Below are 144,179 nucleotides of genomic sequence, written 5' to 3' on the forward strand. Positions count from 1 at the left end.
GCTGTTGCGGGGCGGAAGGGTGTGTGTGTGTGTGTGTGTTGGGGTGCAAGCAGATGTAGGGGTGTAGGGGTAGCAGAACCCAGCCATTTAGGAAGGGAGGGGACACAGAGCACAGTGTTGCCTGCCTGTGCCCAGAATCTGACAGCAGAGACCGTCTCTGCCTGCCTGGCTCCCAGGAGAGCCTGAACCCTCCCAAAGACGGGTGGAGCCGATGGGGGGAAGGGCGTGCATAACTCACCTTGAGACCCTGCTCCCCTCACGTCTGCCTCTGCTGCAGACAGCAGAAATCTGCTGGCATTTTCCAGCTCTGGTTTCATTTTCAATAAGACTCAGTGCTCTACTAAATTTTTGTCCTCTCTCTCTCTGTCTTTCTCTCTCTCATTTGCTGCCTCTGTGTTTTCTAGGATAGGCATGTGCAGTTCCACAGAACCGCTGGGTCTGGCAGTACCTTTTTAATGCCCAGCACTTTCTCAGTTCTAGCATATCTCTCCCTTTCTCCATTGAAATGAAAGTTTCAAAAAAAAAATCAACATTGCACCTGATCTGAAGAAGAGAAAGGCTCAGGTAAACAGGGGGCAGGGTTCAGGGATCACCTTGCCTTCTGTGAGCTTTAAGGGTAGAAATAGGAACCCTGGGGCAGGGGGCACAGAGCACAGCCACTGCGCTGAGTCACTAGAAATTCCTACTAAAGGGTCTGCAGTTATCAATTCCAGAGGGAGCAACGAAAAGAATGTGGTGCCCCTCAGGTCACACCGTCAGGCCAGTTTGCTGCTCCCCAGGTCCAGAGAGACCTCGTTTGGTATTTTAGTTTTTCGTTTTTGTCCTTAAAGATCTTCAGAGGCAGTGAGAGTCTCCAGCCTCCTCACACCCTGTTCTCGCCTCTGACAGATAAGAAGATGCTTTCTCTCCTCTCTTCTCTCTTCTTCCTCCCCAATCAAAGTGCCTCCATGACTGTAATTGTCATGGTGCTTGTACAGCCACAGATGCATTAGAGCTCTCCTCCCAGTCAAAACACCCTCTCCTCAGCTCTCTCCCTCCCTCCAACATCTGCCTATCAGCCCTTTTCCGATAGTTGTCTTCAAAGATTCACAAACCAAAGAAGAAGAAATTTGGGAATGGGGTGAGGAAAGGGAGAATTTATTTCCGTCTGTCACAGCACTCTCCAAACCAAATAGAGAAATATAAATTGTGTTTCCTCTCACCATCTGCAGCCACAGCAGCCAGCTCAGGGAGGAGGGAAGGCAAAGGAGAAGAAAGGCAGAAGGGGGGAGGCCAGGCTGGGTGAGGGGTCCCTGCTGTGGGCTTCTCATCTGCACAGGATTGTAACAATCCTCCAGATTCTCCAGCTAAAGGATCACCTCTCCCTTGTCAAGTGACCCTTTCTAGAAATTTCTGTTCAGAGGGGATGGAGTTGTATATAAAGGGGTGGGGGCTTCCCTGGTGGTGCAGTGGTTGAGAATCTGCCTGCCAATGCAGGAGACACGGGTTCGAGCCCTGGTCTGGGAAGATCCCACATGCCGCGGAGCAACTAGGCCCGTGAGCCACAACTACTGAGCCTGCGCGTCTGGAGCTTGTGCTCCGCAACAAGAGAGGCTGCGATAGTGAGAGGCCCACGCACCACGATGAAGAGTGGCCCCCGCTTGCCACAACTAGAGAAAGCCCTTGCACAGAAACGAAGACCCAACACAGCCAAAAATAAATAAATAAATAAAAAATAAAAATAAAGGAATTACTTAAAAAAAAAAAAAAAGAGGTGGGCAAGAAAGCCACAGCACCTGCCATTGTGGAGGGTAGAGTCTGATGGAGAAGGCAGCACATAAAGTAGTGTGTGACCGTGGCCGTAAATGGGAGGTGCCCGGTGCCAGAGCGTCACGGGCTGATGGGGCCTAAACCAGGGAAAGGGTCAGAGGTGTTTCCCCAAAGGGAGTGACAATCGAGCTGAGGCTTGAGGATGAAGCCAGGAGAAGGCAGCCAGGCAGAAGTGCATGTTTGAGAAGCCCCCCAAATATATGGGAAGATGGTTGGCAGACTGGAGGTGGGTGAACAGGTGTGGGTATCACAGCAACTAGGCAGGAGATGATGGCGGCCTGGAGCAGGTGAATGGCCATGGGATCAAGAGAAGAGAGAAAGGTATGAGGCCCTTGGGAAGTTGAACTAATAGGGCTTGGGGAGTGATGGGATGTAAGGGGTAAGAGAGGGAGGCCAGATTTATGGCTTGGATGACCATGTAGAGGGAAGTGTCATTCTTTGAGTCAAGGATCACAGTGTGGGCACAGGTTTGGGCATGGAGACAGCTTTGGTCCCATTAAGACTGAGCTGCCTGTGGCCAGCTTGGTAGAGTTAGTCAGCAGGCAATCAGATGACTAAAAACCAAGACCTCTGGGTTGTTTCAGGTGGCAGACACCGAGTCAGTTCATGTGTACCTGGGAATTTGTAATCCTGGTCAGGATCTCTCTACCCTGCCATCCCAAGTCGGGGTTGGGTGTCTCTCCTGGAGCCCCTATTCCTTCCTCCCTCTGCTGCCATAGGCCACCTCTCAGGTGGCCAGGAGGCTGGAAGTTTGGGTTTCATGGTCTGTTTCTCTTCTAGATTGTAAGCTCCACGCAGGCAAGAACCCTGTCTGTCTTGTTGGTTGCATTACCAGCACCTGTCATATAAAGTTCTCACTAATGAGTTTCTGAATGAATGAATGTGTGAATGAATGAAAGAATGATCTTGTCAATGGGGTGTACATCCGAGAGGCGCAGAAATTACGCTGAAGCTACCAGAGTCCTATCTCTCACCTGCGCTTCTTCAAGAGTTCCCTAACCAGTCTCTGCATCTCCACTCTTGCCCATCTTTAATCTGTTTTCCACTCAGGAAAGAGATTTTTTTAAATGATAAGTGGGATCACGTGACTCCCCTGCTCATCACTCTTCAAGGCTTGTCACAGCCCCGAGAATAAAAACAGAAGTTCTGAACAAAGCACATCAGTTCTGTGCACTCTGGTCCCCAGCCACCTCTCCAATCTTAGGCGGTGCTGCCCCTCCCTCGCTCACTCTGCACCCACCGCTCGGGCATCCCTCTGTCTCTGAGCATTTGCACACTGTTCTCTCTGCCTGCAAAACATCTTCCCTTTCCCTTTGCTAGGTTCATCTTTCAGGTCTTTGCTGGTCCCACATTCTAAATTAGACACCATCCCCTTTATTCTCTCTCCTAGTACTCCGTTCTTTCCTTCGTGAGCCATCAGAGGGGTGAAATGCATATGTTTACTTGTTTGATGTCTGGCCCTCTCCTGCATTGCGAGCTCCTTGTCTACCTGACACCTATTACAGTTTCTGGCATGTACCCAGCTTTCACCAAATCTTTGATGAACGAATACTGAATGTGTCGGTTTGGGTGTAGCGGGGGCTAGGGGCCAAGTCAGCCGTATTGTGCTAGGGAAATAGAGGCCTTACCAGCTCAGGTCCATGAAGGAGGTGGAGGCCTTTCAGGTAGGCAGTCATGTTAGTGCACCTCAACATTTAGGGAGTGCCTGCTATACGCCACAGGCTGCACTGGACAGTGGCGACTCAACCATGCATGAAAAACACAAGCTCCCTGACCCTCTGAGGCTGACATTCTAATGTCTAGAGGAGGGACACTGGTAATAAACCAACAGACAAACAAAACTGTTAAGGGCTTGGGTTAACACACAGGAGAAACGGGAGGCTGGGCCGAAGAACTTTGGCTCAGGAGTGTCGGGGGCTGAAGGCTTGCTGAGTGAGGCGTCTGAGAGCCTGGGCCGAAGACGCCTTGGGGGGCAGCTGAGTCCCCCTCCTGCTCTTGGTCCCCCTCAGCCTGGCTCTGACAAGCCCCGTTCGCAGAGCAGATTGTAGACAGAAGTGGAGCAGCCACTGACGTCAGCCAGTGGTTTCCAGAGTCTGCGGGCTTCTCCCTTCCCTGATTTGTCTGGGGGTAGAAGATGCTGGGGCTGGGGATACATTGTGAGAAAAGGTGACAGGTCCACACCTCAATCTCTTCACCGTTTCCTCGCTTTTCACCCCTTTGGCAACATATTAAGAATTGATATATTCAGGTGCCCACAAGGGCAAAAAAGTTCTTCAAATCAGAGGCAGGTATTTTGTGAATTTTGACAGAAGAACCCAAACTGCCAGATGGATGGGCATATCTGCTGGGCAGACTGAAGGGCATCGTGTACCTGCCGTCTGTCCCCTCCTCCCCGGTCACACCAGCTCCCCGCACGCCCCCGCCCCTGGGACACCTGCCCTGCAGAGGCTTCTGTGCCACCTCCCTCCATGGAGGTGGGGAAGGAGAGAAGCCCAGGGAGGCAGGAAGGTGCGAGAAGAAAGAGGCAGCAGCTGGCCGGCAGCGGCAGGCGGCCACCCCCTCGGCCACCACCGACAGCTCTGTGGAGGGCGGCGCAGTGCAGCGGCGATTGCTGGGTCAGGCCTCAAGGTGGTGAGCCTCGCGGGACCTCTGTTTCTTTCCTGGAAAACAGGGGTGAGGATGCCAATAGCAAATGTCCACTGAGTCTTTTCCAGGGCTGGTGCCACGCTAAGGACTTTACCTAAGTCATCACACTGGGTCCTCACGGCAGCCCCGGGAGATGGGTCCAGTCTTCCCTATACACTCTGAGGGGCCGGCTTTCATGGAGTTGAAGGCATGTGACCAGGGTCACCCGGTCAGCAGGCAGAAGAACCAGGATTGGAACCCAGGCAGTGCGGCTCCAGAGCTGCACGCAACGTGGATGCCTCCCTTAGCGGGGTGTTGGGAATTGAAACGAGACATTGCAAGTGAAGGTCCTGGTGGACAAATGTCACCTCCTTGCGTTGCTTCTGGTCAAAAGTATTTCCCCTCTGCCCTCCAACACTGCTCATGCCGGTTCATCCCTAGGGTTTGGCCACTGCTGGCTCCAGAATAGGGGTCCTCAACCATTTGACTCATGGGCTCCCTAAAAGAAATGAGAAAAACCAAGCACTGCCTTGCATATTTTCAAGCTGACATCTAATATTTTTTAAATCCTAAGTTTAAATAGTTTCATAAGATGTAACTCTCAGGTTATTATAAATATTGCCATTTTATAATGAAATCGCTACAGAGCTCTTTCAAACGTTGTCAAAAGGGAACTAAATACCATGGCAAGTTGATACTTAACCCTCATCTTCTTAAAAAACACAGCAGCAGCAACAACAAAAAACTCTTCCTTAACAGACAGGAATTTTACTTTATTCCTTTTTCTCCTCGAATTCCATTTTACTTCCCCACAGAATTTTACTGTAATAGTATATGTTCTTAGGCTATAAAGACTCTAGCTGATCATCCTATCATACATACATTAAAATTAATTTAAAAAATTCCTGTGACCATAAGGCTCTCAATGATAAAGTATTTTTCTTCTCTTTAAAATATTATTAAAATAATTAGTATTATATAATCAATTAAAACAACATACACATAGAACATTTTTAGTGAAAATATTAAATATACAAAGCAAAATATTTTGGAAAATTATCTCTCAATGAGAGACGTGGGTCTCCTTTGTACAATTAATTTGTGTCCATGGATGAATGTTGACTATTGTTACAGCATTAATAACAGAAGCAGAGAAGGGGTTGACTGACAAGTAGATGGGGGCTTACCATAGCATATTTATTAATGATTACTGTTAAGAGCATTCTTTACCATAGGATCCACAATATATTTTCATTAAATTAATCTACATCTCATAAGCTCATGGTAGGAATGAATAATTGAGCAGAGAAGTGGATGATGATGGGAAGGAGATAGTGTCCAAGTGATGAATGAGTATGGCTACACCTCTAATAAATGCTCCTATGACTTAAAAGTGCAATATTGAGCAGTCAGATGGAAGTGGGGACTTCTTACCTTCTCCTTACAACCATACAAAATGTGTAACAGACGTGAATGAGCTGTGGGTGAATAAGTGTCGCTCACCAAGTCCTTTCTTGTGATTGAGAATGGCGAACATGCAGGCTGGATGCCTCATTAGGAGACTGAAACTTCCCAGCTAGCTTTTCATAAATCTTCAGCATTCTAGTTCTAAGCTATGAATTTGTTACCTGGATGAAATAAAGCTGCCTTCGTATTTCCTACTGATGCTCTCATGGCTCTTTGCTTGTGAGCTTATCCCTTGTGAGTTGCAGATGGAAGAGGTGAGGTTTTTAAATTAAAACTCCTCATTCCCATCAGCGCATGAATTCAGAGCTTCCCAACATGCTGTACCTTATCCTTAACAGAAATATGTCTAAGGCAAGGAAGGATGGGAGCACTCGGAAAGTTTATGGTGCCTTGAATTTAAGGAGGTTTCATGGGCACCAGTTGGGGCAGATACTTGGAGTAGCTTTTCAATCTCCATTCCACACTCCTATGTAGAGAGGGTGGAAAGCTAACAACTGTATGTTTGATGCTCCCTTGCATGTAGGATTGGGCGTGTAGTTAATTTCTGCCATTTGATATGGTTGTGTGGAACTTGGAAGGTGGAAGTGAGATGATAGTATCCTTCCTGAGGCTTCTGATGGTCTCCCTTGGTCAGGAAGGTTGAAATTTGCCTTCAGCACATTCCGGTGTTTATTCTCCTGTTGCTTTCTGTGTGTCAAGCAACAGTCAAGGCATTGGCAACTTCTTGACCTCACTCTCTAATCCCAGATCACAGCTTTGGGGGCCTATGTGCAGTTTCCTGGTGTGCAAGGGCTGCTCAGGCAGTGATGGTGGCTCTTGTCCCGGACGAGCAATAAGCCAGTGGTGTCTCGGAGGAGCTCCCTATAGACTAGTCCTCTGCTCTTCTAGAAATCATTCCAAGGGATCCAGCCAAGAATCTGCACTTGCAGCCTTCCTAGTGATTTTGTAAGTATCAATAACTAGCTCCTTGCTCTAAATTCCTTCTTGCTTAGAAAGGTTTCAGTTTTCTGCACTAATCCCTGACTGGTATATTGATATTTTGAATTGTCTCTTTACTTGATGCTCTGGAGGTAGTTTACCTTTGCACAAATCATGCATTAGAGTAAGATTTAGAACCAACAAGAAGGCTGCTTTTCTTTTGTAAAATGGGAGAAAGCTGATTGTGAAAGAGGAATGGGAAGGTAGAAACAGCATGACATCTCAACAGGAAGCTTGTTCCTCAGCAGAGCAGTTTTAGGAAAGAGTGTGTTGGGTGACGCAGAGGTGGAAGTTGATTCCCTTCAGTGTACCCATGCTCACGATCCCTTTGAAATATCTTCATGCACGTCTAGATGTACCCTAGTTAGGAGACTTGACGCTCTTATAAAAAAACTCTAGAAATTCTTACAGGAAAACTAAGACACTCAGCTGTCAGTCATTAACCCCCCGGGGTGCTTTGGTGGGTTAATGCAGTTTCTGAGGAACCAATGGCTGTGATTTTGATTTGGGGGTTGGACGAGGACAGGGAACAAAGGTAGAGTTTGACTGTGCAGACAGAGCATCGAGCAACCAGAGGGTGACGAGGGGGAGGGAGTCTCTTCAGCTTTTATCAGAATTGCACTTGACTGATTAATTAATTAACTGCGATGTTAAGCATCCATCTAGTGCCTAGGACAGAGTAAGTAGTGCTCAAGCAATATTTGTCCAAAGAATGAATGAATGGTTCTCAAGATTGGGAGAGGCACTTAGTGGTGTGAGGCTGGTGCTACCAATTTCCAAACAACCTTTAGAAGACATTTAATGAGAGACAGCCTAGTGTGGTAGAAATGCTGGCTTGGGAACCCCAAGATCCGGGTCCAGGCTGGCTGTGCAGCCCTGGGGAATTGCTTCACTTTTTTCTTTCAACAGAGAAAAAGGAGATTACAAAGGCATCTGAATCATGGGATTGTGATGAAGAGTAAATAAAACAATGTAGGTGGAAGAAATGCTTAGGCTGGGAGGCACAGTATATATTACATAATCTGGTTCAGAAAGGTGTGTCTTATTGTGTATGTTTTGTTTTTAAAATATATATGTTATTCAAAGTTAGTAGAAGATGTTGATGTAGAGCTGTTTAAACAGTGTTATTTTTATAGAAAGCAAAATTTAGCAGAAAAAAAGCAATTCTTTGTCTCCACTGAACAGAAAAATAATACAATTTGGCTGAAGTGAGAGCAAGTAGGATCGAGGCACAGCAAAAAAAAAAAAAAAAATTTCTTGACATGAATGTTATAAAGCCTGGGGCAGGTGACAAAGAAGCCTGCTGGCTTCTTCCCTAATGGCCAGGAGTCCTGCCAGGGTGCAGAGAATGAACCAGAAGACTCCTCAGTGGTCCTTTTACCCTCAGGCTTCTTGCAAAGAAAGTTTGACTATTTCCGCTGCCAGTGGCAGGGGCTACTTCCTTGGTCCCAGCTTCTCACTTTCATCATCCACCTTCTACCACATCGCACTTACTCGCTGTCCAACAATCAGGGTAATTAAACCATTTAATGTTCAACGCAGGGCAGATAGCAGAGCTCTTGGTTCTCTGTGGAGACATCTACAAATGGTTGATGGCTTTCGAAGTTTATAAAAGTTATTATTTGGGTCACTTCCCCTGTTTGAGCCAAGGAGTGGCCTATTCTCTGTCTGGCCAGCTTTTAGGGAGCAGAGGCAGCGTGGCAGACCCTAAAGTATTTCCTGGACCACCAGTGAAAGACAGACAGACAGTGAAAGACAGACAGACAGACAGGTAGGCAGATAGGCAGGCATGCAGGCACCTGCCATTTCAGTGTATTTGCATCTTCAAAAAACAACTGAGAGTAATGTTAAAATTAGATCATACTAAAGGCAGTTGGAGTTGAAGAAATTAGTTGAATGCTTCCTCAATAATTGTCGGTGAGGATGTGAAGGGTGTGCTGTACCTGAGAGCAGCTGATAATAAACAACTCAGGAAGCCGAAAATAAACACCCAGCTCTCCTTTTTCTTCTGTCTCTCAGAGCCTCCTTCTCATGTCTGTCTGTCTTTTTCTTTTTTATTTGTTTTTTTTTTGGACAGAAGCAAAGGTGACCACCGATGTCCACTAACCTATGCCATAAGGGTTTCTTTGGCCAGGACAGATCCCATGATATTTAATGATTGTCCAGGCTCTGAACTCAGCCCAGGGGAGGAGCCAGATGCAGACTTCATCCCTTGGGTATAGAGTAGGGGTGGTAGGATATGCATATAAATAACAATAAGTCAAGATAGAAAGTGACTGAAAGGGCAAAAGCAAAGTGCTATGGGAGCACAGAGGAGAAAGCAATCAGAGGAACTTCCTACTGGAGGTGTTCTCTGAACTGGACCTGGAATGGTGGGGATGGTTTGGACATCATGGTTTTGAGCAGAACACAGGGCGAGCCAATAGGTGGCTTGATTTGGATGGATCCAAGTTTGCATAAAGTGGAAATAAGGCTAGAACAAAGGAGAAAAACTAAGGCATGAGGGGCCTGGAATGCTGCGCTAGGTCATGATAAGGAATCTGTTGATAAGCAGGGGGGCGGGGGCAGGTGCTGGTGAAACATTCTGAGCATGAGTGACACATTTGGAACTGGGCTCGGGAAGGATTCTATGGCAGCCGGGTATAGGATGGCCAGGGCAGAAGAGAAAAGAAACGAGAAGAATGGGATGATGACAACTTGGAATGGAGATGGGGCAGAGGGGCTGGAGACAGTCTTGGCTACTACCTGAATGTTAGGCTACCTACCAGCAGCCAGATTCCCAACTGCCCACAGAATAAAATGTCCACCTCTTGGCCAGTTCTGCAAGCCCACGATCATCTCCAACCTACTTTCCAGTTTTTCCTTCTGTGTTTATGCTTCAGTAACATAGTTCCCTTAACACTTCCATCCAACACTTTGGATCCAGCATGCATTTTCTCACCTCCATGCTCTAGAGCTAACTGAGTTTCCAACCCTCTGTCCCGCCCCAGTCTCTATTGCCAATATCACAACCTCCTTATGATTCCATCTCTCAGCACTAAAACAGGTGTGTAGAGACACTGACAACTCCAGGGGATGAGGCCTCAAATACTGATTCTGGAATTCTCTGGAACATATGCATGTATGTGGCAGGAGATGGGTGGGTTCCAGAGCTCAGCTCACCCCAGCAGGGAGGGAACCAGAAGAGCAGTGCTTGTGTTTGTTTTGCCTACTCTCTGTTCCTCCGTCCCATCCCAAGTAGATGGTTCTTCATGCTGTGCTGACAGGAACCACTGCTCATCTCTGTTGGGTTTCAGCAAATGAGAAAGTGACAGGAAGATCATATCACGTTCTCCAAAAAGACCACCCAGGGGGGATGTTGAGCAAGAGTGATTGCTTTGGTTAGACTGTGGTGTGTTATTTAGGGAGAAGATGGAGGAGCCAGGAGAATGGAGGCAAAGAGAAAGTGAAGGGGGAGATGGCAGGAAAGAGAGCAGACCCTCCCCCTCCCCATGTGGGTTCTAGACTGGGGTCCACTGGCCCATGTCTGAACAGGAGGCAGGGACCAGTCAATCTGCAGCCCCCAAGAGATCTTGGGGAAACAGGAGCGCATGACTGCCTTCCACGATGCAGGGATTGTTCTGAAGGCCCCGATGGAGGGAAATCTATATGGAACGGGCTCCCCTGAAAGGGTTAATGCATTGCTTTGGGAGGGGTGTCAGGGGGGCTCCAGCTTAAGTTAGGAGAAATCAACTGCACTGAGAGGAGGCTGGCTTGGGGGGCAAAGTCTGGGGAGCACCTACTCTCCACTGCCGGGAAAGAGAGCGCCTAGCGCAAAGCAGCATCTGCAGAGCAGAGCAGCGTGGTGGGGAGGAGGGAAGCAAGTCCTCCGAGAAGCACTGGCTAAATGATAAAGGGTACAATGGAGCCTCTTCTCCAGCCACCAGAGTCTGCTGGAAACTGTTCCAGTCAGGATTTATCTGAGAGAGAGAGAGACAGACAGACAGAGAGACAGAGACAGAGAGGAAGAAAAAATACGCTAATGAAAGCAAGACTTAAGAAGATAAGGGGCAGGTGGGCATCAGGGCCCACTCTCTGAGCAGCCCCAGATTAGGTTTTTTTTTTTTTTTTTTTTTTTTTTTAATAGGGAGCATTTTCTTTTTTCAAATTTTATTTATTTATTTTATTTATGGTTGTGTTGGGTCTTCGTTTCTGTGCGAGGGCTTTCTCTAGTTGTGGCAAGCGGGGGCCACTCTTCATCACGGTGCGCGGGCCTCTCACCATCGCAGCCCCTCTTGTTGCGTGCGGAGCACAGGCTCCAGATGCGCAGGCTCAGTAATTGTGGCTCACGGGCCCAGTTGCTCCGCGGCATGTGGGATCCTCCCAGACCAGGACTCGAACCCGTGTCCCCCGCACCGGCAGGCAGACTCCCAACCACTGCGCCACCAGGGAAGCCCAGATTAGGGGTTTTATTAGGGTCATTCCTTCCCCTCCCAACCCGTACTTTGGGAAATACGGTCTGGCGAGGAGATGGCTGATCTAGAAATCTTGTTCAGAGGAGCGCAGGGAGAGAGCCCTGCCCCACTGTGGGTCTAAACCAGAGGCTGTGGCTTAAGCTGCCAGGGGAGACACTTAAGTTCAAGTGAAAGAAAAGAAAATCACTCCACAGAGATAATCTGAGATGCTGCGAGGGGTGGGAGAGAGGCCCTGGGAGCATTTCTATGGAGGCTTTTCAGATCCCCTGGACATGCTTGGCTGTAAGGACTGGCTGGAGGCTGGCAGAGAGCAGACCAGTGGCCTCTTGCTGCAAGAGTGAGGTTTCTTCTTCTGTCTCCTCTAGGTTCTTAAATCTTCTTCATGACAACATCGGCCCCTGAGGTCTGAGAGGTAACAATGTCATTTGTAAAGGGGAGTCTTTGTTTCCACAGACCTGGTCCTGGGGAACGGTGATGACAGAGGACAGCAAAGGCCTGGAAGGGGCTGAGGTTAAACTGATGGCCCAGGGAGGGCATGGACCACACTTCAAAGAAAAGATCTGGGGTGAGAGAAATGGAGCAAGTAAAGCAGGAGAGCCAGCACAGGGTGGAGATTTGGGGGAAAAAGTCTGGAAAAGAGGAATGAGAGAAGCTGCCATATAGAAAAATGGAAAAGCGTTTTTTCTTCAAGACACGTTAGTACCATCTGCCGTAAAACTGCACTAATAAATACTTATCTGTGATGGCTACAAATGTGAGTGGTACCCCCCTCAAGTTGTGCAGTGCACAACCTGCATAACAGTATACTGCAACTCTGCTGCTGGATATGGTAAGCCCATGGAGAGACAGATGAGTAAACAGGAATTTTAGAATGCTTTCCTCTGTGGGATGTGATATATGTTCCCCTTTGCCATCTCTTCAAGAAACTTAAGGGGGAAAAAAAAAATTACACTGCTTTTTCACAGCTTTTGGAGTTAGATTTGTTTTTCTTTTTAATGTGGCACTGTAGAAAACCAGGCCTGAAGGCTGAAGCAGTATGGCTCAGATATATTTGGATGACACTCGTTTGCCCACACAGATAACAGGATGTGCATTCCAGAAATGCTGACAATGTGGCCTCAGTGTCACAGTAATCAGTCTCTGAAGTCCAAGTTCCCTCTTCTGTCAGGAAGGCCACCGGACAAGGCTTTTGGGTCTGGCCTGCGGGATCTCTTATGCACATGTCTGAAACAAAATCACAGAGAATGGAAGTCATAGTGAGCCGCGGTTCTGAGGCCAGCTGGGAGAGCTGGTCCCAAACCAGGCTGTCGATACAAAGGTAGAGAATCTGAACTCTGGAGCCAAATAGTGTGGGAGGGTCTGGAAAGTAGAAAAGCTGCAAATCAGGTGCACAGGAGGGGCTGGAAGGATGCTGGAGTGTCCGCTGATGCCTGCAGTGATCTCCTGAGCATTCCAGCATGCACACGGGTGGGTTGGGTTCATTTAAAGAGGCTTTGCAGGGATGAACATGCAGAGAAGAGCAGCAGGGCTGTGCGTGGCCCCCTCACTCCTACCGAGGTCTGTCTTGCTGCCACAGAACTCCTGGAGGTTTGCCTGGGGGGCAGGCTGGCTTGAAACGCTTTGGGAGCAGATGTAACGGGGAGAGGCAGCAGTGCTCAAAATTGGTTGAGAGCATCAGCCTGCTGGAAGCTGGCCCGGGTCACAGTCCCTGAGGCTCTGCGACCTTTCACCTTTGGCTCCCAATTCCCCTTCATGAGGTGAGGGAGAGGCAGGCGCTAGAGAAGGGGTCAGAATTATGAATCTCACCAGCTGGCTAAGCAGGATTATTGTCGGGTAATAAATCCAGAGTCAGGCATGTTTACGAGGCTCTCGGAAGCTGCATGAACAATATCATTTAGAAAACATTTATGCTCACAAGGTGAAGGCGATCCCTCCCTCTTTATTTATGAGGCATGCTGGGTAATTAAGTGAGGGCTGGGAAGGAGGAGGTTGGGAGAAGATCACCCCTAAATAATCCTGCCTGGTGAAGCCACCATCTGGGTTGTTGTACAAGAGAGATGGTCCCCATATGGTCAGATAGTTTTTGAGCAGTGCCTGCATCCCGGGGCTGAGGAAGAAATACCCGAGAAACATACATGGGCTCACACAGACGAGATCTGAGCTCCTGGAGGGTAGGGACCATGTCTTATTCCTTAATAGATCCCTGGCACCCAGCACAGTGCCTGGCATATGAGAGCTGCTGAATGTATGTTGTTGAATAAATTCATTCATTCATCAACTTAACGAGTGCTACCACATGCCGGATACTGTGGTCCCTCATACCACTTAGTAACAATGAACAAAACAGACAAAGCCACTGCCTTCATGGAGCTTACAGTCCTGCAGAGGAATCAGGCACTGAAGAAACTATGACTCAAAAGATTGTTTCAATGTGGTTGACTTGCCTTTCCTCAACTACTACAGTTAAAGAAAAAGGAAACAAAATGGAATGAATTAGCATTAATTAGGCATTGTGCCTCGCAAGGCCAAGTTATTATTAATACAAGGAACCTTGACAACTAACTCAAGGTCAGAACAAAGGCAGGCGTTCTTCTAGCATGAAAAGGTTCAAGAGTTCTGTTGACAGGAGGGCTGTGGCTCATGGTGGTTTCAAGTCACTGTATGTTAGGGCAAGTTTTTGGGTAGCGATAGATAACTGGAAAGAAACCCACTAAGCAATAGGTTCTTTCTGCTGGAGTCTCGACTCATCTGTGCACCTATCAAGTTCTGAATAGGCTCAGCTCAGCAGGAAGCTCCTCTGTTGATAACCATTGCACCAGAGGCATTCCCAATTCTGCAGGAATGGAGGCCAACTCCTCCAGCTCACCTGCTCCTGACCCAGGATGTTAATGCTGCCCTGAGGTCACCCCAGAGCCTCGCTGGTCTCAGCGACCCGCAGGTCAAAACCTCCAGGCCTGGTTGTCCCAGAGCTTGGCTGCCTCCAGCCTTTGCTGCTGGAGCGCCCCCTGGGGGACGGTATAGGGTCCTAGGAGGACAGGTTGCTGGGCTCAGTGCCAGGTGGAAAGAGATGGCTGGGAATTCAGAGAGTAGCAAGAGGATGATGGGCCATCTCAGCAGGCCGGGGCCAGGGAAGGTGTGTGTTGGGGAGGGATCCAAAATCACTCAGTAGGTATGTCTTCAGAGAAAAGCATTTTATGCCATTAAGTTATACCAAGTTGGGCTTTATGAGTGAAGTAGAGTCTATCTTTAATACTTAAAAAAGACATTTAACCACCAATTTCTGCTAGTGCTTTACTTATGCTATTAAGCTTTCATTTCATGCACAAATGAATTATGCAGAGAATGCCATAGCTTAGTTGCAGTAGGCAAACAGTGACTGAGCTAGAGCCTTCCTATGACTCGGGTGTTGGTGCACAAAAGGATGTTGGATGCAGCTCTGGCAGATTAACAAATTAGCTCTGCCGCTGTTACCTATAGTGTTGTCCAAGTGTCAGGGAGATTCTAAAACTCCAGGATTGAGAAGTAGAGGAAGGGAGCTGGCAGCTCTCTGAGCTGCCCCCAGCTTCACTGACACCTGAGTAAGCTCCCAGGGGCTGTGTGATTTTCAAAGTCCAGAAGCAGCCGCTATCTGAGAGCCCAGTGTCCCTCTCTCAGAAGCAGCCTCCAACCAAGGGTTCTCAGTTTCACAGTATCTGAGCAGCAGTCCATCAACTCCTAGGTAAGAGGGCAGGTCCCACGAGAACCTCTGATTTCTTTTTTTATTTGTTTGTTTGTTTATAAATTGAAGTATAGTTGACATACAGTATTATACTAGTTTCAGGTGAAAACAACGTAGTGATTCAACATTTGTATACATCATGGATTGATCACCATGATAAAAGTCTAGTAACAATCTGTCACCATACAAAGTTGTTGAAATATTATTGACTGTATTCCCAGTGCTGTACATTACACCCCTGTGACTTATTTATTGTATAACTGGAAGTTTGTACCTCTTAATCCCCTTCACCTATTTCCCCTAAACTCTCACCCTTCTCCCCTCTGATGACCACCAGTTTCAGAACCTCAGATTCCTCAAGGAATGACTTCAAGCTCTGCCCCTCAGGATCCCGGGGCACATATACACCCTTCTCTGCTCGTAGGGATACTTTCAGAAGCACAGACCCAGACCTCCTTCTTCCCCTGCAACTGACCAGCTGTTGTCCTCAGCTTTCAAGTAAGGTTGTAGGATGGAAGACCTGAACAACCTTTCACCCATCTTATTCAACAATCCCCCTAGATCCTAGTTAATCTTACTAAGTCTGGCTTTAGAGGAAGATAGAGTAAGCAGGAGCTTTATGATCCAATATTAGTGGCTGCAAATATCTCCCCATCTGGGCTCACCACACCACCTGAAATTCTATCATTTGAGAATCAGCACTCTGAGTGAAGGTATGGCATCTCCAGGAAGCCTCTGTTAAATTGCAAAGCACCCCAACCATGGTACCATCTGAACCCTTATTACCCATTAATGTTCCAATCCTTCTCAGCAGCTGGGACTCCCACACACCCTCAGCCCCAGTGAAAACACATCACTCACATGGTTCCTTGACTCACAGCCTCCACTCCACTCTCTGCCTTCACCAGTTTTGCCCTCTGCTTCCCAAAGTGTACCAAACAGTTCTGGCTTCTGATCTCATGATGTCGTCTCCCCGTTTATGGCTTTAGCTCCGTCTCTGATTTATCCTTAGCATTCTTTCTCAAACCACAGCTCAGAATTCGCCTCCAGTGGCTCTAACCTGGGCCAGCCTGGGCAGCCTGGCTGGTTGCTTGGGATCGTGCACCCTTAAACACTTCTCATATCTGCCAGGACCCTTGATGGAGCAGGACAGCCAACACCTTAGCACTGGTGAGTGGGGCTCTGAGGGAAGAATGGAGGCCCTGGAAAAGACATTTCTGAGCAAGAAGCCCTATCAGACAGAGCTTTGGGGGCTGTTTCGGGGGTTTCAGCACTATGTACTGGGTGGGCTGGGCTGGGGGAGGGAGCAGAGGTGGAGAACTCCGAAGGCCGGCCATGCCACACGCTCCGTGGTGTTGCACATAGCAGCCCATTTGACTGTAATCCTGGCTTACAGTCTTTGGCTCCCATTTACTAGTGAATCCTAGGACAGAGGGTGACAGTTGGAAGGAACCTTCCTCTTGCAAGTCCAGAGAGACAAAGGGCTTTGACCAAGATCACAAAGCCATTGAGTGGCGAAGCTGGACTCTGCTATCGGTGTCCCTGCTGCTGTCCCTCCTCCCTGTTTGTGCTCTGGCTGCTGGCCTCTTAGTTCAGCATCATTTCCAGGGAGTAATTCATGTGGACGGTAGCCTACAGAGGCGCTGAGGTACAACCATGACTGCAAAGAGGTGAGAGACCTGGGCTGCCTGTGTGGACCACACCCAGGTGGCAGAGGAAACTGGGCTCTGCCAATGCATATGAATCAGTTTATTAACCAGTGGGATGGGGACAGTTTGTGATGAATCAATTCCTTTATTCTCTATGTGATTTCAATCTTGGTCAGAACAGTCCACGAAGCATTTCCAGCTAGGGGACCCCTGGGAATCTGAGTTGGATTATGGGCACGTATCATCTATCTAATAAACATTTTTAGACACCAGGAGTATGCCTGGCTCTGTACTAGGTATTGAGGATCCAACAGTAGATAAGGCAGTCAAGGTACCTGCACTCAAAGACCTTGATGTATGATCATGTATAATGAAGGATTTAGATAAATCATATCATATACAGATCAATGAGTCCTATGAGATGGAGAAGTCCAGAGTGCTATGATAAGGTGAACATACAATTTATTGTCCAAACCAGGATACTTAGGAGAATAAAAGGATGCACTATTAATGATTATGTCAGGACAAAAGATGAAAACTAAGACCATTCTGGGTAAATTAGGAGATCTGGTCACCCTAGTTATGGAGATAAAGAGGAGGAGAAAATAAAAAAACGATAAGGGGAGGCTTCCTAAGAAAGGGTACCTACAAGCTGACTTGAAATAACTTTAGTACAGTGAGGAGTCCCAGAATACATTTTGTTAAGAAAATTAAGCATGTCTCAGAGATTCAGAATCTAGCCTTATTCACCTTACCCACTGTGACATGCAGCTGCTCTTAATTTATCCAAAGTCATCCCTTCCCCCAAGGCATCCCCCTGCCACAGTCAGATGATCTCTCAGTAAGCTTTACCCACATCCATCCTTCAGGAAGGAAAGCTGTTTCCAGAACTTACCAGGCACAAGTCCCAATTACAAAAGCACCCTGACCCTCCAGAGTGATTTGAATCTCCTCCTTTTATGCAAGACCAGGAGTGGTCAGAACAAAACTTCTTTTCCAAGTATCAGACAATGTCACGTTTTCTACCTGCTCGACAAAAAAGTTTTTACCCTTGGTTGAATCAATACTTTCCTGTAATTTCTTTCTAATGTGAAACTTCTCATCCCTTTTCCTCTCTCCTTTCTCATCTGGTTTTTATGTCCAAGGAATGTCCCAGATGTTTCCCCCGCTGTTGTCTTATTCCTCATCACTCATGTTCTGACCCACTGCCATATGAGCATTCTCCAAAAACGTACTGGCATCCTCCCTCCATGGGACATTGTCATCCACAGCAAAAAAGAAGAAAACAGAAATACAGGCACCAACAGGGAAAAAGGGTCCCCTTGCTGAAGTGACCCATCTGGTTTCAAACAGAATTATTGATCAGTTAAACTCCTGAAGAGGCATAACTCACCAGGGAGCTGTGGTCATAGCTAAGAGGTAACGAGGAACAGAGATGGGGGTCCTCTCAGATGCCACGTGGGTTCCAGTCTGGTGGGGAAAGCCAGGGGCCAGTGGATGTGATGGGAGGATAATTACAGCAGGCAAGAGCTCTCATTGTCTTGTGTAAACTCAGCCTGGGCCACAATGCCTCATCCACCCAGACTTCTTTGATCTGGGGAGGCTAGGATATTTCTAAGAGCAATAAGGTAAGAGTCAAAATAAGCAACTTTCACCCATGTAACTGTCTCACCAAACTCAAGAACATTTTAAGTTTGCTATTTATCATTAGTCTTGACCTGACAGTTGTTAGTTAGCTTTATAAGTAAGTGGGGTAAGGTCCCAGAGCATTTCATGGCAAGTTCTTTCGCACAATTGAAATTAAAAACCAATAAAGAGTAAAGTTTTGGTGAAGTGGAATTTGCTATAAGGGGTAGCTTTTTAAGTCAGCTGCTGCAGCTGGGGTATATGTGTGTGTGTGTGTGTGTGGTGGGGGAGATGGGAGGGGAGAGAGAGGGAACAGAGGTGGAGGAATTGATTCAAAGAGAGACAAAGAAAACAACCCTAGAAGAAGGGCTTTTGAATAAAGTGGGAAGTCTTTCATACACATCATTAAACTGAGAAGTTACACAGAGCTCTAACCAACACCTTGGGTGATCATAAAAGCCCTCCCACCACCGAAGAAGACATTCTAAGACTTTTCCGAGGCTTTTGCATTTGGGAGCTGTCCTTTTTGGGGTGCCTGTGGTGTGGAGGTCTGGGCACTAACAATTAGGAATGAAAATTGAAGGTGAAAGAGGAAGTAGTATGATTGGTGGATTCTATCTGGCCAAAGCAGTTATATATATTCAATACTGAGCAGCTGCAGGCAGACACTGAGAAATCTCCATAATCTGGCATCATCTCCAGTGCTCAAAAGAGGCCTTTCTGGTGGATGCCAGACTGAGGTACAGAGGAGATGATGGGGTGACAGACTCAGAATCAGGTGACAAGGAAGAGGCTCTAGGTCAGGCCAGGTCAGGGAGAGTCCCTGCCTCTTCTTCTCCACCCCCGCCCTCCACCCCAGCTCCCAGCACCACCATCTTTAGAAAGAGAGATGAGTAGTTAACACCAGCCCTACAGGGTCATCATATCTGAATATTCTCTGTAATTGGCTGTATTAAAGCTTTGTATCTGTGTACAGTTTATTTCCAAATGTGAGGGTTCAGTTCTTCTCAACAAATCCCTTTGAGAGTCCTAATAAAATACCATTTACAATTTATAAGAAAAAGTACCCCAATGAAATAAACCAGGTTTTTGTGCCACTTGCAAGGTAGTGTCCAAACAGTAATTACTCCCATGGGAAAGCCCAGCCCCTTACAAATACACCTAACACATTTACAGCAAATGCAATTTACCTTTGGTTCTGTGTCAAAAGCTCTGACACTTGTAAGATGAGGATGGCATAACACCCACGGGCAGAGGGCCCTTGTCAGCAGGAGCCCCCAGGCCGGGTGTCCCCAGCTGGCATGGAGAGCGGCTGCTGGTCCCTAAGCCAACATCTGTGTCGAACTTTGGGGTCAAACGGGGTGATTGTGGCCTGAAATATGAAGGATTTAAACAATTCAGACCATCATTCCTGGTTTATTACTCAGACTAGTGTTTTCTGTGGAAGGGTTGATGGCTTTGGTTTATGAGAACCAATTAACACATGACAGATTCCTGGAGCCTTGAAAACTCATTCTGTCTTTTCCCCTAGAGTTCATCCATCCCTTTCTCTCTCTCAATCACTCCCCCCCCCACCCCTACACCCCCACAACACAAATATTCTTTCTCTTGCTGTAACAATTGGACCATTATGGATTAGAAAACGGGTGTGTTCAAAGTAAACACAAGCAGAAGTGGGGGAAGATTTCTAAAGGGCGGGGGTCCTCAGACTACCTGAGTCATCTGTAGCATGCAGAGCTGAAAGAACCCCCGTAAACCATCTAACTGGGCAGTTTCCTTTTACAGGTGAGGAAGCTGAGACCCAAAGATGAAAGTTAGTGACACAGGGAGTCTCTGACTTCCTAACACTCCCTGTTAAAGAAGTTGGTCTCACCCACAGCCTACTTACATCCCTCCATCTCTAGCTTAAAGCCATAGTAGGGATGTTGTTCCACGTACCCATCCTCTGTACATGCCCGAAGAAGACCACCAGGCCCACCTACTTTACTCATTTTAAGTCATGGTTTTCTTTAAAGGACAGGAGAAAGAGCAAGAACAGCCATAGATGGGATGGTTAACTTCCAAGTTTCCTCCCTAGTGATCATTTGGCCCTTCGCATTACTGAGATCTAGAGTGGTGACATGATTTGAATGGAATCTCACAGCTGCCTAGAGAAAGCCAGGTGGGAATCAGGTCTCCTCATTCTTGAGCCCTTGAACTTTCTGCCCTGGGTGTTCCTGCTCCACTGTCTGCTGGAACCTCAGCTCCAGCCTAAACTCCATTTTAGCCTCACAGCCATGAAACCAGAGTTCCTGGCTTCCTTCCACACTGGACAATGAGGGGAAGGAAAGGGGAATGGAGAAGTATGTGAACAGGGAGCCCCGGAGGGCCACGCACCGAGCCCCAACCCCAAATCTCTCTCCTTCTGCTTAACACAAGCCTCAGACAGCAGAGGAAAGCCATAGTGAGGTCACTGCATTCCTGGTGGATAAACAGCATCTTTGTCCACTCCTGCCAGGCCTCTGGCTCCGGGTTGACTCAGGCTGGCAGGCTCCATCTGAACATTCTCTCCCTGCCGAAAAATGTGCTTTCTTGGAACTTCAGGACACACACAGCCATGGAAAAAGTAAGTAAGTACAGACCCACAGAGGGGTTGCACACACACACACACACACACACACACACACACTCAAGTACACCTCACCCCTAGGAGCAAACACTAAAGAATAAACATAGCTGACATATAGCCCAGCTTCATCTCCAGAAGCAGATACCAAAAGTGCTTGAATTAACCAGTATCAGTGTTTCAGGCCTTGATAATCTCCAATTTCCTCAATTTTCTTTTCTGGAAAATGGGAATAATAATACCTACCTGGAATGGTTGTTGTGAGAATTAAAGAAAAATAGGAAACCCTTAACCTAGTGTCTGCATCAATAAAATATCATTTTTGCTATTAAAATCCTTTGTTGGGGCACCTTTCCACTTCACAATCCTCTCTCCTTTCTCTGATCATTTCCTTCCTATCCAGAGACATGGGTATGTTGGTAAGAACAGCACTGACCAAAATTATGGGGAAAAGGGATGCCTCCAGGAGGCATATGACTTATTATGGGCCAGTGGGAGGCTCTTCTCTACAAATTTAGAAATGGAGCCCAGAAAGAAATCAAGCTTTCCAGGTGCCCAGGACTGTAACATGCAAACCCAAAGATTCTTGGTAACCACATTGGGAAGTGTCTACCTGGGAGCACGGAAGCAGGTCTGCAGGTCCCAGGAGAGATATAAGGAGACAAACAGAGAGACACAGCGATGGAAGAAAGAGGGTGCTCGTGGCACCCAGCCCCTTCCTGGGGCCCAGCTACATCCTTTCTCTGGCTGCCACATGGTGACCCTCTAGCCCAATATTTCCCTTATTTTCCTTAAGCTAGCTGAAGTTGGTTTCTGTTACTTGCAACCAATTAGTCTTCACTAGAAAATGACGATGATGATGACACCATTACCATGATGATTATATATATATGCACATAAAGATAGACTTTATCTTGACTTTGGTTTCTCCAAAGCTACTTTAAAAAGTGGCTTTGTGTTCCTCTTAAAAAGATAGTGGTACACACAACCCCAGGACCATGGGCAAACCTTTGCCTAGGCCACTGTCCTTAAGTATGGGAAAGAAGGTTGATTGGGAGTGAGACAAACCCACCTGTCTGATTCTCTTCTCCCTGAAGTCAGCTTACTAAAAACTGATGGGTCCTTTGGAGCTCTGCCATTTACCTTGCACAAATAATTTAACCTTTCTGGGGTTCAGAAACATTTCAATAATACAATTATTATGAACAACTGTATACAAGGAACCAGACACAAAGCAGAGTACACAGTGAGTGGTACCTATTATTACTAAGCTTTCCCCCTTAAAATCAACATCCACGGAACTTCCCAGCACACATTTCCAGGTTAACATACTTAACCATGGTCAGATATAAGAGAAAGGGCCCTTTCTTTGCCCTTGGCTGGTGTATCGCACTCCTGGATTGAGAGGGCTGGGAGAGGACCTACAGCTCTCAGAGGCCCCTACTTGGTTCTGTCCAGACCACGTTTGGCTGGCACTCTCCCTTCTCTATCTTTGGGCAACGATATTTACCAGTAGCCAACATTTTACTAGGTACTCTAGGAAGATATACAAAGAACAAAAGTAGAACACGTGGTCCTTCCTACACTCCAGAAGCTTATAATAACTGATATTTTAATGAAGCAACATAAGCACCAGCTAATGAGGCACAAATGAAGTGACTACATGCTGTGAATGTGCTGAGGAGAGCGGAGGATGCGGATTAGCCAAGCTCTGAAACAATGCTTGATGACAAGGCATGAAAGAGCTTGAAATGATGATAAGGAAATTGGTAAGGAAGTAACAAGGGTACAGACCCTGTAATAATCTTCACATGTCCGTCAGTTATGTGAAAGAGGATCCACTTAGGCAACGAGAAGTCTGGGATGAGAGGATGAGCATATAGGGTTGGGGATACAGGTTCTCAAGTCATCTAAGTGGTAAAATCACCCAAACAAACGAGTGAGTGGTTTTCAAAACTGAAAACCATATTAGAACAATCTGGGGGCCTTAAAAATGCTGAAGGATGCCTGGTCCACCTTCCAGAGAATCTGATTTCACTGGTTTGGGGTGCTTCCTGCGAATCAGGATTTTTAAAAGCTCCCCAGATGATTCTACAGCATAGCCAGGGCGGAGAACCACTGCCCTACACAATGAAGATATGTAGGCTAGGAGCCAGCAGACTTTGTGGGTTTTCTCTGTTGATGAGAATGAGCTAAGTGTGAAAACTTGGGAGATCTGGGACCAAGGGTAAAGTAGACATTCTTATAAGGGACCCATCTTCACTCTTTCCTGGAGTCCGATTTCACTCCGTGAGTGATATAAGCTCAGGCATCCTTCCATCACCTTTTCTGTTGCCACACTGCTCAGACCGCCAGGCCAATGCTCACTGGTCAGTGCCCAAAGGAAAACTTCCAGTGCCTGTGGCCTGATAGACCATTCATCGTGGGGGAAGGGAGGTCAAGCCCAGCTGAGGGGGCGGTACAAACCTCTGCTGGCTCTCAGCACAAAGAGAGTGTTGGAAACTGCACATTTCCAAAGTTCTGAATACAATTTTTCCTCATTGAAGCTGTTCCCACTGGCTAGTATCTTGGCACATGGTGGGAGAGGGCTTGGGGGGGCGGGGAGGGGGCAGGCAAGGAGGACCTAGAACAAAAGTCGTTTCGTTGTTTCAAGCTCAAGGGAGCTCTGGACATCTCTCTGACTATAATTCATTCCAAACTTTAATGAGCAAAGCCAAAGAGCTACAATCTTTGTATTCTGAGTCTGCATCTAGACTTTGGTTAAGCTGTAATCAGTACCGGTTACGTGTGAGGCACACTATGCTACACGTGAGCTAATACAAGACAAGTATAGAGAGCCTTCTGCTCCTGGGGAGGGCACAGTGTGAAGTGGCTGACTGGTGCACCATTATTCCTCTTGGTGACCACCCCCCACGTCTGCACACACACTTAACCACAAAGCTTCTGCAGCCATTTTGTACAACACGGTCCTGCCATGCCCCCCTGGGGAGAGTTGTTAGGATAAAGGTTGAGCCCCTGACCCAAACTGGGCCAATCAGAGGCTTTCCCCAGGAATTTATTAGGAGAGGTCACTCTTTCCATATGGCTGGGCAGGTAACCCAGGAGCTACAGGTGGCTGTGTTTCCTGCTAGAGGGCCAAGAGGCAGAGAAGGGTGAAACTCACAGAGTAACCAAGGTCACATCTCTCCCATCTGGCACCAGCACCCAACCAAGACCAGATCCATCCCTGTGCTTGCGTTCTACAAGACATTTGTGTCACTTCCTTATAATAATAAATTATCCTTTAAAAAGTTAAGCTGTCTTGAGTTTATTTCTATTATTTAGAACTAATAATAATAAAAACTTACAATTACATGGTATTTACTATACACCAAACATTGTTCTAACTATTCTACATATATTACCTCATTTAATTTTTACAACATCTTTCTGAGTTAGGTACTGTAATGATCTCCAGTTTACGGATGAGGAAAGTGAGACACAGAGAGAGTAACCGAGTTGCCTAAGTTTTCACAGACCAAATAGTATAAAATAATATAGCCCTTGTGGATTCATAGTCAGATTCTACCTACAACCTTCTCAAGCAAACTTCATCGAGACAATACACTCAGGACATAGTTAATATCAACACGAGGCATAGGAAAATGTGTCCAAATACCCACAGTTGGGTTTTTGTTTTTGTTTTTGTAAATAAAATGGTGAAATGTATTTAGCACACAATAAGGCAAGGCACTGAGAAACAGAGATAAAAAGAAGAAACTGTCTCTACGTGATTAGAGGACTTTACAAAACACCAGGCTTTTGCAAAAAGAAAATAATTATAAAAAATACAAACAGGGGGGCTTCCCTGATGGCACAGTGGTTGAGAATCCGCCTGCCAATGCAGGGGACACGGTCCCCTGCCCTGGTCCGGGAAGATCCCACATGCTGTGGAGCAACTAAACCCATGCGCCACAACTACTGAGTCTGCTCTCTAGAGCCAGCGAGCCACAGCTACTGAAGCCCGCGTGCCTAGAGCCCGTGCTCTGCAACAAGACAAGCTACCGCAATGAGAAGCCCGTGCACCGCAATGAAGAGTAGTCCCAGCTCGCCACAACCAGAGAAAAGCCTGCATGCAGCAAGGAAGACACAACACAGCCAAAAATAAAATAAATTAATTTTTTTTTAAAGTGATGCATTTACAAAAAACAAAAGTTTTGATGCTTCAAAACTCTTTTTCTGTGGTGTTCGCATAATGTAAACCTTCATGTGCTCAGGAGGCAAAAGATGGGGGGGGGGGGAGAAAAGATCCATGACTGAGCCTAAAGCATTAAAGTAGAAAATGGATTTCAATAAAACATGATATAAAAATAAGAACTGTAAGTGGAATTGAAAGGAAATGACATAAAACTCCGGCACAAGGCTGCTCGCTGCAGTTCTGGAAACTTTACTTCTTGCAGCTGCACAACCATCAGTAATCAGGGTCTTTTCCTTTCCACCTCTGTGAATTTATCATGTGTGATGATGTACAGCAGCCCTTGGGTTTCATGTCAAACAGCTTCTCCTGCCCTTCTAAACCTCAGGGGACCAGGGCTGGACAAGTGTCCAATCCTCCCCAGGGAAATCAAAGGGGAGGTCAGGGCCAGCACTGAGGAGAGGACCCTCCCTGACTCTCGTGTCCTCAGCCGCCTGTCCCATCAATAAAGAACCACAGCACCCCTTGGGTTTCTTCTCCAAGGGACCTCTCTTCCCATCAGCAAAACTGAAGTCATGGCCCCAGACCGGGGAAGGTTCCTGGGTAGAACACAGCTGAAGTGGTGCCCCAGGAGACATCAGCCCCACAGTCATTGAGTTGTGATGGAGTCAGAGCAGGGAGAGGACAGACAGGGGGACATGGCCCTAAGTGGCAGAAAACATCAATGCAAACGCAGCCTGGGTCCTCTCCAACCAGGAGGAGTTTTGCAGGGGGGCGGAATACAAAAGTTGGAAAACTTAGGACTTGGCCTAATGTTCAGCTCCATAAATTTCCCTAATATAATCCTCAAGTCGTGGTTGGACAACTTCATCATCTTCTGGAACACTCTGCCCTGGCCTCTCCCAGAAATCAGCCAGTTGGTGCCAAGCCCAGCAGCTGTCTCACTTCTGACATCAGGGTTGAAGGATGCTGGAGTTAGATGATCTTGTAAAATCTGTTCTCACCCTCAGAGTCTCTGACTGCATACTGGAGTTGTTCATGTTAAATGCTGCCTTCTGAATTTATTAGTAGTGGAAAGATTCTTATCTGGGGGGAGTCTTACCTGTGTTATCTTCTTTACTTCTCATCCTAAACCTAAGAGGTGGGCATTGTCATCCCCATTTTACATATGAGGAAACTGAGGCTCCGAGCAGTTAGGGGAAACTGCATGGTGAGGAGAGGCAGTGGTTGGAAGCATGGACTAAGTCCATGAACCTGACTTTAAATCTCATCTCTGCTTCTTCGAGCAGCGGAACCTTGAGCAAGTGACTTAACCCCTTGTAAGGGGTAATGAGATGGTGCCTTAGGCCAAGCGCCTAGCACGTCATGGGCACTTCATTAATGGTAGCTGCTGGTGTTGGTGGTTATTCTTGTAGAAAGTCACTTGCTCAGGGTCATACGACTACCAAGAGGGGCTGAAGTGGAACTTAAGCTCAGTCCCTCCAAGATCTGTGCCCTTTCCATTAACTTACACCCTCTGTCAAGTGTGTGCAGCCAGCAAGCTTTAAAAATAACCAGTTACTGATCATCAATTACTGTGCTAGGTATTGGACTGGGCACTTTACACAAGTGATTCCATTCAACCTTAGGAACAACGATGAGGTAGCTGCCATTCTTCTCCCTATTTTAGAAACGTGGAGACTGAGGTACAGCCTCTATACTGCCCATCTTCAGCTGGTAGTGATGGAGCAGAATTTGACCCCTGAATCCACTGACTCCAAAGTCAGACTGGGAACCTCTGCACATTTTGCCTTCCAGGTACAATATTTTTCACCTCTGCACCCAACACTCTGCTACGTTCTGGAAGCACTCAAAAGTTAAGCCATCTAGGATCTCATCATGCATGGGCTGTTCCTGAGTGGGCTGGAAGCCAGCCTGAAGGTAGAGATGCTGGTCGTGCCTCTGCCAGATTCAGCAGCTTTGTAGAATGTTGCCCAGTTTGGAAGCCAGCTCACTCCTCGGAGTTCTCCCAGCCCACTCGGCCCCTCCAGACAGGGGCGCTGGAGATGTGTCTGCTTTTCAGAGCCTGGGCTCTGAGCTTGACCATGGGTGACGGATTTTCCCATCTGCATCCTCCATCCCTGCCCATCTGAGAATGCAGAGAGCGGCTCATGTGTCTTAACATGAGAGATGGCTCAGCCGGCAGCACAGAGCTAAGTGCTGGGCTAGTGCAAGAGGGGAGGGGGGGAAAATGGGACCCGCCACTCAGAGAAATGCAGTGTCAGAATCCTATGATTCCCCACATGAATGGCTTTCGGCTGTATATGGTTTGATATTAAAGTACAAATCCAATTGCTCAGTTACTCCAGGCAGGAGACCGGCTTCTCCCTCTAAGGAGAATGGAGGCACTTGCCACCCATGATGCTTCGCCAGGAAGGAAACCCTGAGCTTTCTGCTACCAGGGGCCCAGCCCAGGAGGCTGAGAAGATCCCCGGGGATGGCAGAGGTTTGGCTCCTGCCGGTGCTGCCGCGGTGCCGGGCTTCACAGGGCCCGCTGGGCTAGGTAATGCGAAATGCTGCCGTGTCAAAAGAAGCGCTTTTGAAGTCTCAGCTTTCATCTCCTGGTGCTTCCCCAAGCAGAAGTGACAGGGAGGGATAAAATGCAATTTATTCACCAGCCCAGGAGGCTCATTTCCAAATACAATAGCTGTGCCAGGCAGTGGGCCTTCCCCAGAAGAGACGAAAGGGAAGAAAGAAAAACCCAAGAAAAAGAAAATTGTCTGAACTGAGAATCAGGCCATTAGAAGAGAGCTTTGCAGGGTGACCAGCTGGGCCACAAAGGAAGCTGCTCTCTGTTTGGTGCCTGAGACACCTCTGCCCTGTCTGGAGTAAGAAAATGGCATCTTTGGGGAGGATGGCTCTCGTGTGACATTAGAAATAAGGTGATAGGTTAGAAATAAGGTCACTGGTTAGGAATAAGGACAAAGGCACTGGGCCTCAAAGGAATCAGGCCTCAGGCAAGTAAAGTCCCAGCTCCTCAGCCACTTCCCCAGCCCCAGGGAGGCCCTCACCCCACCTGCGGCAGCGGGGCAGTTGGGCCTACAGGGATATTGCATTTTCAGGCTGGCTCCCGTGAGAGGGGGCGATTGTTCTGCAGCCGCTCTCAAGGCTGCAGAGAGCAGTCACGTCCCCTCCCTGAGCCTCCATCCGCTCCCCTGCAAAAAGGAGAAAAGAATACCTACTTCATCCTGTCGGTTTAGGATGAAAGGAAGTAACGCGTGTCGAAAATACCAAAGTGGTACCTGCCATTCAGAAAGCATCTGAGACATTTTTGAACTGTATCCCTCTTCCTAGAATGCCTGACCCCATCTCATTCTCCTTCTCGTTCTCCAGGCAGACTTTGAATTTATCCTCCCAATCTCCATTTTGGCTTCTATGTGCAGCCTTCCCTGATTCTCCCAGACACTCAGGCAGGACTTCTTCCCTGCCACCATCACGTATGTTAGAGCATTCATCATGCTGGATAGGTGTACACCAATGGCATTCATATTTTGGCCAAACACCAAATGTTAAAATCTATAATGGGCCAAAGCCCAATATCACCATCATAAAACAAACTTTCAGAATTCAGGAATAAATCTGAAATCTTATACCATGTAATTATTATTACAACTGTATACATAAAAATTTTAGTAGTTAAATTTCAGAAGTTTGACATTGTAGTTCAAGAGCAATCCTGCTGCAGTCACTGGATTCTGACAGATACTCATTTTCATCTGAGATCAGCAGGAGACCAGGGTATTTAGAGTGTGCTTCAGTTATTTCCAATACAGTTTTTTCCTTTCATATGCATATTTTTATTATATCTTGACATAAGATGGTTTATTATAGATATTGTTGCACATGATTTTACAGGTTTTTCTCTTCCAGAATCCTGATTTTGACATATTATTCTTGTTTTTTGACTTATTATTCTTAATTCAAACTCTAAAACATGAAGACTGCAAATAGGAGAGACTCACGGTCTAAATGGAATTTACAGATGAAACACTAAATACAAATTTTAAAGGTTATTTTGTTTAGTGCTATGAATGCTAATACACCAGACAATCCTACAATAGATAAGAATTATGATAGAATCTAATCTCTCCATTCAGCTTGTATTATTATTTAAATTTTTTACAAATATTTCTGTGTTCAAAAAGGACATAAATTTCTCTAGCTAGTACACTTTCAATTTCCTTTTTATTTAACTCTTTGAAGGTTCTGAATAGTGTTTTTGCACAAAAAAAAATTAACAGCTTTCAAAATGATCATGACTTGTTGCACCATTTTAATCTCTCAATAATAAATATATATCTATTCCTAAACTGATTGATAGAATTTCAATATGAATAGTAAGTAGGAGATTTTTTTCACTTCAATTTTCATATATTTGATTACCACCATCCCCATATATCAAAGGGAATATGTAAATAGAAGCAAACCTTAATGGAATACTCTGTATTATTGATGTTGCTAACTGACTTTGTATGTTAGTAACCTACGTGGTCAGAGTAGTTATACAAAGGTCTAAGGATGTCAGAAATGAGGCTGAACAGGGCATCAAACTCTGAACTCCCAGCCTTCCAGACCTCAGCTTACGTCCATGGCGCCACCTGAAGCAGCACCACAAGGGCCCCCCGAAGTCCTCTCTGTGCAGAGGGCTCCCAGGGACGCAGCACACTTCCATTCAATTCATGTCCTCTGCCTTGGACCAGAGCTCCTTCCAGCTTTTTTCATAGGATCGTTGGCTGCTCCCCTAGGCTGCAGTGACGTTTATGATGTCTTTAATAAGGGCCAAGGTCATCTACACTCCCTAATTGCCTGCTTCCCTTTATTCTCTCTTTCCTCACCCAGTTCCTGGCAGGTACCTTGAATGGCAGTTGGGCTCACAGTTGAACGTCTTGTGGTGATGTTCTTCTTTCTCTGCAGCAGAACCACCATCCTTACTGTACATCTTTGGTTAGCCATTCAGCATCACAATTGTTTTCAGGCACACAAAATAAAGGGCTGGAAGAACATCCAAACCAAGTATACAGCATGCATGGCTGACCATCACCTGAGGGCATTTGCAATGCACCCATCAGCCAAAGCACACAGAGAGGTCTTTGGAGACATTTTCATTGGTTGAGAGCCTATGAGAACTTTCAGGATTTAAAAAATATATTTTAACAGCTGAATACTGGAGGTATCTATCTATCTATCTATCTATCTATCTATCTATCTATCTATCTATCTATCTCCAAGACAGTCAGCCTTAACAGACAATGCCTGTGTGGTACTTAGCTGTTTGCATGTGTCTTTGTCTCCACCAGACTGGAAACTCTTTGAATAAAAGAGCCAAATCTTTCTATCTGTATATGCCCAGTTTTTTTTAAAATTTAAAACATTTCCAACTTTATGGAGGTATAATTGACAAATAAAAATTGTATGTATTTGTGGTGTACAAAATGATGTTTTGATATACGTATACATTGTGAAGTGATTACTGCAATCAAGATAATTAACATATCCATAACCTCACACGGATGTAACTTTTTGTGTATGTGGTGAGAACACTTAAGATCTACTCTCTTAGCAAATTTCAAGTATGCCATAGAGTGTTATTAACTATAGTCACCATGCTGTACAATAGACCATCAGGCTTCCCTGGTGGCGCAGTGGTTGAGAATCTGCCTGCCAATGCAGGGGACACGGGTTCGAGCCCTGGTCTGGGAAGATCCCACATGCCGCGGAGCAACTGGGCCCGTGAGCCACAATTACTGAGCCTGTGCGTCTGGAGCCTGTGCTCCACAACAAGAGAGGCTGCAATAGTGAGAGGCCCGCGCACCGCGATGAAGAGTGGCCCCCACTTGCCGCAACTAGAGAAAGCCCTCGCACAGAAACGAAGACCCAACACAGCCATAAATAAATAAATAAAAATTAAAAAAAAAAATAGACCATCAGAACTTACTCACCCTGTATAACTGAAACTTTGTACCTTTTGACCAACATCTTCCTATTTCCCTCATCCCCCAGCCCCTGGCAACAACCATTCTACCCTGTTACTATGAGTTCAACTTTTTTAGATTCCAAATATAAGAGAGATGATGCAGTATTTGTCTTTCTGTGCTTGGATGCCCAGCTTTTAAAGTAGAACCTGCTACATCACAGGAGCTTAATAAACATGAGATGTTTATTACATGGTGAATGAAGGAGTAAGGAAATTGTCAAAGGGAACCATGATTCCCCACTCCCAGGTCACCTCTGGGGATGGAAAAGCAGTGTGAGAACAGCCCCCGAGGCACCTGCTCCAGTTCTGCCCTGTGGATCCAGCTGCCTGATCAACGGAGCAGGAGCCACAAGGACTTCGGGGACCCAGGGTGGAAGGAGCGTGGCTGGACACAGCAGGAAAGGATGAGACGTTGATCTCCACTCGGCAAGAGCCCCTCCACCTCTCCTGGCCAGCAGTTCACATGGACACTGCCCTGGGCTGAGCATCGAGGCCCCAGGGCCATGCAAGTGGCAGGCAGCACTCTGGGGTCCCCTCCAGGAGCTCACAGTAAGTGGGCACAGGAGAACCACTCTCTCCCCTCCCACCCCCCGCTTCTCCCCCAGCTGCTCCGCCTGTCCTGCTCTGCCCTCCATCTCTCCCAGTTGGCCGATCTCCTGGACTGTTCTATATTTAACTCTCTAAGGCTCATTAACTACCAAATCCCTAACTTGACCACCAGACGGATCCAGAGGAGTTATTTTTCGGCTACAGTTATTCTTCTTTTTGAGTATTAATTTCCCTTAACACTTGCCCTATTAATCACTTTAACAATGAAATTAAGACAATTATTTTAATGAGGTAATGGGTGATAAAGAGGGGACGATACATATTTATTACAGAGCAGGCCAGAACGTCTTGATAAAAGTCAGCCTTGTCAATAATATATTAGGTGGGAATGTGCTTCAGGAGGGATAGGCTGAGGGCTGTTCTGTTTCACTGATTTAAATGTGCCTGTTTCTGTCACGGCTGCCGCGTCCATGCTTTCAGGCCCCATAAAGTGGGTACCAGTCACTGAGAGTGACAGTTTGTTATTTTCCTCTGCAATCCAGTGGCGACACTAGAGGATGCTGCCCACCAATGCCAGCCCCTGCCTTTTTTCTCTTCTCTTCATCCTCTTCTACTCCTTCTGATGACACCTTCTTTACTTCCTCCATCTGCCACCCTTCTGCACCTTCCCCCCTTCCTCCTCTTCCTGCCCCTTTCCCTTCTCTCCTGACCTCCTCCTCCTCCTGTCCTTACCCCATCAAGCAAGGGAGGACCACAGTATATTTGTTTTTCATCTCATTCCCCAACTTGTATTTTAACTACACCAAGATGCCTCTTTCAGGTCTGACATCTCCCACTTGTCCTTGTTTATTCTCTTCCCCACCAACAAGAGAGTCATTGTGCTGACTGGGGTTACTGAACTCAGGGAGTGGGAGGGCCATCTAGGTCACAGTGAGTGGAACTGGCACAAAACCCAAGAATCCTGGCCTCCATCGGCTCTCCCTCAGTTGTGAGTAACTGAAGCTGGGAGCATCTGTCGCTTCCTTGCCTCACGTAGCCCTCCAATATTCAGCCTTCCCATTGGCTGGAATTCAGGCAAAAATTCTTGTGAAAAAGAGAGGCCCATTCTTTTAGCTTAAAAACAGAAGGGGGAGGCTTCCCTGGTGGCGCAGTGGTTTGAGAATCTGCCTGCCAATGCAGGGGACACAGGTTCGAGCCCTGGTCTGGGAAGATCCCACATGCCGCGGAGCAGCTAAGCCCGTGAGCCACAACTACTGAGCCTGCGCGTCTGGAGCCTGTGCTCCGCAACAAGAGAGGCCGCGATAATGAGAGGCCCGTGCGCCGTGATGAAGAGTGGCCCCCACTTGTCACAACTAGAGAAAGCCCTCTCACAGAAATGAAGACCCAACACAGCCATAAATAAAAAATAATTAAATAATTAAAAAAAAAAAAAAGCAGAAGGGGATCCAGCCATTCTACTAGAAGAATTGAAAGCAAGAATCCAAAGAGATATTTGTTCACCCATGTTCATAGTAGCATTATTCACAATAACCAAAATGCGGAAACAGGTCAACACGGATAAACAAAATGTGGTCTGTACATACAGTGGAGTATTATTCAGCCATAAAAAGCAACACAATTCTGATACATGTTATGACATGGATGAACTTGAAGATGTTATGCTCAGTGAAATAATCCAGGCAAAAAAGACAAATATCATATGATTCCACTTATGTGAGGTAGTGAGAATAGGCAAACCCGTAGAGCCAGAAAGTAGAATAGACATTACCAGGGCTGAAAGGAGGGGAAAATGGGAGTTATGGCTTAATGGGCACAGAGTTTCTATTTGGAATGAGGAAAAAGTTCTGGAAATGGATAGTGATAACGATTGTACAACATTATGAACGTATTTAATGCCAATGAACTGTACACTTAAAAATTGTTAAAAGTAAAATTTTATGTTATTGTTTAGTTTGCTACAATAAAAAAGTGGGGAAAAAAGCAGAAGGGGGAAGGGAATTAAAACTGTTTTTAAAAAAGTGGTTCCTAGATATTTTAACTTTTTTTGTTATGGACTACACTGCACAATCAGGAGTATACAAAGCCAACTCATGCATCTTGATGATTTATCACAAAGCAAGCTTCGTTGTAGCCACTCCCCAGGTCAAGAAATAGACCATGGGGCTTCCCTGGTGGCGCAGTGGTTTGAGAATCTGCCTGCCAATGCAGGGGACACGGGTTCGAGCCCTGGTCTGGGAAGATCCCACATGCCGCGGAGCAACTAGGCCCGTGAGCCACTACTACTGAGCCTGCGCGTCTGGAGCCTGTGCTCCACAACAAGAGAGGCCACGATGGTGAGAGGCCCACGCACCGCGAGGAAGAGTGGCCTCCGCCTGCTGCAACAAGAGAAGGCCCTTGCACAGAAACGAACACCCAACACAGCCAAAAATAAATAAATAAAAATAAACCATATTATTAAAAAATTATAAAAATAAATTATAAATTATAAAATAATAAATAAATTATAAAATAATAAATAAACTATAAATTATAAAAATAAACCATATTAACAAATTGAAGAATAAAAACCATATGATCATCTCAATAGATGCAGAAAAAGCTTTTGACAAAATTCAACACCCATTTATGATAAAAACTCTCCAGAAAGTAGGCATAGAGGGAACCTACCTCAACATAATAAAGGCCATATATGACAAACCCACAGCAAACATCATTCTCAGCAGTGAAAAACTGAAAGCATTTCCTCTAAGATCAGGAACGAGGCAAGGATGTCCACTCTCACCACTATTATTCAACATAGTTTTGGAAGTCCTAGCCACGGCAATCAGAGAAGAAAAAGAAATAAAAGGAATACAAATAGGAAAAGAAGAAGTAAAACTGTCACTGTTTGCAGATGACATGATACTATACATAGAGAATCCTAAAACTGCCACCAGAAAACTGCTAAAGATAATTAATGAATTTGGTAAAGTTGCAGGACACAAAATTAATGCACAGAAATCTCTTGCATTCCTATACACTAATGATGAAAAATCTGAAAGAGAAATTATGGAAACACTCCCATTTACCATTGCAACAAAAAGAATAAAATACCTAGGAATACAGCTACCTAGGGAGACAAAAGACCTGTATGCAGAAAACTATAAGAAACTGATGAAAGAAATTAAAGATGATACCAACAGATGGAGAGATATACCATGTTCTTGGATTGGAAGAATCAACATTGTGAAAATGACTATACTACCCAAAGCAATCTACAGATTCAATGCAATCCCTATCAAATTACCAATGGCATTTTTTACGGAGCTAGAACAAATCATCTTAAAATTTGTATGGAGACACAAAAGACCCTGAAGAGCCAAAGCAGTCTTGAGGGAAAAAAACGGAGCTGGAGGCATCAGACTCCTTGACTTCAGACTATACTACAAAGCTACAGTAATCAAGACAATATGGTACTGGCACAAAAACAGAAACATAGATCAATGGAGCAAGATAGAAAGCCCAGAGATAAACCCACGCACCTATGGTCAACTAATCTATGACAAAGGAGGCAAAGATAGACAATGGAGAAAAGACAGTCTCTTCAATAAGTGGTGCTGGGAAAACTGGACAGCTACATGTAAAAGAATGAAATTAGAATACTCCCTAACACCATACACAAAAATAAACTCAAAATGGATTAGAGACCTAAATGTAAGACTGGACACTATAAAACTCTTAGAGGAAAACATAGGAAGAACACTGTTTGACATAAATCACAGCAAGATCTTTTTTGATGCACCTCCTAGAGTAATGGAAATAAAAACAAAAATAAACAAATGGGACCTAATGAAACTTCAAAGCTTTTGCACAGCAAAGGAAACCATAAACAAGACGAAAAGACAACCCTCAGAATAGGAGAAAATATTTGCAAACGAATCAACAGAGAAAGGATTAATCTCCAAAATATATAAACAGCTCATTCAGCTCAATATTAAAGAAACAAACACCCCAATCCAAAAATGGGCAGAAGACCTAAATAGACATTTCTCCAAAGAGGACATACAGACGGCCATGAAGCACATGAAAAGATGCTCAACATCACTAATTATTAGAGAAATGCAAATCAAAACTACAATGAGGTATCACCTCACACCAGTTAGAATGGGCATCATCAGAAAATCTACAAACAACAAATGCTGGAGAGGGTGTGGAGAAAAGGGAACCCTCTTGCACTGTTGGTGGGAATGTAAATTGATACAGCCACTATGGAGAACAGTATGGAGGTTCCTTAAAAAACTAAAAATAGAATTACCATATGACCCAGCAATCCCACTACTGAGCATATACCCAGAGAAAACCGTAATTCAAAAAGACACATGCACTCGAATGTTCATTGCAGCACTATTTACAATAGCCAGGTTATGGAAGCAACCTAAATGCCCATCAACAGACAAATGGATAAAGAAGTGGTGGTACATATATACAGTGGAATATTACTCAGCCATAAAAAGGAATGAAATTGTGTCATTTGTTGAGACGTGGATGGATCTAGAGACTGTCATACAGAGTGAAGTAAGTCAGAAAGAGAAAAACAAATATCGTATATTAACTCATGTATGTGGAACCTAGAAAAATGGTACAGATGAACCGGGTTACAGGGCAGAAGTTGAGACACAGATGTAGAGAACAAACGTATGGACACCAAGGGGGGGAAACTGCAGTGGGGTGGGGATGGTGGTGTGCTGAATTGGGCGATTGGGATTGACATGTATAAAGTGATGTGTATAAAATTGATGACTGATTAAAAAAAAAAAAAAGAAGAAGAAATAGACCATGACCCGCCTCCTAGCAACTTTAAATACTGTAGTTTCGTTTTGCCTATTGTTTTACCTTTCTGTAAATAAAATCATATATGCTTCTGTGTTGTAGTTTCTTTCTTTTTTTTTTTTTTTAAATACCTGGGTCTCTTTTTTTTTTTTTTAATTTTATTTCTTTCTTCATTTATTTATGGCTGTTTTGGGTCTTCGTTTCTGTGCGAGGGCTTTCTCTAGTTGTGGCAAGTGGGGGCCACTCTTCATCGCGGTGTGCGGGCCTCTCACTATCGCAGCCTCTCTTGTTGTGGAGCACAGGCTCCAGATGCGCAGGCTCAGTAATTGTGGCTCATGGGCCTAGTTGCTCCGCAGCATGTGGGATCCTCCCAGACCAGGGCTCGAACCCGTGTCCCCTGCATTGGCAGGCAGATTCCCAACCACTGCGCCACCAGGGAAGCCCCAGTGTTGTAGTTTCTTACACTCAACATTTATTTGAGATTCACACATGCATTTGTGTAAAGCTGCAGTTTACTTTTATTGCTCTACAATATTTCATCATCATAATACAATTTGTGTCTATGGTACTGTGGATGGGTATGTGGTTGGCTTCTAATTCCAGGCTATTGTGCTCTGAACGCTCTTGTTCATGATTTCTCATACATGAAAAAGAGTTTATAACCAGGTGGGAGTTGCTCAGGCATAGGCTACTCAAATTTAGGAGACAATGCCAAACTGTTTCCCAAAGTAGCTACATCAATTTACACATCTACCAGTAATGAACCAGAGGAAACTATTTTTAGAGTACTTGCTTATGGCACAGGAACTATGGGGGGAAAGGAAGAAAAACACCCAGAAAGGGAATAAAATACTAAGGGAGATGCTGTCAGTGCTTACCCGAGTTCGCCCAGGGAGCCTTCTTACCATTTCCATGCACTGTTCCCCAGCTCCTGTAACTTTTGCTTTAAGGCTCCATCCCTGACTCTCCAGGAGGCCCACCTGGTGGCTGCATGCCCAAAGGTACAGACAGCCAAGAGGCAGTGCCCAGCAGATTAGTTCCCCCCACTGTCCCCTGTCCCATGCTCACCCTTAGCCATTGACTGGTGGGTATATACTCAGCTCTCTTGTCTCTGATCCCAACAAACATTGAGGCATCATTTACATCCTAGAGATTCCCTACAGGATCAGGCTGACAACAGTGTCCATGAACTCTGCCCGAAATTGTACACTTGGTAGCTTTTCTCTCTTCCCTCACTCCCTTCCAGTTCCTTCTGAAGGCCTTTTCTTTATAAATCATTTGCAAAAGAATCCTTGTCCTGAGAACTGCTTCTGAAGAACCCAAACTAAGAAAGGTACCCAGACCTATGAAAACCCAAGCATATGAAATTAGAGTAGTCTTTCCCTCCTATAAGCCCTGGATTCCTCCACTCTATTATAAAGGAGTCAAATTACTGATTCCGAAGACCCAAAATTCCATTTTTGTATAAAATTGGATGATGTTGGTGCCACCCCTACCCAAACATAACCACTAAGAAAGAATAAGTCCAACCAAAATCCCAGATTCTCGGAAAGACCTCTCAAACCTCCTCTCCCCAATCTTTGCATATTGATGGAGGATCCCAGGCACTGGTGTGTGTGTGTTCACATGCTTGTTGGGGAACTGTTAAGCAAATCAATATTGTAAGAAAAAAATTGAAGTAGATTCATAGAAATAGACTCAGAGAAGCTGATGGGAAAACTATGAGAGTTTAGTACACTGATATGCATGGCAGATGTGAGCAGTTATGGCACAGCCAGTCTGCAATGCTGACAGGGGCTGTTGTGAGGACAATGGGCATTTTCCTGGATCTTTTGCCATCACCTGAATGCCATTTGCATGGCCACCATGTGGAGAAAGAGCTTTCACAGCTGATCATCTCTCATCCCCACGACAGCCCTCCAAGGTAGTGTATCTGTGCCTTTCATACTCATGAGAAGACTAAAGATCAGAAAGGTTAAGAGACTTACCCAAGGTCACAAAGCCAGTAAGTGGAAGAGCTGAGTCTGAGTTTCATGACTCTAGACCTCAAAGAAAAAGAGAAGAGGTAGGAAGGCTGACTCAGCACATCAAAAGTTAACATTAATCAAAGTTTACTGTATGACTGGCCCACAAAACAGGCGCCATTATTAAACCCACTTTACAAACAAGGAAAGTGAGGTGTAGAAAGTCTTAGTCACTTGACTAAAAGTGGCCAGTGAAAGAGGTGGAATTCAAACCCAGATAAATAAGTATGCCTCACTATGAACCAAGATCAGAGGCTCAGTTCAGAGGAATTTATGAAGCTCTTGGGACTCAAAATAGGCAAGACAAGACGAGGGTGAGACAAGGGTTTTGGGCAAAATCAAATGGATACTGTGGAGTAAATTTCAGTGGATTTGCAGACAGCAGTTTCAACCCAAAGCCAAAGATGCTTACGTAGGATTCTGAAAATACCTCTCCCCACCATACACACACACACACACACACACACACACACACACACCCCCCTAGGGTCCTGGGAAACTGAAAGAGAGAAATACACCTTTGATTGAGCAGGAAAAATATGTCATTCAGGGTAAATAAAGAGTGAATGGGCAAGATTGGACAGGGACCTCAAAGGTCTTGTTTAGAAGAGCATGCTGGCTGGAAAGAGGATGAAACAAGTGACAGATTAATGCTTTAAATAGGACCAAGTTAACTGAAGATGGTGAAACCTGGTACCCCTAATCATATAATCTACATTCATATTATACCATAAACACTAGTAAAATAGATGTGCCCTTACATGGCTGCATGTGGTCAGCTACTAAAACGATAGAATTAGAGATCTCTGCAGAGAAGTACAGGGTTCCCAACTGTGCATCTCAGGCATGGCCGGGAGGGAAGAACTTGTCTCCCTCAGGCAATGAAGGCAGGAGACCTGTGAAAGCAGGACACAAAGCCAGCATCACAAATCCATTAACCCCATGCTCAAATTCATTGTTTGTTATCCAGCAAACATTGAGTATCTACTATATGCCAGACACTCTGTTAGCTCTGGGAGTATAACAGTCATTGAGTCAGATATAGCTTCTAACTCCACAGAGCTTAGTCTGGGGGGAGGGGAGAGATGAGGAGGTGAGCCAGCAATTACTGGAGCACGTGGAGTGGAGAGGGCACTGGGATGGGGATGCCTAGAAGGACAACTAGCCCAGGCTTGGGGTCAGGGAAGACTTCCTGAAGGGTATGATACCTTAACTGTAATCTGAAGGATGAGGAGGAGTAGGCTGGTGAATTGGGGGTAGAGAGTGCTTATGGGGGGGAATGGAGAGTGTTCTGGACAGAGGGAATAATACACACAAACTTGGAGGTAAGAATGCTCACGATGCGTTGGAAGAACTAAACATGTTTAGGTGTGAGTGAGACATAGGGAGTGAAGTGAGAAGAGATGACACATGAGGCTGGGGAACTGGGAAAAGCCAGACTGCAGCGAGACTTCCACGCCAGGTTAAAGAGACTGTTATAGACTGAATTTTATCCCCTTGACCCACCAAATTCATTTATTGAAGTCCTAACTCCTAGTATCTCAGAATGTGACTGTATTTGGAGATAGGGTCTTTAAAGAGATCATTAAGGTCAAATAAGGTCATATGGGTGGGCCCTAATCCAATCTGACTCATTTCCTTACAAGAAGAGGAAATTTGGGCATACAAACAAATACCAGGTACACACATGTACAGAAAAGACTACATGAGGTCACAGCAAGAAGGCAGCCACCTGAAAACCAAGGAGAGAGGCCTCAGAAGAAACTAAACCTGATGATACTGTTATGTTGCACTTCTATGTTGACTACTATATTGAGTCTGCCAATCCATGAACATGGTATGTTTCTGCATTTATTTAGATCTTCCTTGATTTACTTTGCCAACGTTTTACAGTTTTCAGCATACAAGTACTGTGCATGTTTTGTTAGATTTGTGCACAAATATTTCATTTTTTGAGAAATTGTAAATAGTATTGTATTTTTAATTTTAGTGTCCATATATTCATTATTAATATAGAAAATACAATTAAGTTTTGTATGTTTTCTTGTATCTTGGGAACTTACTGAACTCACTTATTAGTTCTATGAGGTTTTTGTAGATTCCTTGGGATTTTCTGCATAAACAATCATGTCATCTGCCAATAGGGACAGTTTTATTTTTTCCTTTCTGATCTGTATGCCTTTTATTTTTACTTAAACCTGGACATTTGGGGTATTATGTTACTAGACTTTGTATTTTATTTAAACCTTGTTTTAGTGGACTTCCTCTGACACAATTTTGGTAGGGGAAGGGTTGGTGCTGCCTCATTACTGTCAGGTAGGGGTAGAAGCCTCATTAGTGTCAGACTCCCCACTCACCTCTTTTGACACCCTAGGGATTAAGATCCTCAATTCTGCTGGAGAGGGATGAGAGTTCAGGTTCCCCACATGGCCTCCACTGACACCACTGGGTTGAAGGTGGCCTCATTGCCTATGAGTGGTCTCTCCAGTGGACCTCCTCTGACACTATCTCATTGCGGGAGAGAGAGGCCACTTGTAATAGCCTGATGGGGATGCAAATCCAGCTCTCCAAGTGCTCTCCACTGACACTGCAGCACAGCGGGGTTGGTGGGAGATAAAATTCCCTTCTCTCTATTGGGCTTTCTATGATAGCATGCAGCAAGGGGATTAGAGAACAAAATGACAGCCTAGCCTGGCAAGGGTGGGAGTCCAGGGTCCCCACTCAGCCTTTGCTGGTGGATGTGGGGGTGAGGCCACACTTCTTCCTATGGTGTTTGGCTGGAGTAGAGAGATTACTGTCTGAAGTTTTCTGTCTTGCTGGACTGACCTTTTCCTGGTCCTTTGGCTGGAGACAACAGGTCTTTGGGGGGCTATCTTGTCGGTATTTTTCGGTATTCTAGGCTGTCAACTTCTTCACTTCCAAGTCTGGTATATAAGAGGCAAAAGGAAAACCCAAAGAATTCACCTCCCTCACGTCTGTCTTGTTCCTCAGGTCCCAAGGCCCCTACCTGGTCTGCCTTCTTCTCTCCATCTTTCAGAGCTTTCTCATGTTCGTTTTATAATATTGTCCAGGTGTTTATTTATACTTAATGGAAGGAATAGGGAAAGTTATGTCTAGTCCATCTTCCTGGCAGCCGGAGGCATTTTTAAGGCCACTAGTGCTTATACTCAGTTACTGAGCTAACCCTGCACAAACCCAGCTCAGGCTTTTTCCTCCTTAGCTGGTCTCACAAGGTCCCCCCATAGGGCCACAGGTATGAGCTGAAGGAGGGGCTCTGGTGCAATAGCATTGGGTGCCATGGGAGTCTGGGCTGATATTCAGTCAGATTCCTTGTGCCTTCTGGCCCTGCTTGTCCTTGATACTGGATTCACCACTTCCATCTTACAGTGGATAGTTGCTGGGCCCGCCTGACCATCTCTCACAGTGGGATGTTCCCCATTTAACAGGTGAGGAAACAGAGGCTTTAGAAGTTAAGCTCACCATGGTCAGTTTCAGCCACATCATCCTTCGTTGTCTAATGATCAGGCATCCCATTTCTACAGACCTCACACTACACCAGGAGCCATTTTTCATAAGGCATATGATCCAGAACCCCTGGAGTTGTGATTCTGCCACAGGGACTTGCCACAAACTGGACATGGCATACTTTCCTATCGCTGATACCTCTGACACAGAAGAGTTTGCTGGACTGGGAGACCCTAATGGTACCAGCTGCAGAGCCCTTTCCTGCTCTGGGTCTCTCTTGAAGCTGTCAGCCTTCCATGTCATCTGGTAGATGGGGTAGAGCAGTGTCCCTAAATTGGGAATATGCTGCTTCCAGAACCCAAAGAGGCTCACCAGGTGTTTTGATTCCATGACTATGATAAGAGGTTCAAGATTCAATCATTTGTCCTTGACTTTGAAGGAGCTTGCTAAGCACCGCATCCCTAAAACTTTTATGGATTTGGCAGCCTCCTGGGTCTTTCCTGGTTTATCTCCCATCCTCTGGGGCACATGTGTTGTGCCGAGGCCTCCAAGGCTTCCTCAGGAAGGGCATGACCTTAGCCAAAGCATCTCTGTGCAGCTGAGGCAGACCCGAAGGAGCAGACAGCTGGGAGCTCACTGCCACTCATGCTCCCCAGAGGTGGACCGCTAGTTCCATCTTGACAGGGATCCAGGTGGCCCAGGGCTGTGTCTCCCATCTGTGTGTACCTCATTCATCCTCAGGATGAAAATCCCTCGCAGTGGGATGTTCCCCATTTAACAGGTGAGGAAACAGAGGCTTTGGAAGTTACGTAAATAAGCAGTAGAATCAGGCAATCTGAGTGCAGAGCCCACCACAGAAACCACCAGGACAGTCTGGTTGCTCTGCATGTTGCCTAAGTGGCCGTTCATTATCACTACCCTTTGCTAAGTAATACACGGCACGACGCTGACATGTGACTGGCTATTTGAGCAGGAAGCGCTGACTTTGCTCTCAGGCAAGGTCCTGTGGAGTGAAGATAGATCTGAGGTCATGGGGGAGGTGCTAGCCTGGGACTGGGGGGCTCGCTGGTACCAGCTGCACAGGGCAGAGTTCTCCTGGCTCCTTGCCCGGGCTGGGACTGCTGAGTTTAGGGGTCCATCCCTGAAGTGAAAGCATGTCCTTTTTGTGTCCTCCACTCAGGCCTGCATGTCCAGTATCCTCAGAAGAATGAGCAAGGCAGCTCTTAGCCTTGTCTTCAACTCCAGGACCTACAGGGTGCACTCGGTGACACTGGGTTCTGTCAGGGTCCTTTCGGAAAGTGGGTCTTCTCTGGATGAGCGAGGGTCCCGGCACGCGCTCATGCTGCCTTTCCAGGCACCAGGCAGGGATCCAGCGCCCAGCAGACGTCCAGACAGGGGGTGCTTGTCTCCAGCGGTGGGAGCCCAACCTTCTCTCCACTCCTCCCACACACTCCCACCTCCTCCCCCTGGCCCCGTGCCCACACTCGCCCACTCCTCCTCTGTCTGCACCCAGCGGGAATTCAGAGGCACAATCATCTATCTTTCATGAAGGAATCAGCCCTTCAATCTGCCACCTCCCTGGGTCGATAAGTGAGGGGATGCTTGGCTGGCCCGGAGTCAGCTGAGATGAGATGCGTCTCTGTAACAGCCGTCCTGATGTCAGGAGGCTCAGCCCACCCAGACCTCTTCCCCGTTAGGAGAGGTGATGGGCGGGTTGGCTCATCTCACCGGGATTGCCTTGCTGCCTGGGCCCTGACCCCGGCGTCCAGGCTGATTTCATTAGCAACCATTGCTTATATTTACCAAGATCTTACTGTTAGGTAGTAAGCAAAGCATTTTAAAAGCACTGCCTCACATAATCTTCATAACAACCTGGTGATGTGGGTACTACCATAATCTCTATTTTAGAGATAGAGTCAAATGAATAAGATCAGACACTAAGTGTGCCGTGCACTGTTCTAAACTATTTATATATGTATTCACGTATATGTATACGTATGTATGTATTTATATATGTATATATTAATTCACTCAATCCTCATAATAATCCAGTGAGATTAAGTACTTTTATAATTTCCATTTTGTGGATGAGGAAACTGGGATATGGAGATAAATAACCTGCCCAAGGTCACAGAGCAAGTATGCATTGGAACGTCTGCTCTGGAGTCCACTTCCTTTACCACTAGGCTGTATTGCTTCTCGCTGTATCAGCAGCCGAGATTCCCAGTAACTTGTCTAAGGCTCTACCTACGAGGGGGTCAGTATTTGAACCCTGGTTAGCCTGACTCCACAGCCAGGGCTCTTACGAACTAACACATTACTCTTTCTCATTTGGATAAGAAATGTGAACTCACAGCCTAGAAATCAAGCCAAGTAGCCTGGAGAAGAAACTACCTATCTGCGGGGGGGTCCCAGGCCCTGTGCTGAGAACAGACCCAAGCAACCCTGGAAGCCAACCCAAGTTCACGAGCCCAGGGCTGAAAGGAAATCCAGCTCCAGGCAGAAGAAATGACAGTGAACATTTAAAATCCCTCCCACAGAGGAGATATGGGGATATATGTATATGTATAGCTGAGTCACTTTGTTATAAAGCAGAAACTAAGACACCATTGTAAAGCAATTATACTCCAATAAAGATGTTAAAAAATCAAATCAAATCAAATCCCTCCCACAGCCCCAAACCTACCAATCTGGGATACTGTGTGAAGTAAGACCGAATTCTTTTCCAAGCCCTGACGGGATTGGAGAGAGCACCTCTGCTGTTTCCCTCAGCCCTGTTCTTCCTATCAACACTGTTATCTGCACTCCCAGAAGACAGCACAGCTTTGAAGGCATGTCTGGTTCCATTCATGGGCACCGAGATAAAGACAGTCAGTCTCCCTGCCTGGAATGGCTGGATGTCACTGTCAGAAACTCTGGAGTATAACTCTGATTACTAAAATAAATGATTAGGGAGCTTTCTCTCTCCTACTCTGAGTGCTCCATTAAGCAAATGAAATAGAAGCACTCAGATACACTCCCTCTTTCCTTTCCCTCTTGTGATTAACTGCATAATAAAAACGATATTATGTGAGCATAAATTTCAAAGAAGCCCATCTAAGTGGCAAACCACACTAAAGACAATAGTAAACAAAGGTCATGTATTTTTAGGTGACCTCAGTATCCTGTCTGACCCACCCCCCACTCCTGCTCTGAGCCCCTCTGGGTCTCCTCGGCCACCTTCCCCACATCTTACGCCGAAGTCTCAATCTTCACTGGAGCCATCCATGGCTCACGTCTCGGGAAGAGTCAAGTTACCTCAGACACTGATTTTTTACTGGTTCCCAAGCCAGACAATGGTGGCCACCCTGCAGAGAATTTCAGTGAGGCTCTGCCTGAGACAGCTTTTGACTAGAAATTACCTTGTGCTCTGCTATTTACAATAACCAGGACATGGAAGCAACTGAAATATCCATCAACAGAGGGATGGATAAAGAAGATGGCCAGGGTACATATATACAGTGGAATTTTACTCAGCCTTAAAAAGGAATGAAATAGTGCCATTTGCAGAGACGTGGATGGACCTAGAGATTGTCATACAAAGTGAAATAAGCCAGAAAGAGAAAAACAAATATCGTATAATATTGCTTATATGTGGAATCTAGAAAAATGGTAGAGATAAACTTGTTTGCAAAGCAGAAATAGAGTCACAGATGTAGAGCACAAACTTCTGGTTACCAAGGGGGAAGAAGGTGGTGGGATGAATTGGGAGATTGAGACTGACATATATACACTACTATGTATAAAATAGATAACTAATGAGAACCTACTGTATAGCACAGGGAACTCTACTCAGTGCTCTCTGGTGACCTAAATGCGAAGGAAATCTAAAAAAGAGGATATATGTATACGTATGCCTGATTCACTTTGCTGTACAGCGAGAAACTAACACAACATTGTAAAGCAATTATACACCAATAAAAATTAATTTTAAAAAGTTACCTTGTGCTCCAATGGTGGGGGGAATCATGGCCCCATTGGCCAGGGTGCGTGGGTATCCGATGTTTTCCTGTCTACTCCTGGTCTTCTAACTCCTCTAGGCCTCTGATAACTGCGAAGCCCTCAGCCCTCACTGGGAGTTCTAACCTCTTGCCAGTTCTAGCCCTTGGGTTGGGCAAATTCCTTGACTCTGACCTTGCCTTCCTGGGTCCTGGCTTCCTGCTTGCCCTGACCTGTGGTCAGTCCCTTATGTCTTCGTGGCTCTTTGTGTCCTCACTCTACCTTGCAGGAGGTGAGGGTGATGTGAGGCAGCATGAGCCCCCAGCTCCCAAAATTCTTGGAGCAAAACTTCACACCCATCACAGAGAATTCTCCTCTTCTCCTTAGTTACTGGAGGAGAGGATGCACACAGAAACACTTAAACACTTAGAACTACCCACGTAGACTTACATACATAATCATATACACTTAACATATACACACATATACAGTTGACTCTTGAACAACACAGATTTGAACTATGTAGGTCCACTTATAGGTGGATTTTTTTCACTCATGATTAACTACAGTACTACACGAATCTGTGGATGTGGAACTGTGGATACAAAGGAACTGTGTATACAGAGACCCGACTATAAGTTATACTCAGATTTTCAACTGTGCAGAGGGTCAACACCCCTAACCCCCTCGTTGTTCAAGGGCCAACTGTACATGCATGCATACAGACTTACATACATGGGTACATACATGAAAACACATATGCAAACACAGCCACTGACCTACATAAACTCACAAAGATTGACACCAAATGCACACACACACATGCATACACGTTAGTAATTAAAACCAGATGAGGATTTGCCTCCTACCTTATTTATATTTGTAACTTCAGCATCTAACACAGTGCCTGGAATAAGTGTTCAATGAATCTGCTTTTAACGAATGAATAAAGAGGCACAGATCTGAGCCCCCATGAGGCCACATGAGTGACTAGAGAAAATCACCCAGTTCTCCAAAGCCTGAGTCAAGGTCCCTGGCCTGGAGGAGTCAAGCTCCTGGCATGGAACTCCTGGGGGTGTGGCGGGAAAGTGTCTTACCTGACTGTTCCCCTGTCCCTGTTGAGGTTGGGGTCTGGTGGGGGGGCCCAGGCTGGCACAGAATGTCTGACCTGCGGACCCTCCACGCTGCACTCATCCCTGATATAATCTTTCCTTCACCAGGACCTGTTCCCAAATCCTCGCACTACAAGAAATCTTATTTTGATATTTGCCCAGAGTGTCTCCTGTTTTTCTGTATTTCTCAAACTCTGCGACAGATTTCTCAGGAGCCGTGTCATGCCTACCAGGCTGCCCTCCACCCTCACACAATATGCCGACTGTATGGAGTTGGGGGGGCTTCCTCCCCACCAAGATGTGCTGCCTGCCAGCCTCGCTAGTCACCAGGCTGTGAGTCACCAGGAAAAGGAGGCTCCACCGCGCACAGCTCTGGCCTCCCACCTCCCCTCGAGCTTCCACACCAGCCTTCTGGGCCCCTTGGTTTGCTCCCTCCACTCAGGGCTGGGGGCAGGGTGCCAACTAACATGGTCCTGTGCCAGCCTCAGGCCGGGAGCTTATCTCCAGTCTCTCATTTAACCCTCATAGCTCTGCGTGAGGAGAATTTTGGTCCCCATTTTATAGATGACAAAACGGAGGCTTCAGAGAGCCCAAGTTTGCATAGCTAGTAGGGGAGACATTCTAACGTACGTCTGTCTGGCCCTGTGCATCCCGTCAGGCTGAACCAGGGTTTCTCCCATAGGGTGGTGTGTTTGGATCTGCCTAAACCATGGGCCAGGAAACACAGGCACTCATTCAGCTCAAAGGCAGCATGAGACTCAGTTTCCTCCCCAGTGAGGCCGGGCTCTTACTTCCTGGCCGCCCTCCCAGGCTTGCTGGAAGCAGGCTGCCTGGTTCAGTTGTGCAGTTTGCAGGCTGCACAGAGGACCTGGTAGGGGACCACTGAACTCCGGCCCAGACTCCTCTGGCCCCAAGGGGGTGTCTCTTTTTCATGCACACAAAGGCTCAGTATAGGCTCGGGTAGTCCTAGTGTTCAGAGACAAGGAAAGTTAAGATGCCTTGGGGAGCTTGCAGGGAGAGAAGTCTGACTGTGATCAGAGCTGCCTGCGGGGGATGCCGAGAAGCCAGCAGAGGCTGAGTGGATCCAGTGAGACTCCAGCCTCCGCCCAGGTGCTCTATCCGGACGGAACAAAGTGTGTAGAACAGAGGAGTCGTCAGAGGCTGGCTCATTTCTGTCAGTCTTCACATTGAAAGAGGGGTGTGGAGATGAGGGACAAGGAAGGGAGATGCTGACGGGCACATTATTTGTTGGACTGCATTTCAAGAATTAAAAAAAAAAAGAAAGTTATCACTGAGAATCTCAGCTGCCAGGGAGAGGGGCAGAGGAGTGCCAACCAACTGTACTTGTCCTGGGCAGCCCGAGGGAGCAGGAATTTACACAACAGAGAGAGGAAAGCAAAACTATTCCATATGAGATGAGAGAAATTTGTATTTTCTAAGAGGAGAAGCAAGTATGAGGAGGAGTCATCCAGATGCTGTGAGGCTGGAATCAACTCTGGTAAGATCTGGGGTAGGGTGGTGAGTAGAATCCCAATTGCTGGGATGTCTGGAGGACATTTTAAGGAAGAGGATGCTTGATGTACAGTTTGCAGCTGTTTGGATTGCTCTGATGTAAGTCCCTACCTTGATACCTCCTTCCTACAAAAATCTACAGGTAGTTCTAACAACCCACACGTTTTCTTATACAAGCAGTTTTCTTTTTTGTTCAGTTTTATTGAGGTACAAGTGACAAATACAGTTATAAGATCTTCAAAGTGTACAACATAATGATTTGAAATATGTGTACATTATAAAAGGATTCTCCCCACCACTGAGTTAATTAGCACATTTATTACTTCACATAATTACCTTTTGGGGGTTGGTGAGAACATTTAAGTCTTCCCTCTTAGCAAATTTCAGTTACACAGTATAGTGTTATCAGCTATAGTCACCGTATTATACATTAGATCCTCAGACTGTATTCATCTTTATAACTGAAAGTTTGTGCCCTTTTACCAACCACTCCTTATTTCTTCTACACTCCAGTCCCTGAAACCACTTCACTACTCTCTTTTTCTCTGAATTCTATAATCTTCTTTATCCATTCATCCACTGATGGACACAGGTTGTTTCCATTTCTTGACCTTGGTGAATAATGCTGCATTGAATATGGAGGTGCAGATATCACTCTGAGATCCTGTTTTCATTTCCTTCCGATAAATACCCAGAAGTGGGATTGCTGGATCATATGTTAGTTCTATTTTTAATTTTTTGAGGAAATTCCATACTGTTTTCCACAGTGGCAGAAATTTACATTCCAACAGTATTCAAGCATTCTTATTTCTCCACATCCTCATCAGCATGTGTTATTTCTTGTTTTTTTGATAACCATTCTAACAGGTGTGAAGTGATATCTCACTGTGGTTTTGATTTGCATTTCCCTGATTAGTAATATTGAGCACGTTTTCATATACCTGTTGGCCATTTGTATGTCTTCTTGGGAAAATGCCTATTCACATCCTTTGTCTATTTAAAAAAATTTTTTTTTTTTTGCTATTGATTTGTATGAATTCCTTTTATATTTTGGATAGTAACCCTTTATCATATGCATAGTTTGAAAATATTTTCTCCCGTTCCGTAGGTTGCCTTTTCATTTTGTTGATGGTTTCTTTTGCTGAGCAGAAGCATTTTAGTTTGATGTAGTCATACTTATTTATTTTTGCTTTGTTGCCTGTGCTTTTGGTGTCAAATACAAAAAATCATTGCCAAGACCAATGTTAAGGAGCTTCCACCCTACGTTTTCTTCTAGGAGTTTTATAGTTTCAGGTCTTACATTGAAGTCTTTAGTCCATTTTGAGTTGATCTTTGTGCATGGTGTAAGATAGAAATTTTGTTTTATTCTTTTGCATGTGGCAATCCAGTTTCCCAACACCATTTATTGAAAAGATTATCCTTTCATCCTTATGTATTTTTGGCTCCTTTGTTGAAAATTAATTGACCATTTATGTATTAGCTTATTTCTGGGCTCTTTTCTGTTCCATTGACTCATGTATCTGTTTTTATGCCAATACCATACTGCTCTGATTACTATAGCTTTGTAATATAATTGGAAATCAGGAAATGTGATGCTTCCAACTTATTCTTCTTTCTCAGGATTGCTTTGGCTGGCTATCCATTGCTTTGGCTGACTAAGGGTCTTTGTGGTTCCATACACATTTTAGGATTTTTTTCTATTTCTGTGAAAAGTGCCATTGAAATTTTTACAAAGATTGCATTGAATCTGTGGATTGCTTTGGGTAAATGTGGATGGACATTTTAGCAATATTAATTTCTCCAACCCATGAGCATGGAATGTTTTTCCATTTAATTGTGTTTTCTTCAATTTCTTTCATCAATGTCTTACAGTTTTCAGTGTACAGGTCTTTCACCTCCTTGGTTAAATTTATTTCTAGGTATTTTATTCCATTTGATGCAATTGTAAATGGATTGTTTTCATAATTTTTCTTTTGATAGTTTATTATTATTGTATAGAAATGAAACAGATTTTTGTATATTGATTTTGTATCCTGCAACTTTACTGAATTTGTTTATTAATTCTAACAGCTTTTTGGTGGAATCTTTATGGTTTTCTACATATAATATCATATTGTTTGCAAATAGAGACAGTTTTACTTCTTCCTTTCCAATTTGGATGTTTTTATTTATTTTTCTTACCCAAATGCCCTGGCTAGGACTTCCAATATTATGTTGAATAAAAGTGGTGAGAATAGGTATTTGTGTCTTGTTCCTGACCTTACTGGAAAAGCTTTCAAATTTTCACTATTGAGTATAATGTTTGTTAGCTGTAGGCTTGTCATATATGGCTTTTGTTATGTTGAGGTATTTTCTCTCTATACCCAGTTTGCTTAAGAGTCTTCACCAGGAAAGATGTTGAATTTTGTCAAATGCATTTTCTACATCTATTGAGATGATCATATGATTTTTATTCTTCATTTTGTTCATGTGGTGTATCACACTGATTGATCTGAAGATGTTAAACCATTCTTACATCCCTGGAATAAATCCCACTTGGTCATATTGTATCATTCTTTTGATGTATTATTGAATTTGTTTGTGAATATTTTGTTGAGGATTTTGCACCTATGTTCGTCAGGGATATTGGTCCATAATTTTTTTAACTTGTAGTGTCCTTTAGTATCAGGGTAATGCTGGTCTCATAAAATGATTTTGGAAGTATTCCCTACTCTTCTCTTTTTTGGAAGAATTTGAGAAGGATTAGCATTAGATCTTCTTTTAAACATTTGACTGATTTCACCAGTGAAGTCATCTGGTCCTGGACTTTTTGTTGTTAGGAAATTTTTTACATATGATTCAATCTCTTTACTAGTAATTGGTCTATTCAGATTTCTACTTCTTCATGATTTAGTCTTGGTAGGTGGTATGTTTCTAGGAATTTATTAATTTCTTCTATGTTGTCCAATTTGTTGGCATACAACTGTTTATAGTAGTCTCTTTAATCCTTTTTATTTGTGTGGTATCAGTTGTGAGTCTCCTTTTTCATTTCTAATATTATTTATTTGAGTTCTCTCTATTTCTTAATAAGTGTATTTTGTTTATCTTTTTCAAAAAAAAAACCAACTCTTAGTTTCACCAGTCTTTTCTATTGTCTTTTAGTCTCCATTTCATTGATTTCTATGTCAATCTTTGTTATTTTCTTCCTTCTACGAATTTTGGGCTTAGTTTGTTCTTCTTTTTCTAGGCTCTTGAGGTATAAATTTAGGTTGTTTATTTGAGATCTTTATTTTTTCTTAATGTAGGCATTTACTGCTATAAACTTCACTCTTAGAATGCCTTTTGCTGCATCCCCTACCTCTTGGTATGTTGTATTTCCACATTCATTTGTCTTGAGATTTTTATTTATTTATTTATCTTTGGATTTCTCCTTTGATATTGCTTGTTCAGGAGAATGTTGTTTAATCTCCACTTATTTGTGAATTTTCCAGCTTTTTTCTTGTAATTGATTTCTAGTTTCATACTGTTGTGGTCAGAAAAGGTACTTGATATGATTTGTCTTTTAAAATTCATTAAGACCTGTTTTATGGTCTAACATATCATCTATCCTGGAAAATGTTCCATGTGTGCTTGAGAAGAATTTGTATTTTGCTGCTGTTGCATGAAATGTTCTGTGTTTATCTGTTAGGTCCATCTGGTCTAGCATGTAGTTTAAATTCAATATTTTTTTTATTGATTTTCTGTCTGGATTATCTATCCATTTTTGAAAGTGGGGTATTAATGTCTTTTGCTACTATTGTATTACTATTTCTCCCTTCAGATCTGTTAATATCTGCTTTATATATTTAAGTATTCTTATGTTGGGTGCATAAATATTTATAAATGTTATATCATTTTGGTGAATTGACCCCTTTATCATTATATAACAACCTTCTCTGTCTCTCCTTACAGTCTTTGGCTTAAAGTCTCTTTTGTCCGTATGAATATAGCTATTCCTGCTTTCTTTTGGCTTCCATTTGCATGGGATATCTTTTTCTATCCCTTAACTTTCAGTCTGTGTGTGTTCTTAAAGCTGAAGTCTCTCGTAGGCAACATATAATTGGGTCTATTTTTTAATCCATTCAGCCACTCTATATCTTTTGATTGGAGAATTTGGTCCATTTACATTTAAAGTAATTATTGGGACTTCCCTGGTGGTGCAGTGGTTAAGAATCCACCTGCCAATGCAGGGGACACGGGTTCGAGCCCTGGTCCAGGAAGATCCCACACACCACAGAGCAACTAAGCCCATGCACCACTACTACTGAGCCTGTGCTCTAGAGCTTGTGAGCCACAACTTCTGAGCCTGCATGCCACAACTACTGAAGCCTGTGCACCTACAGCCCGTGCTCCACAACAAGAGAAGCCACCTTAATGAGAAGCCTGCGAACCGCAGCGAAGAGTAGCCCCTACTCACTGCAACTAGAGAAAGCCCGCGTGCAGCAATGAAGAAACAATGCAGCCAAAAATAAATAAATAAATAAAAAATTTTTTTAAATTAAAAAATAAAGTAATTATTGATGGGTATGGACTTACTATTGATATTTTGTTAATTATTTTCTGGTAAGATGTTTCATAATTTCCTTCTTCCCCTCTTGCTCTCTTCTTTTGTGATTTGATGATTTTCTGTAGTGGTACACTTTGATTCATTTCTCTTTATCTTTTGCATATGTACTATAGGCTTCTGCTTAGTGGTTACCCTGAGGCTTACCTAAAACATCTTATATTTATAACAGTCTATTTTAAACTGGTAACAACTTAACTTTGAAAGCAAACAAAACTTTTCCTTTTATACACTCCCCTTAGACACATTTTATGTCTTTCATGTCAGAATTTACATCTTTGTACATTGTATATTCATTAACAAATTATTATAGTCTTAGTAGAGTTTTCCTGGAAATTGAGGATGAGGCTGAGTGTCATATCCGGGTGATACAGTGTAAAACAGCAACAGCACACATGAAAGAATTAGGTGGTCCATGAACTGAGGAAGCAGGCATTTGCTCCAAAGCTGACCATGAGAACCTAAGATACCCGCCCCACCACCACCACCAGGAACCCTGGGAAGCAGAAAGTGGTTTGGGGATATGAGCTGATTTTATCTAGACTGTGGGCATTCCCAGATGACATTGGGTATACAATAACATTAATGACAATTGTAATTAAATATCAGAGCTATCACATATTAAGTATTTACCTCTACTCACTAGACTCACAAGGATGGAAGTTGTGTGTATCCTGTTCTCATTGGTATATACTTAGCTGGTAGTCAACTACTACTCACTGGATGGATAGATATTACGACATTAAGAGGTTTAAATACAGGCATACCTTGCTTTATTGTGCTTTTCAGATATTGCATTTTTTACAAATTGAACATCTATGGCAACCCTGTGTCAAGCAAGTCAAGTCTATCAGTGCCATTTTCCCAAAAACATTTGCTCGCTTCCTGTTTTGTGTCACATTGTGGTAGTTTTCTCAATATTTCAGACTTTTTTATAATCATTATATTTGTTATGGTGATCTGTGACCAATGATCTTTGCTGTTACTACTGCAACTCACTGAAGTGTCAGATAGTGGTTAGCATATTTGTGGCAATAAAGTATTTTTTAAATTAAGGTATGTACATCTTTTTAGACATAATGGTATTGCATACTTAACAGACTACAGTATAGTGTAACTGTAATTTTCATATGCACCCAGAAACCGAAAAATTCATATGATTCCCTTTATTGTGATAGTTGCTTTATTGCAGTAGTTTTGAAACAAACCTGCAATGTCTCCTAGGTATGCTACTGTTCACTAGGAGAGACAGTAGAGAAGGTGGTGTAGAAGTGATTAAACCCCTTTGGGAGGATAAGGGAGATAAAATTAAAGATTTCTGCTAGCCCTGAGGCTCCCTGATATATAGGGCAGTGGGATTCTTGCAGATATTCTAGTGTGGACGTGGGAACGAGGGTGGGGCTGGGGACCTCCCGATGCAAGAAGGTGTCATCTTCCTGTGTCCCCTTCAGAGAAGGGGGTCACATTGTACTATGTTTCAAGTATGTAAGTTGTTGCTTTATAATGAAATTCCTGTGCATTTGAAGCCTCCTTCTAAAATTCAGGGTCTGGGCTTCCCTGGTGGCGCAGTGGTTGAGAATCTGCCTGCTAATGCAGGGGACACGAGTTCGAGCCCTGGTCTGGGAAGATCCCACATGCCGCGGAGCAACTAGGCCTGTGAGCCACAGCTACTGAGCCTGCACGTCTGGAGCCTGTGCTCCACAACAAGAGAGGCTGCGATAGTGAGAGGCCCGCACACCGCGATGAAGAGTGGCCCCCGCTTGCCACAACTAGAGAAAGCCCTCGCACAGAAACGAAGACCCAACACAGCCAAAAATAAATAAATTAATTAAATAAATAAATAAATAAAATAAAATTCAGTGTCCTTTTAAAAACTAATTAATACTAGCTACATTTTTTGAGGTCTAGTTTTGTGGCAAGCACAGTGCTAAGCATTTTATTAATACATGGACTAGCTCACTTATTCCCCACAACGAAAGAGTAGATGATATTGCTGCTACTCAACAAACAACAAAGCTGGGGCTCAGCATGGCTTAGTAACTTTCCCAAGATCATCAGATGGCAAGACTGGAACACAGATCTGTCCGGCTTTCAACCCGTGCTTTTCACCACTTAGGGATTCCCAGACTTTTTCCCAGCATCCTTTACTTCACCTCATATTTTCCCAGACAGCACATGCTGATGGGCAGGGGAAGGGTGATAAGCCACTGGCTCAGACGCAGGGTCTGGGCAAACCTCTGAGCATGTCTCTTGCTTTACAGGTAGGCGCAGACCTTTGCAGGATATTTGATGCTGGGAGAAAAGCCCTGCATACTGTGGGCCCTGGAACAGTGGGGCAGATTCTCCTGGAGGGTAATGCCCTGAGCCAGAGGCTGCAGCTCCATTCTTCCTAGACCTCCTCTAATGGGCAAAAGGCCAGGAAGTTGGGGGCAGCTCCCCAGCTCAGTCATTTCTGGAAACCTTCTAGGTTTAAATTGCTGACAGATCGCTAACCACGTCTCCCAGCCTTTCCGCACGACTGTGCTTCCACGAAACCTGTTAATTTCTCTTCTCGCTTTGATCAAAGCCCTCTGGGGTGCAGGAGAGGAAGGGGAGGAGAAGAGTCTGGATTCCAGGGCTGAGACTCCTTGGAAAGCAGCCAGCTCTGCCTGCTGAGTGAGGGGAAGGTAGCATGCATGTCCAACCTCAGAGCCCTGAGATGGAGGTGGAAGGTGGGTGGCTGGAGCTGAGAGCTGACCCTCGACGTCCCTCCAGCTCCAGCGTCCAGCCCTGGCCCTGCTCTGTAGGTACTGCTCAGAGGATGGACTGCAGTCAGCAGGGCCCCTGGGGCGGCTCAGTGAGCCCTAGGCCAGAGGCAGTTTGCACACTGACTGACCTGCTCAGCCCAGCAGCACCACAGGGGGGTCCCTGCTGGAAGCCTGCAGGCAGGCATTTGGAAGGTTCACCCAGGGACCTGGGGCTCAGGAGCTGGCCAAGGGAAAGGAATGATTTGGAGGCGGCCCCCTTAGGAGATGTAAAGACCTCTCCAGCTGTGGGGATGTACAAAGTTAGAAAAAGGGGAGACAAGGGAACTCATTAGAGAAAGAGGTTGCGGGATAAAAGAAACTAAAGTGGCCTGTGGGAGCCTTGGTCAGCAGATTAGAGACGCTAGTCCAGAAGAGACCAGTCATTTTCCCTGTGTCCCGGATGGAGTGTGGAGTCATCCTCCTCCTAAGTCTGCTCCCTTCCAGCATGGGGCTTGATTGAAACTGGCTCGCCCGGGGCCTGGGACACCACGAGACACTGCTTCAACTCCACAGTCCCTCAGCGGCCCAGGGCATCAGTGCCAGGACGCGCAGCGGCCTCAGGGAATCTAGAGTTGTCACAGGTCGGGGTCCTCCAGAATATGGCCTGAGCCGGGGTGAACGTCCAGTCTCTGTGCTCTTAGAGCACATCCAGCAAAAGAGAGGTTCCTACCAGGTTGGTTCATCACCATCCAATGTCCCATATAATCCAGCAGTGCCACTTCTGGGTAGCTACCAAAGGAAATGAAATCAGGATTTGCACTCCCATGTTCATTGCAGAATTATTTACGACAGCCAAGATATGGACACAACCTAGGTGTACACTGATAAATGAATGGATAAAGAAATTGTCATATATATATATATATATATATATATATATATATATATATATATATAATTTAACCTTCAAAAAGAAGAAAATACTGCCATTTGCATCAGCGTGAATGAATTTGGAGGCTATTATGCTAAGTGAAATAAGCCAGGCACAGAAAGACAAATACTACATGGTCTTACTTATATGTGGAAACAAAAATATTCAAATTCAGAGAAACAGAGAGCAGAGTATGGGCAGCAGGGAGGAAAGGAGCAGATGTCAAAGAGTACAAAGTTTCAGTCAGGTAGGATGAGCGTGGTCTGGAGATCTAATGTGCAGCAATGTGACTATGGTTAACAGTGCTCTCTTGTATACTTGAAATTTGACCAGAGGGTAAATCTTAAGCATTCTCATCACACACACACAGAATGGAAACTGTGAGATGGTGGATATATTCATTAGCTTGCGGTGGTGATCATTTCACAATGTATGATGTACATCAAAACATCACATTATACATCTTAAATATATACAGGTGTTATTTTTTAATTTTAAAAATAAATTAAAAACAACAAAGACAAAACAATAAGACCTAACGTCCCACCCGCCTGCCGAGGCTCCAGCCTGAGGCCCTGGTCTGATTAGCTGCGGCCAGGCTTTCCGTGTGCACTTAGGCACAAGTCCCAGAAATGTTACGTAGAAAGACTCTTCTGGGCCACCCCTCAGAAGCAGGCACTTCCTGGACTACCCCCAGCGCTAAACTGTAGACTAGGATCTGAATCCTCTCTGGGAGATGCTGCTTTTACCCCCGGATAGGAGAGCAAATGCATCACCATCTCAGGGACATCATGTCACATCCTGCAGGGTCCTGTTGTCTCCAGGAGAGAAACTCCAAAGATAATTTTTATTTCATTTTTTTCCTGCCACCCACTTACCTCCATCCACATCCCTGGGGCAGCTGCCCCAGGGACTGAGCCCAACCTTGGTCTCACCCACACACACTTATTATAAAAACATATCTGAAGAAAAAAACTTCCTGATCCAACTCCAGGCATCTTCAAAGAACATATAGCCCAGTGAGGTGCTAAGCTGCCTCTTAATTGCTCCAAAGGAATGTTTTCAAGCTCCAGGCCCATCAACACCTTCTGTGATCTTCGCTTTCAGCCCACGCTTGTGGATACAACCCAGAAATTTCTCAGCTCCTTTGGGGAGCTCTCCGCCACACTGTTACTTGCATTTGTTCATTTTATTGCACCAAATTAATGACACCTTCCTGAAGTAGAGACATGACTCAACCCTAGGAAAGTAGCCAGGGGTTTTCAGAGCCACAAGGACTGTTTCACTCGTGTTCTTCTCCAGCTGTGACCCGGGTCAGAGATAAAGGCGCTAACGCTCTTTTTTTTTTTTTCTTTTGAAGAGAGGGACGTGGAGGAGTGGGGGAGGGGAGCACAGTCTCACCTGCCCCTCAAGCACCTTCATAGCCATCAGGTGTCAAGAGACTCCAGTGAGGGAACCTCACTCCACCCACACTTCCGCCTGCCCCCCAAAGACCTGACTGTGCTCTGGCCGCAGGGTTCCTGGGGAAATGCAGGCTGGCAGAGGGGCAGGAACATTGGGAACACTGACCTCAGAGACAGAGACCAGCTCTGGCACAGGCTGGGTGGCCTGGGTAAATGTCTCACCTTCTCTGAGCTCCGTTTCCTGATCTATGAAGCGGGGCCGCCATGCTCACCATGTAGAACAGCTGTGAGGTTGAGGTTCTTGTTGACGGCCCCAGAGCACATGCATAAGGTGTTTGGGGTGAGGGTACTGGAGCTCTACAGGAGCTCTCACCCCTCAGTTTTATGTAGTACCTAGCTAAGCTGGGAGGAGGAAGCCCATGTAGATCATTCTGGAAGCCTGGCTTTTTCTATTCAGGCCCTGGAGAGGGTGGGTGGTCCCTGGCTGAATCCAGAAGCTGTGCTGGAGGGACAGGAGGGAAGGCCCAGCCCTCTCCATCCTAGACAGCCATCTCCGCTGTTCCGAAAGGCCAAGGGTAAAAGCCATAGCACTTCGGGGACATGTGGATTCCTGGGGCTCAGGGCTGATGCGGAAGACAATGAACTGAAGGCATGGTGTCTCAGAAGGGTGACGATGCTAACCTCTGAGGCAGATTTTGTTCTCAAGGTGAGGGTTTAAAACAAGAAGGGACACGCTACAGTACATTAGGGCCCACTTGCCTCAGCTCGCCGCGGGCTGTGGGTCTCACCTTTCCTCCAGCAAACGCCTCAAGCTCTCTCAAGTGGGTTCATCCCAGATGATATTAAGTCCACAGGACGTGGGCTTTTCCTTTGACCTCTGAGCCCTGCTGTTCCCTCCGCAGCTCCTATCTCCTATCTCCCTTCCTATCTCCTCTGCGTTAAAACTAGACACAAAATGCCAGGTATTTCATTTGGAAAGTTCCAGGACCATTTATGAGCTACGCTCTGAAAGCCTGCCCTATGGCCTGCCAAGTAAATTTAGTTGAAAAATAACTCCTTATGGCTCCAGTTGACTGTAATTTGTGGAATTAAGATGGTGTCAGAGACAATTTTATGAAAGTGAATGTTGTCCCCAGTGACTGTGTTTCCTGAAAGATGAGTGGATAACTCACCACAGGACATTCCATTAGCCTGCGTTACCCTCCCCCAAGGCAAACAAACTAGACCCCTGTTTTTCTCCAAGATGGGTCTCATTTTCAGAGCTGACAGAACTGTTCTCATTAGGCCCAAAGATCAAAATGTGTGTCCAACTGGGATGAAGAATGACACTGAAACAGACTCAAACTCTCCTTAAACTAAGCTTCCTGCTCCTACAAATCACACTCCAGGTCATCAGCCATGAGGCCCTTTCCAAGTACCCAAGAGCTGCTGCCAGGAATTTCCCCTCAGTTGGCTCACCCCCTCAGTGAGCCTCTGAATCAATAAGGGCTTTTGCAGTACTACCTGGCTCAAGGAAACCCTAACTAGTTTAAGGAAGAAAGAAATTTCTTGGCCTGCATAATAAGAAAGTCCATGGTTAGAACCAGCTTTATGCACAGTTTGACATAGGAGCTCGCTTTATGCACAGTTTGACATAGGGGCTCAAATGATGTCATGAGAACCCAGACCCTTCATCTCTCAGCTGGGAATTGTGCTTCCAAATGTTAGCTTCCTCCTCAGCAGGTTTTCTCCTCACCTCAACCACATGGTCTCTGCAGTTGTAGACTTTGTACCATCGTAATTCCAAATCCACAGGTAAAGAAAGTCCATCTTTTTGGTACGAAAGTCTTCATTTATCCCAACTGTTCTGCTTAAGCTGTGGGCCCATCCCTGAATCAGACACTGTAGAGCAGAGCGGGTGACTCTCTGATGAGCAGATGAGTGGCCCTGGGTGTGGAGTCAGAGCCACGGAAGATCGCAAGGATGGGGGAAGGGGTGGATGTCTCCGTTGAGGTGGCCTTCAGGGGCATGCAGTAAAAGCCCCACCACAAGGGGTGCATTTTCCCATATAATACGATGGCCAGGGGCAGCCCAGGGAGGAGCCAAGAGCCCAGGTTCCCTTTAGACCCTGCTGCACCAACACTGCTTATGGCTCCCAGCCTCACCGCTCCAAGAATGGCTGTTCTCCAGTCCAGACATCACAGACACTTACGTACTTCCTAGGCTTAAAGACAGGGAAAAGGCAAAGGAAAAAGGCTAGTGTCGGCTGAGTCTATTTTTTTTTTTTAATAAATGTGTTTTATTTGTTTATTATCTTTGGCTGTGTTGGGTCTTCGTTGCTGTGCGCGGGCTTTCTCTAGTTGCGGCGAGCAGGGGCCACTCTTCGTTGCAGTGCTCGGGCCTCTCATTGCGGTGGCCTCCCCCCTCGCGGAGCATGGACTCTAGGCACGCGGGCCCCAGCAGTTGTGGCTCGCGGGCTCTAGAGCACAGGCTCAGCAGCCGTGGCGCACAGGCCCAGTTGCTCCGCGGCATGTGGGATCTTCCCGGACCAGGCCTCGAACTCGTGTTCCCGGCATCGGCAGGTGGACTCTCAACCACTGCACCACCAGGGAAGCCCCCTATTTTTTTTTTATCAGGAAAGATAACTTTCCCTGAAATTTCTTCTTACAATCCATCTGCCAAAACTAGATTATATGAGCACTCCTAGCTTTAAGATACTGTGGGAAGGTAAGTATTTTCACTCACAAGCAAAACGGGGATTCTGATAATAGAGAAGAAGAGAAGAATGGTTATTAGGTAGGTCAACTAACAATGTCCACCATCGTTATCTGCTACGCATTCAAAAACAAACAAAAAAAGTGCGCATTAAAGCATCTGTCATCCATTGTGGTCAGTTCTCCTTTCCCAACCAAGAATCTACTTCTTATTTCCTGTAAGTAGGAGAATCAGCTCCTGGTTTGTGGCTTGGGGCTAAGCATCCATGGGGTTATCCCCAGAAGTGCCACGAGCCACCTCACTAGGCACCTATGAAGGTGCCACACCCAATCTTGGCAGATGGTTTGATCTTTAATCCAGAGAAACTCAGAACTGATGACGGTTGCTCGTTAAATATTTTTAAAAGATATTTTACAAAGGAGGACATTTAAAAAAATCGTTCCAGAATTTCAGTTTTGGAGATTGGCATTGGAAAATGCACGTGTACATCCATATGTATATAGAGATATATTGAGTATCAGTACAAATCCTTTGCATCTTAACGGAATGTGTTCTCATACTCTTGGTCCTGGGAACCCTGAGGAAGTGCATTACTTTAGCAAACCTGAGCTGGGATTATCCGGGGAGAAGGAGCTGGGGTGGGCTGTCTGAGACCAGTGGGGGGAATATCGTTGCTTTGGGTTTCCAGAACAAAGGAAGCCCTCCACACAGCAGTAGGTAGAAACCTCACCTCTTCTGCCATGTGTGGTCCTAGGGAATATCAGTAACACAAGCAAAGCAGGAGGGTTGTTTCAAGTTGTTTTAAAGGTCTCAAACTATTATAGCTTTTTTTCCTACTTCATGGAAAGAGAAGGTTACAGAACATGGGGTTAGAAAAGAGCTTGATGATCATCTGGCTCAACCCCTTCATTTTTCATTGGTTCCTTGCTCAAATTTCTTCATGTAAGCCCATCATGTAAGAAATCACTTCACAGAAATCACCCACAACTCCCTGTGTATTTGGAGATTTAAATCCCAAACCTGGCCATGATTTGGATGGAGAGGATGGTTTGGGAAAAGCAGAAGAGAAAGGGACTGATATATTCTGTTCCACTGGCCATAGTTGGCAATCTCTTTACAAACTGGATTTTTAAAAGCTTTTTACTTTGTCATGATTTCAAGAACAGATGCAGAATTAGTACAAAGAATTCCCATCTACTCTTCATCTGGATTCCACACATAGTGATATTCTACCATACTTGCTTTTGATAGATAAATTTCTTTCTGAACCATCTGAGTGTAAGTTGCAGATATGATGCCACTTTATGCCTTCAGTGTGCGTTCCCTAAAAATAAGGACATTTTCTTACATTAACAAAGTATTATACAATAATAATAAAAATTAGGAAATTAGCATTGTAACAATATTATTAGCTAATTTACATACTTCATGCAAGTTCTCCCATTATTCTAATAGTGCTCTATGTGGGTGAAGAAAATCCTGGATCACAGGTTACATTCAGTTGTCATGATGGCTCTTTATAGCCTTGAAGTCTTCCCTTATCTTTCTTGACCTTGGCAGTTTTGATCAATACATTCCAGTTATATTATAGAATTTTCTATTAAAATTTAAGACTACTAAAATTCTATCCTTAGCATGAAAGAGAGGAATGCTGTGACTTCTTCTTTGTGATTAATGCTAATGAGCCCCATCTCTATAGGATTCCCATCCCATTGCAAGGAACAAGCAGAACGCTTACAAGATGTTAACCTTGGCCCCAGTTTGGAGAATATGGGTCTAAATCCACCAATGCTTGAGCAGAGCCCCAAACCTTTCAAGAGATGTGATCCAGGGGAGAGAAGTCATATTGGCTTCTCTCAAGATCCAGGGTATGGCTCATCTGCAACAACCAATGAGGGGCCTCTTTTCCACCATGGTTGGTTGTCGCAAATGAAGGATTGTTTTGTTTGTTATTCACTCAAACCTAATTAAAACCAAGGTTAGCAGGGCATCTGCCAGCATCCGAAGTCTTCCCTCTTGCCTTCCCCATCCCATCACCAGTCGACATGATTCACTGGCTTTTAGCGCATTAAGCAAATTTGCTATAATTGCGGAGAAGGGAAGGAGCAAGGGGCCCATGGCACCACCCAGGCACTACACCATTGCCTTCCTGTAAGTCACACAGACTCCAAGAAAGGGGCTTAAATTGCCTTTATTGATTTGTCAGCCTCTGATAGATCGTTTCTCACTGGGCAAAGGACAGGATCCTCAAAGAGAGTTCTTTCTCCTCCTCTGACCCTCATCATGGCTCTTGTTGCAGTGGGAAGGGTGTCTGGGGGGGTTAATGACATATTGGAGAGAACTAAAATGCAGACATCAATTCTCCCAAAGATGCAGCTAAGAGGGGCCCAGAGAGGCCAGTTTCCACCTCCGACGTCTCCAAACTAGACTTCCTGACCCCGAAGTTATGCATAGAGAAGTGAGCCTCAGGATTCTAATTTCCTTCCACATGAGCTGAGCATGCTGTAATTTCACATCCAGCCCTCTGCAGTATCTCCTTTCCTTATGTACCTTTCCTTGTGTAGCGTAGCCCTGTTACAGAATCCCACATGGAGGGGCGGCCAGCCGACAGTTCCCTCGTCCCAGTCCTTAGCTCACAGCATACATCCAACAAACATTTAAAAAATTTCTTAAAAACCGACTGTGTGCCCGGTACCTCACTAGATACTTTGCAAGATGGAGCCTTTGAGCTCAAAACGCTTACAGAGACAGTGATGAAAATAACCAACACACAACACAGTGTGATAAGTTCTACAGTGGAATTTGTATACTATATGCAAAGGGGTATGAGGCATTGGGAGGATGGGGATGAGGGAAGGGCTGGCTTAAGTCTTCACCTGTGTCTAGAAGGATGGGTTCACGTGGCAGACAGACTGAGGATGGCATACAGGGTAACGCTTACCGAGGTATGGCCCTGTTCTATTCAATTTGCCTGTGTGTGCACTGGATGCATTTCCCTCATCTAGACCGCAAACACCACGAGGGCAGGAATCTTGTCTTACGTTTTGCAAAGTCTTCAAAGCACCCAGCCAGCTGCTAATCACACAGGAAGTCCTCAGGGAATCCTTAGTGGATAATTAATTCCAGCAGGTCATACAGCTGTGAGGAACACCTGGCCAGCTGCTGAATGGCAGCATCTCAGAGGACTTGGAAGGAGTCTGGTAGGGGTGGCATGTGAAGCTCTGAGGGTCAGAGAAATGTCAACACTATACCTGGGATATCCCTTTACTATTATGTCAAATTCCCTTACAGTAAAAACACTCTGTGGCCTCAAAGATATTCAGTCACATTTTTTTCCTAGCAACACTTGCTAGAAAAACTTCCAACGTAACAAAATTATTTAGACAGTTTCTTGGAACTCACTGTTCATTCTAATAGAATTTTGCCTAGGGTTAAAATATGACACAAACGTCATTTATTCTAGATGAGAATATATTTAAGGGTCTGTGGTATAGGTGCTTTGCTCAGTAAGGAAGGTAGGTTTTACAGGGAAAAAGAGAAGGAGAAAAAAAAAAGATGAGGGGAGGAAGGGATAGAGAGGAAGGGGAGAGAGGTGGGGGAAGGGAGTGGGAAAGAATGGCTGTGTGCAAGGATTTTCTCTCTATCGGTTCTTGCTTCCTTCAGAGGGCGTTCTGCTGTCAGGAGGCTTGGCTCAGCCTTATGGGTTTTCTTTCCTGCTATCATTTTTATTTTTTATCTCAAAGGCTCACAATCTTGGCTACCGCTCAAGCAGGACCTAGAGAAGACAGAGTGCCCAAGGGTGGAAGTTTAGAGGACAGTCTCCTTTAGAAGCCGTGACTATGAAGCAAAGGTTCCCTTCCTGCCGCCTGGTTATAGAAGGTGGTGTCCAGTTTTCCACAGACCGGGAGGCCCCTAGGGTGGCAAGGGCCTAGGGCGTGGTTAGTTTGTCACTGCTACTTACATCCAGAGATGACAGGGGGCTAAGCAAGCCTCTCAGAGAGGAAAAGAGTGTTGACCTCAGGGTCCCCAGAGGAACGGCAGGCATGTTGGCGGGTGTGGACACATAGAGACAGCTGGGTGCAAATTCACAACCGGAGAACATTCTTTAGGATTTTCAACTGTCTTTTTTTTTTCTCCAGCAATGAATAGGGAGAATCCCAGACTGTGGTAAAAATAGCTCACACTCTCCCTCAAACCTCTCTGGTTTGAGTTTGTAGAAGGCTTGGGGGAAAGAGTCACATTTGAAAATGGAACTTATTTTGAGCCAGTGATACTGACAGAAGCTCAGTTCTGGGGAGAGAAAGCAGCTTTTCAGCATAAAAACCCTCTTCATCTTTCTTTTTTTTTCTTTTAATTTACTTCCTACCATTCCTCCCAAAGTATTCCTTAGTACTTCTATTACAGTGAAAAGCTAGATGTAAGTCAAAACAATCATTTTGTTTGTTTGTTTGTTTTTACAGGGAACAGGTTTCCCGAGAAGCTTTGAAGAGGCAAAGGTGAAGTGGGTGAGGCAGCAGGTGCAGCCAGGAGAGTCTGGCCGGGCCCAACTCTGAACCCGCTGGTGGCGTGGACCAGGCGGAGAGTGAACCCATCTCACCAGGTTCCCCATCACTGACTCAGGCCTGGACCCACCTGCCGGGCCAACTTCAAAGGACCCCCCCAGGTCCCTGAAGTTGCTCTGTAAACTGTGAAGTGCCATACATGTGTAAGGCATCGGTATAAGGAGCTGAAGAAAGCGTCCCAAGGCACAGAAAGCTGTCAGGGAGAACTAGAAATATTCCCCCTCACAAGGATGCCACAGGGGTGAGCAGGAAGGAACAGCTGCTGAGCTCTTGTCGGGAGAAAACACGGTGTCATCAGCACAAAGCACAGAAATAGAACTCTCTGGGAGTCGTGCACCACCTGTGCCCACAGATCCCAGCAGCCAGCCTGCTCCCCACACTTACTCGGCCTCACGGAGTCTGGCAGGGCAGGGGGGATGAACCGATTTTACAGAGAGGTACACTGAGGCCCGAGATGGGAAACCCTTCCTTGTGGTCACATGATGACTTGTCCAGACCAGCACCAAGCTCTGCCCCCCTCACGATGCTCTGACACCACTGGCCTGACCCCAGTCAGCCTCCAGCCTGGAAAGTCATTGCCTGAGTTCTGAAAGCAGGTCACTGTCCCACTGCAGTGAGCCAGCGCTCTGGAAGGACTGATGTTCCACAGCCCGCAGCCTCCTGGCCCCAAGGACCCAGCTCCTGTCTCACAAGGAGGTGGGCTGAGGGCTGCTTACCCCTCAGCAAGGCTGAGCGTTTTTTGGGCATAACAGTTTGGTGCATCCTTATTCGCTGGTTGTTTGGAACCCGTGAACACAGAATTAAAAACAGCTCCAAATCCCCTTCGCTGTTAGAGGGTCCAGGAAAACCCCACTGCCCGGAACCTGATTAAATTAGAGTGCTGTGAGTGGGTTAGGTACCCCGTTTCCTTCCCTCATTCCCAGCAAACCTCTTTGAGGAAGGCCTGGGTTAAGAGCATTAATAAATCACAGCTCAGCACACCTCCCTAGAGACGTGCAGGGCCCTGCAGAGCCTGTGGCAGGCTGAAGTCCTCGTCCTGCCCTGGACTGGGTCACCACACCGCCACCCTTCGCTGGAGTCCCTTCTCCGTGCAACCATGATGCAAATCATTCATTCGGATACAGCTCCTGCCCAGAAAGTGTGCGCATCCCGGACTACCCAACAAGGGCCACCTGGAGGCCACTCTGAAGTTTTGTTGGAACATGGCCACACTCTTTATTCACTGTTGGCTCTGGTTGCTTTTGAGCTAGAAGGAGAGAGAATTGAGTAGCTGCAACAGAGATCATGTGGCCTTTAAAACCTGAGATATTTACTGTCTGGCCCTTTTTTGAAAAAGTCTGCCACTCCTGCATTATATAGTTATCTTATTGAAGTCTAACAATACACTGTGCACTGGGTATTATTACCCCTGCTTGGAGAGGTAGAATCTGAAGATCAGCAAGTTTTAGTAACTTGCCCAAAGACACACAGCTGTTAACTGGCAGAGTCAGTACTCAAACCTAGATGCGTTTGCTCCAAAGCTCAGGATTTTTCAAATATACAATTCTGCCAGTCTTTGGACATATCCAGTCAATGGGCAGGGTGATAGTCAGTGATGTAGTGAAAGGTCTCATCTTCCTGGAATGAGTGAGCCAGATTTAGAATCACATTGTTGACTAAGGACCAGTTTAGGCCTAGATCACTCACAGCCTTCCCCTTGGGCCCCTGATCACAAGGAGCCGCTCTTAAGACCTACCAGGCTGGAGCTCACTGCTTGTAAATAAATGTGAAACCCAGAATAGACTGGCAGGCCTAGAGCAGCCCCTGGCCAGGCCAGCAAGGGTTACCATGACAGAGGAGTCATTTCCATTACAAACCCTGCAACAGGCTTCCAGAAGGTGATTAATGTTTGACCTCTGGGGGTGGGAACTCTGGGGGGAGAGGGTGGGGACAGTATTCCTTTTAGTCTGGTGCAAAGCATAGTTGGGGTACAGAGGCCAAAACACTCCATCCCCTGTCACCCTAAATCCTAAAAGTCAGCCCAAGAAGCAAGCGCCTTATGGGAATCTCCCTTCACCCTTTGAGTTGAGGCAGCTGAACTTCAGAAACTCAAAGGCAGATAAAGGAAAACAAGAAAAGCCAAGAAAGGGAGTATAAGACTGTAAACTGGTTAATTCTTGCTGGATAAATGGCACCTGCTCATCAGAGAAAAGGTACAAAAAGAATTCAGTGAGACAAGAAGCAGGTAGTACAAGGCTGGGAATCCTACCTCCTTGGAGCCCCAAGAAAAGCCTTTTCTACAGATTCAGGAGGAGGGGGTGGGGAAGAGTGGGTTGCCTGCCAAAGTAGGGACCCATGTCATGAATTTCCAGGGCAGGCCGCCCGAGGAAGCTCAGATGTCCCCATTTCCCTCACTGCCTCTCGAGTGGGGAGCGGGGCCACCGGTGTGGATTTGAGCCCTCGACCTTGGGGTGTTTGCTGTAGGCCACTCTGGGATCATTCATTGACCGTTTTTCTCTCTGCTGACACTTGGGCGGCTCTGACTGCCTAGACATTGCTTTGGTTTGGCCATTTTCCTGCCGATGAGTCACTCCCCCTGCAGCCCGGCTGGGGGCGGCCAGGATCTCGCTGTGTCCATAAGAGAAGCCCAGCATCTGGCCTGTATCAGTTTCAGCCTTTTTGCTGATATAGTGTGACTCTGGGGTTGAAATGGCAAGTTTCTGTGAGGGAGGAAAGGGAAGGCCTCTGGCTCCTCCGGGTCTGAACACACTGCTTTGAAGTGAACCTCAGGAAGAGGCTCCCTGCCCTCACCCTGATCTCCTCCCCTTGGGAAGGACGGAGCCGGGGAGATCAGATCCCCTATGGTACCCCCTCTACTGCCACCAAATCATCCCTGAGCCTTTACCAGCATCCCACAGCTGGGCCGAGACCCAAAACTCCCTGAGCCAAACGTTGTTGTGGATAAGAACGAACCTCAGTTCACAGAATCATTTATAAGAGAAACGTAACTACTTTTGCTATAACTGAAATGATTTCTGATTCTGAGTTTCCATTATGTGGCAGGAAATTAACCTCGGTTAATTTCAGGGCTCTAATTTTTCACTTTACTGGAGACTGCCTCTAATTTGGGGAGGGGCTACCTAGTGCCCTCGCCTGGGTTGGGGGAAGGGTGGCGATTCCATTCTCAGTGGCCTCTCGCCACACTGGCATCCACCTACACTCCTTGTCCTGTCTGGGCTGCAGCCCTCGGGCCCCATGGGTCACTGCTGGTCCTCCTCTCCCCAGCCACACAGCCATTCCAGGTTCCTGGGCTTTTCTGAGCCACGTGCCGACAGCTGTCAGCTTCACATCACACATTCTGCTTTGCGAGGACCCGCCCCATACACCTGGACATTCCACAGAAGGGTCTTCCGCTCCCATGCCAGGCGAGGCACCCTAGAACGCTGGAAATTGCTACTTTCCTCTCGCTGGGAAAGGAGATGCAAGGGCTCTACCCTTGGATCCCCACATTGGTCATTGGTCTGGAAGTTCTGTCATTCCCCAAGCCTGCCTCTGGACTCAGCCTGGAGGGTGTGCGGGGGCGGGGGGGAGGGGAGGAGTGTTCTCTTGGGGCACTCACCAGGAACCACTCTCCTGCTTCCCAGGCGCTCCATCTTCCAGCCCAACCTGATGCATCTTGGCTCCGAGGGGTGGGGACTGACAGATTGCATATGGCTCCATATCTTCTGATTTCGTCCTGGGTTCTCTCTGTCTTGCTTTGAGGGCTGGGCTTTTGAAACGCATAATACAAGAATTGCCTTCTAGATTATCGCTACTCCCTCGATGCCTTGCTTGCTGCCTCCCACAAGGAGGAAGAGGGAGATACAAGAAATGCCTGGAAAAAACACATCGCCCAATACCCCCAAATATTATCCTGCTACACTCTGTTTGCAGGGGTCTCCTTGGACCTGAAGGCATAGTTTTAGAGTCAGTTTGGGCCCCTCACCGACTCAGTCTGTGGAAGTCAAAAGTCACCCAAGATTTCTCCAAGTTCGCAGGTGGCTTATGTTCTCTTGGTCACCCCTGATTCACAGCTGTGTCCTCTCTGAATCCGTTCAGTCCATGGCCATCCTGCTGACCACAACTCCTGTCCCCTTCTTATGACACATCAACCGGGATGTGGGATTCAGCCCCGCACAGGATTTACAAACACCCTCCGCCGCACTATCTTCTGTGTGTGTGTCAGACTTTACTGAAAGTTTCCTGGAGATAAAGAAGGGTGTTACTGAGCTGCCCCCCACCCCAGATATTCACCAAAACACTAGCAGCTCTGGTCAAGCCCCCTGCCAGCCGCTGGCCTCCCTTCTTCCCAAGCACTCCGGCCGGGCCTCTTGCTGGACTCAAGTCTCGGCCTCTTCCCCATCCCCGCTTCTTCTTTCCTCTGAATTGTCCCCAGATCTCCAAACTCTTCTCACTCTCACAGAGGGCTGCCTCTCTCTGCCCTGCTGCCACCTTTCCACCCTACACTCAGCAGCAGGCCTGTGGGTACAGGGCTTACTTTACTTGGAAGGACATTATGGTTCTAAAGCTCAATCGTTTCTTTTCTTTGCAAAGTAAACAAACACAAAATATCTCTTCGCTGTGACTGTTAGAGCCAGGAAGAGAGAAGACTTTTGCTGCCTTCCCCATGGGGGATTGCTAGGAAAATCACCTAAGACTGCAAGTGCTCTCTTATCTACTATATATGTGAGCTACGTTCTTTGAGAATTACCCGGAGCAGGGCTTTAATCTCAGTCTGACTCTCCCTGCCCTGTAATTTGTGTCTCCTCTTCCTCTCTTGTCCGTCGATGTGTCTCCAGGAATTATAGATTAATATTAACATTAGCTTAACAAGCAAAGGGTTAGGAAAGAAAATAATGTTTGACAAAATGAAATGTAATAATTTCCGTATCATCCACAGGGCTCTTTCTTTTCCATTTATAATCTAGAAGGGGCTATCTTTACCTAAGGATGCCCCTTCCTGAAAACGAGGTGACACCGGTGGCACCAGGGCTTGGGGAAGCAGCCCCGCTGGCGGCACCGTGACTGGCCACACTTGCTCTTGCCATCTCCCTCACTGGTCCCCATCCATCCAGGCGCCCATCCTGTCCAGGACTCCTCTCTCACCCTTTCCCATGCCCTTCCCCAGTCAAACCTTACCTGATCTGCATTCTCCTCTCTCCCCAGGCCCTGTTCTCAGCTGGGAAGCTGATAAACTGCACTAAAGGGATAATGGATGGTAATAAGTTACCGTGTTACCCTCTCCGGTAACAGTAACATTTACATTTTGACAGGGACTTTCTGAAGAAAAATCGTTCTTAACAGCAACATGACTGGAATTGGGGGCATTTCAGCACCTGCTTCTGGTGGGCCTAAGGGAATATATTTGTGACAAGAGGGGTTTTGATTCCTCAAAACACACCACTGTTCCACACAGAGAGCGAGAACAAGGGGCTTCTTAGAGGTTTCTGGGCAAAAGGCCCTGAGATGTGGGCCTGGGACTCAGAGTGACTCCCACCTCAGAGAGAAGGAAGAGGCGTTCCCCACACCCAGACACAAATTGCCCAAAATAGAAAGGGGGTGGGGCAGAGGGAACCCCACTAGAAGAGAACTGACATTTCTAGGCCGTGAGGGTGCCCGCCCCTGCACAGAGAGGCTGGCTAAGTCTCCGTAGCGGAGACTGCTTCCAGGGGTAATGTCACATTAAACAGACTGTTTCCCGTGGGGCTGCCTTCCAGCCACTGGGGGTGGGGCTCGGTGAAGCAGTAGGCGAGGTACAGAGGCCGGGGATCAGAGATACAGAGGCCGGGAACAGAGGCCTGGGTACAGAGGCCGGGGATCAGAGATACAGAGGCCTGGGAACAGAGGCCGGGGATCAGAGATACAGAGGCCAGGAACAGAGGCCTGGGTACAGAGGCCAGGGATCAGAGATACAGAGGCCAGGAACAGAGGCCTGGGTACAGAGGCCGGGGATCAGAGATACAGAGGCCGGGAACAGAGGCCTGGGTACAGAGGCTGGGGATCAGAGATACAGAGGCCTGGGTACAGAGGCTGGGGATCAGAGATACAGAGGCCTGGGAACAGAGACCTGGGTACAGAGGCCGGGGATCAGAGATACAGAGGCCGGGAACAGAGGCCTGGGTACAGAGGCCGGGGATCAGAGACACAGAGGCCGGGAACAGAGGCCTGGGTACAGAGGCCGGGGATCAGAGATACAGAGGCCGGGAACAGAGGCCTGGGTACAGAGGCCGGGGATCAGAGATACAGATGGGTACAGAGGCTGGGGATCAGAGATACAGAGGCCTGGGAACAGAGGCCTGGGTACAGAGGCCGGGGATCAGAGACACAGAAGCTGGGAACAGAGGCCTGGGTAAAGAGGCCGGGGATCAGAGATACAGAGGCTGGGAACAGAGGCCTGGGTACAGAGGCCGGGGATCAGAGATACAGAGGCTGGGAACAGAGGCCTGGGTACAGAGGCTGGGGATCAGAGATACAGAGGCTGGGAACAGAGGCCTGGGTACAGAGGCCGGGGATCAGAGATACAGAGGCTGGGAACAGAGGCCTGGGTACAGAGGCCGGGGATTAGAGATACAGAGGCTGGGGACAGAGGCCTGGGTACAGAGGCTGGGGATCAGAGATACAGAGGCTGGGGATCAGAAATACAGAGGCTGGGAACAGAGGCCTGGGTACAGAGGCCGGGGATCAGAGATACAGAGGCCTGGGAACAGAGGCCTGGGTACAGAGGCCGGGGATTAGAGATACAGAGGCTGGGGACAGAGGCCTGGGTACAGAGGCCGGGGATCAGAGATACAGAGGCTGGGAACAGAGGCCTGGGTACAGAGGCCGGGGATCAGAGATACAGAGGCCGGGAACAGAGGCCTGGGTACAGAGGCCGGGGATCAGAGATACAGAGGCCGGGAACAGAGGCCTGGGTACAGAGGCCAGGGATCAGAGACACAGAAGCTGGGAACAGAGGCCTGGGTAAAGAGGCCGGGGATCAGAGATACAGAGGCTGGGAACAGAGGCCTGGGTACAGAGGCCGGGGATCAGAGATACAGATGGGTACAGAGGCTGGGGATCAGAGATACAGAGGCCTGGGAACAGAGGCCTGGGTACAGAGGCCGGGGATCAGAGACACAGAAGCTGGGAACAGAGGCCTGGGTAAAGAGGCCGGGGATCAGAGATACAGAGGCTGGGAACAGAGGCCTGGGTACAGAGGCCGGGGATCAGAGATACAGAGGCTGGGAACAGAGGCCTGAACCCACCTCTGAGCTGCAACAGCTTCCTGATGGTCATGCGGGTTCCTCCTCAGAGCTGGCCACACTGCAGGGTCACCAGCACCAGCTGTCCTAACCTCCCTCAAGCCGGGCACACTGCCTTCTGCTCTGGGGAGGTGCTGGCTGGAAACAGGGCATTGGTGCGTGAATATTGCATCTTAGCCCAGACCCCGCCAATCTCCTCTTGCCTTCTTGCAGGACCTGCCATCTCACCCCTGGATGACATTCCCAGTTACAGTGAGCTCTCTTCCCACTGTCCCTGCATGCCTACACCTCTCTCCCAGAGAAAACCCAGGCTCCTGGGGCTCAGACACCACCCTGCCGGACCCCAGGCTTCCTGCCTGAGCACGCTCCTTTCTAGGGCATCCAAACAAGCAGCTGCCCACAGTGGAGTGGCCCTGGATACCAAGCACTTGGCTGGCATGCACAGAGCACAGGCCTGCTTGAATCGCAAAATAAATTCCACTTCCAGAAAATAATTCTGAGAGCTGCTGGCTGACCACGTTGGCAGGGACGGCACGGAGCCTGACCACCGGAGAGGAAGCAGGATCTGCCGGGCTGCTATTGCAGGACCATCCTGTGCCCATGGCTCATGGGGCCCTCGGCCTCCCAGGCAGGAAGTTCAGCACCATGAGAGGTCATTTGGGTTCACTGTATCTCCCACACCACCCTCAAGAGCTCAGTACAAGTGGACCAGCCCACCTTTCCTCCAGATTCTGAGGGAGCCTTGTGACGGGGAAACCTTTCTGGGAGCTCAACCCCACTGAGAGGGTACTGACTGCATACCCTGCAGGCACAAAAAATGCACACAGCGAGGCAACAAGTTCCCAGCCTTGCCCCTCTCTCATCTTGACCTGTGACTTCTCATGGGCAAGGTCTGTGCTCTCAATAGTGACACCCACCGTGCCAAGCAGGGGAGGGATCAGAATCAAATCGGTCCAGGTGGTTCCAGAGGGGGCACTGACACCAACAGGTGAAAATTACAGGTAAGAGGATAGCAGCTCCATAGAAAGAACTTTCAAGCAGGCAGCTCTCTCTAAAAATAATGGGCTATCTTGGGAGCTAATGAGATCACTGTCCCTGGAGGTGTTCAAGCAGAGGCTCAAAAGCCACCTACGAGAAATAGAACACTCAGCAATCAAGCACAAGCAGACGGTTGGTGAGGTGAGGCCTAATGGTTATTTAAAGACACGGTGCAGGTAAAAGGCTTCTGATTGGAGGGAAGACTATTGATTCAGTATCGTTACCCCACTTAGAATCACCACATGGGGTTGGGAGGGACGGAAAAGTAAATTAACATTTATTGAAAATCCATTATGTACTGGACACATTATCTTTAATCTTCACGAGTATATGAGATAGGGTTTACTTTTCCTGTTTTACAGTGGGGAAAAACAGATTTCAGAGGTGCTAAGACCCTTGTTCAAAGTCACATTACTTAAGCAGACAGCCCAGCGGGATGGGGGTCAGGTCCACGGCAGTGTTAGGGCTTCGGCTGCGCTACGCCCTCCTACTTCTGAAGCAGCTAACGACGATGCCTCCTCGGTACACCATCCTCTTGGAGCCCATTCCGGGCAGAGTGGGCTTGCGCCCCAGCCTGTCTGGCCAGCCAGAATGGTCACTAAACCATACTCCTCAGGCAGGGTTTGCGTGTGGTTGGGCCAGGCTCCCACCGGCAAGGGAAACTCCTGCCACACCCCTTAAGGAAACGTCCTGGTCCAGGCGTGGCAAGCGGGGCCGGTGCGCAGTTGTCTAGGAGGCCGCGTTCTTGTCACTGTTGCTGCTGCAGTGAGAGGCATGATGGCGGATGTCAGGGAAGCTGCCACTTTGGCAGTTTACAGGCAAACCGCAGTATTGTTTACCGCAGCCCAAGCATCCCAGCCATGCATCTGAGGGGCATCTGAGACCCAGCCATGCAGCAGCTTCCTTAGTAGCAAATCACCAGTGTGAACAGTGACGTGGGGCTGTGTTTGGCGCTGGGATGGGAGGACCAGCACAGACTCGGGGAGCCACGGTGGGGAGCGAGGGGTCAGCAGATCGCGCTCCAGATGGGTTACCTTACTGGCTGAGGTCACGGCGGGTGGAAACATGGCTTTGTGCAGGCACCAGTGCTCCTGCCTTGAGTAAGCTAAATGCTGCCTTTCATTGACCCTGCTCTCTCTCCACTCACTTGAACCTCATGGGGAAACTGAGGCCAGCCAGAGCTGAAAAAGATTCAAGAGTCTCACGGAAGCTAGTATCTGTGGATCTGTTTGCTCACTGCTTCACTGAAAGGAAACCCGAGGTGGCAAAGAGAGAGGCTTAGCATTCCCAGAAGGCCCGGAGAAGCAGCCAGACTTGGCGGGCAAGGACAGCGGCAGGGCAGAGCTCAGGAAAGCCTGCAGGCCACCAGCCAGGACACCTGGTTTCTTTGGCCCTGCCTCTGTCTCCTTTTTTTTACCTGGGCCTGTGAGCCCTTCCCTTTGACTGGGGAAACTCCGCAGAGACTGTGGCTCCTCCCTCATCTCCCAGCTCCCCCTTAGCCCCTGCCCTGCAGGTCTCTTCCTGCCCCCCGGGCCACCTCTCAGTGGGCCTGTGTGCCTCTCCTGTCCACCCCCCAACCCCCAGGCCCTGCCTCTCTGTGATCACTCTTCATGGAAGGTGAAACAAGAAATCCTTGCTTCACTTTCCATGAAGGTGTAAGGAGTAAGCAATGGGCCTGAACGAGGAATTCATTCATTCTAGCAGATGCTCAGAGATCAAATGCCTTTGGTATTTGCTACTGATGAAATATGGTTAAAATCCGGCGACTGGAAGTCAGCAGGATCATGCCTGACAGCGGCCCAGAGCAATGACCTGGCAGGGAAAGGGTTAGGTTGCTGAGGAAAGGTGCTGACAGCAAGTAGCATTTCATCTGCTCAACAGCTGTTCCTCCTGCTCCCTTGAAGTGTCCTGACATGGGACACAGCCCTGATGCCCTGGCTGAGGCCAGGGACTACTTCCAAGTGAAATTCTACCCTGTGGACAGGAAATGTGTTCATTCATTTGCTGAACTTGTCAGCCTGTAACTGAGCTTCCTACATGCATTTCCACCCAGCAGGGACAAGGCGGGGGGTGAGCAAGCCAGTTAGAAGTAGGGACACGAATTCATAATCAGGATTTACCAGATCCTCTTAGAGGGAGTCAGCATTTACGTGGCAATGAGATTATTTACAGAGCTGTGTGCAATAGTAGTAGCTGGTGAAAATAGAGAACTGAGAAGCCAGAGAAGGGAGCAGGGGCGGGGGGTGACCCCCAGAGACCTTGTCATTCCTGGAGCCTGTGGACGAATGGTTTTCAGAGTGCAGCAGACGTCAGAAATGAATTCATATATCCTTCAGGAACCACTAGCATCGTATGTTAGCTCTGAATCTTAAAGCTGGGATTGAAGAGATAATGGTTCCTAGATTAAGAGGAACAAGGTCTGGTTTTTGTTTGTAGCTGAGGATTTTTTTTTTCTTCCTTCCCTCATGTAAAGATCAGGTGATGCTCCAGAAGTTTCAAGCCCCTCAAAAAACAAGAAAGAGGGGCTTCCCTGGTGGCGCAGTGGTTGAGAATCTGCCTGCCAATGAAGGGGACACGGGTTCGAGCCCTGGTCTGGGAGGATCCCACGTGCCGCGGAGCAACTAGGCCCGTGAGCCACAATTACTGAGCCTGCGCGTCTGGAGCCCGTGCTCAGCAACAAGAGAGGCCGCGATAGTGAGAGGCCCGCGCACCGCGATGAAGAGTGGTCCCTACTTGCCACAACTAGAGAAAGCCCTTGCACGAAAACGAAGACCCAACACAGCCATAAATAAATAAATAAAAATTAAACTTTAAAAAAAAAAAAAAACAAGAAAGAAAGTGGACTCTGCAGGGGGCACTGGCCTATCAGAGCAGCTAAAGTGGATATGAGGGGGTCTCTCTGGGGCTGAAGAGACGTGGGTCCCAAATCTCAGAGCGGTTCCCTCAGGCCAGAGTTGGGGCCTCCCAGAGCTGGCTGACTCGACACCCTCTAACTCCTCCATCTCCTTGTCTAGATGCCTCCCTGGCCAGGCCCTGGGATCACACCTGTTGTCAGGGCAAACCTTGCCTGGGTTCCAAACAGGGCCAGGGACGCAGGGTGGGAAGAGAGAGCACGTCGCTGTGTGTCAGCTCAGCGCCAGCTGACACAGTCTGGAAGCCTCAAAATGAAAGCATCAATAATTCAGACATTCAGATGCTGTAGAGTATTTCCTCTTTTGTCACATTTCTGGCCAGTTGATTTCCCCTGGCCACAAACTTGCTGCTTTTAGAACATCATTAATAACAAATCGACTCTGCTAAAATCTGCCCTGGGAGGGGCCACTGGCTGGGAGAGGTTCCTGGCCTTGTTTCCCCTGAGAAATGGGGCTCGGACCCATCCCAGGAGCAGAGCGAGTGCATGGGGGCTGGGAGCCTCCCCTCCCCTCGCCTTGGGGGCAGAGAGACTGGGGAGCAGAGGGACAAGTGCCCCTCCCCCCCCGCATGTCTCCTCAGTGTAGTGCCAGAACCTCTGATGGGGGTACTGGGAGAGGGAGAGGGGCCTCAGAGCAAGAACACAGGGTTGGGGACTTCCCTGGCAGTCCAGTGGTTAAGACTCCATGCTTCCACTGCAGGGGGCACAGGTTCAATCCCTGGTCGGGGAACTAAGATTCCACATGCCGCAAGTCACGGCCAAAAAATAATAAAAATAAGGTTCCTATAGTACATATCAGGCCTCAAATAATCTCATACAAATTAATTTTAAAAAACGAATACAGGCTTGGAACCCCTCTCTAGGATCCCCTCCATCCCCCACAAGGTCCTATCTCTGTAGGTTTCCAAGCCTGAGCCCCAAGTCCCATGGAATGACCACCAATCAGGGGTCTGGAATGAGCCAAAGAGCTGAAAGCTCACGGGGTGCCACTGGGAGCTGCTGCCTCCGACCCCCCAGGGGAACTCCCTGTCGGGCCCACTCAAGGTGATGGAAGGGTGCTGGCCTCCCTCCCCTAAGCCCTCAGCAAGCAGCACCTCCCGGCCCCGTGGGCACCAAGGGCCCAGGGCGTCTCTGTCCTCCCTCTTCTCCGGAGATTCCCGGCCAAGCACTGGCTCTTAGGGCCTGGCCCCTGGTGGGCGCTCACAAAAGTCTGTTGAATGAATACATGAAAGAGAAAATGATCTGACAACTCACTCACAGTGAGTGGAGTGCTGCCACTGCCTCAGACTCTGCATTTATTGCTAGAGGCGGGGCTTCAGGCAACTTGGGAGAATGGTTAAACGGGGCGGGGGGGGGGGTGGTTTGCCTGGTGGTGGTCCCAGGGATCAGACGCGATGGCTGGAGCCCATTCACCACCCTAAGGCTGGTCCTGTTTACCAACCCCCCATCACTGTGCTGGGTGGAAGTCCCTCTAGAAGGGTGTCCGTAGAGGCCAATAAAGAACCCTCCCTGTCTGAGAAGAGGGAGCAGGCCCGTTGCCCCATTCCTGGGCAGGGTCATCCCCAAGGTATGTGTGCCAGGAAGCCCAGCCCCCTCCTCCACCACTCACACCCACCGCCCCTCCCCCACCCTCGTGATCCAGAACTCTCGAGAGAAGCCCTGTTACACGAGCCGGTGATCAAAATAGGGGTCGTCTAAGGTTTCTGCTTTTGTCCCCGGCGTGGTGAGCGCTAACTTCAGCGCAGATCAGGGCCTCCCAGAGAGCTCTGCTCTGCTGATCACAAGGCAGAAGCCTCCCTGCTCCCGCCCAGCCCCACAGTTTATATCCCTAGAAATCTCCTGGTTGGCCTGATATTGATTTCGCTTTTTGAAAAGGAGTCAGTAAGAAATACACACACCACAGGTCTGAAATAGAACCTGCCCTTTGCAGTTGTAGCAAATACTCCTCCACAGCTGAGCCCATTCTGAACCGGGCTACGCCGGGCGGGGCCCCGAGGCGCGAGCTGCCCCCTGTAGCCGGTCTTCACCTTACAAGACCGCGGGGCCCAGCTACACTGGGCAGCTTGTCACTGTATTTTATGGGCAAGATAAATATTTGTGTTAGATTCGCACGCACAGCTTGGAGCCCAAGCCCACTTTACGGCCAGGCCTGGGGAGATTGGAGGACTAGCGCTGTGCCAGCTATAGGGAAATGAATTTACGATGGCTTTACAAGAAAACAGTTCGGGCTTGAGGATTAACAGAGTTAGTGGGCTTGGATGGGCAGCGCCCGAAGCCATAGATTTCTCCAGCCCAGCTTCCCCTCGCAAATGTGTTGACCTCATGCACCTAAGGGTACACAGCATGTGATGGGCCACCCTACCTCCCCTCTCTCCCCATGAGTGGTTTCATTCTAGAATGAATATTAGAACTCAGAGGGCCTGCTAGGTCATCTAGGCCAAGTGAAACAACTGAGTCTGGAGAGGTTGACTATTTTGTCTAAGATCTCCTAGCCAGTAGTGATTCTGTTTTCATGGGTCTCTAAGAAAGTCTTCTTTTTCTAAACTTCAGAGGTTTTTCTAAACTTCAATTTTTTTAATTAGAAAAAAATTAATATTAATTTTAATTTTTAGCATTTCTAGAAGAGATTAGACCCTTAGACCTGGAGAGCTGTTCTGCCTTGGGCAGAAGAGTAAAGCTGGTGAAGTTTTTCATCCACATCCCATATCCCCTGTTCTACATTTCCATTTTCATATTCTCCCACTCTTCCCCTAGAAAGAAACTGACTTTTATTAAGCACCTGACATATGCCAAGTTGTATGCAATTTACATGAGGCAAATTACATACGAGGCAAGGGTTATTATTCCCATTGCAAGAGTAACCACTGCATTGCATAAACAGGGCCCATGAGATATGCTCAAAAGGCAATGTGTTTGTGTTTTTTTGCCACTGTCCCTTTAAACTTGTCCAATGGCTAGCTCTTTCCCTTGACACAGGGTAAAATCTCTGACTTTTCTGTTTATTCTTAGAGACTGTAGGTCAATTCAAGTCATCAACATAGTATCTAGATTCAATAATTTAAAGTGTCCATTTCAATATTATAATCAACACATCAATCTTTATACAAAGATATAGTGATCAGGATGTTATAAGTTTCCGCCATGGTAACAAATAACCCTAAAAGCTCAGGGATCAATGCATACATTTTACTTCTGACTCATTCAGAGTGCAGTGGAAGTCAGGAAACCCTACTAGACAGCTGTCCTCCAAGTGGTGACTCTGTGATCCAGACCACTTTGATCTTGTGGTTTCTTGTCCCTTAGGGGCCTAGAGAATCACACAGGGGCCTCTCTGTGCCTCCATCTGGATATGACACACATCACTTCTGTTCATATGTCCTTCCCCTCAACTAATCATACAGTCCCACCTAATTTCAGGGGCCCGAGAAGTGGGCCTCGGAAGGAAAAAAAAGTGAAGAGAAAGTGGTAACATATGACATTGTCTCTGTCAATACACATAACCCTTCTCCCTCCTGCCTCAACTTCAGTTGGCTCCTGCCAAAGATTTAGGGAGGGGGGGTGCAGTCAGCATCCTTTTTCTTTCTCAGTCACCCCCCTCTGCTCAACTCAACCCCCTCTGACCTCTCTGGATGTGGGACGATGGGGAGAGAGGACAGGTGAGAAGAGCAGGAAAGTCTTCTCTTGACAGGAACTGTAGTGAAATGGCTTCAAGGGCTCTGGATCTGGAGGGTGTCTAAAGCTGTCTTCCCTCTCGTGGGTGCCCTCATGGCTCGTCAGAGGCCCCACTGGCAGCAGCTGCTGGCATCCCCATGACTCAGGCTCTGCATCAACTTTCCGCTGGCCACCCCTCCCCAGGCCCACTCTACACAGATTCTCCGTATGGGATTTCCACTACAACCCCCTCAGGCAAACTTACAGTGGATTCAGGCCAGTTCTCTCTCCCATCAATGCCTACAGGGTCCATAGAAAACACCCTTGTCTCTTCTGCCATCACAAACCCCAGTCCCAATGCAGCAGCAACTTCCTTAGCTTCACAAAGATAGGGGCTTTCGGGCCTTCTTGCCTTTGAAGTTTTATGGGCAGGAGTCAGACACCAGTATCCTGGATGCCCTAACAGTGGGGAAAATAACAAGCTCCAAGTGGTGCTTTTCCTGTGACTTGAGATGCAGGAAAAATACTTCCACTCTGTGGGGAAGGGAAGCTCTGAGCATGACTTCCCTCAGGCAACCTCTTCTAAAATCCTCTCTTGATTTCCAACAATTGGACAATATATGATTTCCTTGTTGTAGGTGAGAGATTTTGAGAGTTGTGATAATGGATTTCCAGATAGTTCTTTTGTAAATTCTTCATGCAGCCTAGTGTACTTCGATCGATTTAACACTGTAAAAAAAGTGACAGATGCTCAACCCAACTCAAGTTGGTTGAAGCAAAATGGAGGATTTAATGTAAGAACATTGGGATGTCTTCTGAAACCCAACAGCAAGAATTCAGCTGGGGTTTAGGAACTACTATAACGAGGAGCTCAGATTCCCTCAGGACTTTCTCTACATCTCGAATCATTCTTCTTTCCTGGTCTCTACTTTATTCTTTCCTCTCTCTCTGCAAGCTTACTTCCCCTACTTCTCTGGTCTGGTCATAGGAAACATGGCTGCTGGCAGCTCCCAAAATACACATCTTATAGTCCAGCCACAAAAAGAGAGAATCTCCACTCTTTCAAGCCCAAGACCAAAAATCCTGGGGAAAGAGTCACACAAAATCAGCCAAAGCTCTCACCTCAACCATCAGCTCCGCTTCAGGGTGGGGACTCACTGTAACATGGCAGGTCCCCCTGCAGCCCTAGATGCTGTGTGAGGTGGAAAATCTCAGAAACAGGTGACAGGTGCTAGGAGCCCCCCAGGACACTTTTCCAGCTTTTCAGTCATTTGGACTAGTGCTATTGTGCCTGGTGGTTCAGACTCCAGCTCTAGTAGGATTGGAAGGTGGTGATGGGGTTCTGGTTTATGCAAAAGTCCACAGGAAAAAGCCAGCTAGCGAAGTTTTCCTTCTTACCTTTTCCACCAATAAAGACTTCTTTTCCACCAGTCATAAAGCATTTACCGCGTACTGCCTTGAATTGTGAGATACCTGCCTGGGAGTCTTACTTTTCATACAGGATTGCAAATACGTATGGTCTGGGGCTATGTTTTTGTCATCACTGTATACCCCAGATCATCCCAAGCACTGCCTTCCATATAACATTAATTAATTATATTTTGTGCATGTGTGAACAAATGAATGAATGATTCCAGAGGATGTTTCCCCTCCCTGTGAACCTACTAAAAACTAACCAGAAAATGACTAGGGAAAAGCACTTATGGATAGAATTTCTTGCTTCTCTCACAGAAAATCTGGGTTTATATACAAATAAGGTAAAAGTTTAAAATAGCACCTAGCACAATGTATTGCACATAGAAGATCCTCAGCAAATGTTTGCTGATTATCTCAGAGACACTGAGACTTATTATTATGTCCCAACTCCATATTGTCCATGCATCATCTCCATGTCCTCGGCCACCTAACCTTCCACTACCATCATCTGCTCAGCTGACCTACAGCTTACCTATGCGCACTGTAGCCACTCAAGTACTGGGATTTCCCCAGAGAGGTATCCCCTGGGCTATTTGCTCAGAGGACCTCACTCCTCCATTTTGCTTTCAAAGGAGTTAGATCTCAGAGGGGACTCCCCCAAAGCGAGGGAATGGGGGAACCAGAGAAGGATGGTGACTGTGAAATCACCGTGAGTTTAGGCTTGCTCATCCTGACCATCTGCAGAGAAGAGGCAAACTGGGGTTGAGTACTAGATACTTCCCTAGAAACAGGGAGCTGAGAAAAGTCTAGGCAGAAGGTCAGAGGCAGAAACTTATTCTGAATCAGGCATTAGAAGGAAGCCAAAACTGGGAAAGCATATCATTATTTAAAAATCCCATTAAGACTCTATGAGGGTGGGGCTGGAGGGGGCTTGCTAATTTCAGGAAGTGACTGAGTAGTTGTCAGTACCCAAAATTAATTGATGGTTTTAAGGAAGAAATAGGTGTAGGTAACACTGTGTCATAAACGCATCGCTGGAGAAGAGGAAGACTATTAATTCTCATGATTCCTCATACCACAGGACAGAAAAGTAATAGTTCAAGTTGTATATGATGGAATCTAATGCTATGGTATAATTTTTTCTCATTGATCGGTTCCCAGCCTCTCTCTGGTGATTTATAGGAATAATGGGGAGGGAGTGCTCACTTCAGGATGGCCAGGGCTGGGGAGGTTTATGTGCAATATTGGTTTCCAGAGTTAATAAATTGTCAATTGTGGCCCATGGAATCCTGTTACATCCTAGAGGCAGCAAGCCTAAAACGCAGCCAGATGCCACTCATCACTCCATCCTAGGCACCTGAGAAGATGGGAGAAGCTCTTGCTCAGGTCAGTATCCAGGGACACATCTGCCTGAAGGGGGTCTGAATCCCATCTTTCATCAGTGGAAAACTAATGTCCCCAAACTACTCATTCCCACATCCCTGATGCTGAAAAACTGGAAAAGATATGGCTTATAATACCAGAATTATACCTCTTCTACCCAATGTAACGTGTAGCCTAGAAGAGATTTCATTTAAAAAGCTGAGTCTAGAATAGGAGGCAGGAGATCTTAACAGAAGTCACAACCAAGTGTCTAACCAGGAAGGAGATAGTCAAAGAGGGCTCAGGGTTGGGCACCAAGAGAACAAGAAGGCATCAGCATTTGACAAAAGCTCCCTAGGCAGGAAGCTCAACCACTTCTTCATCTTTGGATCCTTAACGTCTAGCACACTGTTTGACACAAATGGGCACTCCAATATTTATTGAATAAATTAATGAAACAAGTCCGTGGAGTCTGCTACAGAGATAGCAGAGAGAACTTCAGTGCTCACTGAATATTTACATGCTCCACCACCTCCCCAGCCCTCTCGCAGGTGACTGGGGCCATTGACTAGGATAGGCCACTGGATCGTGAGTAGAGGCGACGTAGGACATTTAAGCATCAGTGCACAGCTCTCCGACCATCTCTTCTTTCTCAGTGGTGACTGTGGAGGTCGCATGTTTCAGATGATACATTTCAAGATGCAGGGAATTCTATCAACCTGGGTTCTTCAATGCCCACATGGAGCAGAGCTCCCTCTTCCCCTTGTTGTTGAATGATCAGTGTTGGATAAGCAATGTGAGGAAGAAGTAAGCCTGTGTTCTGTTAAGCCATGTTTTTTCCTTAGCTAATCCCAAATAACAGACAAGATTTACCAATTGTCTTAGTCAGCTCAGGCTGCTATAACAAAATAGCACAGACTTGGTGGCTTAAGCTGCAGACAGTTATTTTTCATAGTTCTGGAGGCTCAGAAGTCCAAGATCAAGGTACTGGCAGATTTGGTGTCTGGTGAGAACCCTCTTCCTGAGTTGCGGACAGCCACCTTCTCGTTGTGTGCTCACATGGCCTTTCCTTGGTGTTTGCACTTGGAGAGACAGAGCTCTGGTCCCTCTTCCTCTTCTTATGAGGGCAGTAATCCCATTTTAGGGGCTCCACCCTTAATACCTTATGTAAACCTAATTACCCCTCAAAGGACCACCTCCTAATACCATTACATTGGTGGACAGGGCTTCAACATATGAATTTGGGGTGTGGGAGGTTAAAAATATTCAGCCCAGAACACCAATTCAATCCAGTGGCTTCCTTCGAACACTTTTTGCACCCTCTTGCAAAAAGGCCTCTTTCTTTGAAAGTTATGTCATCTGGTTCACTATCCTTTAACTCTTTTATTTGTCTTTGTCACAGTTATCTTCTATCTTCCTTTCACTCCCCTCATTCATTACAGATTTTATTAGCTGGCTCAAAAGTATCTTTTGCTCTCAGTTCCTGTCTCCATCTGTTTCACATCTATACCAACTATCCATCCAAAGTGTTATCTGTAAAATTCCTTAACATCATCACCTCCAACAGCATTCATCCACATTAGCTTCAACCAACCCTCCTATGGCCACACTCTAGATCCTCTCATCATATAACTCTTCCACCTTTGGAAATGCAAATTCCAATAGACTAATTTTCTTTCCCTTTCTTCTCCCCTACCACCCTGTTGGTAGACCTCACTGAGATCTCCAATCCTTCAAGTTCAACTTATGTATCTGCCTCCCCTACTAGACCCTAAGCTCCATGAAGTCAAGGCTGTGTCATATTCTTCTCCATATTCTCAGCACTTATACCAGTGCGTGGCCCAGGTAATCATGCAGAAGATATTCATGAAGAATGGCTGAGTGGCTGCCCTGCACACCCGGTGCGTCACTCCCCACAGCCTCTTAAAGGTATGTTTGGTAAATAGCATCATATATTCCCCTCAAGAGCATTTGGACAGAAACCGCAAAGTTAGAATTCTAATTCTGGTTCCATCACCACCTACCTTCATGGTCTTAGACAAGTCCCTTGCCTTCTTCTTGAATCTCAGCTTCCATTTGTCTTTTTCTGCTGAGTTGTTGATAGGAATCAAATGAAATCATGAACGTGAGAGTGATTTGAAAATGTAAAGAACTCTACAGAAATATAAGAATCATTATGATAGTGCCAATGAGTTTTCTATTGCTCAGCATGTACTGACTTGTCAGATTCACATTCTTCCTTACGGAGGAAAAGCTGTGAAAATGTTGGGGGAACCAAGTGTCCGAAAAGCCAAAGATGAGCCATCAGGTTCTTAGGTCAGCACAACCTGTTTCTTTCAGCCTCGCTCATTCTTTCATTTACCAAACATTCAACAATATCCTATTATTTTCAGTTACTTAGTACAACACAGGCTTTGCCCTTGTGGAGCTCAGCCTTTTGCTGGGAACAGATGAGTAAGCAAGTAATTGCAATCAGTGGGATAAAAGTGAAATAGAAGGAAATGCTGGATGCTGGGGGTGGAGGAACCCCTAATTCTCTCTGGGGAGAGAGGTACAGAGAGAGTTTCACAGAGGAGGGGTCTACGTTCTCCTCAGCTACACAGGATCAGATCTCCAGGGGACACAGTGATTAGGTCAGGATCTGGAGGAAACAGGTGCATGGGGAAGAATGGAAAACAGCTGGACCTTGAGCGCGTTTCCTTAACCCTTCCCCCAGGCGATGTTCCTTGCCCTGGCACTACCTGGACACAGCCACAAACATCCCAGGTGTGTGCAATTATTCCTCCCCACAATCCCGTGAGGTACAGCCACCATTTGCCTCTCTGTGAATTATACCTGGGCCCTGTGAAGCCAAATTCCGCATTCTTCTCAGCCTGCCACACTGCCTATCGTACTTGAAAAAGATGTAGTGTCGGAGCCTGAGGAGGAGAACGAGGGCCTCCCACAGCACTGTGATTGTTTTCAGAGCTTTAGGGCAGGGTTACTCTCCAAGCGACAAGGCTACCTCCAACCAGAATCCCTCCTGTACTCGTGGTCCCCTGAAGTGCAGGCCAAACAGATCTGTACCTCGTTATGCCAGACTCCCCAGCCCTGTGCTACGGAAGTTAAATGCTGTCTGCACAAGAGCAGTGCACAGGTGTTGCATTCCCAGCCGGCCAGGCAGGACCAGAGATGACAGGGAAAGCGGAAATTGCTCCCAGTGATGACAACCTGACCAAGCAAGTATACCCTGAGAATCTGCTGCATGATGGCTGGACAGGCTGTCCTCCCAAGTTCAAGGGGCTTGGGTCTTCCTCCCTGGATCTTTGAGCAAGCATGGCTCAGCCTCATACAACATATATATAGGGGACACCTTCACCCCACCTCCTCCTGGACAGCAGGTCCTCAGGAGGACGCAGACCCAGCCATTTTACTGGCACAGGGTTGCGGAGCATAGTTTGAACAAACAATTGGGGCATTTTTAGTAACCTGTGGACAGAAGGGATTGTGGTCTCAAAGTTAACCTCTTTTTTTCTTTACTCTTATCCTAGCCCTTTAGGCTCTCTCCCCAAATGTGTGTGGGAATTGGGCGAGGGTAGCAGGGGGCAGGGGGTGGGGTGGAGAACATCACATATAACTTTTGATATTAAAGTCAGCATTTTAATTACACTCCACTCCTTTCTCTCCCTACCTTTTCTACTTGTAACTATGGAAACTCATAATAAATGTCCATTTAGATAACACAAGGGGGATGATTTTAGAAACAAAAGATAATATATTTTCATGAATCCCATGCTCTGCTTCCTCTTCCACCTGCCCCTCACTACTGGTTACTGATGTACATGCAGCCTTCGTGGCTTATCAGAGAAGTGGCCACATCACTAAAATCCACCGTGAACTTGCCTTGGAGTCCATCTCGGAGCCCTCTCAGTGCATGTGACCCTGTCTGTGTGGGTTGCGTAATGGAAAAACTCAGCCTTTTCCTTCCTATGCAGGGAAAAACACAATTTTTCCCTACTATGTGTTTCTTCCCTGGGAGTCCCCTTTACTACTCACACAGAACACTTCACTTTTGACACTTCTGGTCAGCAGCTATGTGGAGGGTTTTCACCACAGGAAGAAATTTACTATCTTCTCTCCTCTGTGACACCAGCTGGGTGTTCTACCATTCAACTCAATTCTGACACTACCTACCAGGAGACAACATCAGATTCTATAGGTTAAGGACTCAGTCCTATAAGACTCCCGCCCTCCCCCCCCCACCCCCCACTTCAGATGCCAATCACAGTTCCAGGTTTTCACCTGTGCTTCTGATTGACTGGCTATAGATCAAGGTTCTGCCCCCCTCCTCAGGCTTGATTAATCTGTTAGAGCTGCACACAGAATTCAGGAAAACAGTTTACTTATGTTTACCAGTTTCCTATAAAAGGATATGATAGAGGTCCTGATGAACATCCAGATGGAAGAGATACACAGGGCAAGGTGTGCAGGGAGGAGGACGGAGCTTCTCAAGGTGTACCATTCTCCCAATACCTCCAAGTGTTCACCAACCCAGAAGCTCCCCTCCGAATCCCTGTACTTTGGGGATTTTATGGAGGCTTCATCACTTAGGCATGATTGATCATTAACTCCATTTTTAGCCCTTCTCCCTTCTCGAGAGAACAGGGGGCAGGCCTGAAAATGCCAAGTTTCTAATCATGGCTTGGTCTTTCTGGTGAGGAGCCCTCATCCAGGAACCATCCACCCCCCCACAGTCACCTCATTAGAACAGAAGACACGCCCATCATCTAGGAAACTGTGAGGGTTTCAGGAGCGCTGTGTCAGGGATGGGGTCAAAGACAAATATCAAAACAAGAGATGCTCCTAGTGTTCTTATCACTTAGGAAATTACAAGAGTTTTAAAAAGGAGCTCTGTGCCAGGAACCTGGAGCAGATACCAATATATATCCTTTCTATTATTTCACAGGTTGAAAGAGGGATATCCCTACCTGGAGGTGGGGTACCAAATGCCTCTGGTGTCCCCAAGGGGACAACTTTCCAGAATTCAGAGAGGTCTGAGATGTGGGAGTACACACACTCCTTTCTCATCCTCAGTGAGAGGGTGACCCAGGCATGAAGCAAGTACACTACAGTAGTGACCTCCACAAAGCTTAGAATCATGGGGCCCATGTGCCTGAATATATTGTGCAAGGGCTGTGGTTCTCAAAATAACATACCCCAGGGCATAGGGCACCAAGCCTTCAAGCCATAGCATAAATATGCTGTATTTTCCTCTCCTATCAGCTTTACTGGATGATCACTGATTCAGAACATTATTTTTATATTAAAACAGATATATGATATCAGGAAGAATGTAAAATTCTCAAGAATTTTTACAATGTTCCACGAGGTTAAAAATAATTTTGTGCCTGAAGCAGGCAGCTTCAGACTACATCCCAGGACTCTAAGCATACTCTTTCATTCTCCACTAGGAATAGTTCACTAAAAAGTTGAGAGATCCTGCCCAGGAGTCCCCACTTCCTTGACAAAATGGTTCACCTTTTCCAAGGATCCATGGGAACCATTCTTTAGCATCTTGGCAAACCTAATTTTGAGCCAGTTCTCAGATGACTCGTGTTCTAAGCCTGCCATTTCAGAATGCAGGAGACTAGTCAAACACCATCTGAGACCTGAAGTCCCTCTCTGCTCACCTGTAAAGACCCCAGGAGACTCTCACTCTCACCTCACTAGGCTTGCAATTCAAAGGCTGAGTTCTGCGAAGATGGAATTGCCCTTAAACACCTGAACGTTACCCACTGAATTGGGGAAACGCAATCATACTCATTTGAAGGGGCACAGCATAGAGGCAAGAACAGAATCAATATTCATTTTCTTTCCACTGAAAAGAAATGACAAAGGGAGTTGTCCAACAGGGCAGCCTTTCCGTTTGAGCAACGCTGATTTATCGGTCATTTGACAGGTGGACCTGAATTCCACGCCTGCCTGTCTCCCCCATGCCTTCCCTGTCCTGCTCATTCCCTGCAAAAGAGGATGTGAGCTGTTCCCACAGATCCTTCCAATAGCACCTGAACCTTAGTCCAGGCTGAGCTGAGGTTTCTGACTCTCAATATCTCTGATCTGGCCACTTCTCCAAAATTTATCATTCATTGTTAAAAAGATATGTAAGCTCTGTCCTAACCACTTCTTCAGGTCTTCATTTTTCCTCTGAAGGCTCCCATATGCTATAAAAATATGAAGTAAGATTTGTATGCTTTTCTCCTATTAGCCTGTCTTATGTCAGCTTTATTACCAGGCGAGCAACAGAACCTAAGAGAGTATTGGAAGTTTTTTCTCCTATGTACACACCTGGATCTTTCTAGAACTAGGCTTGACCCCTCTGGTTCTCCCTGTTTCTTTCTGCACCTGGGAGGAGAGGCAGGCCTCCACCCCACGCCCTGTGGCTGGTCAGATGAGTACACATGGAGGTCCGTCTAGTGTCTTTCTCTCTCTCTCTCTGGAGGTCAGGGCAAGTGTGATCTGTGCCCCAGGACTCAGTTTCAAGATTTGGCCTGAGCCACAGTCTCCAGTCAGTCTTGGCCAACGTTTGGCACAAACATGCTGTTTCATCGAGTGGTTCTTCTTTTCCCATTTGATGGTTGTTCTTTGTACACATACCCCATCTGTCGGCTCCCTAGTGAGGAGGAGGCCAGTGACACCCTGGACCCTAACAGTGATGGCCACTAACGAGAATCTGGACAGACTGCAAGGATTACATAAAACTTCCCCATTCACACACTGGTATGTGCTTCACAGCGACAGTGGCAAGGTCCATTGGCTCTTGTTCCCATTTATCAAATGAGGAATCTCAATGCTCAGAGATTCGAAGTCAACTGATGATGATCAAAACAGCTAGTCAGTGGCAGAGCAAGGCTGGGGGGGGCAGTGGTCCAGGCTTTGGAAGCAGGAAATGTAGTGGAAAGGATGAAGGCTTTGGAATCAGGCAGAACTTTGAGTACCAGTTCCCCAGCTACCTTGCCTTCTGACTCATTCTGTGTGTGTATATGGGAGGGGGAAGGGTCACCCTGACCTTGTGCCTCAGCTTCCACATGGCTTTTCATCCCCCTCTGCTGCTCCCTCCCCTCCCTGCAATGCCAGCCTCATTTCCCCCAAGGACCTTGCTCTCTGGATCAGAGAATGAATTCAGGATCAACCCAAGGGAAAGGAGCTTTAAAACAAGAATACCCATCTGGTCCCCATACAGAGATAGGGGCAGGGTGGGGGAGGGGATCTGGGGTCCTCCCATCAGCCTCTGCAGCAGGGACCCTTCTCCATCCCCAGTCTCCACTGTTAGGCAAACAAAGTCCTTGGTAGTGGGGTGGATTGGATGCAAATTGAATTGAGTCACCATCTGTTAGTTTATTCATTGCAGAGTTTTGTTTTGTTTTGCTTTCTCTTTTTTGAACTCCCCACGTTTCATACTTGCTAATGAGCAGATCAAATAGCATTAGAGGCTGTGGGCAGGAGCCAGCCCTGCTCAGCCTGGAGACCCAGCATGCTCTGTGACGCCTCTAAGAGACACCCCTCCCCCTCCCATTCTCCCTTTGGATTCCTGCTGCCTCAGCCCGCCTAGAAAGAAATGGACTTAGCATGTTGCTCATTTGAAGTTCAATTCCACCCCCACCCTAGTCCCACAGTCCCAGAATCCCAGCTACCCAGTCCAGCATGTGGTAAGGGGGATGGCTGGAGAGATATGAGGCATACTTCTGGTGGTCTCTTAGGCTTGTGGTCTTTAGAGAGAAACTTCAAGGCAGCAGCTTCTGAATTCTGCTCCCTGCCACATGGAGGTCAGCCCTGTGATAGCAGGACACAGGAACCTCCAGCCTCCTCCACCCCGGTGCTGTCCCAGCACTAGAAATGCCTGTCCATAGAATCTCTCCAGACAGTTTGATTGAGGGGAGAAGGAGGAGGTGAGGACCCTGGAGCACCTGTGAAAATACCAGCAACAATAAGAACAATGAAAATAATCAAGGTCACTATGGTCATGATATCCAGACATTGTTCATTTTTAAATTCTAATCCTTATCAAAACGTTTCAGAATAAATGGTATCATAACTCTTTCAGGTGCAAGTGTCTGAAAATATAACTCCAACAGCCTAACAACAACAAAAAAAGGGTGGGGGAGGTATATTGATTTAAGTAACTAAAAAATCCAAATCCAGGGCTTTTAGGTGTCAGGCCCTTCTGGATTGAACAGCTAAAATTATGTCCTCAGGACTTGGTTTCTCTTCCTCTCTCAGCTCTGATTTCCCCTGTTTGGAATCACTCTGAAACAGCGTTCGTCTATTTAGTAGCTCCCAGCAGCTCCAGACTTAAGCCTAGAGGAAATTAAAATCTCTCTTTCTCAATAATGTAAATTTGGGCTTCCCTGGTGGCGCAGTGGTTGAGAATCTGCCTGCCAATGCAGGGGACAGGGGTTCGACCCCTGGTCTGGGAGGATCCCACATGCCGCGGAGCAGCTGGGCCCGTGAGCCACAACTACTGAGCCTGCGCGTCTGGAGCCTGTGCTCCGCAGCAAGAGAGGACACGGCAGTGAGAGGCCCATGCACCGCGATGAAGATTGGCCCCCGCTTGCCGCAACTAGAGAAAGCCCTCGCACAGAAACGAAGACCCAACACAGCTATAAATAAATAAATAAATACTTTAAAAAAAAAAAAAAAAAGAGCACGAACTATAAAGGAAAACTTTAATTAAAAAAATAAATAAATAAAAAATAATGTAAATTCATGTCCTGGGCCTGATTTTTATCGGTGTACATTCGGTCACATGATCACCCATGAACAAATCACAGTATTGGGAGACACAATGCCCATACTTTTATTTATTTATTTATTTTTAATTGAAGTATAGTTGATTTACAATGTTGTGCCAGTTTGAGGTGTACAACAAAGTGATTCAGCCATATATATATATATATATACACATATATATGTATATACATATGTATGTATATCTATGTATATATATACATATATATATGTATATACATATGTATGTATATCTATGTATATATATATGTATATATGTATGTATACATACATGTATATATATGTATATATATGTGTATATATATATCTTCTTTTTCAGATTATTTTTCATTATAGGTTATTACAAGATATTGAATATAGTTCCCTGTGCTATGCAGTAGGTCTTTGTTGTTTATATATTTTATATATAGTAGTGTGTATATGTTAATCCCAAACTCCTACTTTATTCCACCTCCCTTTCCCCTTTGGTAACCATAAGTTTGCTTTCTATGTCAGTGAGTCTATTTCTGTTTTGTAAATAAGTTCATTTGTATCATGTTTTTTTTTAGATTCCACAACAATGCCCATTATTAATAGGACGAACCTGGATCACGTGTGCATCTCTGGAGAGAACGAGTATGACATCTGTGCCCCCTACCCTTGCAAAACACCAGGCTTGTATGTCAGTGGAGGGGATTCTCAAGAGAATATTGGGTTTCTGTCGCAGAAGAAAGAGGAATAGACATTAGGTGGCAAAGACAATAAGTATCCACTGCAGAAACCATGTGCCTTTACAAATGAAAAAAAAAAATACTCAGAAGGATACATCATTTTCCTAGGGTCATACAGCTAGTAAACTGCAAATTGGTATTCAAATCTCGATTTGATCATTTCCAAATCCACATACTGCACGCAGTCCTTCCTGCGACATTGAGTATCAAGGGGAAAGGGAGATAGAAAAGAAAGAAGGGGTGTTAAAAGCAGAGAAATGTGTACAAAAGAAAAAACTTTCCTGAATTAATGCAGATTGAGCTTACAAAATGCCATGATATAGTACAAATATGTCATGGGAGAACGGGAAACTCATTGATCCAGTGGAACTGACTATCTCATGATGGAAGTAAATAATCTCATAGTCTAGAGCAAGAAGGTATCTTAGGAGATTTCAGATCATCTGGGCTGACATGAACCACCTGGCACAGTTCCTTTACATCCCCTCCCTTACCTGTCCTCTCAATTGGTACAGAGGCCATGTGTCACCTGGAAGTTGGCAGGATCCCTCCTCTTCTGCCTTGAAGAGGTATGTGTTAATCTATGAGAAAAAATTAGAGAATTGACTTTTATAATCTTTTGTGCCTCTATTATTGTCTTGGCCACTGGTGTTTCATAAATATCTTTAATACTGCTAATACCCAGTGCTGCCTCAACTAAGTAATTCACAGTGGGAGCTGGGGTGCCCTCAACCCTGTCTCTGCCGTTTTCCGCCCATGCAGCTTTTTGTGTTCTTTGACTGCAAGCAACAGAAACCTCTGGCTAACTTAAGCTGAAGGGTGTAGGGTAGTTACAGAATACACAGAAAATCCGAGCAACTTGGCTTCAGGAAGGACAGAAAACAAGACCACTCCAGGGATACATGTGGATGAAAGTAATCAGGGCACCCAACTGAGTGGGCAAATTAGAGTGGATTTAACCTGCTCTCTGATCATCAAGACTTGTCTCTCTGTACAGGGTTTTGTCTGCCTGGAAAAAGGGTGACTTTTTCTTTGCTCAAAGATGCCTCTACTCCCTTTGCTGTGTGCCTTTTGTAAGCATCACAAAGGGTTGGCAGTGGCCACAGGAGTAATAAACAATCTTCTTAGGTTGTTGCCATAAAAAATACATCAGCTCCAACAATTTCTGATCTTGTATATTTCTACTAATGGTTCAGATTCTAAGGAGAGATTTGGCTAGCTTGAGCCCCTGATGGACAGTCTCATGAAACTTCATGGAATCAGGAGTCAGAAGGGTGGAGTGGAAGGAGGGAGAGACCTCCCCGCCCCAAATCAGCACTCTTTATCAAAAGAAGGAAGAACATTGCTGCAGACAATACCAACAGGTGTCCACCACACCCACAAGCTGAACAGGAAGTAAGTGCTCTCCCTTACTCAAGGTTGCCGTGTGTCACCAAACTCTGGAAGGAATCATTCACAGTGAATTCCGTGTGTATGGTACCCCCTGGAGTTGTGCAATACAGAAAGAAGCCTTGTCATTTCCCTACATACTTCCTGCCTTACCAGTCCTTCCAGATATAACAGATACTGGGGTACAGTTGCTATATTCTCAATTTTTTGCTGAAAGCTCAGGTAGATCTCTCAGCCTAGCATGATGTAGGAAGGATACTAGTTTATGACTCTTCCTATCTTGCTTATTCTTCTCTATCACCCAAGGAAAGGAGGCCTAGTTCTTCAGAAGTCTGTCCCACTTGGATGATCCCTTGCATCCCCTCATTCAAACTCTCTAATCTGTATCCCATACCCCTCCCTCTGAAAACCACCCCTGTAGGAGTGTGGGAGGATGTCTGCTCCTCCTTTTCCTCTTGTGTCTTGCTAACTCAGAGCCTTTAGTTTAATAGAATGCTAATAAAGGTTTTTCTCTAGTTTCAAGAGGAATGGAAGGAGTGAATGCTCTAATTTCAGTCTGCTGTTCCTTACTGGTTATCTTCGAAGCAAAAACACTAACGTGAGCGCCATTTATCCCCTCAGTCTGACCTCACCTAAGAAAAGCAGAGTCTTCCCTTTAATGTGTCTTTGACCTTGCTCTTTGCAGAAAAATTACCCTTGAATTACTGAGCTAAGCAGCTTTTGACTGCTTTCTGAGCCTGGCTTACATTATAAAAGCCATCACATTAGCTGTGAGTGGCTGGGCCTGAGCCATCTGGGATGGCAGATACCAGCTCCTATTAGACTCCTTCCGACCCTCAAATCTCTTTCCTGATAGAAGTGGGTAGGGGTTGGTCTCAGTTCATCACCACACATTTTCTATTTAATTCTGGTCCGCCCTGCTCTTGATTCTCCCAACTATTAACCCTGCTATTCATTTCTCTGTTTGTGGCCTTAGCTGACCTTTAGACTTAATTCATGGCGCTGCTTCCTTGTACCTCTCAGCAACCCTTCTGCTGTTCTCTTCCTACTTGGCCTGCTGCTGCTGGGCCCAGATATAATCATGAGGATTTTGTCATATGGGAGAGCTGTCTAGAAAGCAGAGAGAAGTGATATAAGAAAAGGAAAAAAAGGAACAGGTATGTTTTGATGAAATGTAATTTCATGAAAATCTGTCTTGCTCAGGGACAGCCACAATGGGGAACGCTGGCTACTCTTGACCAGATCGGTGGTATTAGGTGGGATGGGAGAAAAGGGCTAGTGCTAGAAGCAGGAAAGAACTATCAAAATCAATTCCAATGCATAGGACAGGCTGTGCCTAACCCTCTCTAACCAGCTGGACTCCCTATGGGATAAGCAACCCATGTAGGACTCAACCTCCACTGCAACATGGACCCAACAAGAAGGGAACTGGGCAGAGTGGGAAAGAGCTGAGATGCTTGGGGAGGGTGGAGATGATAGGACAGTAGGCAGCCCACCAGCATCATTACCAGATTCAGCAATTCCTTGTCATTTCCAAGCCAGGAGATACAGGAAGGAATTCTAGAGTTATCCTGCTGCCAGTGGATCTTCCCAGTGTAATCCCAAAGGTCTAGACTTGGGTATAGAAGAACTGCAAAGATCTGGCTCAGGGAGGATGAGAGTGATGAGCCCAGGCACAGCACACAGGAACTTGATTCCTTTCTGAAGACGTAGTTGGACAAGAATGTTGGGAAGGTGGGGTGGTGTTCAGGTGCTACACATCAGCTCTCCTCTCACCAGTATCCACCTTGGGTGAATCCAGACATCCTCAGGATCTCAGCTGGTATCAAGCTCAGGATGTTCCACGTGGCTCCCTTAGACTCTCTACCTCACATCCGACTGTCTGTTAGACATCTCCACCTGGATACTCCACAGTCATACCACACTCAACGTGGCCCAACCTGAACCATGCCCCATCCCCAAACTTTCTGTGTTCCCTGTTTCAGAGAATAGCAGCTCTTTACCTAAGGTAGAAACTTGAGTGCTATCTCTGACTCCTCTCTCTTCATCAAGCCCCTTGCATTTAGTCAACCACTGAGACTTGCCAATTCATCCTGCTAGATGTTTATCAAATTTGTATCCAGTCTCCATCCCTATTACTATAGTTCACATTCAGGCCACCCCCATTCTTGCCTAAGTTACTAAAATAGCATCTAGCTACCATCGAACCATCAGCTACCACTCTTGTCCTTGCCAGTCTCATCTTCCATGACATTCCTGTGCTTGAAAGTCCTACCATGGCTCCCATTTGCTGAGGACAAAGTCCAAGCTCAATTGTCTTGCCTACGGGGCCCTCTGTGATCTACCTTCGACCACCCTTCCAGCTTCGTTCCTCACTATGACCTGCTACAAATTTCATGCTCTACAAACACAAGTACACTTACAGTTCTCCCTTCACACACTCTGCTGTACCTCACCTCCATGTCAGTGCTCCAAGTGACACCTTGACCAGCAATGTCCTTCCTCTGCTATTTTCATCTGACTAACACAGACTCTTTGAAGCTCAGCTCTAGAACCTCTTCCAGGAAGCCTTCTCTATCCACTACAGTTTACTTCTCCAAATGTTAAAGATGTTTTTAAAAAGAGATTCAAAAAGATTAAAAGAAGCAACCAAAGCAAAAATAAATAAACCGGACTACTAAAAATCTTCACAGCAAAGGAAAAAATTTTTTAAATGAAGAGGCAACCTATGGGAGAAAATATTTGCAAACCCCATACTCAGTAAGGGGTAATATCCAAAATATATAAAGAACTCATACAACTCATTAGCAAAAAACCAAATAACCCAACATAAAAATGGGCAAAGGGCCTGAATAGACATTTTTCCAAAGAAGACATACAAATGGCCAACAGGTACATGAAAAGGTGCTCAACATTGCTAATTATTAGGGAAATGCAAATCAAAACCACAATGAGCTATCACCTCACACCTGTTAGAATGGCCATTATCAAAAAGACAAGAGGAGCTTCCCTGGTGGCGCAGTGGTTGAGAATCTGCCTGTCAATGCAGGGGACACGGGTTCGAGCCCTGGTCTGGGAAGATCCCACATGCCGCGGAGCAACTAGGCCCGTGAGCCACAACTGCTGAGCCTGCGCGTCTGGAGCCTGTGCTCCGCAGCAGGAGAGGCCGCGACAGTGAGAGGCCCGCGCACCGCGATGAAGAGTGGCCCCCGCTCGCCGCAACTAGAGAAAGCCCTCGCACAGAAACGAAGACCCAACACAGCCAAAAATAAATAAAATGAATAAATTAATAAAAAAAAAAAGACAAGAGATAAGTGCTAACAAGAATGTGGAGAAAAGAGAACGCTTGTGCACTATTGGTGGGAATGTAAATTGGTGCAGACACTATGAAAAAGAGTGTGGAAGTTCCTCAAAAAATTAAGAATAGAACTACCTTTGATCCAGAAATCCCACTTCTGGGTATCTGTCGGAAGGAAATGAAAACAGGATCTCAAAGTGATATCTGCACCTCCATGTTCATTGCAGCATTATTCACAAAGGCCAAGAAATAAAAACAACTTAAGTGTCTGTTTCTGACAACAGATGAATGAATAAAGATGAATGGATAAAGAAGATTTTATATATATATATAATCTTCAGATATCAGAGAGAGAGAGAGAACACATGGGATGTTATTCAGCCATGAGAAAGGAAATACTGCCATTTGAGACAACTTGGATGAAACGAGGGCATTATGCTAAGTGAAAGAAGTCAGACAGAGACAGATAAATACTATATGTAATCACTTATATGTGGAATCTAAAAAAAGCTGAAATCATAGAAATAGTAGATTGGTAGTAACCTGGGGCTGGGGAATGGGAGAAATGGGGAGATATTAGTCAAAGGGTATAAACTTCCAATTGTAAGATCAACAAGTTCTGGGGATCTAATGTACAGCATGGTGGTTATAGCTAATAATACTGTATTATATACTTAAAAGTTGCTAAGAGAGATCTTAAATGTCTCATCACACACAAAAAATGGTACTTATGTGATGGGATGGAGGTGTTAGCTAATGCTATGGTGATAATCATTTTACAGTATGTAAGTGTATCAAATCAACGTGTTGTACACCTTAAACTTACACAATATTACTTGTCAATTATATCTCAATAAAATTGGAAAGAACAGATTAAAATATGGCTTCACCTTTCCCATGCCCTCACATATACAATTAAGGGCCCCAATTCGTACCCTTGTAATACACAGTACCTACCTAACCATTGATCATGTTACCTCTTATTATAGTCATGTTTCCATTGTATTACCACTTAATGATAGTCTCCAAGGGAACAAGGATGATATATTACATCCCCCACACCAAGACCATAATAGACATTAAATAAACTGTAAATAAATAACTGTATTAATAAACGATAACCAAGTACTTTGGTTTACTTAATTCTCCTCCCCTACTTCTAAAGAGGCAAGACTGTTCAGTACAGTCCTTCCCAGGATCCTTTTCAAGAGAGTTCAGTGTTGTGGTCAAGATCATGCGCTCTGGATTCCGGCATGGCTGAATCATTTTGGCTCTTCCATTTTTTAACTGTGGAAATGTGAGCAAGTTACTCATCCCTTATCCCCTCTGAGCCTCACCGCCCCATTTGCAAAATGAGGATCATCATAGAATCTACCTCATGTGGTTATTGTGAGGCTTAAATTAGGTAATGTACGGCTCTTGTTTGGTACATATAAAGTGCTCAAAGGAAAAAAAAAAAAAAAAACCTTGGTGATGATTTTTCCTCTTTTCTACTCTTTGACTTTCTAGCCTAGTATTCCAAAGTCAGGAGGAGGGGATATGATTAGGGCTGAGAATGGGAAACACTTCCAATCTTTTAAGTGTATCTTTAACCTGAAGTTTCTGCTTTTGTTCCAAAGCAAGGTTGAAAGAGAAGGGGCTTCTTTGTGATTCTAGCTGTCTTTTATTCAAGAGGAAAGTATCACACAGACTCACAGCAGCAGCAGAACACCGAGCCAGAGCCAGGAAGCCTGGACCAGAGAAGTGAGGCTGCCTGCTCAGTGAAGAGGGAATCGGTCACAGAGACAGATCTCATTAATGCTAATGGCCTTTGTGCAGCTAATTAGCAGCATACTACACTCAGTATTTACCCTTGTGTGCCTACAAAGTTCCACTTTCTCCTTGGGAAGCAAGCTGTTTCTCTACCTGACTCATGGCGAGGAAGATCTCTGCTGCCAGACAGCAGCTTCATCTCTGCCTGGATGGGGTGGCTGCAGGAAGGCAGACGGGGCTCCACTCAGGGGCCTGGGAGGAAGGTAAAGAGGGAGCGCGTGATTCGTCTTCCAATCCTGGGTGGAGCGCTGGGCTGCTAAAGGCCTCACCCATCACGGGTGCCGTTTTCATGAGTCAGTCAGGCAGCTGTCAGCCCCAAGTGCCCTTCCAGAACTGCTGAGTGTGCAACCATCCTCTTCTTCCTTTGCAAGGAGTGGTTCTCTGAGCTTAGGGCAGACCCCCTCCTTCCCACAGGGCCTGGGAGAAGGGGTGAATCACCAAGAAAGGGTCTTCTTGGGGGCCTAAGCAGAGAGCTCCTGGTGACCTTCCCACCATCCATTCCACAATCTTTAACAGAACTCGGAATATGAGCCGCACCATGAGCCACTTCATGAACACCACAGTGAATAAGGAGTGAATAGGCGGGGCTCTGCCCTGGGGAGCTCCCATGAAGACTAATTTACAGCCATCATGCTGCACTGGGATAGTGCAGGGCAAGAGCGGAGTGTCAGGGAAGGACCGCTCTGGCCGGACCGGGGGTGTCGAGAAGAGCTTCATGGAGGAGGAATCGCTGCACTGTCCAAGCACCTATGCCCTGAGCATAGACCTGTCTCCAGTGGAGAAGTCTGCTCTGTTAGGCGCCCCTCCCCTTCCTCTGAAGCAACAGGCTTGGAATATGAAGAAGTCATCACAGCTCTGAGTCCTGGTCCTGCTTGAAATGATGTAGACAGAGAGGCTGCCTTGGGGACCGAATGTTCTGGAGACTACAGGGTGATCACTGCTCCATCAGCAGGAACCTGGGCTGGTTCCCTGGGAGACCTCCCTCTCAGCTCACCTCCGCATTCTCTTGGCCTTGGAAATCCTCCCCAGCTCCCAACCCACGGCCTTGCTCCATGGCTAATGCCAATTGCACAGATGACCACAGGGCCAGTGGTTTCTCCTCATACCCCAAGAGATGTGCAATGACCCCCCAAAATTCACATGTTGAAGATTAACCCCCAGTGTGATGATATTAGGAAGTGAGGCCTTTGGGAGGTGCTTAGGTCATGAGGATGGAGTCCTCAGGAAAGGATTAGTGCCATTATGAAAGGGACCCCAGAGAGCTCTTTTGCCCTCCTTCCACTTTGTGAGGACACAAGGAGAAGGCAGCAATGAGGAACCCAGAAGAAAACTCTCACCAGAACTCGGCCATGCTGACACCCTGATCCCAGACATCCAGCCTCAGGAACTGTGAGAAATAAATTTCCATTGTTTTATAACAATGGTACTTTGGTACTTTGTTATAGCAGCCCAAACTAAGACAAAATGCTGGTTCAAAAGGAATCCTTCAACCCTGTGAAGTGGTTGCTTGATCTATGCCCAGCCCCTAACTGCATTGGAGTTCTTGCCGGGCCACCAGCCCTGTCCCAGCTGAATGTGTCCTGGAATGTGTCCCGCAGAGCACTGGGAGAGAGAGCCTTAGTTCTCCGATGACCCCTGTGGAGCTCGGGAGAGTTGGGTGGCCTGTGCTTTAAGGCAGGAGCTGGGACTAGAGGATGATCTCTTGCTGCAGAGGTGACCGCAGAGCCAGTGGCCTCTCACCAAATGCTGGGAGCTGCCCACCCACTCCTGACACACATGCACACACCACAGCCTCTTGCTACAGCTTCTGTTCACCAGGGCACCACTGAAAGCTGCGTGGGTGGAGTTGTCAGCAAGGCCCCATGGATGGGCTCCCTGCCAGCCATTCCCTTTTGGGCTAAAGGATTGCAGAACAAGCTGTAGTGTCAAAGAAGGACCCAGTGTTAATCACTATTTTATATGCTACAGTATAGCTGAGACTACACAGGACAAGGCAGGATCAATGAGGGGCTGGCTTGTCCCAGGTGGAGCATTCTTGTGGAGTCCTCAGTGGCCTAGGCTTGTTCACAGAACTGAGTTCGACTACAGAAGAATGCCTGGCCCAGTGGAACTGGCTTGTAAGCAGGAAAGAGACTGCACAGTCAGCCACAGCTGGTGCCCACTTCTGGGCCTTTATTTCCCTGAAGCTGTTTCCATTTCACTCCAAAAGCTTTCCCAATCTCTCTTTCTCTCATTCTCTCCTCGGGTGACCCCAAGTGCATTATTTCAGGACAAAACAGAATAGTCAAGACAGAAACAGCCCCAGTGCCAGTGCAAATTCTGCCCTGATAAGTCACAACCCATCTGCACTGGCTTGGCCTAGGATACACCCAGACTCATGGCAGTTAAACCTTAATGCCCAGCCAGTCTTGGGCTGGGGACATTGCCCCTACATATAACTGCCCTTACACACACACACACACCCACACACACACCCACACACACACCCTTTCAGGAAACTGCCCCAGCTGCTCAGAGAAAGGAAATGCACATATTTTTCAAATGTTAGAGCCAGGAAGAAATTGAGAAGTCATTCAGCTCAGCATCCTCTTGACATATGGCTGGAACCAAGGGCTCAAGAGGAGAAGAGCCTTGCCTAAACTCGCCTGGCATGTTAACACCCTGGCCTCCTGACTCTTCCCAGACCTTGAAGTCTCTTCCTGGTCTGTACCCTCAGTGACCAAGTCACCAGCTCTTGTTCAAGTTCCTCCCTCTGCTGCAGAGCTGGTCATAAGCTAGTGCCATGACTGATGGGAGGAGTTTCCAGCTTTAGCCTCCATGCAAAGCAGTAGGGCTGTGTGGTCTGATGGTTAGAGCCCAGCTTTAGCAGCTACCAACCCAGGTCTGAATCCTGGGTCAATCACTAAGTAATTATATGCCCTTGGCAGGTTAAATAACCTGTCTGGGCCTCAGTTTCATCATCTGCTAAATAGAATAATAATACAATCTACCTCACAAACTATTGTGCAGATGAAATGAGTTACTATTCTTGAAAGAACCTGGTACAGAGTAAGTGCTATATGAACCTAGACTATTATTATTATCATTGGGGTATTTATTATAAATGCATATTCGAGGCCCCACCCACAGATAATCTGATTTAGTACATCCATATTAGGAACCAATAATCTGCATTTCAGCAAACACCCTTAGTGATTTTAGTGGGTGCCAGGGCGAGAGAGGAATGCAATGGTCCAAGGACCATATTGACACCAAAGCTCTGTTTTCAAGGCTGGGGAAGTGTATTTTGACCCCACCCTGGTCTGTAAAAGAAGAACTCCAATGACCTAGTTAACCTTCTTGTCTGAATCCCTAGATCCGCATTCCTCACATTTCCCTCCTCCCTGGCCGTCTTGTTAAAAGACTGGTCCTCAGGTCTCACCCGAAACCTGCGACTCCCAACTCTTGGGTTTAGGAAACAGCCTTTTCAACACTGCCCCCTCCCAAGGGGGTTCAGAGGTTTATGGAAGGTTGACAGTCACTGACAAAGAACAGGTTTCCCTGGCCAGGCTGAGCACTGCAGGTCGGGGGAACGGAGACTGCCAGGGAGGGAGCCCGGGTCACCCTTTGCTCCCCTTCACCTCACCCACTCAGGGCTGCCACTCCACAGATCTCAATCCCAGCCTGGGTGGCATTTCCATGCTGGCCCTTTATTTCCTGCCAAGAACAGAGCTGACCTCTCTGGTCCACTGGCTCTCCGCCCAGCCAGGCCGTAGGCGGCATCCTTGAAGACCTCTTTGCCCTCTCTCCCCCGGGACTGAAAGGCTGTACTGGGGGGAGAGAGGAGGGGACCCAGGCATCATTTAGGAGGCTGCTAAGACCTAGCTTGGGGAGCAGCCAGAAAGATAGGTCCCAGTCCAGACAGCCCCTCCTCCCTGCCCAGACCTCTGTGTACTCATGCAAAGATAATTCAGTTACTGGGAATGCAGACTGGAGAGATAACCTGATTTAGAAGCTGAAACCATCTGAGCTGGGCAGGAAAGCTGGGGTGCAGGAATAGTCCTTATTAACCCAGGAAGGCTGGAGCAGTATAAAGAGAAAAGGGGTGTTGGATGGAGAGGCATTGGATGGCTGCTTGGAAAGAATGATGGCTGGGGTTTGGGTGTTGGTCCCTCCCACCCGTCATCCCCCACCCTTGGTCCACCCAAGGGCTCACTCACCCCTTAAATCTTCTGTGAATTCACTTTTTTTCTAGAGTGCTAACACAGCCATCATCTGGCTTATACAACCATCCGGGGAGGAGATAAGCTGAGAAACCTATAAAGAGTCAGGGAGGAAGAAAACCTTTTCTGAGGTTTAATTTGAGTCATTGATCACCAACTACCCTCAGAACAAGTTATTTCAGTGTGAGCTGTCATCTGTGAAAGCTGGTAGTGTGGCTGCTATGGGACCCGCTGGGCAGGAAGCTGCAGGGAGTGCTCAGGGTTAAGGTCAGAGGTGTGGGGACCATTCCTCCCCTCCTTTCCTTCACACTTGAGAGCCAGTCCTCACTCCCACAAATTCCAGGGGTGCCTTGTCTTCCCTCAGCCATCTCGAGCTTGGTACCTCCTTCTATGTTTCTCTCTCATCCTTGTTTGCCTGGAAGTCCCCCCTGCAGTCTCATTTTCATCCACCTGCATCTTAGGAAGAAGATGCTCTGGAGGAAAGCAGACTGGCTCGCCCCTGGAAAGGAAAGCAAGTGATTAAGAATCTTAAAAACAGCTCCAGTGGGCTTCCCTGGTGGCGCAGTGGTTGAGAATCTGCCTGCCAATGCAGGGGACACGGGTTCAAGCCCTGGTCTGGGAAGATCCCACATGCCGCGGAGCAACTGGGCCCGTGAGCCACAACTACTGAGCCTGCGCATCTGGAGCCTGTGCTCCGCAACAAGAGAGGCCCCGATAATGAGAGGCCCGCGCACCGCGATGAAGAGTGGCCCCCACTTGCCGCAACTAGAGAAAGCCCTCGCACAGAAACGAAGACCCAACATAACAATCAATCAATCAATAAATCTATAAAAAAAAAAAAATTCCTTTCATGTTAAAAAAAAAAAAAAAAAAAAAAAAAACAGCTCCAGTCATTTATCTTCTCTATCTGCTTCTTCTCCTGGCATAGGGAAATTTTTCTCTGCAGATAATTTGTCTTTCTTACAACCTGCCTGTTCTATGTCAGATGAATGTGAGACCCTGAAGAAGCTGAGGCAAGTCCAAGAGTTCTTTGGACATTGTAGATTAGATTTGTAGGCTGGAGGACAGAGCAGAGACCCCAGCCACACCCCAGATGCCAACTAGAAGGACCAGACGCAACTCCACCATAAACGCCAGACCCACTGCAGGATGGCTGTGCCCCGCCCTGGCTACTTCAGAACGGGCCTGAAAGCGCCTATATTAAGTAGGCAGGGGACAGGCCAGCAGTGAAGGAGTTAATGAAGAGCCAGACTTTCCCCACCCCACTCCACTCTCCCCCTGGACCCAGATGAATAACCAGTCAGTAAGATGACCCCAATGGAAGAAGTCCAGAATCATTTACTCTGCTCTCAGGGGTATTTGTACTCCTCTCCACACAAATCAAATCGCTCAGAGTGAAGGTAGGGCTGGGAGGGAGCCCAACGGGACAGGGCTTCTAACCTTTCAGAGGCTGGGCAGGGACCCGCCCAGGGCAGAGCCTTCAAGCCCTGGGGCCCAAAACCAAGGAGTCTGAAACTAAGGAAAGAGCGCTGGGACTCGCCAGGCCACGGCTGGTCTAGAATCTCCGTACTTTTTTCCCTGAGAATTTGTTAACTTTCCAGAAAATTGCAGCGTGGCTTTCCCCAGCGTGGTAAAATGGTGAGGGGTTTCCTCTCACAGTCACCCTAGCCGTCCAGGGCAAGATGAGTTAACCAGGGGACACGTAAGGGTATCAGATATGAGAAAGCTTCAGAAAAAGCTGAAACTCCCAGAGTCTGGCAGGAGCCAGAGACCTCCCACTTCTCTGCTCCACGGAAGAACCCACTTGGCTGGCCTTGGCTGTCTCCTCTGCCTGCCCGGTCCCTGTCCCCAGCTCCTGCCCGGCCTCCCCAAGTGCCCCACAGGCTGGCCTGCCTGAAGCTTTGTGTTCTTGAAAGGCCCGCAGATTTATAGGCCTCAGCTGCAGACAGATATCCACCCCTGCCCCGTCTTCCCCTGCAGCCCCCAAACCACCCTCCCCAGTCCTTCTCTCCCGGCCACACCACATCAGGGGTGTCCGATGGGGGCAGGGCAGGGAACACAGCCTGAAGGGTCACTCCATCCTCAGGCGGGAGTGCCACGCTGCCGGGGTCCTGCCTTGCTATGACCCACTAGTAGCTCGGAGGGGGCTGTCCAGGAGAAAGATGCAAGAGTGTTCATTTCATTACAGCCTGCAGATGAGCAGGGATCCTGTCTTTCTGGAATATTCTGCCCTGTAATAATTCTCAGGCTAAGACTGCAGTGACAGCAGTCAGGATACCTCACCTCCCCAGATCAGTTCAGCAAGTGTCCCCCAGTCCCAGACAATGTGAGCAAAGACTAATAAAGTCGTAGAGATGTGAACGGGCCATTTGTGTGGAAAGAGACAAGGGCTGGAAGAGGAAATGTGGTGTCATGAGAAAAGTGTCAGACAGACTCAGGAGTCCTGGGTCCTGGCCTCTTAGACCATTAACTAGGAGTGGACCCCCGACCAGAGGCTGTACTTCTCTTGACTTTGGTGAGGGCTGGGTTACACCGTTAGCTTCTGAGGTTTCTCAGAGGATGAGTGAGCAAGCATCCTTGGAAGCAAGAGGCATTGTTAAAATAATTGTTCAAGAATAATGGGCTCAAGGGGACTTCCCTGGTGGTCCAGGGGTAAAGAATCCGCCTTACAATGCAGGGGACGCGGGTTCGATCCCTGTTCAGGGAACTAAGATTCCCACATGCCACGGGGCAACTAAGCCCGTGCGACACAACTACTAAGCTCGTGCACCTCAACTACAGAGCCCACGCGCTCTGGAGCCCGTGCACCACAACTAGAGAGAAGACAGCGCACCGCAACGAAAGATCATGCATGCCTCAACGAAGATCCTGCATGCTGCAACTAAGACCCGATGCAGCCAAAAATAAATTAAATAAATAAATAAATAATCTTTGGGGAAAAGAAAAGAAAAATAAGCTCAGCAAGCAAGTTGAGAATGGGCTAAGGAATGAGGGAACTACGAGGCGATCTGGGAGCTAGAACCAAGCCTGCCAAGAGGCTCGGGGGATGGGGGATCAGCCAGCACCCTTACCCCAAGGCCCAGCAGAAGGGCAGGTTCTGGAGGAGAGCTCGGTGGTGATGGGCCAGAGCAAGGGCAGGGACGAGGGAGCCCAGCAGGTGCCTCAGGCTCCCCCCAGGAAGCCTAATCCTGGTCCCCTTGGCATCCAGTGTGATGGGCATCCACTCGACAGCAGAGTCCAGCTGCAGTCCTGCCCTGCTGTCTGACCCACGTGTGTGATTCAGCTCTAGTCTCCACTGGGGGGCAGAGCGTGGGACGTTGTAGACAGAGCACAGTGGTCCCTGGACCCCTGGATGGCTGGGTGCTCTGGAGCAGGCCCTGAAGCTCCGTGAGTCCCAGTTGGCTCATGTGCATCTGTCTCTCATGGTGCTCTGCAGGGTTGTTCTGTGAACCAGAGCTCCTCACATAGTCTTCAGCATTGAATTGTGGTTCTCCTGTGTGAATTATCCCGATAATCTAACTTATTTTATGGAGTAGCATAAGTATTTTGAATAATATAATGCAACAATGCCCACTTCTCAGGGTCACCCCTTGTCAGACGCAGAGGAGGCCAAGAGCAATACTAGATCCCAACCCCAAATCCTCCCTCCCCTGCCCAGCCCCCCGCCCCCCCCCCCACAGTCAGGACCCAGGAAACTGACCCTGCCAGTGAGCCCAGTGGTGGATGCAGCTGTGAGAATCTAGGGAAGGCAGAGAGAGGCAGGAGCCCAGAGGTGTCTTAGGACCGTTCATATGAATATCTGCTTAGACTGAGAGCAAAAAGATTAATGTGAAAATCCCATCCCGAGAAACTAGTAGCTATACATCAGCAGTGCCTCAAAGATTGGATACTTATTAGGTTTGCGGTAAAGTAAGTAATGTGCCAATTCAGGAATCACAGCTATGAGAGAAAGAGATGAGGCAAAACTCTCCCTTCTCATCACCCAGCCAAGCCCAATGACGACGCACATTTCTGGCTGGAGCACCATGAGAGGTGCTCCACGGTGTGCGGCCCAACGGGCACAGACGGTGGGCCTGACCTGGGGACCGGTGACGGAAGGGGAGACTGTCCCCCTGCACCTCCAGAAAGGGATGCTGCGGGGCGGCGGGTGGCAGCTGGCACAGGGAGGCCTTCGCTGGGCAGCCACAGTAGCTAAAATACTTCAGTTGAAAGAAAAATGTCCTCATCCACGTAACTAGTCTTCAGGACCAGGCAGAGAAATTGACAATGTTGATTCATTTAGCTCAGTAGCGTTCAGGTCAAAATGAATCTTGTCAAAAATCCATCACCCACATTCATTAAGTAAGAAAAGGGATGCAGGCTCCCGGGGAATCAATCACACCCCAACAGGGAGCAGCTGAAAACAGATCTATCACTGTCTCTGATGGAGGCTTCCATTACTCAATGTACTGTTTCCTGAATGCACCCTGAGGACCCCTCCCAAGGACACAGGCACCGGCCAAACCCCTAGCAGCAGCCAGGACTGAGATGGCCCAAGGGCAGGTGGTCAATCTCCTAGTCATCTCTCTACAGCTAGCAGGCAAAATTTCTAGAGCCTCAGTGCAGATTTACATATGCTTGCTTTTCACAGGATCAACACTTAGCTGACTAGCATGGCCCTGAAGAAGTCATTTCATCCATTCCTCCACTTGAGGAATCACTGTCACTTAACTCCCCTGCTGTCCTCACATCTGTGTGGCTGCCTCACATCTGTAGGAAAAGGAAATAATAGCAGCTTAGCAGTTCTCCACTGTACAACGCTCAGGAAAAGCAGAGTGGCTCTGCAGAGCTGCCCTGACCTCAGGGCCTCCCACAAGACATTTAGAAGGCAAGACTCACCGTCCCCTTTGTTCCTGGGGCAGAAGCTAGCATCCCCCAAGGCTGGCATTATGGCATTCCCTGACTCCCCCCAACAAAGGAGGCACATGAGTGGGGCCGGAGAAAGTTCCTTGAGAGTCAGATGATGGAGAAGGCTGTGTACCATCTATACTGTTCACTAGCTGTGTGAGCTCGAGCCAGTTCTTAAACTTCTATCCAGCTCACTTTTCTCATACATAACAGAGAAACCATAATTGTGTATATGTCTTAGGATTGTTGAAGATTCAGTGAGACTCTACATGTGAAGAACTGGCACACAGACAATGCACAAGAGGTGAAAACTCTTGTTAGACGAAGGTCCCTCTGGCACTGAGCCTTTTCTTCTAGTCTCATCTTCCTACCATAAACAACTTCTAAAAAGTGTCCACAGGATCCATTCCTTCATTCATGTATACATTCACCAAATGTGTGTTGACTATTCATTGTTCTACCTGTTCTAGATGCTGGAGAGAGAGTGTACTTATTGAGCGCAGGTGATGGATCTTTGATGATTAATTGGGGGGGCCACAGATAACCTATAATTAAATAAAATAATCACAGATAATAATAAATGACTCAGAGATAAGAGGGGAATGAATTAAAGAGTGGCTGACTTGGCATGGGGGGGCTACTTAAATTTAATTCAAGGAAGGCCTCTGTGAGTGGGGGGCATTTGAGTTGAACCCCAAATGGTATAAAGGAGTCAGCCACACGGCGATCTGGAAGGAGGACATTCTAGGCAGTGAGCATGTGGAGGGCTGAAGGGAGACTGAGGGAGGAACAGCACAGAGAGGCAAGTGGGATGGAGGAGGAATTCCCTAGTGACCCAGTGGTTAGGACTCCAGAATTTCACTGCTGAGGGCACAGGTTCAATCCCTGGTTGGGGAACTAAGATCCCGCAAGCCACACAGCACTGCCAAAGGAGAAAAAAAAAAGCTCTAGAATGCTATTAGGAGAATGGATTGAAGCAGGGCAAGCGTGGAAGGAACGAGATGTGCTAGGAGGTCCTTACAGAGCTCAGGGGAGAACGGTGAGGGTTTTGTCAAGGTGGGTAGCAGTAGATGTGAAGAGGAGATACTAGGGTCCAGGAGATAGTTTAGAGGTGGAAACAACAGCACTTGCTGATGAATTAGATGTGAGGGATGAGAGAAAGGGAGGAATCTAAGATTTCTGCAGTTTCTGTTTGAGCCTTTGGATAAATGGGGTAGTAATTATTGCTGTGGTGAAGAACAAGAGGAACAGTTTGGGGTGGAGGAGTGCAATTAAGAGCTCTGTGAAGCTGAATAAAATGCATATTAGACATCCAAGTGAAGACATCAATGTAAGTGGTTGGATTTGGGAGTCATGGAACTGGATGAGATCAACTAGGGAGAAAGCGTAGCTAGAGAAGGAGCAGGGAGGAGGACTGAGCCCCGGGAGTGTCATCTAGAGGAATCCTGTTCCAAAAGCCCCAGCCCTTCGAGGACATATATTTTGTTTTCCAGAACAGAGTCACATGAGTCACAGGAGGGTCAGGGTGGGGATTAGAGGCAAAGGGGACTTGGGGGAACACACCTGGAGGAGATGCGAGACAGTTGCCTTCTGAACACGTGTGTGTGTGGGCGTGCAAGTTATGCTAGTGCCGCCCCACCCTAGAGAAGGGCAGGATTCTACTGTGTGCAGATTTCTGCTTTCTGGGTGAGTATTTCTGGGAGATAGGTGGAATCAAGCCCCCTATGCCACCAACATATGGCCACTCTGGGATGGAGGAAGAGGGGAAAACAGAAGCTGGGAGGTGAGTCTGCTCTGAATGCAACGAGGTGGTATTCCAGGGCAACCCACATGTCCCCAGTGTGATGGGCTGAAGGTTTGTGTCCCCTCAAGACTCATGTTGAAGCCCTAACCCCCAATGTGAAGATATTTGGAGGTGGGGCCTTTGGGATGTACTTAAATGAGTTTGTGAGGCTGGGGTTCCCATGGTGGGATTTAGTGTCTTTATAAGAGGAAGCGAGATCAGAGAATGCTCTCCCTCTGTCTCTGTCTCTCTCTCTTTCTCTGCCATATGAGAACCCAATGAGAAAGCAGCCATCCACAAGCCAGGAAGAGAGCTCTCACTAAGAACTGAATTTGCTGGCACCTTGATCTTGGATTTCTTAGCCTCCCAAACTGTGAGAAATAAACATCTGTTGTTTAAGCCACCCCATCTATGGTACTTTGTTATGGCAGCCCGAGCAGACTGAGACACCCAGGCTTCTGCAGCCTGTGGGACACAGGAGGACACATCAGCGTGGACGCCTGAAGGCATGCTGATTTCCAGGACTGCAAGTTGTCAGCCCCCTTCACACACAGCAACATCTTCTCTGGTTATTTTGGGGAGTTCCCAGGGGGCCTCAGCTCTGCTCACAGTCTCTTCACATTCTGCCTCTCACAGCCCCCTGAACCACACAAGGGGGCAGCTCCCTCCTTCCAGCGCCTCCCATGCCTCCTGCTAGGACTCCAAGCATCCAAAGCTGCAGCACCATCCTACACTCCCACACCATGCTGGGGTCCATTGAAACTGAGAGGGTCTCCCCTTTCCCTTCTCCATGTCCTGCTGCCACCAGGGGAGGTGGCCACCCATTGACCCAACAGTTCATCAGACCCAGCCACACCCTGAACCCTCCAGGGTCTGGCAGACCACTGAATAAACTGAGGAGCCACATCGGGTTTACCTTGTGTCCCAGCACCTAGCATGGTGCCTGCCTTGTACCAGGCACGTGACTCCTAATAGTAGACCGAGTAGATCTGTGTGTGCATGGGAGGGGGCAGTTGCAGGTGGGTGGAGGAGGGTGCAGAAGTCCTTGCCTAAAGAAGGAAAACCACAGGGGAGCGAGAGGGTGCTGCAGCAGAGAGCTCACTGTGGGAGACAGAGGGTGATTCTGAGGGGCCCCAGGCAGAACACAGGACTGAGGGCAGTTCCCCTGCCTGCCCCGTGGCCCCACACACATGCACCTGCTTCAAGAAGGATGAGAGATAAGAGAAAGAAGGCATCATTCTTAGGTGCCTTTCCTTCATAGCACCTCAATTATAATAGCACAGAGAACAAATGTATGGATACCAAGGGGTTAAGGGAGGAAGGGGGGGTGGGAGGAATTGGGAGATTGGGATTGACACATATACACTATTGATACTATGTACAAAGTAGATAACTAATGAGAACCTACTGTATAGCACAGGGAACTCTACTTAATGCACTTTGGTGACTTAAATGGGAAGGAAATCCAAAAGGGAGGGGATATATGTATATGTATGGCTGATTCACTTTGCTGTACAGTAGAAACTAACACAACATTGTAAAGCAACTATACTCCAATAAAAATTAATTAAAAAAAAAAAGAAAAAAAGAAGGATGAGAGAGCCAGTCAAGGGCACTGAGAGGAAGCAGGTAATGATTTCAGTTTCACAGCTGGGTGGGTTGGGGCCACATCGAGGGAGTTCGTTTCTGGGACAGCAAAGAAGCTTCGACTTCTCTCTGTGTCTCTCTCTGGTTCATCCAGTCAGGTGGTTGGGATGAGGCCCCCCTGAGAATCCAGGCTCTGGTGCCCATATCCCAGACCGCCCGCCGCACTGTGCCCCCACCTCCTCAGGCCCACGCCTCAGCTCCTGGGCCCTCAGGCTCACCAAGATGCCACTTTCAGAGACACATGGAATATGAATAAGTTCAGCCTCCCTTTGGGTGCTTCCTGAAGGCTAAGCACAGACTCTCTCATTTAGTCTTCATACCAACCTTGGGAGGTAGGTACTGTGACTCCCATTTCAGAGATGGAGAAGCCGGGAGTCAGAAAGGTTCATTTGCCCAATGCTTCGCAGCTGATGAGCAATAGAGCTCTTATTCCCACCGGCTATGTCTGACTGCACATTTCATCCTCTAAGAAACTACCTTGACATATGGAGTCCCAGGATAAACACATCCCATGTGCCACATAAAGCAGTCGGGGAGGGGGCAGGGGACTCTGACGCACAATCCATTAGGCGGACGGCAGGTGAACGGTATCACCTCTGTGAGTCAGAGGGCCTGGGCCGCACACCGAGGCTCCCCCCACTGTGTCATGAAAGCACAGCTAGATGCTGCCTCCCACTCCTTAGGAGTTGGACCCATTCTCCATCTCCCAAGGTGGATTCTGCTGCCCAGCTGTGCAGGAGAAAGTAGATGGAAATTCTTCATCCAAGACCCACAAAATCAGGCAGTACTACTGGGGTGCAGAACAGAACTGAAAATCCAGGTGTACCCAAGGGTTGGAAAGGTTACCAGTTTCCAAAACTAGACCTGCAGCCACCTCCAAAAAGGAAACCAGGCCATCTTCATTGCGCCAGGCCAGCCAGCCCATCCTGGGGGGCAGTGGCCCCCCAGAGGTCCCCCCTCCCAACACTGGCTCCTCCCTCAGTCCCTGTGAGGTGCGTACATTCCAACAGGTTCCCTGCAGACCTTCTGGACCAACCCCCTTGCCCTTCCCTCAGCCCATTCTGTTCAGGAAAAGGGATATCACTGGCTCCTCACCCTGCATCATGCCTGTGAACCTGCCCAGAAATTTCCCTTTAGGCCTGGGGGTTCCTCTCAGCTGTGGTCACTCTCCCTTCCCTGAGGCACCCCTGACTGATCTCCAGGGCAGCACCAAGGGTTGTAATGGTCTCTCTCACCTGCCTGTCCTAGAGCTCAGACCCACATGGAGACACGGGGGTGGGTACCTGCCTCTAGAATCTGGGAATCAGATGAATGTCCCTAGGATCCTAAGAAAACCTGAGCCTGGGGGTTGCTATGTCAGCGTTTTGGACTCCAGTTTCAGAAACATCTGACTGACTTAAACTGGCTTAAACCAGTGCTTTTCAAACTTTAATATGCATGAGTCAATTAAGGGATCTTTCCGAAATGCACTTTCTGATTCTGTAGGTCTGAAGTGACACCTGAGAGTTGCATTTCTAGCAAGCTCCCAGATGCTGCTGATATGCTTGGTCCAGGACTCACACCCTAAGTAACAAGGATTTAAAGATTTAAACCTCAAGGACATGTGTTCCTTATTTATAAGAAGCCTAGAGATAGGTGGCCCCAGGGTTGGCTCAGAGCTAACTGATCATCTTCACCGGGCTCAGTCCCTCCTTTGCTCTGCTGCCCTCATCATCACAAGATGGCTACCAGAGCTCCAGAATCACATCCCCACATTTCAGTGTCCCAACTCAAAACGAAGAATGCAGGGGTAAAGGAAGGATTTTTCCCCCCTTTAGCTTTCCTATTATCAGACAATAAAATTTTTCTCATAATCCTCCAGTCATTTACTTACATCTCATTGGCCAGAACTAGGTCCCATGCCCATCCCTGGGTCAATTACTATCAACAGGGATCAGATTTCCATGATTGGCTTAAATCAATTATGATTCATCCCCTAGGGCTGGGGACAGTTCCACCTGAACAAAAACCAGAAGTCTATCAGCAAGAGAGAAGGGGAATGGTTAAAAAGCTGGCAGCCAACAGCAGCTACATAGATGGGCACAAACCATCCTATAACCAACCTATTGCCAGTTGTCTGACCCCTTTTGCCCTTCTCTCGAGAGGGAAAGGGAGAGAGTGGGGGAGAGGACAGCAAAAATTAAAGAAGTACAGTAAGGGGGCTTTAGGGGGCAGAGTGGAATGAAGGAAAGTTGGCACCCTAAGCAACTGTCGATACGCTGATCAGAATATGAGGGTGATCAGTCCTGTATATCTTACTCATAGAGGTGTTGGGTGGACCACATGGGCTAATGCACCTAAGGACATCTTATAAACAGTGAAATGCTACAGGACTGCAAGCAGGTGTGGTGGTAGCAGCAATTAGTTTCACTCTTCGCCCCCAGGAATGTGGGGAGAAATGGAAGCAGAAAGAATGTCCTCCCCGCAGCCTGTCCCCCAGGCCAGATGACCTCAGTGACGCTGGTGGGAATTGTCCCTGTTCCCAATTCTCTCCCTCTTTGTTGACTGTAACTGCCCAGCAATCAGCTGACTCTGCTGGCAGGGCTGGGCAGGCTGGCGTGAGGCTTCTGCTAGAGGAGAAAGAGGCATTTGTGTGGAGGAGGGATTCCTGCTCCGCAGTGGTGACAAGTCAAAGAGCCGGAGGCTGGAGGGTACACGGCGTCCTCTGCAGAAGGGCCAGGCTCCCCTCTGGGCACTGACTCTGTGGCCCAGCATCTTCGCACATGCTGCTCCTTTTCCCAGAGATGCTCTTCCCCATGCTGCTCAGACCTGGTGTCTGGCTCCTTCTCGGGTTAGGTAGCACCTCTGCAGAGGGGTCTTCCTTGGCCGCCAAATCTAAAGCAGCCCCTCCATCTGCCTCCTCCCTTCCCCCACCTGTTGCCCTCCATGACCACAGCTAATTTTTCTTCCTCACCCCATTTGTTACAATTTGTTACAATTTATAAATATCTGCCAGCTTATTGTCAATTAACCTGAAACTCCATGAGGGCAGGGACCGTGTCCATGGCGTTGCCCACCAAGTGCTCAAACACAGGGCCTGGCACGGAGTATTCACACAGTAAATATGTGCTGAATGAATGAAAGCATGATTGAATGAAGGCGGTTGACACAACTGTTCCCTGTTTCCGGAATGGAAGAACCAGAGTCAACATTTAAATGAAGCAAAAGAAATTTAGTTTAGCTACAAGAAGTAAACATTCTAGAAAACCTCTGGAAAGGATGAGCAAAGAGTTTGACACATACACATCTGTCATTCAGGGTGAGGGAGGAAGAGTCCTGCCTCGAATCAGAAAGGTGATAGATGGCCTCTGGAAGGTCCCACCTGCCCAAGGATGACAGGACCCTGGCATCATCCCTGCCCATCACCCCCATCTTGCACAGCAGTTAATAAATTGCCTCTGTTTAGCTCCTCTGATCCTTAATGTTCCAGCTTTTATTTTCAGAAACCCCTTCAGTTCTGGGGAGGTGGGGGGTGGGAAGGGGTGGGACTAGAGGCTGGGATCCTGGGCTCTCGGCCCCTGTCCACTGGGCCATGTGATGAGTGGGAAATTGACTGGAATGCTGAAATCATGACCCTGAACAGCAAACTCGTTCCCTGGAGAGACCGGAGCTTGATGGCAGGGCTGAGTTGCCATCACACCAATCACTCAGGAGTGGCCTGAAGTTCGCTTAAGCTGTCCTAGTGGCAGCTTGAAAAGGTTCTTGGTGCATCCTGCCTGGGCCAGAGCAACAGGAATAACCACCAGGCCAGTGAGTGCAGAGGGGATCAGTCAAGCAGCCCCACTGAGAGAAATCCAATCCGCTTGCCCTGCCCCCATTCCTGCCCCTCCCTTCTGGCATGCAGGGAGAGGCCCTTGCAATTTCCTGTGATCCCACCTATAAGCAGTGTATGTGTGTGTGTGTGTGTGTGTGTGTGTGTGTGTGTTGGGGGAGAGGTGTGTGACCCCACACAGAGGGAAGTTGAAGAAATAGGAATAAGGGCTTGTATCAGGCAGGCAATTGGATTTGTGACTGTAGGCTGCTTTTGGAGAGCCTTGGATACACTCACCCATTCATTCATCCATCCATTCATTCACTCATTCAATTATTCACTCACTCTTTGCTAGGCACTGTGCTAGCCATCAGATTTGAATGATGAACAAAAGCCATACAGTCCTGCCCTCATGGAGCTTGTAATCTACAGGGAGAATCAGAAATGAATTGAATATTCACCGATTGAAACTGGGGTAAATGCTACAATAAGAGAATAATGAGGTGATAGTGTTTATCAGATGCCAAGAGGAGCAGGCTTTCCTGAAGATGTGGGAATTGACTGATATCTGAAGGAAGAGGTGGTGTTAGGCTCAAAAGAGAAGCAAAAGTATTTTATGCAGCAGGAATGATACATGCAAAGACCCTGAGGTGGGAAGAGACAAGAAATAGGTAAGGAACGGAAGGCAGGCGTGACTGAAACAGGAAGAGGAAGAGGATGATGAGGCTGGGCCTCTTTCTCGACTCCGCACAGTCTAGGGAAGACAGAAACAAATGGAGCCCTCCTGGTGCCCATGTACCCACTGCACCCCAAGTTGAGGCCAATGAAGCTTGGCCAGCAACTCACTGGGAACAGGGAAGGCCCTGCTAGCTCCCTGGGTTCCCTCAGATGCACGGAGAGTCCTAGACAAACATCTTCAGAGAGATTTGGAGGGAACCATAGAAATGTGCTGTGTCGGTCTTGTTTCCCCATACTGCCCTGGGGGTTACAGAAAGATTAGTGAAACCACACTGTGGGCTGGCTTAGAATATAGAGACCATGTTAGCCTGTTGGTTTAACCCTCCACCTCCACCAATCCTGTCCGTGCCCAAGAGTGTCCTGAGGAAGGCACCATCTGTCTTCCTGGCCCAAAAACCAAGAAACCAAAATAGCCTTGTTGAGCCAGTACTCCAAGATCGCCAGGGAGATTATTTAACTTCAGACTTCACAGGGCTTTAGAGGCCATGCTCTGACTTTTTTTTTTTTTTTTAATTATTTATTTATTATTTATTTTTGGCTGTGTTGGGTCTTCATTTCTGTGCGAGGGCTTTCTCTAGCTGCGGCAAGTGGGGGCCACAGTTCATCGCGATGCGCGGGCCTCTCTTGTTGCTGAGCACAGGCTCCAGATGCGCAGACTCAGTAGTTGTGGCTCACGGGCCCAGTTGCTCCGCGGCATGTGGGATCTTTCCAGACCAGGGCTCGAACCCGTGTCCCCTGCATTGGCAGGCAGATTCTCAACCACTGCGCCATCAGGGAAGCCCAAACTCTGGCTTTTCTTTTTCTCTTTTTCTCTCCTCCTCCCCCTACTCCTCACTATTTTTAAAACAAACTTTTTAATTGAAGAATAGCTTACAGGAAAGGACACCAAACCTAAGTACTCAGTATTTTTCACAAAGTTAGCACTGTTCTAACATATAAATATCAATAGGCTGCAAGAATGTTCCTGGCAACATTGTTTCCAATGGTTACAAGCTGAGAGAAAAACCCTCCATCAACAATAGAATAAAGAAAATGTAGTATATTCATTTGATGGAATACTATATAACAATGAAGAATGAATGAACCACAGCTCCATGTATCAACATGCATTCAACATGCCTTGAAAACACTGTGCTAAGTGAAATAAGCCAGACACAAAAGGACAAATGCTGTATGATCCCACTTACATGAAATACCTAGAAAAGGCAAATTCATGGATACAGAAAGAAGTTCCTATCCTTGGCAAAAAGCAGATTTGAGAGGCTAGCAAGAGATGGAAGGGGAGTTATTGCTTAATGGATAAAGAGATTCTGTTTGGGGTGATTAAAACATTATGGAAGTAGTTAGATGCTAGTAACAAACTTGTAGTCTTTTTTTTTACATATATGCTATTTTATCTTATTTTATTTTTTATATTGGTGATACATCTAAATTTAGAATTTCTGGGTTATAGTTGTGCATCTATTTAGCTACAGTAGATTCTGCCCAAAAGTTTTCCAAAGTGGTTGTACCAATTTATACTCTCATCAGTAGTATATGAGATTACTGCATATCTATGCCAAGCCAACACTTGATATTGTCTCTTTTTTAATAAATTGTAACTAATCTTGCACATATAGTGATGTTTTATTGTGGTCTTAATTTGTGTATTTCTGTGCATTCCGAATGGCTGAGCACTTTTTCATATTGGGCATTTAAATATTCTCTTTTTATATTTAAAAAAAGAATATAAGTGCATGTTCAAGCTTTTACGCATTGGGAAGAAGGCTGTCTTTCCTGTCCTTCCCTCCTTCTTTTCTTTCTTCAGTCCTTTCCCTTCCTTTCCTCCCTCCTTCTCACCCTTTCTCTTTCGCTCTTCCACTCATTCTCTCACTCTTCCTTTCTTTTTTGACATCATTTAAGCATTCTATAAAAGGACTTTTTATCATATGTGTATATATGTGTAAAGAAGTAAATTATGTTAATAATAAACTATTTACTAATCTCTTCCTTTATGGTTAGTTCTTTTTGTGTCTCTTAATAAATTCTTTCCTACATCAGGTCATGAAGATATTTTTCTATGTTATCTTTATCATTTTACATTTCACATTTAGGTCTATTGTCCTTCTTGGATTGGTTTTTGTGTTTAGTGGAGATGAAAGTCAAGATTCATTTTTCTATATACATATCTAATTAATTGACCTAACACCATTCATTGAAAAGACCATCTTTTATACTTTATATAACAATGCACTTTTGTCATAAATCAGGAAACAATATTTGTGTAGGTCTGTTTCTAGACTCTCCAATCTATTCCATTGATCTATCTGGTTATCCTTACACCAATAACATATTCTTTCAATTACTTTACTACTATAATAAGTCTTGATATCCAACCCTCTTCTCCTTCAACTGTGATCTTCTTCAAGATAGTCATAGTTAGTCTTGCCTTTGCATTTCAATGTAAATTTAAGACTCGGCCTGTCAATTTTCACATACAAATATTACTGGCATTTTGATTGGAATTACATTAAACTTATCAGTAAATTTAAGGAAAATTGACAAGGTCATAATATTGGCTCTTTCAATATGAAAACATTCTTCTATTTACTAGGTTTCTTTTTTTCTCTCAACAATGTTTTGTAGTTTTCTTTAGATTTGATTCATTTTATTTCCAGTTATTGATAGTTTTAATACTACTGTAACAACATCTTTCTTTTTTGCTTTTTATTTTTGTGTTTTTTAAATTGAAATATAGTTGATATACAATATTATGTTAGTTTCAGCTGTATTACATAGTGATTTGACTTTGTGGCATCTTTCCTTAATTTCATTCCCTAATCGCTTTCTCCTAGTATATGGAAATGCTAAGTTTTTGCTAAAATTACTTATCAATTCTAATAATTTATTTGTATATACTTATGGAAATTCTACATAGCAATCATGTCATTTGCAAATAATGACTGTTTTCTTTCTTTTCAATTCGTATACTTTTATTTTTTTCATGGTCTTATTGCCCTGGCTAATATATCCAGTACATGCTCAATAGAAACAATGATAGCAGACATTCTTGTCTCATTACTTATCTCAGGGAGGAAGCTTTCAATATTTTGCCAGTGAGTAAGAGTTTAGAAGACACCTTTTATCAGGAAGGGAAGTTCCCTCTATTCTAATTTCCTAAGAGTATTTTTTTGTGATGAACAGTTTTGAAATTAGTCAAATATTTTTTTAGCAACTGTTGAGATGATTTTTCTCTTTTATTATATAAATATGATGAATTACATTGATTGATTTTCTAATGTTAAACAATTCTTCAGTTCCTGGAACAAACTCCACAAGGCCATGACATACTATTCTTTTCGTATATCACTAAATTAATTTTTTCATATTTTATTTATTAGAGTTGCTTCTGTTTTCATGAGGGAGATTAGTCTGTAATTTTTCTTTTTCGTAATATCCTTGTCAAGATTTGACATCAAAGTTATGCTGGCCTAATAAAATGAGTTGAGAAGTGTCTCTTTCTGTTCTATTTTTTGAAAGAGCTAGTTAAATTGGAAGGGTTTTTTTTTTTCTAAAATGTTTTTAAAAGTTACTAGTGAAGTCATTTGGAACTAGAGTTTTCTTTATGGAAGATTTAAAATAAGGATTAATTTCTTTAATAGTATGGAATTGTTCCTATTTTATATTTTTTTATGGTGGTTTTGGTAAATTTATTTTTTTCCTAAAAATTTTTCAATTTCATCTAAATTTTCAAATTTATTGGCTTAAAGTCAGTCAAAACATCATCTTATCATCATTGTAATATCTGTAGAACTTGTAGTAATGCCTCTTTTGTTATTTCTGATATAGTTTTTTTCTCATCTCCTGTTTTCCTGATCAGTCTTGCTAGAACTTTATCAATTTTATTAAAATTTTCAAAGAACCAAACTTTGACTTTGTTGATTTTCTTTATTGTACATTTATTTTCTACTTATTGATTTATGCACTTAACTTTTTCTTCCTTTATCTTTCTTTGGGATTAATTATTGTTCTTTTTTGCACTTTTTGGAAGGGATACTTAGATAATTGAATTTAAGCCTTAGTTTTTGAATATATTCATTTAAAACTATAAATTTATGAATTTAGGAGTTTAACACTTTATGTTCTGGATGCCTTAAATGCTCTCTTATACCTCCAAGTTACCATTTTGTAATTTTATCCAGATTTTATGCTTCTCACTGGGAATGTTAGTCTAATACATAGTGCTCTATCATAACCAGAAGCATCAATATGTTATAGATTTAAAAAAATCATAACCATCATGAGAACACATTGAAAAGTTTTAGAGGGTGGTTACCATCACACAATTTTAAACTTATTGGACTTTATTCAACAAAGTTCAACCACTGGAGACTTTTTATCAGGAGGGTCAAAGCTGCATTTTAGATGTTGATTATTTATATAACTAATACTTACTGAGTCACTATTATGTTAGGAGGCATAATAGTAGTTAGGTATAGATTGTGGAATCAAACTGTCTACGTTTAAACATGAGCTCTGATACTTACTAACCATGTGGACTTCTTAGACAAATTATTTAACTTTTCGGAGCTTCTTCATCTGTAAAATAAGAAGAATAATAATACCTCATAAGTTTATTGTGGGGTATTTAATTAGACAATGTCTACTATATCTAGGACAATGCCTAGTACACAATAAAATAGGCAACACTTCATGATTTCTTAAGTAATATTAGTTATATTTTGGAGATAAGAAAACTGGGGTTTGGAGGTAAAGTAACTTTTCCAAGGTCACATAGCTTCTAAACGATAGCGTTAGGACTTGAGTACAGGTCTAGACATCTCCAAATCCAGGGTCTTAATATAAATGAGTGTCAGATGAGTTGGTAGAAGATGAAGCATAGCAAAGCGACTTCCGCAATACTCCAAGAATAAAGCCACATGGGCCTAAATTTAAGTGGTGACAGTGCAAAAGGGAAAGCAGGGAGAAGACCTGAGAGGCATGACGAAGGAAGCACAGGACTTGGTGACTAATTAGATATGAGATGGGAGCGTAGGGCGAGAGAGTGAGGAATCAGATCTGAGTCATGGCGTTAAGCCTGAGTGACTAGAAAGTTGATGATTCAAGAGACAGAAATAGGAGAGCCTAGAGGGGGAGTGAGTTTGGTAAGAGAGGTGTTATTCTCAGTTTTAGATGCATAGGGAGGGAGTCATCAGTTGCAGATGCAGAATCGGAGCCTGGAAAGAGGTCAAGTTGTAGAGCTCATCCCTGGAGAAGAGGCAGTTAAAGAGAGAATAAAGAGACAGGGACAGAACCCCAAGGGTAGAACCTTGGGACAGAGCCCATGTTTATTTATGGATGCTCTAGAAGTGAATAAATAGGCACGTAGATAAGGGAACTGGTGGATATAATCTACTCAGACTTTCAGCAAGCCTTTGGCAAGATTCCATTTCAAAGACTATAAGAAATCAGGGCATGATGGGTACGTGAGGAAAATGGCTTTGTTAAGAGCAAAGAATGGGTGCAGAAACAGAAAATAAAGGATAAGGATAAATGGATAGTCTCTTCTTCAGGGAGATAAATATAAAGGATCATGCTAGGTCTTTACTAATGATCTTGATAAGAGCCTTTCCAATAACATCTCCATGTTTGCAATTGACGTTAAATTATTCCCATAAGTAAAGTACCAAGTTGAAGAGATTAGACTGGGGGAGACCTTAGGAATTGTGTGGATGGGCAAAAACACAACAACTCTGCTGCCAACTCAGTCCCTTCAGCCTCCCTCTCCCCGTAGCTGAGGCCTGAGCTGCAATCTCCGTCCTAGTTTTGGGGCAAATCCCTCTGTAATCAGAGGGCCTTTAAGGAGTCTAGCCCAACCTCCTAGGCCTTAGCATCAGGTCTTCCCTCTTTCTAAGACCCAATGCTTACCCTAGGCCCCAGCTTTTGTACCTAGGTCAACACAATCCAGCAATTGTTTGTTAAGTACTGCTGTGTGTTAGGTGCCATATTGACTGCTGGTATAGTCTCAATCCCCAAGGAGCTGAATGAAAGTCCTTACCTTCATTACCTTACAGAGCCATTACTTATGGGGCCGGGGAGCTACATTGCTTTTTCTACATGTTGTAGAGATAGTGTTAACCAAATATACATATGATCCTCTACATTTCCCAGCCACTCTTAAAGATAAGTTGGAGCCAAATGATTAGATTTACCAAATAGACTATGAACTAATAGACAATGAGATTATGCCAACTAACACACCATTCCTCCTCAGGAGCTGGAGTTCTGTCTCTAAAGTCCAGCTGGTTGATTGGGCCAGACCAGATATTTAAAGATAATGCTACCTACAGACATTGTCCTCAAATATCACCTGATCCAAGAGCCAATATCTTACCTCTTCTACTCAGGACTCACTCTAAATCTGTGGGACTTGTCTCCTACTGCAGGCTTCCTTGAACTGGATCCTAGGTTCCTCTGGGCATCATTGTCAATAGAACTTTCTGCAATGATGGAGAAAACCTATATCTGCACTATCCAATATAGTAGCCACTAGCCACAGTGGTTATTAAGGACTTGAAAAGTGGCTAGAAAAAAATGAAGAACAGAATGTTTAATTTTATTTATTTTTAATTCATTTATATTTAAATTGTTACATGCAGTTACCATTTGGATAACACAGAAAAAGCACCCCAGAGCACTGTCCACTGCAGGGCTGAATGTACTTCCCTTCATGTGTTCTGACATACTGTTGCTAAAACTTGCAAATACAACCAACTCATGAGAGAGGGTTAAGAAAAAACTGACAGGTCTGTTTTAACCTGGGCAATGTTTAGGGATTAATTCTATAACATTTAAATAAATTGAAGGATTTGGAGCCCAAACCAAAGAAGGAAACTTGGATTCCTCAAAGATTATTTCTGAGCTCCATGTCTGCTTGTTATAGCCCAAAAGATCTATAAAATATTGGGTAGCTGAAATCATACCAAGCATTAGTCTTGCTTTAAATTTAACTTCCCTTAAACTTAAAATTCTGTAAGAATTGAGACTTTTTTTCTCCTTTGGGAAAAAAAAAAAACATACAGGAGAGCTATGAAAAGGAGGTCCAGAAGGAGGAGGAAGAAGCTTCCATTTGAGGAAAAACTTGAAGAATTCAAGATTCCTCTCTGTAGGTATAAAGAAGACATGACCAAAATCCATACAGTAAAGAACAATCTAAACCAAAGTTGCCAAATGTTCTTTTACCGAATTCTAAGGTAAGAGATTAAAAGGAGAATAAAACTGTAGTGTGTGGTTTCTGAGTTGGAAGCAAACTTAGTGATTAAGGATCACTTAATTGCTGGAGACAGAGACCCATTCAGGCCAGTTTAAGGAAAGGGACTTCATATGAAGACACAACAGTCAATATCACTCATGTACAAAAATAGGAAACAAGGCTTTGCCAGAACACAAGGGACCTAAAACTGGAATCACAGGTGTTGAAATTTTTTGTGTGTCCCTCAGGGCAGAATGACCTCTTTCCCATCTTTGTTCCTCCCAGATCTGTCCTCTGCTTTCACACTTACTCTCTCTATATATACTCCATGGCTTTCCCACAAACCAGACTTATAGTCACAGCTTTAGCTTTCTGACCTCCATCTCCACCACACACCTTTCTCCTCCTATTCCCCCTGTCATCCAAGTCAGTGTCTCAGTATCCAAGTCCCAGATTCTTGGAAGAGAGTCTGATTCTGCTTAGCTGGATTCCAGTGTTTACCTCTGTTTCCATCAGCTGTGGTTAGGATAAGCAGAGGCACAGCACAAAGGGCTGCTCTAGGAACTGGGGATGGGTTGGTTATCTAAGAAGGATGAGGGGTGAGGAGGCGATGACTACTTTACAAAAGCCAAGGGAGGTTCAGTGATTTGCCTAAGGTCTTAATTCCTGTGATTTTTCCTATACCACACCCTGCGATACTTGAGTAATAATAGCAATAGTTACCACCTATTGAGTATTTACCACCTGGCAGACACCAAGCTGAGTGTTTTTGTTTTTGTTTCCACAAATGTTATCACATAAAATAGTCACGTATTTTAGGAGTTAGGTTTGTTTTTTGTTTTGTTTTGGTTTGGTTTGGTTTTGGGTTGTTTTGGCCACGCTGCACAGCATGCGGGATCTTAGTTCTCCAACCAGGGATCAAACCCAAGCCCTCTGCAGTGGAAGCGTGGAATCTTAACCACTGGACCGCCAGGGAAGTCCCCTGGAGTTAGGTATTCTTGTTCTCTCCTTTCTACTTATAGAAAACTGATGCTCAGTGAAGTTAATTAGACTAAAGTCAAATATCTAGCATGTGGGAGAGCCAGGTTTGAACTCTGATATTTCCAAATCTAAAACCTTAACTTCTATGCTAGTCTGTTCTTTACTTCATATAATACATAATAGTTTATGGAATTTGTCATTTCAAAAGATGATAGAGACAGAAAATATAAATGTATTAGGATAACTTTTTGAGTTGCAGAATAGCCAGTAAACTAGGGCTACCAAGGGGATCCCCATATCTGTAAACACAAGATCAAAGACCTGCTCCACCATTCTGTCATTGATTTCCAGTTTCCAGCAAAGCACATAATAAGCATATAATACATTTTTTTTGGAGAGGAAAAGAAAAAAAAAAAAAGGAAGACAGGTATCAGGGATGATAACTATTCATTCTAACAATGGATCCCTTAAGGTATCTGCTACCAGTAGATAGATTTCTGGGCTAGACAAAACCAATCCGGGAAACTTAAATTTCCATTTAAGGGACAACTCAAGGTAGTTGGGAAACACAAAAAGAAGATACAACTGTCAAAGCCATCAAACACTGTGGAAGTGCAGTAATCAAGGTGTATACTAGATATTAAGGAAGTCCTAAGGGTTATCTAGTAGGACTCATCCAGACAATGGTGGAGGGCTTCGCATTTCAGGAAGGAGGGACGGCATGAGCAAAGGCATAGACTTAACATATATACGCTATTGATACTATGTATAAAACAGATAACTAATGAGAACCTACTGTATAGCATAGGGAACTCTACTCAATGCTCTGTGGTGACCTAAATGGGAAGGAAATCCAAAAAAGAGGAGATATATGTTATACACATAGCTGATTCACTTTGCTGTACAGTAGAAACTAACACAACATTGTAAAGCAGCTACACTCCAATTTAAAAAAAAAACAAAACACAGCAGAGGCTAAGTGTAAACCAGGGGAGGCGTGGCCACAAGCAGCTCACTGTTACTGAGGGTGAAGATTAGAGGGGGCGGCGCTGGGAAGTGAGTGTGGAGGAATTGGCAGGAGCAGATCATGAGGGCCTTTTCCACCATGTTAAGCAGCTTGGACTTTATCCAAGTGATTAAAGCAGAAGAAGAACAGGGTCAGATTCATGTTTTAAAAATAGATCTTCCTGCTCTGAGGAGGACTGATTTGACAAGGAAGGCCTAGGGGCCCGGAGACCTATTGGGAATCCAGGCAAGAAATGGTGAGGGCCTGAACTGGGGCAGAAGTTCTGGGGAGAATGGAGGGAAGGATTTTGAGAAATACTCAGTAGGTTAAATTGGTAGGACTGGTAACTGATGGTGATTAGAGACAAAGGAAAGGGGGTGACAAGGATTCCAAACATTCTGACTTGGAGCTGCATAGATGAAGGAGTCAGTCACTAGAGAGGGAAGTGAGGAGGGGCAGGCTGAGGGGAGAAAATGTTGGGTCCATACTTGATACATCAAGGAACTGATGATACTGGTTGGAGAAGATGTCTGGAAGGAAGTTCAGGGCAGAGGCTGGGCTTGAAGATGCAGATTTGGGAGACACCTGTTAGATCCTGAGCAGGTGAGGTCATCTTTGGAGAGCATATCAAGTCAGAAGGGAAAAGGGCCAAGAACTGAACTACAGAGAAGACCAGACTTTCAAGGGGAGGTTGAAGAAAAAGAGCAAAAGGAGACAAAGACAGAATAAGCAGAGAATACAAGGCTGACAGTCAAAGGGGGTGGAGTAGAGAGTCTTGCAAATGCAGAAGAGACCAAAGGTCAAATACAGTAGAAAGATCCAGTGAGGTCAGGAGCAAAGTTTATTCTTTGGATTTGGCAATTAGCAAGTCATTGGTAATCATATGGAGACAGTATCCATAAATCAGTGGGGGTGGGGGAAGTGGGCGCAGGTTTCAATGGATGAAGGAGATAGTGGAGGTCAGTAGAGGGAAGGGGAGACAGTGATCACCCATGTTAACATTCACGGCCATGAGGTCCAAGTATCCAAGAGAAAGCCAAGTGCAAAGCGGTTATTTAGAAATGGTGAATATACAAGCACTAGTGGCTTTGCAAAGAACACTTTCTCTGTGGTAGTGGAAATGCAAATCAGATTGCAAAGGGGAAAAGGTTGCTGGTGGTGGAATTGTAGAGGCTTAATGAGCTGATTGGTAATTTGAAATAGAAAAGCATGAGGAAAATAGAATGAAAGACAAAAGGGGAAGTAGGGTCAAGCTGGTCTTGTGTTTGCTTGCTTGAGTTTTTGCTTTGCTTTCCAGTAGGGGTAACCTGAACATGTTGACAGACATATAGGAAGGAGAAATTATATGGGGAGGGTGATAACTAATGAAACAAGAACTCAAAGGAGACTGGAGGAGATGGAATCATGAGCATTGCTCAGAAGATTTAGCCTTGAAGTTTGGAAGAACAGTTCTTTTTGGACAAGGTGAGAACATAAGAATAGAGGCAGGCATGTACAGACATGGAAAAGAAGAACTAGCTGTGGTGGCCTCAGCCTTCTTAGTAAAGGAGGTAAAGTAACCTCTACTTAGGGTAGGTGTGTGAGCTTGAAGAGACTTGAGCCTGACATAACACCAGGGCAGGGAGGAGTAGGGGGGCATGGGGGACATTAGGGAGCCATCAAGTGATGAGTAAAAGCATTTACTAAGTCAGAGAAGGGACTCACTTAAAATTAGACCAGTGTTAGTAATAGAATCAAAGGCCATAAGAAAAGTCCACTGAAACAAGAAAGTAAGAAGTTGTGATTAAGAGATTCATCAAAATTACACAAAATTGGAGGCACAGACTAAAAGAAAAAGTTTGCAAAAGGACCATTTACAAATAATATAAAGAACTTATAACTTTCCAGAGACAGTTGACCCTCCTTTCTCACCTCCCCCTCCAAAGAAAAAGCTCTACTGGTGCTGATATTGGGCCACTTGGGAGGAAGAGTATGAAAACCAGGGGAATCAACACTTCTGCCCATCAAACAATACAGGTCTTGGCAGCTTTAGCCTCACTGGCCCCTCACCGGCCAGGTCAATTCATCAAACATTATTGAGCACCTTCAAAGTGTCAGCATTGGGCTAAGTGCTTTTAGAGATGGTGGGGAGAACAACACAAAGAGATGCTCTCCTTAGCTTTACCGTGTGGCACAAGGACTTGTAATCTAGTGCTCAGCCTCTTCCCAGAGGGGTCCCCAGGGCCCATTTCTAGTTATGCCCACAACCAGCCAACAAACACTAAACCTTCCCTTGGACAGAACCGGGAAACTGGAAGGGGATTTTCTTCCCCTGAGATCTGCCTTATAGGACCAGCCCCTATAATAATGGTCCATCATTATTACTGGCTGCTTAAAATATCAGAAGACACATTCTAAGGATGAATCAGTTAATAATAAGGAAATACCCATGGCAGGCAGAGAGGCTGCCAAACGTACATGAGTGAGTACAACCCACAACGTGGTTATGCTGAGGACTCTGGACCCCATGGCCAGCCCTCTCTAGAAGCTCCCTGGGTCTGGCTTCCAAGTGTTCTGACCACACAAACCAGCTCTGTCACTAGTTTTTCTTGTTCCCCAGAAGTCTCCATAATTACCTCACACAAGAGCCAATCACATATAAAAGCCAATGCAAAAATACATGTAGATTTTGTCAGAACTGCTATTTAATTACCATGACAGCTTATATTCAAGATACCTGCTGGGAAGTGAGTACTTCCATGCAAATTCCAGAGAGCTGACTGCATCTTAGCCCCAGCTCTGCCTTCTCTGGCATCTCAAAATAACAGCTACCACTTCTTCTACCTTCTCTGTCTAAATCCTGCCTTTTCTTTAGAGCCCATCTTCTCCATGAGGCCTCCAATGTCACTCTAGTCCAACTCACACCAGCTCTATCTGCTGACCTGCTATAACATGTGTGACATGTTTCCTTTTCTAATGTAATCATTTTCTGATGATTTAATTTCCCTAATTTTTAAATCTCTCAATCAATTTAAACTTCTGAATGGAGAAACAATTTTCTTATTTTCCCCCCCAGGGATTATGACTTAATGTTTCTCACTCATTCATTCAACATTTTTTGAGCACCAGCTATTCTGGGTTCTGGGAATGCTACAGTGAACCAGAAAGTCCTGCCCTCAGGGGGCTTAATGTGAGGGACAGAAAAGGAAATTGACTATTTTAGATAAGATTTATTAGGTGCCAAGATAGGGAAGCACCAGGTGAACCCTGAATCCTAATAGAGATTGTGTCTCTATTACACAATCTTCATCTCTTTGCTGAATTCTTTCTTCAAAGAAGACAAGGACAAGGTCCTTCTTCCAGACGTTCCACTGCCAGCATCAAAGGGATGGGCAAACTACCATTCCCAGGCCAAATCTGGCTGACCGCTTGTTTTTATAAATAACATTTTCTGAAAACACAGCCACATTCATTCACTTATGTATTGTCTGTGGATTCTTTCAGTCTACAATGGCAGTGTTGAGTAGTTGTGACAGAAAATGTTAGGGCCTGCAAAATATAACATATTTACTATCTGGCCCTTTACAGAAAATGTTTGCAGATCCTCAGTCTAGAATTTTAATTTTGCCCATTTTCAATGTAAAACAAGGTGTTTTGTTTTAAAACAGTTAATGGTTAATTAAATTTATTACTATTTTATTCATTTCTATTCTCACCATCAGATCTAGTATTCCAGATCTTCTCTCTGGATTCTTCTACTTTTTCTTTAATAATTCCTGTGTGTGGTTGGTACATTCTCTTTGTTTTTGCTTAGAGAATGATAGTTTAGCTGGCTATAAAATTTTAAGTTAATGGTCAGTTTTCCTTAGCACTTGGAAGATTTTACTCCCTTGTTTTCCTTCTTCTGTTATTGCAAATAAGATAACAGCTATGAATTTAATTGTTATTCCTGGTAAAACAGGATGTTATCTCTCTGATAGCTTTAATATTTCTCTTCATGTTCTGTAGTTTAACTATAAATCCAAGTGTGTATATATCTTTATTCTGCTCAGTAATCCAGATGCATTTTAAACTGGAGGATTCATGTCTTTCTGAAAAAAAACTCAGCTATTTTTTTCTTCAAATATTGCTTCTCTGTCATTACCTCCATTCATTTACAAGATTTCTAACTAGTTTTGTTTCATGGCCTTCTATTCTTCTTTTTTGTCATTTCTTCCTAGTTTGTTTCATATTTTTTGTTTATTCTTAATGGATGTTACTTACTTTTATCTCTGTGAGGATTTTAAACATACATCATTTTAATAAAACTTTGTTAGATCCATATACTTAACTTCTTTTGGAGTTAATTCGTGTTCTGGTTATTTATTTTATTGGCTCTTTTTCTTGCCATCAGATTTCTTCATGTGTTTTAGAATTTGGTTTGCAGGGATCATTTTGATTGGGATGTTTTGTTGTTGTTGTTGTTGTTATTGAATTTTTCTTCTCTGCTTCCCTATCTGGTAATTTAGTGCTTGCCTCCACTTGATTCCCTGGGCCCAAGTCCAGAACCAAGGTTGTATAATATTATTGCTGGATCTGGAGTGATGCTAAGGATATCACAGATGCAGACATGAATTCAGAGGTGGCTTGACATAGTACCTGCTCACAAAGCTATGTTCATTTTCTTCCAACTCCCTGGGGCCACAGCTTCCTATCAAACAGTGGTTCTTAAAGTGTGTTCCTGGAGCAATAGCATCTGAATCCCTGGAAGCTAGTGAGAAGTGCAAATCCTTCCCCCAGACCTACTGAATTAACACTCTGGGGGTGGGGTTCAGCAATTTAAGTTCTTCTGATGGTTCTGACGCACACTCGTTGCAATCAGCCTCCAGGCAACTTAGCCAGTGATTGCTTTTTCAGCCTCCTTGTGTGAAGGGGGACATTCACCCAAGTCAGCTCCATACTTCAAACAGTGAGCATGATACTGTGCCCCATCTTATCACCGTTTCCTGCCCTTTGTTTTTTTTCTGCCCTGCTTGTGTTCTCTTCTGGATCTAGTTCACAGATATGTTTATCTTATTTTTGAGCCAACTGATTTCTTGTTGGCTTCCTCTCTCATATTTTATTTGTTATTTCTGTTTTTGGGGCAAAGGGAGAGTACTAAAACTTGAACTTACAAAAACATCCTTAAAGAAGTCCAAAAACCTAATTCACACTCACCTTTTGGATTCTATAACTACAACATTACCTTATTCATTATACACTATCTGACTGGCTAACCTAAATATTGGCTGCATTCATATACCACATACATTTCACCAGTCTTTGTGATCTTGGTCAAAAAGCTATTCATCTATAACACAGTAATGATAACTCCCTGGAAGTCTTAATGTGAGCACTAAATCCAATGCCATTTGTAAAATAAACTAGTATAGTGCCTGGCTCATAACTGGTTCTCAATTGTTATTAATCTCTTCCCTTTCTGAATCTTTTTGAATTAAGTTTAATTTAAACATTAATATTTAGACTACCTGGTTTCCAGTTCACTTACCAATTTGATTTTGATCCAAACTCCTTTTGTCACAATCCCAATTTCACTAGAACATAATAATATCCTAAAAGAGAAATATTAAGAGGTTCCTTCCCAGCTGTAAAGCACAGATCCCCACCCCCCTCACTCCAGTGGCTGGAGAAATGTGGTCATTGACAACAGCATGTTATACACAATCTTAGAAGTGATGAAAGCTTACAGCCCTGCTCCACATGGAACCCCCAGACCAGAAAAATGACAGGGATAACAATAACAATAACAGTAGTGATGACATTGATGATAGTAAGTATGCCAAGCACTGTTCTAAGCACTTGACATGTGATATCTCAATCTTCACAAGAGTATCTAAGGCAGTTACTATTATTATCACTGTTTAAGAGATGAGGAAATTAGTTACAGAAAAGTTAAATAACTTGTCCAAGTTCGCCCAGCTAATAAGTTGCAGAACTAGGATTTAAACCAGGCAATGTGACCAGGCACTCAACCTACAGTGAATCCTAAGAATGAGGAATAATCTCCTCAGTCAGTGATCTGGGTCTAACCCTCTTCATTTTGCAACTCTGATTATTCACAGCCATCAGATCACATTTTCATTCAGTTTCAGCAGCTGGATTCTACCCAGGCTCTGTTTCCATCAAAAATTTGCAGCAGTTCTCCAGGAAACAGGGAAGAACAGCCCCCTCAGGCAAAATCAGTGGATACTCAGGACATTTCCCTGGTGGAAACGTGCTGCTGTCTTGATGAATGTCTCTTGAAGCCACTGGCCACCTGTCCTTGAGTATTTTCAGCCTCTTTGTTCCTTTCTCTCTGCTGTGGGTCTGTCTTGGCCTAGCCTTCTCTTTGACCAACTCTGCCTGTTTTTGTCACTCTCTTTTTGTTTCTTTAGCAAATTATTTTCACAATGTGGTAACAACTTCCCACCTGCAGTGGCACCACCTATATTGAAAAGAATGTGAGTCTACAGGGACTTCCCTGGTGGCACAGTGGTTAAGAATCCGCCTGCCAATGCAGGGGACACAAGTTCGATCCCTGGTCCGAGAAGATTCCACATGCCGTGGAGCAGCTAAGCCCGTGCACCACAACTACTGAACCTGTGCTCAAGAGCCTGTGAGCCACAACTACTGAGCCCGTGTGCTACAGCTACTGAAGCCCATGTGCCTAGAGCCCGTGCTCTGCAACAAGAGAAGCCACTGCAATGAGAAGCCCGCACATCGCAATGAAGAGTAGCCCCCGCTCGCCACAACTAGAGAAAGCCCTCATGCAGCAATGAAGACCCAGTGCAGCCAAAAATAAATAAGTAAAATAAATAACTTTATTAAAAAAAAAGAACGTGAGTTGACAGATTTAAAAAATCCTTTACTTTCACCAATTCTTGATTTCTTCCCCATCAGATAATTCTGTCCCAAAGAAATTTTTGTCCACATTGCTGGTAAGGGTGGCGATCCAGCCACTCCCACCCAAGGAGCAGCTGTCCAGCTTACAGGGGATTTGGGGAGGCAGGAGGACAGACAGGGACGCTCAGGATGACTAGCATCTCCGGGTCCAACACCAGACATCAGAATTTCCAGCAGGGATGATTCCATCTTTCATTGACTCAAAAATTGCTGTGATTTTGCTCTATGAACAGCTTAGAGAATGGATTAGGATAGAAAAAGCAGAGGTTTTTGATTCCAGCAATTAGAGAAGTTTCAGGCTTCCACACCTGGGAGGAGAAAGGAAAATGAAGGAAGAAGATGGCTCTTCACTGGGGCATAAATGAAGGCAGCTGATCCACACTCACTAGCTGTAACATCATCCCTGCCTTTTCCAAAGTGTTAATTCATTAAAACTGATGAGGTCCCAATGCTGCCTAAGCTGAATGCTGATCAGATTCCCGGCATGCATCTGCCATGCTGGCGCTCAGTCTCTGCTGCGCCCAAGAGTGAGGAGGGGCCCTTGTCAGCTGGAAAGAAAGGTGCTGGGGCCTCTATGGACCTGATTGTGGACTGACATGAATCCGTGCTTGATTTGCACACGATGACATGCCATCAAGTTTATGCTGAAATGCACAGACTTCCTCCACCCTCATTCTGTAATGCACCTACTTCCTGCCAGGCCACACTGTCCTGTCTGCTGAGGAATCCCCTGCAAACACCTTTTTTCTAGGGCATATCTGGGTGTCCCGAAGTCACCTGCCCTTCCTGTCTGTTCACCTGGCAGAGGGGAGGAGCGTTGCAAGGGAGGAGTGGGGTAGGGGATGGTAATTCACATATCCTCATCCTCAGAAGAGTATAAATTCTGCCTGTGGCCCTGTTTGGAAAGAGAGCATGAAGACAGGTGCAAGGTGAGGAACAGGTGGGAGGGAGAAATACTGGATGCTCCCCGATACAGCAACCCATCCATCTCCTTCATTCCAGACATATTTGTTGAACACCTACAGTGGGCCAGGAAATGTTCTGGGCACTGCAGACGTGTTGCAAATTAGACAGCAATGTCCCTACTCTGTTTGAGCTTAATCTCCTGGGTGAGATAGAAAGTTAAGGAGTAAGTTAATATCAAATTAAATAAATTAGGGGACTATAATCAAAGTAAGTGGAGGTGCAGGTTGCATGGACAGCAGTGTTAGTTTGGGAGGGGGTGGTCAGGGAAGGCATCTGTGGGAGATGATATTGGAACCAAGACCTGCAGAACAAGAAGGATGGGTTTGGGGGAAGAGAATCACAGAGCAGGGGCAAGCTCTTGGGAAGGATACTGAGACTAAGAATAGAAAAGAGGCCACAGTGCCTGGGGAATAATGGGCAACGGGATGTGCAGAGAGCAGGTAGGGGCTTAGTCTTCATTTGTTATACCTGGGAGGACAGAGATTGTACAGCATTTCTGGGCATATGCTCTCTAAATCCTCCAAGGATACTCTTCAGGGTCTAATCTAATACATCCTGCTGTGGATAAAGCCCACATCCTCCTGTTAAGTCCAGTTTTATTGCCATCAGTGTCAGCACGGTTTCAATCCAGTACCTTTGTGGAGGAGTAAAGTCCCCTCACATCCTGGGGACCACTGAGAGCAGCATCCTCAGCCACTGGCCCCATCTGCTATGGAAGAGAGGAAGCCTCATCTTGGCACCAGTTCTCCTGACCCACCACTCTATGCAGAAGTCTAGAGCTCTGGCTCATTTTGCTGGAATTGTGTTACAGGTCTTGCAGACAGAGGACCAGGACATCACTACTCAAAGGTTAAAAGAGGGACCTAGGATTCTCTAAAAAGTGTGTCTCCCTGAATTTGCTTGCTGTCAGGTCAGCAGACATCAAACAAGAAAACCATGGATCCCATCTGGTTGCCTTCGGCCACAGCCTGCCTCCTTATTTCCCGTCTTCTTCTTGTAGTAGTCTGGCTTCTCTTCGTAATCTGGCTTCATCTGTGCGCACTCCATCTCATTCAGTCAGCTCCCAGAGCCTTGTGATTCTGCATCTGCTACATCTTTGGTACCCATCCTCCTCTTTCCATTCCAGGTGTAAGTATCCAGGTTCAGCCCCAGCTGATTCTTCCTGCCTCCAGTCATTAGCCTTTCACATCTGGGCTCCCTGCTGCTGCCAGGGATCTTCCTCAAACACGGTCCTAACCACTTAGAAAACTTTGAAGGTTCCCCAGTGTCAATGTTGAGATACCTTGGCTTGATTTTCAAATCTGGACCCACCTCTCATCTCTAGTCTTACCTGCCGCTGTGCACATTTGCTGGGGCATCTTGATTACTCACTATTCCCAAACCATTACCAGATTTTATGGTTCAAACTGTTTCCTCTGATTAGGGTGGGGTTCCCTTCCCTATCCCCACTCTCATCTCTAGTCTCCTCATACAACCAACTGTAAAATCCCTACTCATTCTTTAAGGTCTAGCCAGAGTGCTATGTCCTTGCATTTTGGGCACTTTAGGAGCAGCATTGCTCTTCCCTGGTGCATCGTGTAGTGATTTGGACCCCAGCTGTGGAGCTGGACCCAGCTTACCTAAGTACTTGCTCTGTGACTTTAACCAAGGAACTGAACCTTTATGACTCAGTGTTTTTTCTCTGTGAAATGGAACCAATAACATTATACTTCTCATAAGATGATGGTAAGGATTAAATAAAATAATCTATATAAAGAATAGCATCTTGCATATAATATGTGTTTAATAAAAATTTGTTAAATGTGTACCCAGTGTCACGCTCTGTTCTAGCACAGGGGTGAATAAGACAGGCAGTATCCCTCAAGGAACGGACAGTAAATATGTAAATGAATCAATTACATAATTTTAGGTACACATGAGAGAAAATAAAATAGGGAGATATGGTAGATGCTGACTTTAACTTAAGGTATTTGGGAAATGTTACTCTGCAGAATAACTTTCTAGTTAGTTTTTATTACCTCTATCATAGTCAGCCTGATGTTACTTGATTCAGTTGAAAAAATCAACTTTCCAGAAGGCAATGCCTGTTGTGGCAGAGAGTGCTAGTCACCTGCCTCATATCTGGTCTTCTTCCCTCAACCATATTAACAAAACGTGGATTTTATTTGGGATGTCACATGGGCACATTTCTTAGCTTGCCTTGTAGGTAGGTGTCTTAGTCAGCTGTGTAAAAAATACCATAGACTGAGTGACTTAAACAACAGACATGTATTTCTCACAGTTCTGGAGGCTAGGGAAGTCCAAGATCAAGGTGCAGGAAGATTGGGTTCTGGTAGGAATTGTCTTCCTATCTTATAGACAGCCGCCTTCTCACTGTATGTTCACGTGGCCTTTCCTCAATGCATGAGTGTGGACACAGATAAATCTGTCTTCTTTTTATAAGGGGACTAATCTATCATAAGGTTTCCTCCTTTACAACCTAGTCTAAACCTAATTACCTCCCAAAGGCCACATCTCCAAATACCATCACATTGGGGTTTAGGGCTTCAACATATGAATTTGGGGGAGACACAGACATTCAGCCCATAACAATAGAAAAGTCCACATAACACAATTCTTATGAATGATATGTAAGAGGCAATTCTAGTGTGAGACTTCCAGGAAAGCTCCCTAAAAGAGGTGGGGTAGACACAGTGGCAGTGACTCTTGCACATTGCCTTTCCCCTTCTCCCTTCTGGGGACACAGATGGAATGCTAGAGGTCCATCAGCCATCTTGTGTCCACTAGGGCTTCTCCTATCCTGAAGGAAAACACAGAAAGATTCTTGGTTTCTGAAGACATCCTAAAGGCATTATAACAGCCCCGTGCTCATCCCTTATTTCAGGAGAAAAAGGAAACTCCTAATTTGTCACTGAATGCAATTCCACATACAAAGCTATGGATGCATTAATTGGATTCTCTCAGTTAACTAGGACCACCTGATCTTTACTTATTTTTGTAGACTTCACCTTGCCTAACATGATGCTTTGCCCATAGTATATGTTTAAGAAGTGTTTGTTGAACTTTTAACAAGTATTTATGCTCTTTTTTTTCCATAAAAATCTCAAAAAGTCTGGACTTTTCTGTTTCAACATCTTTCATTCACTGTTGCCTGATATCCTAATTCCTGGTCTTTAGAGGGTTACCGTACACTTACTGACTGAAAACCCCAGTTACATGTAGACCCTCCTCTCTTTATGATCATTGGAAGGTCAAGTTCATTGTTTGTTCTCTTGTAGTGTGAGAATGTCCTGACCCCTCTCATCCCTAGAGCCCTAGGATGGAGCTGACGTCTGGACCAGCTTCTCTCCTCAATCTCTGGTCTCTTTACCATCTCCATTCCTTGTCTTACTCAGACAGAATGCACTTGAGCTCCAAAGTGGTACAGAGGGACACCTGCCCACCTTGGCCTGAGATGACCTGGATTACATTCCTAGCTCTGTCCATTACTTATTTTGTGACCTCGAGCAAGTTTATTTCTGTGCCTGAATGTTCCAAGCTCTCAAACAGAGACAGTGATTCATATCCACACCAGTTTAACGTGTAGATTAAATTAGTTTACCTCATTTTTTAAAGTCTCAGGTGTATAATAAATACTCAATAGTGATACTTAATATTTAATACTATCTCTGTTGCTCTTAGTTCTAAAACCCAATTTTCTCTCCCCAAATACATCAGCTTTTTTCCTATACCATCCTTGCTGCTGTACCTGCCTGGCATATTTTGTTTTGTCTCTTATTGTCCTCATTCTCATCTTACCTCTTGAAGACTTGGTCCTTGTATCAGTAAGATTACATTTGGTTGCAAGTAACAAAAGCTCTAACTACTGTAGACTTTTCTGTAAAATAAGGGTTTAGTTGATTCACTTAAAAAGAAGTTTAGAGGTGGGCAGTCCAGGGCTTATGCAGCCACTCAACAATGTCACTGGGGACCTAGGTGTCTCTATCTCTGTGCCCTGCCACCCATAATGTGTAAAGTTTCATCCTCATGCTGGTTGCTTCATGCTCACAACATGGCTGTTGCACCTCCTGGCCTCATGTCCCAAATCCAGGCAGAATAAGGGGCAGAGCAACTCTTTTTATTCAAGAGGACAAGCTCTTCCCAGAGGTTCCCCTACATCTCATTGACCAGAACTGTAATCATAGCCACCACTTGCTACAAGAGAATGAGGGGAAATGGTATTGTTAACTGGACACATTGCTCCTCTGAACAAAAACTGGTGTTCTGTCCATTAAGAAGAAGGAAACAGAAATTAGGTAGGCAATTAGCAGTGTCCACCACAATCCCTTATCCAAGTACAATTTTAAAATTACAAAGCAACTCTACTCAGACTTGAACCAGTCATATGATTTAATTAGAAACACATGATTTGGGTGGGGTAATTTTTTAAAAATAAACTCTATATTTTTAGAACAGTTTTAGATTCACAGGAAAATCATGACTATAGTATGGCATTTCTTGTATACCTAGCACCTGGTTTCCCCTACTGTTAACATTTTACTTTAGTATGGTACATTGTTAAAATTAATGAACCAACATTGACACATGGTTATTAAGTAAGTCCATAGTTTATTCAGGTTTCCTTAGTTTTTACCTAATGTCCTTTTGCTGTTCCAGGATCCCATCCAGGACACCATATGACATTTATTTGTTATGTCACCTTAGGCTCCACTTGGCTGTGACAGTTTCTCAGACTTTAGTTATTTCTGATGACCTTGACAGTTTTGAGGAGTACTGGCCAGGTATTTCATAAAATGTCTCTCAAATGTCTCATGTTTTTCTCATGCTTAGACTAGGATTATGAGTTTTTGAAAGGAAGACCACAGAGGTGAAGTGTCATTTTTATAACATCATTATCAAGAGTACACACCATCCACATGACTTATCTCTGCTGATGTTGACCTTGATCACCTGGCTGGGGTCATGTGTATCAGGGTTCTCCACTCTAAAGTTTCTCTCCCACCCCCCTTTCCAAACTGTAGTCTTTGGAAGGAAGTTATTAAGTGCATCCCACAAATAAAGAGTGGTGAGTTATGTACCACATCCTGAAAGCAGAGGATCTACCTAAATGATTTGTAATTTTCGTGAGAAAGAGATTTGTCTTTTCTCCCTATTTATTTATTTCTTCAATCATTTATTTACATTAGTATAGACTCATGCATATTTATTCTATACCTTGGGTTATGATCCAATGCTCCTTTATTTGTTTTCTTGCTCAAATTCTTCCAGCTTTGGCCATTGAGAGCTCTTTCAGTTGTCTCCTATGCCCCCTTGACATAACCTCCTCAATGTGTGTGGGTGTGTGTGTGTGTGTGTGTGTGTAGTACTTCCTTACTTTCTGCTCCAGGCTTATCCTGTGTATTTCCTGCCCCAGTCTGAGAACCAACCATTTCTTCAAGGAAGTCGGATCCCTTTTTTTGGAGAATGGTATTAAAAACCAAGATCTGGGGGCTTCCCTGGTGGCGCAGTGGCGGAGCGTCTGCCTGCCAATGCAGGGGACGTGGGTTCGAGCCCTGGTCTGGGAGGATCCCACATGCCACGGAGCAACTGGGCCCGTGAGCCACAATTGCTGAGCCTGTGCGTCTGGAGCCTGTGCTCCACAGCAGGAGAGGCCGCGATAGTGAGAGGCCCGCACACCGCGATGAAGAGTGGCCCCCACTTGCCGCAACTGGAGAGGGCCCTCGCACAGAAGCGAAGACCCAATGCAGCAATAAATAAATAAATAAATAAACCCAAAGGAAAAAAAAAAGAGTGGAATAATAATATTTAAAAAAAAAAAAAAAAAAAAAACAAGATCTGGGCACTGGATGTGCTCATTGTGGGCAGTTGTCTTTAATTACAGACTTAAGACTTCCTTCCCCATCTCTCAAATGAATAATTATTTCGCTCCTCTGCCTACCTCCAGTTTCTATCTCACTGTCTCTGCCCACACAGAACTGAGATCAACAGGAATGCTAGGCTCTCAAAATTTAGGGTGGAAAGAATATAAAAAATAAGAGAAATGCCTCCATAAAAATTCCAGAAGTAATTTGGTTGGAAGCATGCTGAATTCACAGAATTCCTGATTGTTAAAGACATTACGTAGTCCAAACTTTCTAGTTTCTGAGGCTCTAAGAAGTAAAGTGATGGATCCAGGGTCATGCAGCCACAGTTAGGCTCTAACTCTCCAGAACTTTCCCTGTTGCCCTCTTCCCCAAAACACTGCTGGTGAAGCCCATCCTTCATCCCCCAGGTTAGGGCAGGACTGGCCACTGCCTCAATGTGACTCTGACCTGGCAGAAACCCCAGTTTATGGAGGATGGAGCTGGTTGCTGACATTCTATAATAAATTTTCAGGGTTGTATGATGGGAAAGATAGAGATGTCAGACACCAAGAAGCCATGTAGAGAGCAGTTCAGGCCTCAGTTGGGCAGGGAGGCAGCATCCTTCCTGCAGATAACGAGGCACTGACACAGGTGCTTTTCCTCAGGGGTCCCCTGGGTCCCAGCTGCCTCTGCCACCCCTATCAGAGGAAGAACACCAATTTGGGATGCACGGCTGTTTGGATGATGTTGTTTTTCTGATGTAACCCCTGTTGGTTTCCCCACCTCCCTTTTCTCTGCCTCCTTCCCTCCCTCTTGGGAGCAATTGATATGTCTCTGGCTCCTCGTAGATGGGGAGAGAGTGCTAATTAGCTGTCTGATTCATCCCCGGCCACCTGTCCCAGGGCACTAGGCAGTAAGGCCAGACTGGGCGTGGCCCCGAACTCTCCAGGGCAGGCGAGTGTCCCAGGGGCTGGGACAATCCCGCATCTTACGTGGAGCCACGGTTCAGGCTGCATGATGGGTGGGAAGGAATATTCTGCTCCAGCAAGTCTGGTCCCTTCCCCCCAACTTCCTTTACACCAGCCACTGAGCTTATTGGAGGAAAAGCGATTCCTACAGCCTTTGGGGGCTTTTACTTCATTTCTTCCCTCCAGCTGAAATCTGTTTTCCGTGAAGAGAGCGCATCAGTGATGAGCTTCCCAGAGGACGCCTCAGCAGCCGATGCATCTCAGGAGTGGTTCACTCTCTTCCTTCTCACCCCACATTCACTAGTAGAACTCACACTCATTCCAAGCCTCAGGGAGATCATTGAAGCCAAACATCTCCAAGGAGTTTTCTTTCTGATGATGGCAACTCCCTCACTTCCCTTTCCCCACTCAAACCACCAAATGAGGCTTCAGCCCCTCTTCCCCATCATGCTACCCCTATCAAGGTACTATGTGCAGTGTCTCTTCCCAGCCTCCACTGCATTCAGCACAGCTGGCCTTTCCTTCCTTGAATCATTTCCTCCTCTTGGCATACAGGACACCGGGCTTTCCTTCTACCTTGATGTTGCCTCCTTCTCAGTCTCCTTTGCGGGCTCCCACTCCTTGCTAGACCCCTTCTCGTCTCCATCCCCACCTTCCCAGGAAATGACTTGTCTGGCCCCATGGCTTAATACCATCTATGTATTTAATGTATGTATGTAATACCATCTACGTGCTGAGGACTCCTGGACCACTCTCTCCTCTGTGCTCTAAATTCAAATGCCCAACAACTCAGGAGCTCTGCTTGAAGAGCAGGGCTCAGGCCCGGGGTCTCCTGATAAAATTCAGGCCATTGTACTGATCACCATTAAACTAATTTATACATTGTGACCAGGCGCTAAGTAGCTTTCTGCTTTTTATATTGTTTTTACTTCCTTCTCCTTCCTTAGATTTCCTGCCTGATCATATAATGATGAATGATGATAGTAATAAAAGCAACTAAGAGTTACTGATTTCTCACTGGGTGTCAGGCCCTGTGCCCAGCACCTTATATGCATCATTCCATTAAACACACATAGCAACCTGATTGGGAAGATATTTTTATGCCCATTTTGCAGCTCAGAGCATTCAGGCTTAGAGAAATTAAAGTGCTTGCTTAGGTCACAGGACTGGAAACAGCACAGGCAGAATGAGAAACCTACTTTGCTTAACTCCAGAGCTCAAATCTCACACCAGCTCCTTACTAACTGCCTCTTCTTATGAACCCACACTGTGGCCACAACCAGTTTTGCACCAAGCCTCCTTGTTGAGGTCACTGGTTGCCCCCTCCAGGCCTGCCACATACTCTTGCTTTTGCATCTCGATGTGGGAGTTCCTGTCCATGTCTTAAACATCCTAGACACCGGACAGTTTAAAAAAATAATTTTTGCTCCCTGATGAACTGAGCACAATTGGTGCTGAAGAAAAGGGGCAGAGGGCAGTCAGTTACAAGAAGGATTTAGAGGCAGAAAGCTTAGGTCCCAAGGAGGCTGAACCCTAGCCCACAAGAAGTGAATTGCCTGGGGATCAGTATGTCCAGGTGTGTCCGAGCAACCAAATGTAATCAGATCTTAAAGAAATCTTTTAAACTGACTCAAATAAGAGGCCAGAGAAGGTGGAGGACTTGGATTGAGATGGAGATCTCATTTACAGATCTCTCTGGGAAAATTCTGTCTATCCCTTCCATTTCTTGGGTATGGTGAGAGAAAATTTTATTTTGGCCCTATTTGAGAACTCCCAACCCAGTTATCTTGACACATCTCTAGGCCTGGTTACCATGGTGTTCAATCTGAGTTCCATGAGGCCTTGGGGTTCCAGTAGAGTCTTGGGGTCTAGAACAGTGCAGCCTTCAACAGAAGCATCTGCAGTTACCTCTTATATTGGAGTTTCACATAAGATTTCATTAATTAAAATTTTTAAATTAAGAAGATTTTTAAAAGAAATTTAAAAGAATTAGAGAAAAAATGCAAGAATTAAAGAGAAAGAATTCTATGTTTTTTTCAAGAATAAAATGTATTAAAGACAGTAGATTTTAAAGTGAGACAGCCCTGAGTTGGCATCTTGATCTTGCAATTTACTAATTAAAATCTTCCAGCCTTCACTTCCTCCCCAGTAAAACAGGGATGATGGTATCTACAGCTCCAGTGGTGGTGAGAAGTAGGTGAAATAGGATGTGAATAGTCTTAGCAGAGCACTTGTCAGGGAACAAACATTCGCTAAACTCCACTTTTCTTCCTTGTCTTCTCCTTCATGACATCCTGTCACCCAACACAGCCAAAATGATCACTGAGGGTTTTAACGTGTGGTGACTGCCTCTAAATAGATGATGTTTCCATGGTATCTCTATCAGTCATAAGGTGGAAACGTCCCATTTAATAAGCCAAAAATCACTTGACTGTCCCAAACGGCCATCACAGAGCCCTGCCTCTGCCGAGCCCAGTACCTGAACAATGTTCTTCGGTACATTGTTGAGCACCTCCCAGACTCTTCTCTGAAATGCAGCTGACTGAAGAAGTGGGTTGATAGCTCCCCAAAGCCAGCAGCAGCAGGCATAGAAACAGCCCAGCAAAAGAAAGGCGGTGAGGCTATTAGAGACGGATACCCTGACAGCAAGAGGAGTGAAAGCTGATCTCCTGACACTGAAGGAGTCAGAGCAACTAAAAAGCAGTGTAGACATAGATAACAGTTCCATGAGATTATGATCAGTAGCTTCTGGTTAAGGAGGAAGGCGAGTGTGTAATGCGTTTTTGAAAAATGTCTACTAAAAATGATTAATTTTTTAAAGAAACGATTCTGGCTCTTGAAAGGATAAGTTTCAGTTATCTGGCTAGTTTGCGTAAATTCCAACAATGTCCAGTCAAACGAAGCATCATTGCACTTGAACTCAGTCCCTAGACTTGTGGGTCTGTTTTAAGTGATGGAGTGAGTAGGGACAAGATTATTGATGGATCTCAGCCCAAGGGGAAGATGCCAGGCTTCTTGGGGAAGTTCCCCAGCAAAGCCCAGGAGCCGGGCCCACCCTCTGGAACCAAGGAAGGGGAATGAGGGGAGGGAAGACATCCAAGCTTGAAATGGCAGATGGTTAGATCCAGAGCAATGTGCGATTCATTAGGTTTTATATGTCTTCGGTGAACAGAGATGGAAGAAAGCAGCAAGTGTCAAATTACGCATTTAATTATTTTTTAAAACACTCGTTTCATAGGTCTTGCATGGCTGTAACACGATGTATCATTTATCCGCAGGTGTGAAATCCCCACCGAGCAAGAACTTCAGGACAATGGTCAATCCGTGAGAAACGCTGAGGGTGTTTGGGTCGAGATGTGTTCTCAGACTTCCCAAGGTGGGGACACACCTGGACACAGCACCGCCAAGGAGCCTCACAACTCAAGGTGGGCAACCCAACGGCTGGACTTGGTGGGGGAGTAGTTCTGGCTTCCAGGGGCCCCAGGAAAGCTGCCAATCACACTCATCAAACATTCGTCCTTTGCTGGAGATAGTTTGGGACAGTGGTTCTTCTTTGTTTAGGGTCTCAACCCAGTGAGGATGTAATCAGGGCTGCTGGGATGGGGGACCCAAATGTGTGAATGTACAAAATTTGCATTCAATTTCAGGGGAGTCCCACTCTTCTTGAAGTCCTGGTTAAAAAAAATAAACAAAAACCCCCAGCATCATAGCCTTTCCAAGTCTTCCTGCTTTCCACTCTTACCAGCTTTCTTATTCCCCCCTGACCTTGTTAACATCCCTCCAGCCCCAGCCTCTGGTCTGGGGCCCCTGCTTGCATCCCCTGTTCACAGACTCTGAACTACTCATCAGGGATCTTCCGCAGTGACGTCCTGAGGGACCACCATCCTCCTCCCTTCTCCTCACCCTTCTCCTTGACTGGGCTTCTGCAGACACTTGGCTCCCTTCTGAGAAGGGATGTGTCATCCTCAGGCCCTGGCCTGCATCCCACAGGCCTGCAGGGTTCCCAGGCTTCCTGGAGGACCCTTGACTCACAAGGCAGCTCTCACGTTTCCTCCAGCAAACTGGGCTCCTATCTCCAGCCCCAGCTCTGCTCTCTCTCTCAAATAAAGCCAGGCCCCTGAAGCCAGGTAGGACTATCCAGG

The sequence above is a fragment of the Balaenoptera ricei genome, chromosome 8 (assembly GCF_028023285.1).
Source record: "Balaenoptera ricei isolate mBalRic1 chromosome 8, mBalRic1.hap2, whole genome shotgun sequence".
NCBI lineage: Eukaryota > Metazoa > Chordata > Mammalia > Artiodactyla > Balaenopteridae > Balaenoptera > Balaenoptera ricei.